Source organism: Oncorhynchus mykiss, chromosome 13 (genome assembly GCF_013265735.2).
Source record: "Oncorhynchus mykiss isolate Arlee chromosome 13, USDA_OmykA_1.1, whole genome shotgun sequence".
NCBI classification, from domain to species: Eukaryota; Metazoa; Chordata; class Actinopteri; order Salmoniformes; family Salmonidae; genus Oncorhynchus; species Oncorhynchus mykiss.
This window is the reverse complement of record NC_048577.1, coordinates 51,294,361-51,427,411: the sequence shown is the minus strand read 5'-3', so window position 1 is coordinate 51,427,411 and position 133,051 is coordinate 51,294,361. Positions and strand designations below refer to the sequence as shown.

The 133,051-nt window shown below is 42.8% G+C and overlaps 6 protein-coding genes across 15 annotated transcripts; 3 read left to right on the top strand and 3 right to left on the bottom strand.

The window, feature by feature from the left end:
* The first annotated feature begins 2,838 nt into the window (after positions 1 to 2,838).
* On the top strand, positions 2,839 to 4,822 carry LOC110486740 (transmembrane protein 238-like). Its single transcript, XM_021558563.2, has one exon. The coding sequence runs from the start codon at positions 3,113 to 3,115 to the stop codon at positions 3,635 to 3,637; it is 525 nt and encodes a 174-aa protein (XP_021414238.2). The 5' UTR covers positions 2,839 to 3,112; the 3' UTR covers positions 3,638 to 4,822.
* A 10,172-nt stretch (positions 4,823 to 14,994) lies between these two features.
* Positions 14,995 to 22,155, top strand: LOC110486738 (zinc-binding protein A33). 2 transcript variants are annotated; one of them, XM_036941444.1, is made up of 6 exons: positions 14,995 to 15,348; positions 17,916 to 18,011; positions 18,168 to 18,398; positions 18,542 to 18,564; positions 21,205 to 21,323; positions 21,477 to 22,155. In XM_036941444.1, the coding sequence occupies exons 1-6, from the start codon at positions 15,010 to 15,012 to the stop codon at positions 22,016 to 22,018; spliced, it is 1,350 nt and encodes a 449-aa protein (XP_036797339.1). In that variant the 5' UTR covers positions 14,995 to 15,009; the 3' UTR covers positions 22,019 to 22,155. The 2 variants fall into 2 exon arrangements, with proteins under 2 accessions (XP_036797339.1, XP_021414235.2); XM_021558560.2 differs by lacking the exon at positions 14,995 to 15,348 and adding an exon at positions 16,141 to 16,975.
* Positions 22,156 to 22,831: 676 nt separating this feature from the next.
* On the bottom strand, positions 22,832 to 32,976 carry LOC110486737 (long-chain fatty acid transport protein 1). Of its 3 annotated transcripts, none has more exons than XM_036941441.1 (13): positions 32,483 to 32,974; positions 31,911 to 32,078; positions 31,313 to 31,707; positions 30,131 to 30,298; positions 27,416 to 27,485; positions 27,168 to 27,259; positions 26,898 to 27,007; positions 26,549 to 26,758; positions 26,222 to 26,348; positions 25,931 to 26,068; positions 25,632 to 25,796; positions 24,727 to 24,873; positions 22,832 to 24,579 (listed from the first exon to the last, which is right to left on the bottom strand). In XM_036941441.1, exons 2-13 carry the CDS (start codon positions 32,075 to 32,077, stop codon positions 24,422 to 24,424), a joined length of 1,947 nt encoding a protein of 648 aa, XP_036797336.1. In that variant the 5' UTR covers position 32,078; positions 32,483 to 32,974; the 3' UTR covers positions 22,832 to 24,421. The 3 variants fall into 3 exon arrangements, with proteins under 3 accessions (XP_036797336.1, XP_036797337.1, XP_036797338.1); XM_036941442.1 differs by having other exon boundaries at positions 31,911 to 32,084; positions 32,859 to 32,972; XM_036941443.1 differs by lacking the exons at positions 22,832 to 24,579; positions 24,727 to 24,873 and adding an exon at positions 24,884 to 24,992 and having other exon boundaries at positions 31,911 to 32,976.
* A 322-nt stretch (positions 32,977 to 33,298) lies between these two features.
* On the bottom strand, positions 33,299 to 35,552 carry LOC110487554 (prostaglandin E2 receptor EP1 subtype-like). The gene is made up of 2 exons (XM_021559466.2): positions 34,606 to 35,552; positions 33,299 to 34,365 (listed from the first exon to the last, which is right to left on the bottom strand). Exons 1-2 carry the CDS (start codon positions 35,521 to 35,523, stop codon positions 34,102 to 34,104), a joined length of 1,182 nt encoding a protein of 393 aa, XP_021415141.2. The 5' UTR covers positions 35,524 to 35,552; the 3' UTR covers positions 33,299 to 34,101.
* A 17,868-nt stretch (positions 35,553 to 53,420) lies between these two features.
* LOC110486735 (adhesion G protein-coupled receptor E5) lies at positions 53,421 to 83,034 on the bottom strand. Of its 2 annotated transcripts, none has more exons than XM_036941440.1 (19): positions 82,855 to 83,034; positions 69,818 to 69,895; positions 67,942 to 68,124; positions 65,667 to 65,819; positions 65,295 to 65,516; positions 64,853 to 64,981; positions 64,644 to 64,681; positions 64,414 to 64,518; positions 63,817 to 63,970; positions 63,377 to 63,496; positions 63,028 to 63,218; positions 62,674 to 62,835; positions 62,000 to 62,194; positions 61,434 to 61,651; positions 61,255 to 61,321; positions 61,065 to 61,156; positions 60,735 to 60,903; positions 59,773 to 59,874; positions 53,421 to 54,431 (listed from the first exon to the last, which is right to left on the bottom strand). In XM_036941440.1, exons 2-19 carry the CDS (start codon positions 69,873 to 69,875, stop codon positions 54,390 to 54,392), a joined length of 2,400 nt encoding a protein of 799 aa, XP_036797335.1. In that variant the 5' UTR covers positions 69,876 to 69,895; positions 82,855 to 83,034; the 3' UTR covers positions 53,421 to 54,389. The 2 variants fall into 2 exon arrangements, with proteins under 2 accessions (XP_036797335.1, XP_021414233.2); XM_021558558.2 differs by lacking the exon at positions 82,855 to 83,034 and adding an exon at positions 74,804 to 75,214.
* Positions 83,035 to 98,095: 15,061 nt separating this feature from the next.
* LOC110486734 (4-galactosyl-N-acetylglucosaminide 3-alpha-L-fucosyltransferase 9) lies at positions 98,096 to 102,506 on the top strand. Of its 6 annotated transcripts, XM_036941437.1 has the most exons (3): positions 98,649 to 98,879; positions 99,086 to 99,118; positions 99,922 to 102,506. In XM_036941437.1, exon 3 carries the CDS (start codon positions 99,927 to 99,929, stop codon positions 100,971 to 100,973), a length of 1,047 nt encoding a protein of 348 aa, XP_036797332.1. In that variant the 5' UTR covers positions 98,649 to 98,879; positions 99,086 to 99,118; positions 99,922 to 99,926; the 3' UTR covers positions 100,974 to 102,506. The 6 variants fall into 6 exon arrangements, with proteins under 6 accessions (XP_036797334.1, XP_021414231.1, XP_021414230.1 ...); XM_036941439.1 differs by lacking the exons at positions 98,649 to 98,879; positions 99,086 to 99,118 and adding an exon at positions 98,096 to 98,143; XM_021558556.2 differs by lacking the exons at positions 98,649 to 98,879; positions 99,086 to 99,118 and adding an exon at positions 98,559 to 98,629.
* Positions 102,507 to 133,051: the final 30,545 nt, after the last annotated feature.

The window sequence follows — 133,051 nt, the reverse complement described above, 5'->3', positions numbered from 1 at the left end:
AAATTACATGACAAGCAGGTGGCACCTCTTCTCTCAAGTTTTACTCTAATGGATATTGTTTTAATCACAGATCAATTTAATAAATCAAACATGACTTGTATTTACGCTAACCTAATTATCCATACACAACTGACATCTGGACCCAATTAGAATGTCTAATACTCTCCCATACCATAAATTACCCATTCTCCATAAGCATCAGGCCCCTTTCAAACATAAATTCTATCAATTTGTAGCATTCAACTGTACAATATTCAATTGATTTTATTTGTCGAATTTGGCCATCAGGCCCCATCAAAAACAGTCATGATGGCATGCCCCTGCCATAGCCCTTCCAAAAGAATAATGTACTGTTCCAGTTTCCAATAATACATAGTCTAAAATGCTATGTGGGGAGAATATACTGTATGTAAACAGGGCACAAACTGGAGCAAAGCCGAGATCGCCATGACATGGTGGAGGGACACAGAGCGGGATAGGGAACTACAGGGTGGGGTCGCTCTTCTGTGTGGGTGTGGCTTTGGCCATAGTAGTGGTTTTGACAGTAGTCATCAGAGGAGCAGCCAGCCAGCCTCTGACCAACACTGGGCAAAGAGCGAGAGATAACACAGGCGAAACGCCTAATGGTAAGTGAGGACATTTTTTTTTTAATGGTTTTGAATTAATTTGGAGACTACAGGATTTGATTGAATGTAAAAATGGGTTGGAGTTAATTTTTTCATGTTTTATTGCAATTTTAACAAGTCAAATAAGATCTGAAATGGTGAGTTCTGCAATCACAGATTGGTTGATAAAATAGTAAACCGTACGTCTCTGTATGTCTGAAGTATCAGTGATTGATAAAGTCCTATAGTTTTAAGTGGTGTCTGTTCTGATTTGTTATCCCTTCAGCACAACCCAAGGATGCAATCCACAGTGGTCACGGTGTCGGACATGGATTGTAAAACCAGCCGCACCAGCACCAACCATGAGACCCAGGACACTGAAGCAACGACCCCACTGAACCATGTCCCTGACGGGGTCATCCTGGGTACTAATGTCCCCTGCTGGTACTACTTCACCAGGCCCATCCTGGCCATCCTTATCGGCGGAGTGCTGTTCGGCTTGGGCACGGCCCTCTCCCTGCTCTACTTCACCCAGGTGGGGAACGTGCCCTACCTGCTGGGTCCTGTGTTCCTTTCTGCGGGGCTCATGTTCCTGGTCACGGGACTGGTGTGGGTGCCTGTGGTGAAACAGAGACTAGAGCACAAGGCTCCGACCAAGGTCTATGGCAAGGCGCTTCAGGTGGACGAACAGCACCGAAGAGCCATGGACTCTTCAAGCTAAAACTATGTTCTGTTTTGTAGAGTAGGTCAACCATGTTAGTGGGGTTTTCTCCCAACATAATTCTAAAAAGCACACTTCCTAAAATATGTATAAATGTTTTTCGGGGACAGGTGTAACATAACATAGATGGATTTGTATTTATTAAACCTTTATTTATGCAGGTTAGTCTTATTCGTATAGATTCCATTTTGCAAGAGAGACCTCTGTGAAATGCACTGTTTATCTTCTGTATGTAGCTGTCCTCGATCTAGGCCCTAATACAAATATGGGATCGAATGACCTCGTCCTGTAAAAGGGAACATCATGTGATCGCTCTGTTGGGGGGTTTTAACATGATCGGAACATGGCCGTGCTGCTGCGGCCCAGGCTATACCATCTGTCTGTCTGATTGTGATCTGTAATAGTTGTTGTTTTTCCACCATAAGCTGCTGTTTTCCTTGTAGCTGCTGTTGTAGTGGATTGCTAAATCCTTTAGAAACAGGATTACAGAGTCAGAAAATTCTACTGGACATTATTATAGCTGATTGTTGAAATCATGATGGACAGTTGGACACTGAGTGGTGGTGGGTGCACCCTCGCTCTGTCCCCTCAATACTGCTGCTGGATTAAATGATCTAACCTTTTATGTTTCTGGGTCAAAAAGGCTGTGTCCATCTGGTCAAAAGCAACAACAACATTTTTTTTAAAGGAGGTGGGGGCCAGTGGGATTTGAATTCGGTCTAAGTTAGCCAAAATGTTAACATTTTTACATTGCTTTGTGCATTTGTTCATTCAGTCATTCATGTAGGCTACTCTGATTCCATGTGATCTCCAACCTTGTGAGAGCAGCAAGTCTTCAGGTACCCTTTATCATCTTTCTAAATGTGTCATTTTATTTATCAACATAATGCAGCAATTGTGTAATAAATTAGATTTGGTATACTAGTCTTTAATTTTCAATGTACAGTAATAAATTGTATGGGGGCACATGTTTTTCTGTACAAAAGACCACAAGGTGGCAATAGGTGGCCTACATGCCATTATTAAGCAGTCAGGTGAGCAGTTGGGTGTAATCACATTATACTAAGGCTGCAGACAAAGTCCAAATCAGATATTTTTTTCCACCAATTGGCCGATCAGATCAGCTCTGATAAGGATCTGTGAAAAGATCTGATGGGATTGGTCAAACGAGTAATAGTGGAAAAAAGATCAGAATATGGCTTCCTGTGTAAACACAGCTTTAGAGGCTTTTGTCTGTCATTACTGTTTTAATTTATAGAAACAATCTGGATGTGAATAGATTTCTGCCATTATGTTCTTTAGAAATGAGGGAGAGAAGCACGTAATGAGTCATGTTGTCCAGAATGTCATTCCACAGGTGAACAGACATTAGTGTGCCATGTTTGGCGTCTCTGCATATTGGACTGATGACCAATATCTAGAAAATCAGAACCATCATGGCTCCTTTCTACAATGTATGTCACACATGTCCTACCTCCTTTACAGTATTAATATGGCTGGTGTCATGTCAGTATCCCGTCTACCCAGCCCTCCCTCACCTGTCTACGGCTACCACGCCCCACCTCTCTGTGCTGTGCCCTGTGCTGTGACACAGGACAATTTGAATAGAGGCGAGCTTCCTCACCTGTCTCACCTTACCTCTTCAAACAAACGGCTCCGTTTGAAACTTTACCCCAACCGAATTCACCGAATTCCACCAGGAAACCAACCGCAAATGATAGTTAGAAAAGAAAAGGTGGTCTAAACAAAGTATTTGTTAGGCCTATCTCCAAGCCAATTTAGAGACATGGAGCCAACGTATCGCGGTCTAGGTCGCTGTTCCTGCGCCTTTTGGTTGGCAGTGTCTTTCGACATATTCGGTCTGCTTGTTCTTTTGATCGGTGTTTTTGCGGACATATTCTTCTATGACTTTTTAATCTACGCCGGGGCCATCATCATCTTCCTCAGCCTCGTCTGGTGGGTGTTCTGGTACACGGGCAACATCGAGGTCCCCCCGGAGGAGCTGGAGGATGACGTCGGGCTCTTGAAGAAGGAGCGGGGCATCGCAGGTGCGGTGAGGCGGTTATCCAGCCGTCTCTCCAACAGTGTCAGGAACTCTCTGCGGCGGAATGGAGGCCCCCCCCGCGGGGTCGCGAGAAAGGCAGGGACCGGGCTGTCTACGACGCACATGAGGGATGCCCAACAGCAACCGAAGCCCCCGCCTGTCGTATTGACGATGGGGCCGCTTGATGAGGACATGCACACGGTGTCTGCATCCGTGGACACAGACATACCTGTCCCGTACACAGCTACAGAGACCTCGGCCATATGATGCGCAATGCGCACAAGGTTAGCCTAATATTTCCAATCGGTCATTAAGCCATTTAGGCTATAGCCTAGGGATACATTTTGTTATTGGATAGGCCTAATTTTTATTAAACATGTGCATAGATTATAGGTTTTATGGGCCAACTTCATTCTAGGCTATTGTTTTTGATGATAATAGCCCACAACTTTGATCCACAATTCAGCAGGCTATAATGTTCCTTATAATTAAATTAAATGACAATGTGTTTCAGTGAATGAGGAAAGAAACTGTGTGATCTAATGGAAACGGACGTCCTTTATCTTTCTGTTAACCATTAACGTCATTGAATGGCAGTGCACGCCTAAAGAGAAGCCCTCCTCAAACAATAAAACCGTTTCTGAGAGGGCGAAGTAGAGCTGCTGCTACATGAAACAAAGAAACGTAGGTTGACCATGAATTGTCTATCTTAGGAGTTAGGACACATTTTTGACATCGATCTAAACTGATGTAAGCTACAGTATGACTGTATGTTGCAACTATGACATCATGAGGTAACCATATATTTTGTCCACCAGAAGTTAGAGGCTTGGCAGCACTGAACCCCAGAAGGACATTTCACTTGTCCATCGCACAATGTTTACAAGCACATTTCGCTTTTAATATTGTCCTATGGCCTTTTTTCTTTGAAACATTTCGTTTTTAAAATCAAATTATGCTCCTCAGTGAGGACTTTTTGTTTGTTTTATGTTAATTTTGTGAATACTTTGTGGATAATTGATGCAATACTTTGATAATACAGAGATTTTTTCTAGCAAATATGTCAGACTTTCACTTTTAGGGCTAAGTGCTACTGAGAAGGTGCTTGTTGTGAACTTGACCTGGCACCTGTATTCTACATCCCCGTCCACAGTGGTGATAAGCAATATAGCACATTAACGACCTTTGTACCCTATGGATTTCCCTACCTTTATTTATACAGACATTACTTTTGTATGTCCATATTACTGCCTCATCATGCTTTATGAACCTTTTACCTGTTTGTATTTCCAACTGACAGTTCTCAGATTTTTGCCAAACACAGTACCTACACATGGACTAGAATAACATATGAGTGTTACTGTGTGGAATGACAACACTTTGATTATCTACAGTAGGCTAGCTTTGACCTTGACACCTTGTTACTCCACACAATAAAGTATGGGAGCGGTGTACTGTACTATGTTTTTGAGCTTCAGTCAGTCCTTTTATCACATTGACAGTGATTATATGAGGAACTGCAAAGTTTTTTTAATGGCTGAGAGGTACTACAGCTGTAGGATCTTAATTTGATCACCTGGTTGCAGGATAATTTTCCTTGTTTAAGAAGGCTTCTTAAGTTTGTAATTTCCACTTTGAAATGTTAAGCTTGTCCATTAATTATAATCCACATAACAATTCACATTTCTGGTTGCTGCAGGATTATTTTCCTGCTGTAGCAAACCGGCTCAAATTTAAGATCCTACATATGTAGGCTACCCTGACAAATTTCAGGTGGCTGAAATTTTGGACATTTTACATATACTACATGATAGCCTTTTCTATGAAGAAATAATCACACAGATCTCAAATCATTAGTCACCAAACAAATTATCAATCACAAACAAACGCTTTGTCAGTCAGGAACAGTGATAACCTGTCGTTCAGGGCAGGTGGTGCTTTTGAGCCCCACATTTTTAGCAATTTTTTTGTTTGTTTTTTGGGGGGGGGTTGCCTATTTTGGTTTTAATACATGTCACATATCAGTTTGCAAACAATGTAAAAAATAAAAAACAATTATAATAATCATTGAGTTAATAAAGCAGCATACAAACACACTCTATTTTTTGCTCTCTTGAGACAGGCAGCTCCAAAATGCAGGTGTTTCAACCTATCTCAGTGCTTTCTGTGGTGGTGGGGCAGTGTTCTCTAGTTGCGCCTTAATTTGCTCCGTTTTCTGTCACTCATGGGGACACTACGTCACCGCCAACTCTAAGCCCCTTGGGTGCTGCCATAGAGTTACATTAGAAGTTCCCATCCAAGAAGGCTCATGGTCATTGGCCGCAGATAAAATGTCAAATCATGTTATCTACATTAGCTTCGATTGGACTGATCATGTCACCATCATACTTTCAAAATCTTAGCTAGCAGTCATCATCATTAATCAAGTTGACAATCTACCGGGAAATCCTTTTTAATCCTTGTCATATGAAGATAAATAATAGATAAAAACGTATCGGTACTCATCGGCCATTGGACATAAACACTACACATCAAGTTGGAAATCGCAAATTCAGCAATGGTTTGGAAGGAATCAGTGGCTAACTGCAAGCATTGCAAAGCAATCACTAGCAGGCTATTCAGTGGCTGTGTGGTCCCAAGTCTGGGTTTAAGATTCTATTTTCCAAGCTTAAAATGATAAACATTCAACATTGGCCATGCTGTCAATCCAGCATGATCTCTGCCGTGCTCAAAACAACTGTTAACTCTGAACTGAAAGATCTGACTTCAGTGAGGTCAAGACAACTGGAAACTCGGGGAAAAAACAAGCTCCGACTAGGAAAATACGTTTTGAACGGTCATCCAACTCAGAATTGTTATTCGGGAACTCGGGCCTCTTTCTAGAGGTACGACCTGAAGATCCCTGATGCGTTCATGATTCAACCTTGTTTTTTTCTGAGTTTCCAGTTGTCTTGAGAGCACCATAAATCCAGAGAATGCCAGACTTTGACGACAAAATTTGCCCACAAATAACCACTGCACCACCTTCCTGTTCAAGTGAGCACAGCACAACAAGGTGAGTCCAAAAATGTCTTGTATGCTGCTGCATAAATTATGTAATATGACAGGGAGTGTATACTCCCTATATGTATACTGTTGCTAAGAAAGTAATACTAAGTGTATGTTGTGTAGTAAGCTGTTAGTAACCCATGTGCGTCACCCTAATAATTTGGTCCATTTTCCCCTCTTAATTTCACCTACTGTTCTGACTTGGTGGTACACATGTAGCCCAAAACCTGTTTTAGAGAAATGTAATCATCGAGTATTGGAAGAGCTTACATTGTCTGCTTATATTCCCCCTTTATTTATCCTATGGTTCTGACTTGTTGTACAGGGAGAACACTGTAAGAACAGCCCATGTTCTGAATTCTGTCACTGAACATTTCAAATGTGCTCAACAAATAGTTATATTGACTATGTCCGTCCTAGCTCGCTCATTAATGTCTTAATCGAAATTACGGATTGCCTCTTATCCCCTTATGCCATAGTTTGTACGTCTCAATTGTCAGTAGGAACCACATTTGTTTAAGCAAGTTAGCCATATCAGCTATGTTTTTTTAAAGGCAGTAAATGAGGCTGAATGAAATGTTTAGCTGCCAGACAAGGCTCTGCTAATAGCCAGGTGTAGCAGTGGGAAGGTGTTGGGACTGCTGTTGTGACTGCTGTTGTGACTCTGCTGTTGGGACAGATTTATGTAGGTCCTAACAGTTTATGGGCTCAAGAATGGGCAATTGTGCTATGTTTTGGTATGTAATTCCCCTTCCTGTAATTATATCTGGCCTGCCAGCCATGTACATACAATACATACAGTTCCTTCGGGAAGTATTCAGACCCCTTTTTCCCCATTTTGTTACGTTACAGCCTTATTCTAAAACTGATTAAATAGTTTTAGAATATTGTCAGGCGTGTGGTACTTGTGCTGAAGTCAGGTGCAGGAGAGCAGAGAATTGTGAACAGGCGCTCACTTTATTACGACAGGACGCAACTGTGTCCAAAAAAACTCCAGTCAACAAGGCAAAGTGTATAATGCGCAAAACAGTCACAACACATCAAATGTGTACAAAACAGGCTTCGTGAAAATAACACGGGAAAAATGCACACAAGCCTAGTGCGTTCACAAACAATCTTCCACAAAGACATGAGGGGGAACAGAGGAATAAATACATGTAGCGTAACTGGGGAATGAAAACCAGGTGTGCAGGCAACAAGACAAAACAAATGGATACATGAAAAATGGAGCGGCGATGGCAAGAACGCCGCCCGAACAAGGAGAGGAGCCGAATTCGGCGGAAGTCGTGACATACTGTATGTCACGACACTGTATATATTGTGGAAGGACCACTAGAGGGCAGGCTGGACTCACGGATAGCAGCCCAACTAGGCATGTGAGTTAAGGGGACCTGAGGCAATTAAGCACAGCTGATGCTACTAATGACCTATTATCTTTTCCCTACAAGAGAGAGGAGGGAACCAGCAAGAAGGAGGGAAAAACCTATCTCTGGAAGATGGCTACCAAGAGAGAGAAGCTAACCACGAAGAACCATTAAGATGGTGACAAAACTGTGACTTTTGTTGTAGTTTAAAGATAGTCATATTGTGTTCCTGTTCCATCTGGAGAAGAAGATGTATGTTTTTCCTTGGGAGATTTTCATTGATTATGTTGAAGTGTTTGTATTGACCATAATCCCTCAATAGAGAACTGTGTTCAATCAAGAAACCAACTCCTGACTCATTTATTCCACCTTTCCGCTTTAGTGACGCCAAATTACTTGGTCCGCTCACGATATATTACATTTACATAAGTATTCAGACACTTTACTCAGTACTTTGTTGAAGCACCTTTGGCAGTGATTACAGCCTTGAGTCTTCTGTATTTGGGGAGTTTCTCCCATTCTTCTCTGCAGATCCTCTCGAGCTCTGTCAGGTTGGATGGGGAGCGTCGCTGCATAGCTATTTTCAGGTCTCTCCAGAGATGTTCGATCGGGTTCAAGTCTGGGCTCTGGGTGGGCCACTCAAGGACATTCAGAGACTTGTCCTGAAGCCAGTCCTGCATTGTCTTGGCTGTGTGGTTAGGGTCGTTGTCCTGTTGGAAGGTAAACCTCCGCCCCAGTCGGAGGTCCTGCGTGCTCTGGAGCAGGTTTTCATCAAGGATCTCTGTGCTTTGCTCCGTTCATCTTTCCCTCGATCCTGACTAGTCTCCCAGTTCCTGCCGCTGAAAAACATTCCCACAGAATGATGCTGCCACCACCATGCTTCACCGTAGGGATGGTGCCAGGTTTTGTCCAGATGTTACGCTTGACATTCAGGCCAAAGAGTTCAATCTTGGTTTCATCAGACAAAACAATCTTGATTCTCATTGTCTGAGAGCCCTTTGCTGCCTTTTTGCAAACTCCAAGCGGGTTGTCATGTGGCTTCCGTCTGGCCACTCTATCATAAAGCCCTGATTAGTGGAGTGCTGCAGAGATGGTTGTCCTTCTGCCACAGAGGCATTCTGGAGCTCTGTCAGAGTAACCATTGGGTTCTTGGTCACCTCGCTGACCAAGGCCCTTCTCTTCCAATTGATCAGTTTGGCCAGGCAGTCAGCTCTAGGAAGAGTCTTGGTGGTTCCAAACTTCTTCCATTTAAGAATGATGGAGACCACTGTTCTTGGGAACCTTCAATGCTGCTGGTACCCTTCCCCAGATCTGTGCATCGACAAAATCCTGTCCCGGAGCTCTACGGACAATTCCTTCGACCTCATGGCTTGGTTTTTGCTCTGACATGCACTTTCAACGGTGGGACCTTATATAGACATGTGTGTACCTTACCAAATAATGTCCAATCAATTGAATTTACCACAGGTGGACTCCAATCAAGTTGTAAAAACATCTCAATGATGATCAATGGAAACAGGATGCACCTGAGCTCAATTTCAAGTCTCATAGCAAAGGGTCTGTATATTTATGTAAATATGGTATCAGTTTTTTATTTGTAATACATTTGCAAACATTTCTGAAAACTATTTAATCCATTTTAGAATAAGGCTGTAACGTAACAAAAAGTCAAGGGTTTTGAATACTTTCCGAATGCACTGTACAGCTGCAATATCAGTGGCTGTAGTTTCTGCAAACCCTGTCTGGAGGAGTTCTGGGAGCAGCATGGCTCTGAAAAAAGGTCCTTCCCACTTTAAAAAAATACTATACTACACACTGTAGTATCTATCCCTTGATCATGTGTAGGACTTAGTATATCATTTTGTAGTATACTGTCGTAAATACTACAGAAATGTCAGCTAAAACACTACAGTCCACAAAAAAGACTACCATTTTTAAACTATAGTAAATACTACAGTATTTCATTTGTATAGATCCTGCACATTCCCCTCACCCATATCCCAATATGTGGAACCTGTAAGTGAAAAGCCTACATGCCAAGTATAGACTTTCGATCTATCCTTTTGTTATGGAAAATTAGCTCTTTTAGTGTTCCTCAAGGAGAACCCTCCACTTCTGTGTCAAAGATAATAAAACAAACACTATATCACAACTATCACACCCTGATCTGTTTCACCGGTCCTTGTGCTTGTCTCCACCCCCCTCCAGGGGTCGCCCATCTTCCCCATTATCCCCTGTGTATTTATACCTTTGTTTTTTGTCTGTCTGTGCCAGTTCGTCTTGTTTGCCAAGTCAACCAGCGGTTTTCTTCTAGCGCCTGTTTATTCCCAGTCTCTGTTTTTCCTCATCCTCCTGGTTCTGACCCTTGTCTGTCCTGACTCTGAGCCTGCCTGCCTGCCTGACCATTCTGCCTGCCCCTGACCTCAAGCCTGCCTGCCTGACCATTCTGCCTTCCCCTGACCTCGAGCCTGCCTGCCTGACCATTCTGCCTGCCCCTGACCTCAAGCCTGCCTGCCTGACCATTCTGCCTTCCCCTGACCTCAAGCCTGCCTGCCTGACCATTCTGCCTGCCCCTGACCTCGAGCCTGCCTGCCTGACCATTCTACCTTCCCCTGACCTCGAGGCTGCCTGCCTGACCATTCTGCCTGCCCCTGACCTCGAGGCTGCCTGCCTGACCATTCTGCCTGCCCCTGACCTCGAGCCTGCCTGCCTGACCATTCTGCCTGCCCCTGACCTCGAGCCTGCCTGCCTGACCATTCTGCCTGCCCCTGACCTCGGGCCTGCCGGCCTCCCTGTAGCGTTTTGGACTCTTGACCTGGTTATGAACTCTCGCCTGTCCCCGCCCTGCCTTTTGACTACCCCTTGGACTATAAAAGATATCAGAGCTCAAACCATCTGCCTCCTGTGCCTGCATCTGGGTCTCGCCTTGTGTCATTGTAACTACAGTGAATAATATAGTATATACTCTTTTTTTACTACAGTATTTATACTATAATAAACTATAAATACTACATTAAAGTCTGCAAAAACACTACAGTGAATACTATATTATTCCTACCATAGTATAAACTGTCGTATTTTTTTCAGGGAAAGTGCGACGTATTTTACTACTTAATGTAGATGTCTGAAAGAATTCTATGGGCCAGGAGAAAGTGTAATCTATGGTTTGGTTTTCTTTAAATGGACACTACAGACAAGCCTCTGCTAGCTAAAAGTCAATGGGATTGATACGGGCAACCATGCAATTTTCTAAAATGTATGGCTTAATCAAGTGAAATCAACTCAATTATTTAGTTTGACATTAGTTAGGGGATTTGTCAACAATGCAAAAATAATGTTGCATGGTTGCCCCTATCACTTCCATAGATTTTTAGCTAGCTGTGGTGGATAATGTTAGCTGAAGTCTGTAGTGGCTGTTTAAAGAAAACCTACTCCTGAATTGCTGTTTATTCTGGCCCATAGACTACTTTAACAATACGTATTTTTTAAGTATCATACCAAAACAAGCAACCTACTGTACAACGGTCTCTTTTTTTGTTGGTGGCCCACTCTTTGATGGTATGTACGTCTTACAGAGCGTGACTTTAAAGTTGGTCTCTTCAGTCAGCTATATTGTAGTTTGGGTGAACAGCCATAAGTTGGGTCAGTTGAATGTCTGTTATTGGATGGCTGTGTGTGTGCGGGGGGTCTGTGTGTAGGTCTGTCTGTAGGTCTGTCTGTGTGTGTGAGAGAGATATGGAGAGCGAGAGATGGAGAGAGAATCAGTATCTGGGAATCAGTACCTGGGAATCAGAAGGGACGTGCAAGCTACCCTTCAGAGGGGTCATCCTATGTAAAATTGTTCTCAGTTGATTTATACTTTTTCTGTGAAGTGATAATGTTCTGTTCATGTGTAGATAAAAAAAAATTGTTGTGCAAATGAACTGTTCACTTGTGGATTCCCCCTTCTCCCATTCAATGTCACATTCAATAACACTGGATTTACAAATATTTGGAGAAAAATGTGTCAGAGGGGCGAAACCTTACCTGAACCTTATAGGTTCAGGTCACTGTAACCATGTCTGAGACAACTGCAGCCTGTTATAGACACATGCATGCAGTAAAGAGCTGTACATTCAACTCCAGCTCTGAGGTAGAATGGAGGCTAAAACTCTCCAGGAACACGTGTTCTCCTGCTGTGCTGTATGTAGTGAGGTCTTCACTGTCCCATTGGACCTCAGCTGCCCGACCTGTGGCTGTAGCTTCTGCCTAACCCTAACCCTAACCCTGTCTGGATGAGTTCTGGGAGCAGCAGGGCTTTGAAGTATGTCCTATGTGCATCATCAAATGACCTCAGAAACCTCCACAGAGATAGTGTGAGGAACATTGGATCAAACTGTCACTCTTCTGTGTCACTGACTTGCAGCCTATCTTTTCTGAGTGTCCTCTAACAGGGTGTATCCCATTAAAGAGGCACTGGAGCACTACAAGGTATGCTTAAAGGAGTAGTTTGTTATGGTCTGTTTCACAGACATCTGTATAACCTTAAGGGATATGTTCAGTATTTTACAACTTAATGTTAGATGGTTCCTTAACCTTCATTTGATGTTACTTTAAGGTGATTTGGTTACAAAAAAAAATAAAATAAAATTATGCTGTTGCCTCAATCATTCTATTGAATTTTAGCTAGCGGTGGCTAATCTTAGCTGAAGTTTGTAGTGACTGTTTAATGAAATCCGAACCATGGACTATAGTTTCTCCTGGCTAATAGATTACTTTCAGGGTTAGGAACCGTCTAACATTAAGTTGTAAAATAGCCTAAAGATAAGGCTACTTATGTCTCATGCATGATTTATCCAACATTTTGAGTACCTTAAAAATGTGGGCAGTAACACCCCGTTTTTAGCTTCAGCCCCCATTCCTCCTTGGGTCAGTGTGAAGTCGGTCACTCATGTCAGTCAGCTATATTGTAGAGTGGGATGAACCACCGTATGTGGGCTCAGTTGATTGTCTCTGTCATTGGATGGCTGTGTGTGTGTGTGTGTGTGTGTATGTGTCAGTAGTACCTGGGAATCAGAAGCTTCCCGCTGGTGTACATTTGCTTAGTAGCTGGAGTCCTTCATTGAAGAGTCTCTGTACTTACTTCATGCTGCTCTTCAGAGGGGTCATTCTGTCAGGGAAATTAATCTCAGTTAATTTTTTGTTGTACTTTTTACCCCTTTTTCTCCCCAATTTTCGTGATATACAATTGGTAGTTAAGTCTTGTCCCATCGCTGGAACTCTCGTACGGACGGGAGAGGCGAAGGTCGAGAGCCACGCGTCGTCTGAAACACAACCCTACCAAGCCGCACTGCTTCTTGACACACTACTTGCTTAACCTGGAAGCCAGCCGCACCAATGTGTCAGAGGAAACACCGTACAGCTGGCGACAAGGAGTCACTAGAGCATGATGGGACAAGGACATCCCGGCCGGCCAAACCCTTCCCTAACCCGGACGATGCTGGGTCAATTGTGCACCCCCTCATGGGTCTCCCGGCCGGCGGCAGGCTACGACACAGCCTGGGATCAAACCCGGGTCTGTAGTGATGCCTCTAACACCGCGATGCAGTGCCTTAGACCGCTGCGCCACTCTGGAGGCCCTCAGTTGATTTCTAAATTTTGTCTGAGGTGATGATATTCTTCTCAAAAGGTAGTTAATTATAATCACGAATTATAATAATTTTCCAGTTCAGGTTCTCTTTTGGCACAAATTACAGTCAAATCAACTGAAATTAACTCCATGACTTAATTTGATGTTACTTTAAGGTAACACCAAGTCAATACTTTGTATAGCCGTCTTTTGCAGCAATTACAGCTGCAAGTCTCTTGGGGTATGTCTCTATAATTTTTGCCAATTCTTCAAGGCAAAACTGTTCCAGCTCCTCCAAGTTGGATGGGTTCTGCTGGTCTACAGCAATCTTTAAGTCATACCACAGATTCTCAATTGGATTGAGGTCTGGGCTTTTGACGTTTCCCCATGAACCACTTGAGTGTTGCTTTAGCAGTATGCTTAGGGTCATTGTCCTGCTGGAAGGTGAACCTCCTTCCCAGTCTCAAATCTCTGGAAGACAGAAACAGGTTTCCCTCAAAAATGTCCCTGTATTTAGTGCCATCCATCATTCCTTCAATTCTGACCAGTTTCCCAGTCCCTGCCGATGTAAAACATCCCCACAGCATGATGCTGCCACCAGCAAACTTAAATAACACCCATCCCAAAACCCCAACAAGGAACAGGTGAAAACAATTAGATAAAAACAAACGAAAAGGAAAAATGGATCTGTGGCAGCTAATAGACCGGCGACGACCGCCGAGCGCCACCCGAGCAGGAAGGGGAGCCACCTTCGGTGGTATTCGTGACACTGTGGAGCTTTGTAGCTCCTTCAGGGTTATCTTTGGTCTCTTTGTTGCCTCTCTGATTATTGCCTCCTTGCCTAATTTGTGAATTTTGGTGGGTGGCCCTCTCTTGGCAGGTTTGTTGTGGTGCCATATTATTTCCATAAAAATATATATATTTAGTGGTGCTCAAAGGGATGTTCAAAGTTTCGGATATTTTTTTATAACCCAACCCTGATCTGTACTTCTTCACAACTTTGTCCCTGACATTTTTGGAGAGCTCCTTGGTCTTCATGGTGCCGACTGCTTGGTGGTGCCCCTTGCTTAGTGGTGTTGCAGACTCTGGGGCCTTTCAGAACAGGTGTATATATACAAAGATCATGTGACACTTAGATTGCACACAGGTGGACTTTATTTAACTAATTATGTACTTCTGAAGGATTTTTTTTGCTTCCAGATCTTATTTAGGGGCTTCATAACAAAGGGGTGAATACATATGCCCTCACCACTTTTCAGTTTTTACAGTTTTTAAAACAAGTACTTTTTTTTCATTTCTCTTCACCAATTTGGACTATGTTTATTGTGTATTTATTGTGTATGTCCATTACATGAAATCCAAATAATATCAATTTAAATGACAGTTTCTTATGCAACAATATAGGAAAAACGCCAAGGGGGATGAATACTTTTGCAAGGCACTGTAGATATTCATTGGGCTGCTATTCAATGTCACTATAAAGTTCACACTTGATTTACAAAGCTTGGAGTTAAATAAATGTCAGAGGGGCGAAGGCTCACAGGCCAGCGTAACCATATCTGAGCCACTGCGGCCTATTATAGATGCATACCGGAGTCCAGCTCTAGCTCTGTGGGAGAATGGAGGCCAAAGCTTCCACTCTCCTGGAGGATGATGATCTCTCCTGTGCTGTATGTAGAAAGGTCTTCTCTGTTCCCGTGGTTCTCAGCTGTCATACCTGTGGCTGTAGCTTCTGCAATATCTGTCTGGATGAGTTCTGGGAGCAGCAGGGTTCTGAAATATGTCCTCTGTGCATTATCGACTACCCTGGAGGTCCTCAGAGAACGTGTGAGGAACACAGGGACAAACTGAAGATCTTCTGTGTCACAGACCTGCAGCCTATCTGTGATTATCATTGGTCAGTTGACCATAAGGATCACAAAGTGTACCCAATAGCTGAGGCAGTGGTGTACTGCAAGGTAAGCTGCGACAGCAAATCTATTTAGTGTTTAAATCTATTCCCAGTGCAGGAGTTTATCCTTCTGGGCTAACTCCCACTACCCAAACTATTAGGTTACTATAATAATAGTTTCGGCAACCAGAAGGCACATTCAGCTAAATGCCACTAAACTTGAATGACTTCGTCCCCAATAAATAGTCCCTAAGTGTGCCCAAAAGTGTTGCTGTTCTGATGTTCCTCTTGTAAAACCCATGATTCTGATTTGAATGAGAGCATCAGGCACCAGAAAGCTGGACAGAACAACAAAATGAATACATTAAAGGGATAGTTAGATTTTTTTAAAGTTGGGCTTATTTTCAACTTCCCTAGGGTGTTGTTGTTTCCACTAAACCGTTTTTAAATGAGCTTGCTGGTTATTTAGTAACATCCAGAAACAACAACACCCTAGGTTGAAAATGAGCTAAACTTTTTAAAAACAAACTATAGGTCTTACAAATGCATTACAACCACATCATAATGCATTATACCTGTAGGCTTTGGGTAAAGTGTTACCAACAAATGCAGGTTAGACATTTACAGTGACTTAAATGGACTTATTTAGGACAACATTTAAAAAATGTTAGACCCAGCACTTAGTCAAGGCTAAGTTGGACTGTGGAAAACTTTGCAGGGGTCAGTGGAGGGGTATTTTCTTACCCTCCTCCCTCCCACCTAATACATTCTCTCCTTCTATTAATACTCACCGTCTTCCCGTCTTTTCTTGGTTATTGTGTTTCTTCCCAGACATCCCAGATGGAGCGTATCATTCTTCTGGAATACGCTGGCCCCACCAGTCTTGTGACTTTAAATGATCAAATGATTATTGCATCACCCTCATCGAAATGTTATTGGCTGTATAAGGCAGACCCCCTTGCATCATCACTCTGACGTGCCAATCTCCACTCTTTCCAACAACACTGATCTCAGAACACTGCGTCAATGAAATGGGACTATCACTCACTCTCTGGTCTTCCTTAAAAGATATCAGGTGGATAGCTGTGATTTATCATGCAGTGGGAGGTGTTTATTTGCATATCCACTACTCAAGCAGATGGAAGCCCTATGGACATATTCATTTCCTTTAAGCATTAAAGTTTAACTGAGGTAGACCCCAGAGAACCCTGGCAACAGCGGTGGGAGGAGCATAGTAACCTTATCTGACCCTGCTCCTGCTCCAGCCCTGTTTTAAAAACCTGACAGGCAGAATGACATCCAGGCACCGCGAAGACAATCTCTCTTGCCCCCTCTGTGGAATTATCTTCAACCAGCCCGTTGTGCTCTCCTGCAGACACAGGTTCTGTAAAACATGCCTTCAAGACAGCTGGAGTACCCAGGACAGTGAGGACGACTGCCACTTCTGCCCTCTATGCTGGAGACGTTCCTCCATGAATGAGATTGTGGTAAACACCATTCTGGAGAAGACCTGCGAGTCCTTCAGGAAGGAGATGAGCAGCAGGAATAACCCTATGGGGTGTAAGGAACACGGAGAGACGCTCTCACTCTTCTGTCTGGACGATCTGCAGCCCATCTGTGTTGCGTGCCAGACGTCGGCGGTACACAAGGGGCACAGGCTCTACCCCATTGGGGAAGGTGCACACGACTGTAAGGTAGGCGAACACAACCTCGGTTGTCTTCACTGTGCCGTCAGTGTCACTGTCACTGAATGTGTCACTCATCATCCATACCCTCGCTCTTAACTTTGCTTGTCAGAGGGAAACTAACTTTCATCTGTATGTTCAGCCTCATCTAACCTCCAGCTGCCATCCTTTTCCGCCCGCATTGTCAAATAACGCTCAAAACCTTCACAAGTTGCTAAACCAGCAGCACTTCTTTCATCATGAAAAGGAATATATTACTTTTTTAGTTTTTTGTTTGACAGTTTTGTTTTGTAAAAACGTGTGTGTGTCATAGAAACCATCTTTGACACAGTGGGATGGTTAACAGGGGGGTTTGGAAATGTCGATCATTCTATTAATACATTCATATGTTGGGTTGGTCGATGCTTGGGCCCCTGGGAGGAATGAAACCAGATCCCAGGTCTCTCAAGTGTACCCCCCTACGTTCCCCTCCTCCCCTGGCCCACCAGCTGTCCTTGACCCTGTTCTAGGAACAAGAAACATTTTAATGTTAGAATTTAATACTCAAAGACAACATCAACAGAGCATGGATCATGAGCTTCAATGTACCTCAATGCAGAAAACTCAATGTCCAAACGTTCTACATTGCTTTGGCACGTTGACTTTCTGAATATGTGTGTAGTCTTTTGTTTCATCATCGTCTCCACCCTCGCTGTCACTTAGTCACATGATCCAGACTCTGTTAATGTTGCCGTTGCATTAGCTAGGTACAGCTATCAATTGATCTGGATCTTCCAGTCAAGGAGGTATTGAGAACCTTTACACATGCAGCTGAATGCTGTGATGGGGCTTCGATGCAGCGGTACCTGACAGATGAAACCAACACATTGTGCTGTTGACAGCCTGGCTTATGGCCAGCCTGATCCTGTAGTATGTGTTAAAGTGTAAATATCTTGCCTTTACATTCCAGGAGGAACTCAAGACTGCATTGACCCCATTGAAGGAGAAGCTGCAGCTGTTCAAGAAGGCTATGGTCGTCTGTGATCAAACGGCAGAGCACATCAAGGTGGGGTATTGTATTTCTAGCACTTTAGAAAGATTTTGTTGGTGTCCTTTCTGGATCAATACATCTTCTAATGCTCATGGAACCCATCATCAGTAATGTAACCTGGGTTCATTGAGGGTTTCATGTCTTTCATATCTTAAACATGTCTAATTTCAGAACCAGGTTGAGCATACTGAAAGGCAGATAAAGGATGAGTTTGAAACCCTTCACCAGTTCCTGAGAGATGAGGAGGCAGCCAGATTGAATGCTCTGAAGGCAGAGGAGGATCAGAAGAGTCTGCTTCTAAAGGAGAAGATTGAGGAGATGTCCAACGAACTGACGTCCCTCTCAAACACCATCAGAACCGTAGAGCAAGAGATGAGGTCTCAGGACATCCCATTCTTACAGGTATACACAGTATGAAGTTAAACCCTACTTACAGTACAAAGGGAATTCCCAAAGCAAAATAAATACTAAAATATAGAAACATAACATGCATGTGGAATATTGTAGCTGTCCATCTAAAAGTGATACATTTACTTGCTTTTCAGAACTACAAGGATATCATCAAGAGGTAAGTGGAGTCAGGAATTGCCATTCGTTTGACCCACGGGTTGATGTCATGAGCTAACAGAGGCAAAATATAAAAATAGACAGAGACCCATACTGCCTCACTATCATGTGCCCATAATATACTAATGAAAACAGTCATCTAGCTACTGAATGTGGCAGACACATCTAAGGCTAATGTGTGTTTCCAGATTCAATTATTATCTTAACTTATGCCTAGAATCAATCAGATCAATCTTTAACAAGCGGTGTCGAAGGTGTAACTGTGTTGGAGCTGTCAAAATGGTGAGCAGATGCTCTTGCTCTTGGTCACAAAGCCACACCCCTCCCACTCACGTTGAAAGTTTAAAATGAGAAAGTTTAGGCAATATAGAAATAATGACACTCAAATAGAAAATCATAAAACTAAATAATAAGGATTTGTATCAGCCTAATTCAGGTGTAGATTACATCTCAAACTCCAGTATTTGAAATTGTAAACAAGACGACTCCGTGCAGCCAACAGCAATGTCCACTTTAGGTGTAATGCCAGGAGCCGCTTGTGTATTTGACAGCTCTAACACAGTTCCACCTCCGACACCACCAAAACAACAGCTATGCGGATTTTGGCTTAAGCGTAACTGATTGAATAGAGCCTTTAAAGGTAGACTCAGCGATATGAAGCAGGTGCACAAAGTAAACAAAGTAAAAGGCTATATTTCTGAGCTGTTTTGGTACCTACCACGCTCTAACAGCATGAAGCAAACCCATGCACACATTGATACTGTGTATGACTGTGTGAAAGTCTTGCATCTCGCTCATCGCAATATCTGCGGTGATGCTCGTGGCAATGTCATTTCACTGAGTCTACCTTTAATAAAAACAGATCATCATGTTAAAATGAACTTTACTTTGACACAAAATAGCAATAAATATGATACAATCCATCATACATTAATTTCATGGTAAAATACAGTGCCTTGCGAAAGTATTTGGCCCCCTTGAACTTTGCGACCTTTTGCCACATTTCAGGCTTCAAACATAAAGATATAAAACTGTATTTTTGTGAAGAATCAACAACAAGTGGGACACAATCATGAAGTGGAACGACATTTATTGGATATTTCAAACTTTTTTAACAAATCAAAAACTGAAAAATTGGGCGTGCAAAATTATTCAGCCCCCTTAAGTTAATACTTTGTAGCGCCACCTTTTGCTGCGATTACAGCTGTAAGTCGCTTGGGGTATGTCTCTATCAGTTTTGCACATCGAGAGACTGACATTTTTTCCCATTCCTCCTTGCAAAACAGCTCGAGCTCAGTGAGGTTGGATGGAGAGCATTTGTGAACAGCAGGTTTCAGTTCTTTCCACAGATTCTCGATTGGATTCAGTCTGGACTTTGACTTGGCCATTCTAACACCTGGATATGTTTATTTTTGAACCATTCCATTGTAGATTTTGCTTTATGTTTTGGATCATTGTCTTGTTGGAAGACAAATCTCCGTCCCAGTCTCAGGTCTTTTGCAGACTCCATCAGGTTTTCTTCCAGAATGGTCCTGTATTTGGCTCCATCCATCTTCCAATCAATTTTAACCATCTTCCCTGTCCCTGCTGAAGAAAAGCAGGCCCAAACCATGATGCTGCCACCACCATGTTTGACAGTGGGGATGGTGTGTTCAGGGTGATGAGCTGTGTTGCTTTTATGCCAAACATAACGTTTTGTATTGTTGCCAAAAAGTTCAATTTTGGTTTCATCTGACCAGAGCACCTTCTTCCACATGTTTGGTGTGTCTCCCAGGTGGCTTGTGGCAAACTTTAAACGACACTTTTTATGGATATCTTTAAGAAATGGCTTTCTTCTTGCCACTCTTCCATAAAGGCCAGATTTGTGCAATATACGACTGATTGTTGTCCTATGGACAGAGTCTCCCACCTCAGCTGTAGATCTCTGCATTTCATCCAGAGTGATCATGGGCCTCTTGGCTACATCTCTGATCAGTCTTCTCCTTGTATGAGCTGAAAGTTTAGAGGGACGGCCAGGTCTTGGTAGATTTGCAGTGGTCTGATACTCCTTCCATTTCAATATTATCGCTTGCACAGTGCTCCTTGGGATGTTTAAAGCTTGGGAAATCTTTTTGTATCCAAATCCGGCTTTAAACTTCTTCACAACAGTATCTCGGACCTGCCTGGTGTGTTCCTTGTTCTTCATGATGCTTTCTGCGCTTTTGACGGACCTCTGAGACTATCATAGTGCAGGTGCATTTCTACGGAGACTTGATTACACACAGGTGGATTGTATTTATCATCATTAGTCATTTAGGTCAACATTGGATCATTCAGAGATCCTCACTGAACTTCTGGAGAGAGTTTGCTGCACTGAAAGTAAAGGGGCTGAATAATTTTGCACGCCCAATTTTTCAGTTTTTGATTTGTTAAAAAAGTTTGAAATATCCAATAAATGTCGTTCCACTTCATGATTGTGTCCCACTTGTTGTTGATTCTTCACAAAAAAAATACAGTTTTATATCTTTATGTTTGAAGCCTGAAATGTGGCAAAAGGTCGCAAATTTCAAGGGGGCCGAATACTTTCGCAAGGCACTGTAAGATATATTTTCGCTGGTATAATAGACAGGATTTGACTCATCACTGAATGTCGTCATTCCAGAACCTGGCATATGCCGCTGGATCCAAAGATTATTCCTGGAACTCTGATTGATGTTGCAAAGCACCTGGGTTCTGTAAAGTTCAACATCTGGGACAAGATGAAGAGCATCATTCAATATAGTGAGTATTAATCAAATATGAGTCGGTAGAAATGACTGTACTGTTTCCTCACAGGAAATAAAGTTATTCTATATCTTTAATTTCATCTCAGTTCTGCTCTTTCTATCATCTCTGTCTTCCATTTGAGGCTCATATCTTCCCCTCTCTCCCCAGCTCCTGTGACTCTGGACCCCAACACAGCTGCTAGCTGCTTCATCCTGTCTGAGGATCTGACTGTGGTCCAGTGCTGCTCGCAGGTCTTCAAGCTCCCAAACAACCCCGAGAGGTTTGACATCAGTGCTGAGTTACTGGGCTCCGAGGGGTTCTGCTCTGGCCGCCACAGCTGGGAGGTAGAGGTAAAGGCTAACACATACTGGGTGGTAGGTGTGGCCAGCGAGTCTATCAACAGGAAGGGCAAGCATGTGCTGACGCCAGCCGAGGGCTTCTGGACTATACGCTTCCGCAATGGCGAGCACAAGGCGTGCACGGCACCGTGGGCGCCCTTGACCATGATGAGGAAGGAGCCTCAGGTCATCAGGGTGGTGTTGGACATGGACAGGGGCAAGGTGACCTTCTTTGACCCCCGGGAGAGGACGCCCCTCTATACGTTTACAGACCTCATCTCACCCCGGGTGTTTCCTTACTTCTGCACTGCCTGTAAGGAACACCCACTGAGACTGCTGCCCGTCAGGCTGTCTGCTGCTGTGGTGCTCTAGAGGGCTCCATGGGGGTTCATTACTAACAAGCAGTGGAGGCTCAATTACTTACAGACAGATCCAGTTGAGTTTACTAGTCCTAGATGATGAAGGCTGATCACTTGGGACCGTCTGGAATAAAGCATGTAATGGTCTTATGTTTGTGAGTATTGTGTCTACAGATGATATACACTGAGTATACCAAACATTAGGAACAACTTCCTAATATTGAGTTGCACCCCTTTTGTCCTCAGAACAGCCTCAATTCGTCAGGGCATGGACTCTACAAGGTGTTGAAAGCATTCCACAGGGATGCTGGCCCATGTTGACTCCAATGCTTCCCACAGTTGTGTCAAGTTGGCTGGATAGCCTTTGGGTGATGGATCATTCTTGATATACACAGGAAACTGTTTAGTGTGAAACACCCAGCAGCGTTGCAGTTCTAAACACTCAAACCGGTGACACTGGCATCTACTACCATACTCTATTTATCTTACCCATTCACTCTCTGAATAGCACACATACACATTTGTCTCAAGGCATAAAAGTCTTTCTTAAACCCGTCTCCTCCCCTTCATCTACACCGATTGAAGTGGATTTAACAAGTGATAGAAATAAGGCATCAGTTTTCACCTGGTCAGTCTATGTCATGGAAAGATTGTGTTCCTATTGTTTTGGACAGTCTTGTTGACAGGACATGTTGACTTGAAAAGTAGCAAGTCTTGAAATAGGTAGACCTGAAACTAGTTAGCAGCTCTAAAACGGTACAAGTTTGTCCTAGAATGTCAGAGCCCTTATAACTCTGTTCTGAATCACAAAATAAAATAACACTGGTGTCTTTTACAAACCTTTATTTTGAGTTACACCTAAACAAATGTATGAAAATGGAGAGCTAGAATAATGTTCCCAATCAATTCTATCTACAATATTACTCTGAGAAATTGCTTTATTACATAATGATAGGGCAACCATGATCTCTGACTAATTGACAGATTGTGAAGATATTGTTTAAATAATGTTCTTTCTTATGTATTGGAGTTCCCTAGTCAGGTTAAGCATAAAACCCCAATAGTTCCAGGACACACAGGGCTTCCACAGGGTTCCCACAAGGCACATAATATCAATGTGTGTGAACCTGAGTGGTCAGTCAGTGCATATCATCCATTACTTCAAACATGTTACGTAATCAGGTTTAGTTTTACATTTAAAAAATGTCATCTCGCAATCGAAGCTCCTACAGTTAGTGTTCGGAATAAGAGGCATGTTCAGCTGTGGCATGTTCTATCATACTATTAACACACAGGTAGCAACACCTCATCCAACATGGACACTCAAGTATTGCTAAAAACCTGTTCAGTATTTTGTTATGTACATGGTGGCACACTACTATTACAAGGTTGGGAGCAAATAGCCTGGAACACAATTTTCAAGAGACTGGTATCTCAACGACTGTGGTCTATTCAGTCCCAGCTCTCATTTCCTTTACACTCTCATTGTAACAAACAGACAAACGCTGTCATTGTAACAGACATCCTGGTTTCATGTGAAAACTTGCTATACTCTATGTGCATTGTAGTGTTGAAGGCTTGAACGTTTTCATTTGGCTAAACTAAGAAACAACACAAATGAAGGGGGAATGAAAAGGGGGAAAAAAGCCCTCATCCAACCTTGTCCTTGTACGTTATTGATAGTGTTAACACATGGTTTTGGAACAGTAAGGTTTCCCTATTGATTGATCAGTAGCCCTTCAGTCCCCTGATCTAGACTAGATCCAGGGAGAAACACTAATACATGGAGACTTCAGTAATAACACTACTTAAAGCCTGCAGGTGTACTGCTTTATAACGTGTTCTAAGCACAGATGAGCCTTTATAATACTATGTTATTTTTCACAACGTATGAAAATATCAAGTTGAGACAGGATCATTATGAGTTGATAAGACATTATAAGGGGTCATGCATGCTTATGACAAGTCTTACAATGCATTATAACGGCACAATAAGGCTTTCCACTCCAGCATATCACAGTCTCCAGTATCTGACACCTTGACAGTCACTTTCCTAAAGCCGGTGTGCACTACATGACTTTCAAAATCCTAACATGGCTGAGCCTCTCGCACTAAACGACCATCTTTCCTGTAGTATTTTGTTGTCTTGCCAACGTAGTGGTGCCACACTAAACCATGTGGCACAGACAGGGGTCACACACTAAACCATGTGGCACAGACAGGGCTCACACACTAAACCATGTGGCATAGACAGGGGTCACACACTACAAGATTCCTCACTTGGTCGTGAGGATTGTCCATACCACCGTGTCTCGCGAAAACAGTTATGTGATTAGATTTAACATAGCTACAACAAGCTGTGGCTCAAAGCAGCCTCATAAACGTGTTGTGTAAACCCAGCTTAAAATAGTCCATCTCATAGAGCCATTCTACCCTCCACTATAGCACTGTGTAGCTCCTCATTCACAGCCTCATAACGCCCTGCTCTGGAGTTCAAAAAGTAAATCTGGTCGGTTGATAAGCGCGGATCGTATCCCTCCCTCTGCAACCGGGTCTTCTGGATTTTAAAGGTACCTAGGAGGAAGGAAACAAAGACAATTGGTCATTAATATATTTGATTATTTCTTGGAATGAGCATTAGACGCTTTATGCAAGGCCTTGTAAAAAATACAATTGATGGATATTTCACATTAGAATTAGCCTTGTGTCTAGTCCACTCACCTGTGGTGTCTACTTGTGGGGAGATGCGTAGGAACACGGGACGGGCGTAAGGGGGAAGGGCCTGTTGGACCACTCGCAGGAACGCATCACAGTCAAATGTCCCTGTTGGGTCTGCAATGGCAGCCATCCCTGCCTTCCCTTCCACATCTACGGGGAGACAAACAACACGCCAGGCTTTTCACAACACCATGCTGCAAAGTCTTCCTAATCACTCAACCTCCCTGTTGGGTCTGCGATGGCAGCCATCCCTGCCTTCCCTTCCACATCTACGGGGAGACAAACAACACGCCAGGCTTTTCACAACACCATGCTGCAAAGGGCCAAAGTCTTCCTAATCACTCAACCTCCCTGTTGATTTTAACATTTATTTAACAGGGACAATGCTGTCAAATCAACATTTAAAAAGGCCCAATTCAGCTGTTTTTACATCAACATCAAATCATTACTGGGTAACAATTAAGTACAATAGTGATATTTTTCCATTAAAATGTAAAAAAATAAACAAATAGCTTTTTTTTTTTGCAAAAAAACTATTTCTCAAGCAAGAATTTGGCCTGGGAGTGGTTTGAGAGTAGAGGAGACAACTGAAAACTAGCTGTTACTGGCAGAGAGGTTTGGAACTCTTATTAGTCGATTAACTAGAATTACCACCTGGTGATGTCACCAGGCAAGCCGAAACTCCACCCATGCAAAACCAGCCGATTAGAAGTTCCTGTGTCGATTATATTTTCAACCAGCAACTATCAGGAAATAGCACTGGTTTCATCAGCTGTACAATGATACAAAACACATGAAAAACAGAATTTTGACTGCACTGGGCCTTTAAGTGGAGATTAACTCCTGGTTTCACCTCCTGTCACTATCATACATGTAACATGGTGCACATAATGTGAACTTCATCTCACCTGGTACAGCTACCCCATACACAGCCACATCGGCCTGGCCCAGCAGACCACTCAGTGTTCCCTCCACCTCGGTGGTGGAGACGTTCTCTCCTCTCCAGCGGAACGTGTCTCCACTGCGGTCCCGGAAGTACATGTAGCCCAGCTCATCCATCACCAACACATCCCCTGGGAGGAGGTAGAGAGAGGTGAGTTGATGACACATTACATTGTGGTAAAGATAATGAAAAGATAAGGACTGATATAATAGCACTAATTCCAAGTATGATAATCGAAGTAAACATTACAGCATGTGGGTTTACCTGACAGATATGCCGAGTCATTTTTCTTGAAGACATTGTTGGCGATCTTCTTCCTGGTGGCATCCTGGTTGGCGTAGCCATCAAACCTCCGTAGCGGGTCCTGTTGGTTGATCCTTCCCACCAGCAGCCCTGGCTCCCCTGAAGAGAGGAGTCGTACATGGAGAGGTCAATCTATCCAAGTCTAGTTATGAATCCCTTTTTACATACATTTTTCACAACATGCTTTACAGTTACCCAGGTTAACATTTGTAAAAGTCCTATATTTATCAATATTGGTGCACATTTACTTACCAGGACGGCAGGGCACACACAGGCCGTGCCTGTCCCTCACCAGCTCCGTGGTCTCCTCATCCACTTTCATGAGGCGGATTGGGTACACATTGGGCAGGATGCGGCTGTTGAACCCACAAGCTCCCACCTTGTCAGTGGAGAAGACATAAAAAAGTATTTGATACGACAGGAAGATCCTTTTATGTAAATAAGAAATAATAATGGCCCAAGAATAGATCCTTGAGGTACACCACATTGTGGCTCTATAAAAGTTGCATTCTTTAGCAAAAATATATTGCTCTCTATTATTTACATACTTTTTGAGGCAGTTGACAACATGACCCCTACCTTGCCGTCCATGTTGGCGATGCTACAGTTGCATTCGGTGGCTCCGTAGAACTCCCCTACCTGAGCCACACCAAAGCGCTCGGTGAAGGCCTCCCAGACACTAGGACGCAGCCCATTCCCCACTGCCAGGCGAACCCGATGACCCTTCTCAGAAGGCCGCACCGGCTGAGACAGCAGGTAGCGACAGATCTCCCCTATGTACTGCACCACCTAGTGGACGGATGGGGAACAGCGTAGACATCAGATTTAAATTCAATGCGGGTTCTTATAGCTGCACATCGACCACTCAAGAGTCAGGATGTTCTTCCTATGCTCATAGAAAAGGATACATAAGCTTTTTTCTACTTACAGTGCAGTTGTGCTTGATGCAATCTTCCCAGAAGCGACTGGCTGAGAATTTCTTCTTCACCACCACAGTGAGTCCATTGATGAGACACTGGCCTACACCCATGATATTACCTGTAAAGGAGAGGAACATTGGACAGCCAGTGAGGGTGACAGGTTGAGGAGGAGAATCAGGACCACACTGTCAGACCAAACCAAATGACTCCTGAAAGACAGTGGAAGGTGATAGGACAGAAGCAAAAGATGGAGAGATGGATGAAGAGAAGACACACACCTGCAGAGTGGTAGAGGGGAAGGCAGTCGTAGATGATGTCATCCTGGCGCATGCGGAAAGCATGGTAGCCAAAAGCAGCAATACGGTAATACCTGAAGATAGAACAACACAAAAAGGATTCAATAATCAAATACATGAATGCAGTGGGTGCTAAGCTATGCTATAGCATTGGGAATTACGATACGCAGAAATACACCAGACAAGTGTCTCGCTGCTGGATATTAGAATGCTGAGACTGAGAGACTCACCGACTGTGCACCACTATGGCAGCTTTAGGGAGTCCTGTGGTGCCTGAGGTGTATATATAGAACAGACGATCTGTTGGGGTTGGTGGTTGTGGGGGAGGATGGAGAGAGGAAAGGGTGAAGAGAAGGACAGGGGGGGGGGAATGGGAGGGTGGAGGAAGGATAAAAGGGAGGGAAGAGTGAAGCAGGGGAGGATGGAGAGAGGAAGGGAAGGTTAAATAACATGACATTCTATTTACAACAGTGAGACAGACACTCACAACCACAGAGAGACAAGTGGTAACTGGTACCCACGCAAACCAAGATGCAGACACCCACTCACACTGTCCTAAATGAGAACACAGAGACCCCATTTAGCAAAACCCCGGCATCTCCATAATACTCTCCGGGAAGGCCAGTTGACTGACTGGGCTGCCCACTGATACGCCTGAGACTGACTAAACAATACCCTAGAGAAAGTTTCCCAAACCTCTCCTCGAGTACTCCCAGCCTGTTCCACTTATTCAATCTATTCCCGTTCTAGCACACCTGATAAAAATAAATAAATATATACAGTTGAAGTGGGAAGTTTACATACACTTAGGTTGGAGTCATTAAAACTCATTTTTCAACCACTCCACAAATTTCTTGTTAACAAACTATAGTTTTGGCGAGTCGGTTAGGACATCTACGTTGTGCATGACAAGTAATTTTTCCAACAATTGTTTACAGAGATTATTTCACTGTATCACAATTTCAGTGGGTCAGAAGTTTACATACACTAAAGTTGACTGTCTTTAAACAGCTTGGAAAGTCCCAGGACATTATGTCATGGCTTTAGAAGCTTCTGATGGGCTAATTGACATCATTTGAGTCAATTGGAGGTGTACCTGTGGATGTATTTCAAGGCCTACCTTCAAACTCAGTGCCTCTTTGCTTGACATCATGGGAATATCTAAATCAAAATAAAAAGACCTCCACAAGTCTGGTTCATCCTTGGGAGCCATTTCCAAACACCTGAAGGTACCACGTTCATCTGTACAAACAATAGTACGCAAGTATAAACACCATGGGACCACACAGCCGTCATACCGCTCAGGAAAAAGATGTGTTCTGTCTCCTAGAGATTAACGTAATTTGGTGAGAAAAGTGCAAATCAACCCCAGAACAACAGCAAAGGACCTTGTGAAGATGCTGGAGGAAACAGGAACAAAAGTATCTATATCCACAGTAAAACTAGTCCTATATCAACATAACCTAAAAGGCCACTCAGCAAGGAAGAAGCCACTGCTCAAAAACCACCATAAAAAAAAGCCTCTGGTCTGTCCTCTGGTCTGATGAAACAAAAATAAAAATGTTTGGCCATAATGACCATCGTTATGTTTGGAGGAAAAAGTTGGATGCTTGCAAGCCGAAGAACACCATCCCAACCGTGAAACACGGGGGTAGCAGCATTATGTTGTGGGGGTGCTTTGCTGCAGGAGGGACTGGTGCACTTCACAAAATAGATGGCATCATGCGGTAGGAAAATTATGTGGATATATTGCAGCAACATCTCAAGACATCAGTCAGGAAGTTATAGCTTGGTTGCAAATGGGTCTTCCAAATTACAATGACCCCAAGAATACTTCCAAAGTTGTGGCAAAATTGCTTAAGGACAACAAAGTCAAGGTATTGGAGTGGCCATCACAAAGCCCTGACCCCAATCCCATAGAAACATTGTGAGCAGAACTGAAAAAGCCTGTGCGAGCAAGGAGGCCTACAAACCTGACTCAGTTACACCAGCTCTTTCAGGAGGAATGGGACAAAATTCACCCAACTTAATGTGGTAGGCTTGTGGAACACTACCCGAAACGTTTGACCCAAGTTAAACAATTGTGCGCTGCCCTATGGAACTCCCGATCACTGCCCCGGGAACGAACCAGGGTCTGCAGTAACGCCTGTGCCTTTGACCGCTGCGCCACTCAGGAGGCTGATACATCTAATGAAGGGCTTGATGATTAGTTGACAGGTTAAATCAGGTACGCTAGTACTGGAAGAAATAAAATACATGGAATTGGCTGAGGGTATGTAAGGAGAAGTTAATTTGCCCTGGGGATAAGTTCATACTAACAACACATTATTTACTTAAAGCTCAGCTGACACCTGGAGCGGTCAATCAAAGCCACATCTGCCCTAGACTGAATCTGTGACACGCATACCAAAAAATAACCAGGACTGAGTAGAATACAAAATCACCAGGAAATTGGGATAGACCAATCATTTTAGGGAAAGAGCTTCCAATTTAGTCTTGGTAATTACAGCTCTTTGTCTGAGTGAGACAGTGAGTGACAAGGAAAAGTGACTGAACTGTTTTATTTCACTTGAAAAAGTGAGGATGAGAGTGGAATATTCACGTGGAAAACACTCCATGCATACAGATCCATTTTTTTTCTTGTGGCCACATTTTACCCATCAGCTCTGACCTACTAAGCTGTCAATGTGAGATGGGTATTAGCTGATAGTTGTGGACTCTAGCTAAACTGTTTTACATATGGCGAGATACATTTTATCTTGTTGGAGACTGGCCAGAGATTGTGAGGTATATGTTACCTTGGCAGCAAGAGCATAGTAGTGTGTATTATTATGGTGTTATACACAATATTGCTTTCTGAAATGCTTCAAAATAAGTGTCCAGCCACAGGTGAGTTATAGGAGACTGGATGAACAATAAGATGTGAGGGGAAGGAGGACACTCACCATTGAAGCTCTTGGGTGGGATGCAGGGAGGAGGGGGCAGTGTAGGGGCAGAGGCCAGGATATAGTCCAGATTCTGGGCAGCCAGGGAGGCAAGACAGTCTACACTGAGCTCTCCTGTACAAAACCGCACCATCGACGGGCTCAGGGATGAGCTCACCTCCAACATGGCTGAGGAGACAAAAAAAGAGAGGAGGGAGAGAGAGAGATAGATTGAGGAGTGCGAGAAATAGAGGAAAGAGAGGCAGAGAGAAAGGGAGAGAAAGAAAGAAGGGAGAGAGATAGAATAGGAACAGAAGAGGGATAGGGAGAGTAGAGGGATAGGGAGAGTAGAGGGATAGGGAGAGTAAAGGGATAGGGAGAGTAGAGGGATAGGGAGAGGAGAGGGATAGGGAGAGGGATAGGGAGAGGAGAGGGATAGAAGAGGGAGAGATAGAAGAGGGAGAGAGATAGAAGAGGGAGAGAGATAGAAGAAGGAGAGAGAAGAGTTGCGGGATAGAAGACGGATTGAAGACGGAGAGGGATAGAAGACGGAGAAGAGTGAGCCACAGGATATTTCAGAAGTGGACTTTAACTGGGAGAGTGAATACAGAATTGAAAGGTAGTTATCGATTAACTACCTGGTCATGGGAAGAGAAATCATAATTACAAGAATGATAGTGCATTATGCATAGAATGTGAACAATAAAAGTGCAACAAAACAAATGAGCAGACAGAACATCACTGTTGACCCAGACAAACAGAAAGCCAGACAGAATACTGACATAAGCAGACGGAACACTGCTGCCAGAAAGACTGTCGACCCACCCAGACAGAATCAACAGACGGAATTCTGAGATGGAATATTGCAACAGACCATCAGGAAAAAAAATGTTGGAACGCTTTATAATGACAGTTAGATGTCTGAAATAAGCAGACGTAAGACTGTTGCCAGACAGTTGACCCACCCAGATGTACAGAGACAGAATTCTGAGATGGAATATTGCAACAGGCCATCAGAACATTGGAAATTATCTTTGGAATGCTTGCAAGAAACATGCATTGACTGATTTAGGACCAGTTTTGCTTTTTAAATCATAATGAATAAGAGGAATGACCCGATCCTTGATCAGTACTCGTACTCTGAGACACTTTGTGAATACAGACCCCAAACCCCACATTTTCCCATCTCTGAATCCCACCTACCATCAGCCAGCTCGGCTCCGAACACGATCCCTCTGGACACAGACACTCCAACACAGTGCAGGAGAGCATCCCTCCGCAGGTTGAAGTTGATGAGTGCTGCCTCCACCCCCACCTTGGCCAGGCCCAGCCAGAGGGCCACCTGCAAGGGTCGGCTCTCCATGAAGAGGGCTACCACATCCCCCGGGGCCCAGCCCTGGGCCAGAGCCCATTGGGCCACAGCGTTAGACAGCAGGTCCAGCTGGGTGAAGGTCCACGTCTCTCCTGTGGCATCGTAGATGAGGGCGGGTTTATTTGGGTGCTGCTTCACCGTCTGGGCAAAGATGGAGGGGATATTGCTGTTGCGCCGTAGGTGGTGCCACAAGGCTATCTTGACTCGTAACAACACGTAAAGGCCACTGGAAGGAGTACAGAAAGGGAGATTAGGGAGGGAATGTTACTATTTTACCATTACCTATAGTGATGATGACTAACTAGTAAAAGGTACATTTCCTGAAGAAAATGTGTGTGCCTGCTTCAGCAGTCTAAATGTGTTTTTTTTAATGGTCGTAGAATTTGATGTAAGCACACCTCATATTCTTAACAAATTAAAGGCACCCACTTTAGGTCTCTTTTGGCAGTACGGACTACGATGTAGAGGTACTTCCAACCACCTGTGCCCAGAAAGACCCCGAAGCCTGCTGCTAAGCTCCAGGACCAGGGGACCCCGAAGAGACGCAGCAGACCCAGCGATCCCAGAGACAAAGAGGCACTCGCTGCATTGCGCATCCTAGCAGTGGAGAGGAGTTTCAAAGGGTTATAAGGGTGGGATAAGTGAGCGAGACAGGCCTACAGCATGGTGTTAAAATGTAATGGCAGAGGGGTAAGGATAGAGGGTGTACAACACGTGGCAGTGGAGGACAGAGAGGTAAGAGTGCTTTTGGACCAGTCTCTCTTATAAAAATGACTAACTTGACTAATTTGAACAGTGAAAATGTAAATATGTGTAATGAATTAAAATTAAATGCGAGGTAGTCACGACCTTATAGTATGGTTTATAGGATTACATACTGTATAGTTGGTGTTTGAACCGTGATGTATTTGTTGTTTTAGGCTGGCTAGTTAAAGTGCACTGTGCAAAAATGTTATCATATAATGCAGCGTTGCCTACAGAGCGTAGGCCTGGTCTCTTACCTATGATCATACAAGACCCGACGACGAACTATTTGAGAGCAATGTCCCTAACCTTTCACCTAGTAACCGAGTATTCTACAAAACGTTCAATAGCGCTCTAACCACTACCAGGCTTGTATACAAATTAGAATCGCCACCACACGCTGTTGCGTTTGTTGCGAGGATAACATTCATCATTTGAAATATTGCTACATTAATACGTATCTAAATGTTACAACAGTTTAACTGTCACCGCACCAAATTGCTATCAGAACAACGCCTCTCCTGTAACAATGCATCAATTTATGAACATCAAATACATAGCCTACGCACTCTAAAGAATTCCGAAACAGATTCACTAAATGATGGAATGACTAGACAGTTAATGGATACTTATCTATTTGTAGTAGCCGAAATATAAGAATCACAGTATTATGTACTCCATATTGAATGTTATTGCATTGCGACGACCACCAACCGCACCGCCCAAATAGTATCGTCCTTTCTCTGTGAACTCAGCCATTAGCTCCTCATCGAATTACCGACTCAATCCCATTGGCCGATGTTATGATGACGAAGGAGAATCCGCCTCTTGACCCGCCTGTTTCAGGTTCACTTCATCCAGTTGACCAATGATTGCATGTGTTGCTACATATTGAGAATATAAAATCACATTCAACAAATACTGTGTACTGTATACAGATATCCTACTGATACGATATATGTGTGTGATGCAAAAAGCCCTGATCTATTCTCTACCTTTGTCATACAGAGGCTCTCGGGTAGGCTATACTTTCCTTTTGAGTCAAATAGCTTTGACCTCTAGAGTAGCCTAATTCGTTCAACAAATGTTGAAATGAAACTTTGTGAAGGAGCAGCTGTTTATTTTGAATCACAAGGAAGCAATTCCATGCGGCCATTTAAAGTAAACATAAACATTACAGTCTTGTGGGTTACAACAAAGATTATCTATTATATTGACAAGATAGTCAAGAGGCCGCTCTAACAATGGAAATACATGTCCTCAAAGATGTAAAGCAGGTGCGGGAGGCGAGATCAGGTGGGACCATTCTAGCCAATGAGAGTGCATAAAAAGCGTGTGAACAACAGGTACAACTCGGATATAAATAACTTTTTTTCAAATTTGCCGAAATACCACGTGTAACAACCTAACCATTACAAAACGTATATTCGATCAAATATGCCTCACGTAGCAAATTAGCAATTACATTTTTTTGCTGACCAAATTTGACACTCATTGACCATTCAAAAATTCCTCACTTCGTGGTCATATTTTCATGGAAAGATTTTGGACGGAGTAAACCCTGTCGCTTGGCCTCTTCTTCACTGTTTAGAAGCATTTCAACACAAATACAGTAATACAAATTAGAGACTGATACGCTTGCAGGTGTTTACAGGTCACCAAACTAAGTGAAACATCTAATGTGTTTATGAATTGACTATCCCATGACTGCCAACTGCTCTTCTGCTATGAGTATATGTCCACATTCTTGTACTGTAGGGCTATGCATCGATGTGCAGTATCTCAAACCTGTTTCACTTGGTGTTTTTGAGTTCTCTCTCAGTTCATCACAGAGAGTGTATCCACAAATGGGAATATCTTTACACACATTCATGGGTCAGTGTAGTCCAATCCCCTGTCTGCGTGAGGCTGTAGTGCAGGAGCTGCTCTGTGTCAGGGTGGACCTGGAGTCTGGCTGGAGGACCTGGAAGACCCTGCGCAGCACAGCCCGTCTGAGCAGGATGTAGACCCAGGGGTCCAGGATCTGGTTCCAGGTGGCCATGCGGAGGCCCAACAGAACCAGCTTCTCTGACTGACGTACTGTGTGGCTGGAGCCTCGCCCGCCGCGGCAGAACTGACCCACCAGCAGAGAGATGGAGATCTGGTGATGGTGGACAAAGCCACTATGTTAGGGACATAAAAGCCACTGTGGCACACTGTATATATGAGACAGGCCTGAATAAATGAGGTGAATATGTTGTATCCTACTATTAATTTTAGAAACACTTATGTGTCTGTTTTTAAACAAGCAAAAGCCTTGTCTACAATAAGCAGGCTACCAATGTTAAACCATCTACAGTATAAACAAGGTCAAATGTCAGTGGAGGCTCTAGCTACTCACTAGAAAGGGGCTCCAGCACACACAGGACACCATTGTGATCGCTGTCAACTGGGCCATCATCTCTACATCCAGCGAGCGTAGGGGAGAGGAGGAGGTTCTTCCATATCGTACTGGTGCTACTGTAGTGTTTGTCCTGATGCCCTGGGAGTTGAGCCTGGCCTGCAGCAGAGCCAGCCCGCTCAGGGTGTTACAAATCAGGGAGAGGCTGAGCGCCGTGAGCCCCAGGCCGGAGAAGGTGAGGGCCAGGGTGGCGTCAGCCGTGGAGAGCGGCCCGTGGACTGTCAGAAAGCACCAGGTACCAGGGAATTGGGTTGTGTAACTACCCACGTCCACCAGGGGGAGCCCGGCCAGCAGCAGGGCTAGGGAGGACAGCAGGAGGACAGCCAGACGCATGTGGGCCACCGTGATCAGGGCAGAGTGGAGGAGGGGCTGGGTAATGCCCATACAACGCTCCACGGCCATGGCACTGCCCAGTAATAGAGGGCACAGGCCGAAGAACACCAAGCTGGCACCGAACAGTTGGCAAAACATCCCGGCAGGCTCGGTGGTGTCACGCATTCCTGCAGCCACCCTGTGCCTCCGACTCTGACCCAGGTGCAGATGGAGGGCAAAGGCACCAGGGATCAAATTACCAGCCAGGTCGGTTAGCAGTAGAGCCCCCACTAACAACAGGAACGGAGCTTTGGCCCGATGTCTGAAGCGTACATAGGACTTGGCCAGGATGCCCAGGGCGCTTAGGTTGGAGAGGCCACCCAGGGTCATGGTGAAACAGGACAATCCAAAGGAGGGAGGGTTGATGAGGGGTGGCAGTGTGGTGGCATTCAGGGTCTGGATGGATGGACAGGGGCAGGAGGAGAAGTTGAGCTCTGGGAGGTGATGGAGGACAGAGGGAGAGGAGGGGGCAGAGACTGTAGCCATGATGTCATAGAGGAGCAAGGAGTATTCAGCTTCAATGCCATCTGCAAAGAATGAGCGATATTAAGTTGAAGACTGGTTCAAATGTTTGTAAGCAAACCGCACTTGCGTATTAGATCTATGTAATCCAGCCTGGTTTTATAGACTAGATGTAATATAGTACATGTAAATCCAGGGCACACAAATTTCTATCATATGTTACGTTTGGTATGGGTACATAAGACAGATGATTGCTTAAGTTGGGATGGATGGGTTGCGAGTTTGAATCTCATCACGGACAACTTGAGCATTTTAGCTAATTAGTAACTTTTCAACTACTTACTACTTTTTTAGCTACTTTGCAACTACTTAGCATGTTAGCTAACCATAGCCCTTTTAGCTAACCCTAACCTTAACCCTTTAACGTAACTCCTAAACTTAACCCTACCCCTAACTTAGCTAACGTTAGCCACCTAGCTAGAATTCATAACATATCATACTTTTAGCAAATTCATAACATATTGTATGTTTTGCACATTTGTAACATTGTCCCTTTTGCAAATGTATGACATAATAAGAATTGTAATTCGTAACGTACTAATTTAATTTAACAGAACTCCTAGATATCTCAAGTGCACCTGTGTGATTACGAGCATTCCCTTTGAGGAGGCTCATTGAGTGATTATGTGTGACAGGTGGTCTGTAGGACTCTTGAGGATTTTAACTTTGCATTAGAACAGACCCTGATTGCACTGAAAAGTCTGTAATGAGACACTAATGGGAACTTGCCTGGTGCTTTCTTTGCCTCTGTGCCCTTTCAGGAACCATATCCAAACACTTACAGTGCCTTCGGAGAGTACTCAGACCCCTTGACTTTTTCCACAATTTGTTACGTTACAGGCTTATTCTAAAATTGATTACATTTCCCCCCCTCATCAATCTACACACAATACCCCAAAATGACAAAGCAAGAACAGGTTTAGATTTTTTTGCTAATTTATTATAAATAAAAACGGAAATATCATATTTACATAAGAATTCAGACCCTTTACTCAGTACTTTGTTGAAGCACCTTTGACAGCGATTACAGCCTCAAGTCTTTTTGGGTATGACGCTACAAGCTTGGCACACCTGTATTTGGGGAGTTTCTCTCATTATTTTCTGCAGATGCTCTCAAGCTCTGTCAGGTTGGATGGGGAACATCTCTACACAGTTATTTTCAGGTCTCTCCAGAGATGTTTGACCAGGTTCAAGTCCGGTCCCTGGCTAGAGACTTGTCCCGAAGCCCTTCTCTCCCGATTGCTCAGTTTGTCCAGGTGGCCAGCTCTAGGAAGAGTCTTGGTGGTTCCAAACTTTTTCCATTTAAGAATGATGGAGTCCACTGTCTTCTTGGGGACCTTCAATGCGGCAGGTGTTTTTTGGTCCGCTTTCCCAGAGCTGTGCCGCGACACAATCCTGTCTCGGCGCTCTACGGACAATTCCTTCGACCTAGTGGCTTGGTTTTTGCTCTGACATGCACTGTCAACTGTGGGACCTTATATAGACAGGTCTGTGCCTTTCCAAATCATGTCCAATCAATTGAATTTACCACAGGTGGACTTCAATCAAGTTGTAGAAACGTCTCATAGATGATCAATGGAAACAGGATGCACCTGAGCTCAATTTTGAGTCTCATAGCAGAGGGTTCGAATACTTCTGTAAATTATATTTAGATTATTATTTTTTTTTTGCAAAAAAAATCTAAAAACCTGTTTTCACTTTGTCATTATGGGGTATTGTGTGTAGATTGATGAGGAAAAAATATAATTTTAGGATAAGGCTGTAACTTAACAAAATGTGGGAAAGTTGAGGGGTCTGAGAGGGGTCTGAATACACCTCTCTGGGAAGAGGAAGGGCAGGGGTGTATGCTTCATGATTAATGACTCATGGTGTATTCATAACAACATACAGGAACTCAAGTCCTTCTGCTCACCCGACCTATAATTCCTTACAATCAAATGCCTGCCATTTTATCTACCAAAATAATTCTCGTCAGTTATAGTCAGACACCAAGACGGCCATCAAGGAACTCCACTGGACTGCAAACTGGAAACCATATATCCTGAGGCTGCATTTATTGTAGCTGGGGATATTAACAAAGCAAATTTGAGAACAAGTCTACCTAAATTCTACCAGCATATTAATTGCACTACGCGCATGGGCAAAATCCTCGATCACTGCTACTCTAACTTCCGCAATGCATTCAAAGCCCCCCCCCACCCTCCCTTCGGCAAATCTGACCACGATGCCATCTTGCTCCTACCGTCTTATAGGCAGAAACTCAAACAGGATGAACCAGTGACGAGAACCATTCAACGCTGGTCCGACCAATCGGTAGCCACGCTTCAAGATTATTTTGATCACGCGGACTGGAATACGTTCCGGTCAGCCTCAGAGAGCAACATCGACCTATACGCTGACTCGGTGAGTGCATTTATAAAGAAGTGCATTGGAGATGTTGTACCCACTGTGACTATTAAAACCTACCCTAACCAGAAATTGTGGATGGATGGCGGCATTGGCGCAAAACTGAACCATGGAAAGAGGTCTGGGACTATGACTGAATATAAACAGTGTAGTTATTCCTTCCTCGACGCGATCAAACAAGTGAAATGCCAGTACAGGGACAGCAATTCATCAGCTCAGACACGAGACGTTTGTGGCAGGGTCTACAGGAAATCATGGACAACAAAAAGAAAGCCAGCCACGTCTCGGACACCGACGTCACGTTTCCAGACAAACTAAACACCTTCTTTGCCTGCTTTTAGGATAATACAGTGCCACCGTCGCGGCCCACTAATAAGGACTGCCCCCCCATCCTTCTCCGTGGTTGATGTGAGTAAAATATTTAAATGTTTTAACCCTTGCAAGGCTGTCTCTTATTCATCCATTTACATTTGTGTGTATAAGTTAGTCATTGTGAATTTGTTAGATTACTTGTTAGATTTACTGCACTGTCAGAACTAGAAGCACAAGCATTTCGCTATACTCACATTAACATCTGCAAACCATGTGCGTGTGACAGCATCCCTAGCCTCGTCCTCAGAGCACGCACAAACCAGCTGGCTGGTGTGTTTATGGACACATTCAATCGCTCCCTATCCCAGTCTGTTGTCCCGACATGCTTCAAGATGGCTACCATTGTTTCTGTACCCAAGAAGGCAAAGATAACTGAACTAAATGACTACCACCACATATCGCAACAGCGCCTCTTCAACCTCAGGAGGCTGAAGAAATTTGTCTTGTCACCCAAAACCCTGACAAACTTTTACAGATGCACAATCAAGAGCATCCTGTCTGGCTGTATCACAGCCTAGTACGGAAACTGCACCGCCCTCAACCGCAAGACTCTCCAGAGACTAAGCTACCTGCCCTCCAGGACACCTACACCACCCAATGTCACAGGAAGGCCAAACAAATCATCATGGACATCAACCACCCGAGCCACTGCCTGTTCACACCGCGACCATCCAGAAGGCGAGGTCAGTACAGGTGCATCAAAACTGGGATGAGAGACTGAAAAACAGCTTCTATCTCAAGGCCATCAGACTGCTAAACAGCAATCACTAACTCAGAAAGGCTGCTGCCTACATTGAGACTCAATCACTGGCCACTTTAATAAATGGATCACTAGTCACTTTACACAATGCCACTAAATAATGCCACTTTAATAATGTTTACATATCTTACATTACTCATATCACATGTATATACTGTATTTTATACCATCTATTACACCTTGTCTATGCCACTCGGCCATCGCTTATCCATATACTTACTGTACATATTCTCATTCACAACTTTTATATTTGTGTGTATTAGGTAGTTGTTGGGGAATTGTTAGATTACTTGTTAGATATTACTGCACTGTCGGAACTAGAAGCACAAGCATTTCGCTACACTCGCATTAACATCTGTTAACTATGTGTATGTGACAAATACAATGTGATTTGATTTGAATGCACTATGTATGCATAGTTACACACACCAGGCATGCACGCACACACATCGAACCCGATAACTTCAAGCCTGCCCTCAAATATTTGCCTTAGTGTCACTCTGCACTCTCCAGGCATACATATCCCTTTTTCCAAGGTCCTCTGTATTTGTTGTGACAGAAATGACACATGACAAGACCCATGGGGCACCCTGGGAGCAGATAGCCATGCGAATGGGTGATGATTACCCATCATCACAGAACTGAGTACTAGTTTCATGGTTTGGCTGATAAAAAAGAAAGACAAAGTCTCACACTCTAAATACTGTATGCTCCCAACAATTGAATGGGTTAACCTGATAACCAAGGATGATTTTTGGGGTCTGATTTTAGTGACAGCTGTTTTTGCTGAATAGTTACAGGCCAACAGACTGGTTTGTGGAGGTTGTTTTCAGTCCTAGCTTTGTGTATGCTTGGTCCTTGAGTAATGTTAGTCTTTTCCTGCACATCCTAGTCTCTTGCAGGGAGCATCGGGCCACATTAATTCATTGACAGACCAGTTAGAGAGATTGTTTCCGTTCCATTTATTGTAAATATGGACAACCAAATACTTTACGAGTAACTTTGATGCCACCTCTATACATCAAAATATCAAAAATGTATCTCTTTAAAAATAAAGTGGTGTATAAGGTCACAATCCTACAATGACGACCATTCAATGTATGGTAAAGAAGTAAGATAGAAGGTTATCTCTCCAAATAAATGTATATTTTTATTTTATTTTATTTAACCTTTATTTAACTAGGCAAGTCATTTAAGAAGAAATTCTTATTTACAATGATGGCCTAGGAACAGTGGGTTAACTGCGTTGTTCAGGGGCAGAACGACAGATTTTTACCGTGGCAGCTCGGGGATTCGATCCAGCAACCTTTAGGTTACTGGCCCAACGCTAGAAATGACAACCAAATATGACTAAAAGTAAGTTAGATGTTCTCCATACATAGAAAACACACAAAATAGTTTATTATTGAAAAAATATATGCTTTTGGTGGAAAAATACAAAAATGTGGATCGTTCAAGTGAATCAATTTGGCTATTTCAGACAAAGTATGACTTCATTTCAAATGTGTATACATGACATCATATTTTCCATCATGTGTACATGCTTGTGATCCATTTTGATGTCATTTTAATAGTATTTCACAATTGTGTTAATACACATACGTACCATTGAAGCCCAATTATAAAGCGATTTGTCTTCCTCTGATGAGGAGTATGACAGATCGGACCAATGTGCAGCGTTGTAAGTGTTTGTCATTTTTAATGAAAAGACACTGAACACGAAAATACAAAATAACAAAGAGAAAGAACGAAACGAAAACGAAACGGTTCTGTCTGGTGAAGACACAGAAAACATAATAAAGGAACTAAGGTCAGAACGTGACACCAATGTTGCATTTTTGCAACGTTTCCAGAAAATTGTTCTACAAACTTAAATTCAAAAAAGTAATTATTTTCATAATCAGAGGCATATATAATTTTTAATTTGGATATATGCTTGGGTCTCAACGGGTTAAAGAAAGAGAGTGAAAAACAGATTGCTTACAGGTTACTTCTGAGCATCTCAGAACAGAAAATTGATGCAGGGTTATTGCTCTCTCAAGTCAACACTTGAATGAGAAGATTACTGATCTCATCACTGAACATGGCCAGCACTCAAGTCTTCATTCATTTCCTCTACAGTCTGCTAGTATAGCTGCCCAATCCACTTCAGCCATGCTAGCCTGACAGAGGATAATGATGTTTCACACTCATGAGCCAGCTCTTTTCAAACAGCAAATTACATCCTTCCTTCCTTCTGCTGGGGTAAAATTACACCTGGCACAATACAGCAAAATGACATCTCCAGGTGGGCATGGGAATAATCAGTGTCACGTTGGTCAGGGTTGGTCAGGGTGTGAGTTGGGGTGGGCATTCTATGTTTTCTTCTTGTGTTTATATTTCTATGTGTTTGGCCTGGTATGGTTCCCAATCAGAGGCAAGCTGTCAATCGTTGTCTCTGATTGAGAACCATACTTAGGCAGCCTGTTTTTCCACTCTTGTTTGTGGGTGGTTATTTTCCGTTTCAGTGTTTTTCACCATTCGGGACTGTTTCAGTTTTTCTTTATTCGCTTGTTCGTTTGTTTCCTGTGTTCAGTGTAATAAATATGACGAACACTTACCACGCTGCATATTGGTCCGATATTTCCTACTCCTCAGAAGAGGAAGACGACAACTGTTACAATCAGTAGCTTTTGTAAACTTGCTGGATAGCTTTTCTCACTGTACTCCTTTATCCCTCTTTCTTTCTGCTGCAGTTTTTTACACCCTCTCTGTCACTCCCCTCCCCTTCTTTTAGAGGCTTCCTTGCCAATGGAGGTATATCCACGGAGGAACCAAGGTGAATATAAAGCTGAACATTTCAACTTGAGAGAGTAAGTAAAACTGACAAAGAACCTCCCTGATTATAAGACCACAGGCTTCATGTTAGTAGAGGCAGGGCAGTGACAATGACCTAAGACGAGCCATTAGTCGTCATGTCATCTGAAGTGAATACATTATGTTTCCCCTTGATTCTCTTTACTGCGTTGTGCTCCTGTTTGAATCACAGTACACAAGTGCTCCCTATCAACCCTAACTGCAGATGCAACCATGCTATAACAACTGCAAACACATCTCCTCCCCTCACAAACTTGAGAAGCGCTATAGTAGCTACAATACATATGCAACAGATGGGGGTTCAAATAATATGTAGGGTATTTCACTTACTTTCAAAGACATTTTGAAGTAACTATTTTTATAGTTTTTCTTTGAAAATAGAAGTAGTTGAATATTGGAATGTATTTAGAAATACACTATTTAATTAACATAATACAAGAATCCATATAAAAATCCTTACATTTAGAGATATCTGTTATTTTGCATGTCTTAATCCACCTATGTTGTCCTTCCGCATCTGCAGTGGAAAGTGGCAGCGCTACAGTGCTGTTTGTCAGACCAGGAGACATCCCTAAAAAGGGTCTTCTCACGAAACCGTCTGTAGCTTCTGAACCGTTTGGGCTACAAACTAATATGACGCCACTGTGAAAGAGTAGGCTCTTCTGAAGGTAACCCAAACAAATTCATGGAAGTATGGAGGTAGTTTTGTGCCAACAAAAATAAGGGGTTAAATATGTGTAAAAAAAAAAAACAGATATCTCCTAGATATAGGACAGACACTTCAAAACCGTATTTCTTATGATTTATTTTTTTACTCTCTTTTCTTTCATTTTTGAATGTGTTATTCAATGCGTTTCTATAAGCTATAGTGGTATGGGCCAAATTCAATATTTTATAAAATAATTTTCTATCTATTTTATATATACTTTCTACAATTCTAAATCAAATAGCTAAATTACCATCTTAAAACAATTCCAAATGTTAGCTTAGTAACCCCCCCCTCCAATTTTGATTGATGAGATGACAGCCAATTAGAACCTAATTGTGGCATAGCGAATTAAAATAATAATAACATGATTATTCCTGAGTTAATCACACTTACCTTACACCATCAATCGGGCATGGTTCTTCATATGAATGTCACTTTGTGGAATGATACAGAATGCAGGATTGATGGATGAGGTGTGAAGGTCTTACCCATCCGATACCCAAATCAGCCTCACGTCTGCAGCTGTGCCAGCATGGGTCTGTCAAACTCAATTCTGCAGGCAGAGGAGCACCGTCTCTTCTCTCATTACCATAGTCCAGTCACTGAGACACTCATTGTGACACTCGTTTCCTCTCTTTCTCTCTGAGTCTATATCTCCTCTCTCTCTCCACTCTCTCTCCCCCTTCCCACCCCCCTCTCTGACTCTTCTGACGCTTTTATCGGATCTTCGCCCGCAGGACCTGCATAATCTTCTCTCTGGGTGTCTGAGCCCTCCTACTGTCCATCTATTTATAATTCTCACATATTTTCTCATGTTTTCTCTTTATCACAGACATCATCACCAGGATGTTCTGCCTAATAAAGTCTCTGGTCTGTCTGTGATAACGATTATAAGTAACAGTTGGGCTGCAGGGGGTCAGATGTGTGGTCCTGTCACCTTTTTGTCTCCACTAATAATTCTAATTGGTTTCAGTATAAAAAGGCTGTCAAGTAACATATTAGATACATTTTTCATTCCTGTCTCTTATTAGCAGCTCAGGTAATTTTCTAAGATACAATATCTTTTAGGGAAGAATACAGATTTGTTTGAATGGTAATATTTTTGTTGTTTCACAGTACTACTTTGTGAGGAGATAAAATATAAATAAAATATAAGATAAAATAGCTTCTTCATGGAACTTAGAAAATTTGATTGGTAGATATTAGATAATTGGTAGACAATTACATTTCAAAAGGAACTGTAGAGCACCCATAATTAAACGTTTTCATAAAGTATCAGATAAAACAATTTGCAAACATTCAAAACCACCTTCAGACCATTTACTAGACAGAACAGATTTATTTTTATTTATTTTTTCCACATAAAATCTTAATGTTTTGTTAATTTCTTTACAGGTCTGGTAGGTAAACGCAAAGGCAAGGTAAACAAAACGGGACAGTCCCTCTACATTCCTGAATCTCTTGGTGATAAAGCCATTTAATTTATCTTTGTTTTCTGTCCCTGAGTAGCAGTCTAGCTCAGAGGAACGTGATGCTGTCTCCTCCTGCATGCACTTCAATTGGCTGTGCCTGAGAGGATTTTGGGTGAGATGCAGCAGTTCCATATTCTCCATCAGTCTCCAAGGCACCTGTGGGGAATCCTGAGAAAGAACAACAAAACAAAACCAGGTAGCATAGCAACAAAAGACAGAGCAGCAGAGAGAGCCACTCGCTTCAGTCAACTCCTGACTGGGGTTCTCATTTGAGCTTACATTTATTTATCCTACCTCCTTTCGTGAAGTTTAGAAATAAGCAGTCACCTTGAATGTTCAACCTTAAAGGAGAAATCTGGAGCCAGCTGTAAATGAACAAACCGCTTTGTTAATGTTTTAAAACCTCTTAAGGATCCAACTTCAATTATTTTTTTTTTGCCTAAAATTACAGCCAAATCTAACTGCCTGTAGCTCAGGACCGGAAACAAGGATATATATATTCTTGATACCATTTGAAAGGAAACACTTTGAAGTTTGTGGAAATGTGAAAAGAATGTAGGAGAATATAACACATTAGATCTGGTAAAACATTATGCAAAGAAAAACAAAAAAATGCATTGTTTATTTCTTTTGTACCATCATCTTTGAAATGCAAGAGAAAGGCCATAATGTATTATTCCAGCCCAGGCGCAATTTAGATTTTGTCCACTAGATGACAACAGTGTACGTGCAATTAACCATTGCATATCTGTTCAAAATGTTGTATCAAGACAACCCAAATGTGCCTAATCGGTTCATTAAAACATTTTCAAGTTCATAACTGTCCACTCTCCTCAAACAATAGCATGGTATTCTTTCACCGTAATAGCTCCTGTAAATTGGACAGTGCAGTTAGATTAACAAGAATTAAAGCTTTCTCCCCATATCAGATATGTCAATGTCCTGGGAAATGTTCATGTTACTTACAACCTCATGCTAATCATATTAGTCTACGTTAGGTTAACTGTCCCGTGGGGCTGTGGGGACACACACACACCAATCCTGTAGAGGTTAACTAAGGATTGCTCTGCGATTTGGGGTGTATAAATCAAATAGGTGTATCCAATTTCTGCTGGCTTTATGATTGGCTTAAAAAGCAACCCATCTATTTTCTACACACTGATGCTTTTTTAATGGAAATATGATTCTATCTTGTTGGTGCCCTGTGGTTGTTGTTGCTGGCGCTGCTGAAATCCTTGATGCAAGGAGTCACTTGCCCACGTCTCTGGCATTATTCATCCAGAAACTTGTAGTGTATAAGAGACATCCATTCCATTCAGTCCTTCCCTCCATGTGTTCACCCACAATACAGCACAATGACGTTTTGAAAAGGTCTGTCCCACTGGGCACCAACTGGTTGAATCAACGTTGTTTCAATGTCATTTGCCAACGTATTGTGTCACTCAATCTAACAAGACATAACAGTCACATGATTTGCACAGCAATAAAACATGAGCAAGTAGGGAGGGATTGATAGAGCAGTTCAAGATACAACCATTGAGAGATAATATTACTACCCAACAAAGGTCTTTGATGGTGGAGATTAAAGCTTATGTAGCTGAGCCATGCAGCTTAGCTGTGGACTTCTCTAGAATAACAATGTTTAAAAAAGGATACTTTCCAGGAACATTGAAAAATACGTTTTTGGATCAAACCACTTTATTTGAATTGCATTTTTTGGCAGCAGTTATGGCACACGAACAATTTCATCGAATCCAATAGAATGTCAAAATGAATTCCTAGTAAAACAGGCGAGGCGTCATATATACATTTACCTCTATCAAGGTTTGAAGAAGGTATTTAATGTATGTGCAGAGGTCAGAGACCACTGAGCATTCCCAAAATCACATGTACAGTTTCTCAGCATTCACACCCTTCTTTTTTCCCACATTTAGTTGTGTTAGAGCTTGAATTAAAAATATGTTTTTTGTCGCTGGTCTACACATAGTATCCCATATTGTCAAAGTGGAATTATGTTTAAAAAAAATTTAAACAAATTAATTAAAAATGAAAAGCTGAAATGTCTGGAATCAATACGTATTCAACCCATTTGTTATGGCACGTTTAAATACGTTCAGGAGTAAGAATATGCTTAACAAGTTACATACTAAATTGCATGGACTCACTTTGTTTGTAATAATAGTGTTATACATGATTTTTTGAATGACTACCTCATCTCTGTACCCCACACATACACTTATCTATAAGGTCCCTCATTCGAGCAGTGCATTTCAAACACAGATTCAACCACAAAGACCCGGGAAGTTTTCCAATGCCTCACAAAGAAGGGACTTATTGTTCACGGGTTAAAAAAAAGCAGACATTAAATATCCCTTTCAGCATGGTGAAGTTAATAATTACACGTTGGATGGTGTATCAATACACCCAGTCACTACAAAGATACAGGTGTTCTTCCTAACGCCGTTGTCGGACAGGAAGGAAACCGCTCAGGGATTTCACCATGAGGCTGATGGTGACTTCAGAACAGTTACAGAGTTTAATGGCTGTGATAGGAGAAAACTGAGGATGGATCAACAACATTTTAGTTACTCTGCAATATTAACCTAACTGACAGAGTGAAAAGAAAAAAGCCTGTACAGAATAAAAAATGATCCATAACATGAATCCTGTTTGTAACATGGCACTAAAGTAATACTGCAAAAAATTTGGCAAAGCAATTCACTTTTTGTCCTGAAAACAAATGGTTATGTTTGGGGCAAATCCAATAAAACATATTTTCAAGCATAGTGGTGGCTGCATCATGTTATGGGTATGCTTGTAATCGTTAAGGACTGGGGAGTGTTTCAGGATAAAAAATAAATGGAATAGAGCTAAGCACAGGGAAAATCCTATAGAGGAAAACCTGGTTCATTCTGCTTTCCACCAGACACTGGGAGATGAATTCACCTTTCAGCAGGATAATAACTTAAAAGACTAGGCCAAATCTACATGGGATTTCCTTACCAAGAAGACAGTAAATGTTCCTGTGTGGCCGAGTTACAGTTTTGACCTAAATCTACTTGAAAATCTATGGCAAGACCTGAAAATGGTTGTCTAGCAATGATCAACAAGAAATTTGACAGAACTTGAAACATATCGAAAATAATTGGCAAATCTTGCACAGTTACCCTGAAAGACTCACAGCTGTAATCGCTGCCAAATGTACTTCTACAAACTATTGAATCTGGGTGTGAATACTTATGTAAATGTGATATTTCTGTATTTAATTTTCAATACATTTGCAAAAATGTCTAAAAACAAATTTTCACTTTGTCATTATGGGGTATTGTGTGTAGATGGGTGAGACAACAATCAATGTAATCCATTTTAAATTCAGACTGTAACACAACTAAATATGTAATATGTCAAGGGGTATGAATACTGAATCAAGAGTTCAACCGTTGAAGTTATTATCATCCAAGTTTTATTCAGAAGTGAAAATATAGTGTATAATTATGAGAAAACATTGTTCTACATCACCTTCCAGTTGACCTGTTCTCCAAATTATAGGAGCTAACTGTTCCAGATGGAAGTAACCGCAGGTGCACTTTTTTCGGTCTAGTTAAGTTTGAAGGAGAGAGTGGAGACCAGGCCAACAGATTTGAGAGTATTCAAAAGAGTCTCATCCAGGGGATGTGTGGCGATAAGGGAATCCCAGGTAATCCTTAGGCTTTTAGAGCAGAGTGGAGCCTAAGGTTAAAAATAGAAAGAAGGAAGTCCCTAGGAGATTATATAATTCTTTGAGGTCTTGAAAAGTTTGATGACCTGAATTGTCAAAGAAATTATTTCTACTAGACCATTGACGAAAAAACAAGGTGTCACGGCCGTCGAATGAATAGGATCAAAGCGCAGCGTGGTGAGCGTAAATATTCCTTTTTATTAGGAGGATGACGCCGACAAAACAATAAACAATACAATACAAAAACAACCGTGAAGCTTAAGGGCTATGTGCCACAAACAAAGTCAACTACCCACAACGAAAGGAGGAAAAAAGGGCTACCTAAGTATGGTTCCCAATCAGAGACAACGATAGACAGCTGTCCCTGATTGAGAACCATACCAGGCCAAAACATAGAAACACAAAATCATAGAAAACAAAACATAGAATGCCCACCCCAAATCACACAAAGGCTCTCTAAGGTCAGGGCGTGACACAAGGGTTTTGAGCCTGATAAGATTAGGCTATTATTCCTGTGAAAAGGGAATGAGATCATGAGATGTCTATTGGCCTGTCTCCACATCCACTCCATCTTGTAGTCTAATGGGTTTTATTAAAGCCTCTTCGATGGGATGCCTTGTGGCTTGATTAGTAGGATAGTAGTAGTAAAGTAATATAATTGAAAGGTAGTTAAAACCATTCATTTAAACAGTTGACTTGAGGATAGAAATTTAAACTACAAGATTATGTCATCATGGTACCGAGTTTTCTACATAGACAATCTGTAGAAACAGGCCATCCTGCTCCTCTCCTCTCTACTTCTACCTAACTTCCCCTCACAGTCCCTTCAATTTCCCTTCAGTCCCTTTAGTTTGGCTGCTCAGCTTAATTATTCCTCACTTATCAAAGCCCTGCCATTTCCAACCAATCAACCAAATCAACCAACCAATTTCCAACCAATCTGAACACTGCACCCGCCCACTCGGGTCAGAGTGTTATCGTCATCCAAGGGAGGGGGTGTATACAGGGGGTACCGGTACAGAGTCAATGTGCGGGGGCACCGGTTAGTCAAGGTAATTGAGGGAATATGTACATGTAGGTAGAGTTATTAAAGTGACTATGCATAGATAATAACAGAGTAGCAGCAGCATAGAAGGGTGGGGGGAAATGCAAATAGTCTGGGTAGCCGTTTGATTAGGTGTTCAGGAGTCTTATGGCTTGGGGTAGAAGCTGTTTAGAAGCCTCTTGGACCAAGGCTTGACGGTCCAGTAACGCTTACCTTGCGGTAGCAGAGAGAACAGTCTATGACTACGGTGGCTGGAATCTTTGACAATTTTTAGGGTCTTCCTCTGCCACCGTCTGGTGTAGAGGTCCTGGATGGCAGGAAGCTTGGCCTTATGATGTACTGGGCCGTATGCATTACCCTCTGTAGTGCCTTGTGGTCGGAGGCCGAGCAGTTGTCATACCAGGCAGTGATGCAACCCGTCAGGATGCTCTCGATGGTGCAGCTGTAGAACCTTTTGAGGATCTGAGGACCCATGCCAAATCTTTTCAGTTTCCTGAGGGGGGATAGGTTTTATCGTGCCCTCTTCACAACTCTCTTGTTGTGTTTGGACCATGTTAGTTTGTTGTTGATGTGGACGCCAAGGAACTCTCAACCTGCTCCACTACAGCCCAGTCGATGAGAATGGAGGCATGCTCGGTCCTCCTTTTCCTGTAGTCCACAATCATCTCCTTTGTCTTGATCACACGTTGAAGGAGAGGTTGTTGTCCTTGCACCACACGGTCAGGTCTCTGACCTCCTCTCTATAGGCTGTCTTGTCACTGGGAAGCTCTCGGCTGTGCTTCCCTTTGTAGTCTGTAATAGTTTGCAAGCCCTGCCACATCCGGCGAGCGTCGGAGCTGGTGTAGTACGATTTGATCTTAGTCCTGTATTGACGCTTTGCCTGTTTAATGGGTTGTTGGAGGGCATAGAGGGATTTCTTTTAAGCTTCCAGGTTAGAATCCCGCTCCTTGAAAGCGGCAGCTCTAGCCTTTAGCTCAGTGCGGATGTTGCCTGTAATCCATGGCTTCTGTTTGGGGTATGACCCCATGTTGTAAGTGTAATGCCATTTCCCATTTATTCATGTACATGTGTATATTGCACAGTTATAACACTTAACTAATACTGTTTACATGTGTGCATATATTTCCCTTATAGAACCACAACAGTAAGATTTGAAGTAATTTGGATTACCACACATAAAGAACTTTGAGGGTATCAGCTGTGTCTGTGTGATTGTGTTGATTACCAAGTGTTCAGTATGGGCCTCAACATCATGTTCTGACCGGACAGCACTATAGTGGGCAAAACCAAACCAATCAGTTATAAGTACATAGCGGGTAAGGGCATTCACAGCCAATGCTCAGATGGGTGAGGAAATACCAGCCAACCGTTTTGACTCAATCCTTGTATAAAATATGTTGAATTTCTACTTTTGAAACAACGTCAGATCTTCAATGTTATACCCACTATCAGAAAAAAATTGTCTGGGAAGCACCACCTACTGGACATTTCTACAGCTATCCCTTTGGCCTCCTTTCCAGAGATTTAACAGAGCCCTGCTTAGATTTTATATTTGTCACTGACTACCACCAATGTGCTATCAAGAGAATGATTATTGAGAGATCTCTTAACTAAATAGATTCACTGTTGCTATCAAAGTCATTCCAAAGTGTAGGTTTAACAGAGCAAATGAAATGTAACCATACTTCATAAAGCATAATCATCAACGATACTATTTAGGCCTATAGCATTTGTGAAGTCATCAACAACTATTGTTTGAATTCAAACCAGGGTTCAACTAAAACTAGACAATACAAATAGGCATAGGGTTTCAAGCTTTGGTTTATTTCAAATTTAATCTACGAGTTAATAATTAACATGTTGGATTCATGTCTTCATCTCAACCAAAAATCTAAGGTAGCCCTATCCTGCAGCCAAATGACCAAATCACCCTCTAGTGGCCTCATGGGTGGAATGTTATTGATATTTTAATGAACATAAACCTGAAAATCCGGAGTTTCTTTGTCGAACCATTTTGTTATATTTCAGTCTTCTGTGATGTACAGTTGAAGTCGGAAGTTTACATACACTTAGGTTGGAGTCATTAAAACTCGTTTTTCAACCACTCCACAAATGTCTTGTTAACAAACTTTAGTTTTAGCAAGTCAAGTTAGGACAACTACTTTGTGCAGTATACAAGTAATTTTTCCAACAATTGTTTACAGACAGATTATTTCACTTAGAATTCACTGTTTCACAATTCCAATGGGTCAGAAGTTTACATACACTAAGTTGACTGTGCCTTTAAACAGCTTGGAAAATTCCAGAAAATTATGTCATGGCTTTAGAAGCGTCTGATAGGCTAATTGACAGTCGTTTTAGTCAATTGGAGGTGTACCTGTGGATGTATTTCAAGGCCTACCTTCAAACTCGGTGCCTCTTTGCTTGACAGCATGGGAAAATCAAAAGAAATCAGCCAAGACCTCAGAAAGAAATTTTTTAGACCTCCACAAGTCTGGTACATCGTTGGGAACAATTTCCAAACGCCTGAAGGTACCACGTTAATCTGTACAAACAACAGGACGCAAGTATAAACTCCATGGGACCACGTAGCCGTCATACCGCTCAGGAAGGAGACGCGTTCTGTCTCCTAGAGATCAACTTACTTTGGGGCGAAAAATGCAAATCAATCCCAAAATAACAGCAAAGGACCTTGTGAAGAGGCTGGAGGAAACAGGTACAAAAGTATCTATATCCACAGTAAAACAAGTCCTATATCGACATAACCTGAAAGGCCGCTCAGCTAGGAAGAAGCCACTGCTCCAAAACCACCATAAAAAAAGCCAGACTACCATTTGAAACTGCACATGGGGACAAAGATCATACTTTTTGGAGAAATGTCCTCTGGTCTGATGAAACAAAAATAGAACCGATTGGAAATAATGACCATCGTTATGTTTGGAGGAAAAAGGGGGATGCTTGCAAGCTGAAGATCACCATCCCAACCGTGAAGCACAGGGGTGGCAGCATCATGTTGTGGGAGTGCTTTGCTGCAGGAGGGACTGGTGCACTTCAAAAAATAAATGGCATCATAGGGAGGAAAATTACGTGGATATATTGAAGCAACATCTCAAGACATCAGTCATGAAGTTAGCTTGGTCGCAAATGGGTCTTCCAAATGGACAATGACCCCAAGCATACTTCCAAAGTTTTGGCCAAATGGCTTAAGGACAACAAAGTCAAGGTATTGGAGTGGCCATCACAAAGCCCTGACCCCAATCCCATAGAAAAATTGTGGGCAGAACTGAAAAAGCGTGTGCGAGCAAGGAGGCCTACAAACCTGACTCAGATACACCAGCTCTGTCAGGAGGAATGGGCCAAAATTAACCCAACTTATTGTTGGAAGCTTGTGGAAGGCTACCCAAGTTAAACAATCTACCAAATACTAATTGAGTGTATGTAAACTTCTGACCCACTGGGAATGTGATGAAAGAAATAAAAGCTGAAATAAATCAGTGATAACCGTGATAACACGTAAAGTTGTTTTATAAATAAAAAATATCTGACATTGTATTCCAATTTGAACTTTGTTGTTATTTAAATGGTTGAAACCACATTGATAACAGATTTTGATGACAACTACACCAAAAATCAAACATTGTTTTTCAATTGGAATTTTGTGCTTTTAGATGGTTGTTAGATGGTTGATAACACATTGGGAATTCCACACACTTCTGGCTGTCTTTTTGAGTGGGTGAATAAAGGTTGAAAAGTAATGGATCAACGTTTTAACCAAATATTACACACATTTCCACATTGAAATTATGAAGCTATGCCCAGTGGGGTGATTGTGTTCCATCTGAGCAGGTGAAGAAAATTAACAGCAGAGAGAGAAATGAACAGCAGAGAGAGAAATGAACAGCAGAGAGAGAAATGAACAGCAGAGAGAGAAATGAACAGCAGAGAGAGAAATGAACAGCAGAGAGAGAAATGAACAGCAGAGAGAGAAATTAACAGCAGAGAGAGAAATTAACAGCAGAGAGAGAAATGAACAGCAGAGAGAGAAATTAACCGCAGAGAGAGGGAAGTAAGTGCTTCTGTATTCCTATCCGTCTTCTGCTCTGTATGGGACCCCTGGCCAGGGGAATAGCACTAACACAAAGGGCAGTTGGAGTTGGAGAGAGGGATAGAGGAGGATTGGAGAGAAGGGTAAATACAGGGAGAGGAGAAGAGAGAAAGTTGGGGTTGCAGGCTTTGATAATGACCTTCATTCAATGATTTATATATACACTCTAGATGACTGACAGAGGGCGCTGTTTTGAGCCAATCTGATGGAGACTCTATCCCCACCCATTCAGAGTTTGACGTCTGTACTAACACAAACAGTTCTGAACCAATCAGAAACCTTTTCAAAACAATTCCACATCAGATTCTGGTAGACTACACATACGGCAGTTGCCTTAATCTAAAAAAGAGACAGAAATACATTTTAGATATACAGTATCTTGAACCATATTTAACAAAATAATATCAAGCTACACAGATAAAATATTTTAATTTTATTGAATTAAAATATTGCATGGAAAATAAAGTCTAAAATCAGAGAAGTTACAGTACAGTGGTAAAAGCATGCCATTTCCCAGTAAAAAAAACAATCATACAAATGATCTTCACTAAGAAAATATTTACAATAATTTTAATTCGTTCTTATTTGACAGGATGCACACCTTACTAGAAACGATGTAGCAGTCATAATCATGATTCTTGTACATTTTTTGGTTGATCTTTTTTTTAAATTGAGATACAATAAAACTATAGACACAGAATATCCATTTCAATCTGACATGATTTCAATTTGACTCTCACAACTCGACCTTTGATGGTTGTTTTAAACAATGATTTAAAAATAAATAAAACCATGATAGCTTATGACTATTTTTTAAATAAATTGTTGCTTTCATCTGTTATGTATTTTAAGATCAGAGAAAGTACCTGGATAATGCATAATGTAATAATCCATGATGAGTTGTCCCTGGTTAAACCATGCAGGACTAGTCCACTCTTCTACAGTAGGAGGGGGGTTTCTCATCAGCATTATATAATCCAAAGAATATCAAGGTTGGAAAAAGACACATGAAACTGTCAATAGGAAAATCAGTGTAAAACAATAAATAACGTTACTCTTTGGAGTTTTAGCTTAAAATAATATCGAGGCCAGCACAACGAGAAAGTACAGTAATATTTATAGAATCTTTAAAAAATGTGCACAATACTGCTTAAAGCGAAATATAGTTGTCACAAAAAAAACAGACATCAACCATCCCATCAATCTATCCTGGTCCTTTTGTGCTCTTTTGGCAAGACAGCACAAACCGATCTGGGACCAGGCAAGCATTAACTTATGCCTGTCATAAAACCAGGGTGATTATGGTTTTATAAAACTCCCAGGTGTTGCTAGGAGGTCACGAGGTCAGGCATCATGGGGTCATGTCCAGCAACCAGCGCCCAGCCCCCTAGATCTGAGACTCTCCCGTGTTCTGTGCGCTCTTGGATGTCTGGGGGACACAGACAGAGAGAGGGCAAAGACAGACAACAACATCAATCAGTTGCTTTTTGATCAGACTCTGTCATCACAGTCCTTCATTATTAATGCACAAGTGGTTCTGCTGTCTCTCTCTTTCACCTGCCAGACAAAATGCGTGACTTAACACCTTCCTCACCCACCTCATTATCTTTAGGGACTATCGGCTCTGGCCCAGAATCACACGTCTGCCTATTTTATGGAAATGATCAAAAATGACAGTTCTTTTCCTCCTTTGTTGTGCTTTGAAAGGTTTTTAAAATGGCCTTTGAGCAATCTCACTTGAAGGAAATGACTAGACTGATCACACCTCTGCTCAGGCCTGAACACGATGTCCCAAACCATGGTCAGTAATGATTAAATGAATGGACTGATTCATTAAAGATGTCTCTGGATGGGGAAGAAGTGAGAATTTTACAATGCGCTGTAAAACTAATGTTCCAAATTGGCCGTTAACCTGATAAGAGGGTGCCCTCTGAGAAATTGAGATTGAAGTACTCAAGTTTGGATGTTTGCACATTTGACTTGTATCTAAATATTCTAATATGCTTATATCCTTTGTATAATACAGTAAATGTAATATTTTATGCAGAACTTTAACTTGCAGATCAGCCTTAATAATATTACAGATTCTGGATTCTATCAAGAACATTTTTGTCTAATTTCTAATCCCCCTATTGTTATTATTATATATTATTTTTCAGCACTATCAATCCTCCCCTGATTGGAGAAAACTAACGGCCAACAATACTTATTCTACTGCTACTCACAGCTATCTTCGCTCACATATACAGTACACTCTAATCTTAATTCCAACCCTCCGTTGTCCACAGACTAACCCATCTTTCCTAGTACACTACCATTTGACTATTTCCTTTTGCAATACATCCTTCTATTTTACTGTGATGTCTTACGAGGGTCTTGAACCTCTCTATTTGTACCCTTTCTACCAAGACTAAAGATAAACACTTTACCAAAGAGTGTAATCATATTTCCCATCGATTGACCGTGGTTTTTCAGATCTCCTAACAGTACAGTTTGTAGGTCCATCTGAACAGAGATATGACTTAGTGGCTTGTGAAAGTATTCACCCCTCTGGCATCTTTCCTATTTTGTTGCCTTACAACCTGTAATAAAAATAGATTTTTTGGGGGTTTGTATCATTTGATTTACACAACATGCCTAGCACTTTGATGATGCAATCTTTTTTTATTGTGAAACAAACAGGAAATAAGACAAAAAAACAGAATTTGAGCATGCACAACTATCCCCCCCAAAGTCAATACTTTGTATAGCCCCCTTTTGCAGCAATTACAGCTGCAAGTCTCTTGGGGTATGTCTCTATAAGCTTGGCACATCTAGCCACTGGGATTTTTACCCCTTCTTCAAGGCAAAACTGCTCCAGCTCCTTCAAGTTGGATGGGTTCTGCTGGTCTACAGCAATCTTTAAGTCATACCACAGAATCTCAATTGGATTGAGGTTTGGGCTTTGACTATGCCATTCCAAGACATTTAAATGTTTCCCCTTAAACCACTCAAATGTTGCTTTAGCAGTATGCTTATGGTCATTGTCCTGCTGGAAGGTGAACCTCCACCCCAGTCTCAAATCTCTGGAAGACTGAAACAGGTTTCCTTCAAGAATTTCCCTGTAATTAGCAGCATCCATCATTCCTTAAATTCTGACCAGTTTCCCAGTCTCTGCCGATGAAAAACATCCCGACTGCATTATGCTGCCACAACCATGCTTCACTGTGAGGATGGTGTTCACGGGGTGATGAGAGGTGTTGGGTTTGCACCAGACATAGCGTTGTCCTTGACGGCCAAAAAGTTCAATTCTCATCTGACCAGAGTACCTTCTTCCATATGTTTGGGGAGTCTCCCACATGCCTTTTGGCGAACACCAAACGTGTTGGCTTATTTTATTCTTAAGCAATGTATTTTTTCTGGCCACTCTTCCATAAAGCCCAGCTGTGTGGCGTTAAAGTGGTCCTATGGACAGATACTCCAATCTCCCTGCTGTCGAGTTTGGCAGCTCATCTTTGGTCTCTTTGTTGCCTCTCTGATTAATGCCCTCCTTGCCTGATTCGTGAGTTTTGGTGAGCGGCCCGCTCTTGGCAGGTTTGTTGTGGTGGCATATTCTTTCAATTTTGTAATAATGGACTTAATGGTGCTCTGTGGGATGTACAAAGTTTCTGATATTTTTTTTATAACCCAACCCTGATCTGTACTTTCCACAACCTTGTCCCTGACCTGTTTGGAGAGCTCCTTGGTCTTCATGGTGCCGCTTGCTTGGTGGTGGTGTTGTAGACTCTGGGGCCTTTTAGAACAGGTGTATAAATACTGAGATCATGTGACAGATCATGTGACACTTAAATAAAGTCCACCTGTGTGCAATCTAACTAATTCTGTGACTTCTGAAGGTAATTGGTTGCACCAGATCTTATTTAGGGGCTTCATATCAAAGGGGGTAAATACATTTACACGCACCACTTTTCTGTTTTTTAAATTTGATTTAATTTTTAAAATTTCTCTTCACCAATTTGGACTATTTTGTGTATGTCCATTACATGAAATCCAAATAAAAAAATCTATATAAATTACAGGTTGTAATGCAACAAAATCGGAAAAATGCCAAGGGGGATGAATACTTTTGCAAGACACTGTAACAACCACTCCTGGACCTGACTCCAAAACCGAGCCACTGAAGGACAGCACCAAAAGAGATCTGTTTGTGTTTCCTCATGACAGAGTCTGCACAGGGCTGACTGTTCATTGTGCCATATATTGAGGACTTTGTTTGTGGCGGAATTTTATATAACAGTTTACATTGAAAAGATCGGATTGATGCGTCCATTTTTTTGTTTTGTATGCCAGTTCATAAACCTGATTCAAAGGTATTGGGACATCAAAAACCTGTTCCCAACTATCTTGAATTGTATGCTGTATAGTTGTCAAACCTCTCAACCCTATATTGAAACTGGTACATTTTATGATTTATACCTGTCATTTTAAGCCATGCATGTTTTATTGTTTGATGCAGACAAACCAATTAATTTATTTCTGTTTTGAGTAATTGTCTCTTCCATTTTTTTGTGGCAGAGCTGCAATGAGTTGTTTATACTTCTGTATTTATCGCCATATACATTTGGTCATTTCTTGTGTGACATAATTTTACCATCCTTAGTTACATGGTCATTCATAAACATGATACCTTCCTTCTACATTTCTTCCCCCCAAAAAGCAGTACATTGGAGTTTAGACATATTATTTTCTGTAATATTTGTTCGGCCTCTTCTGGAGGATGAAATGAGTATTTTGACCAGCTCTGTATGGCTTCATTTTAAAAGAAGAATACTTTAAAACAGGGCTACGTTATCACACCGCCGGCAATGCTTTCTTTTAAATCAGTAGAAAAGCAAAAAGCTCACTTTTGACATTGGATGTGCCTCTTAGTATCCATCTGGAAAACCAGTTTGGATTTAGATATCATTTTGGTGTAATAGAGGCTATAAGAGAGCGTTTTAATGCCCCATTTTATTAGAAAATGGAAGAAGTTCAAGGTGACGGTCAATCACCCTCGGTCTGGGGCTCCATGCAAGATCTCACCTCGTGGGGCATCAAGGATCATGAGAAAGGTGAGGGATCAGAACCAAATCCAGGCAGTTACACAGATTCTAGACAGGATAAAAGGTGGTCTCAAAATCTGCTATAAAGATTATACCTGGTTTCCCTGCATTCCTGTAGTTTTCAATTATTTTTAGTAGTTGTGTAATGTTGTCTCCAGTATATATTCATTTTAAGAATCCTGTCTGATCGTGATGCATAATGTCTGGTAGGACATTTTTAATGCAACTTTTTTTTTGCATTTTATTTTTTAAGATACTGGGTCTTTGTACTGCCTTCCTGGCTCCTGCTTCAGTAAGAGAGTGATCGTTCACTCTTTGTGTGTCCAACAGGTGTCAATTCATATAGAGTAATTTAAACATAATTGTAGTGGATCTTTCAGTAGTTCATAAAAAGTTGAATATATGTCTATTGGAATGCCATCAAGGTCAGAGGTTTTTCCCATCTGAAAGAGTCAAGTGCCAACCATAGATTGTCCTGTGTAATTAGGCCTTTACAATATTTTTTTGGTGTCTGAAATAGTTTAATATGATTTTTTGGGGGAGAAAGATATCACAAAACACATTGTCAAATGAGGTTTGAGGAACTTGACAAGAGCTTGTTTAAAATATGTTTATCCTTTTGGTGAGAAGAATGTATCCATCTTTGTAACTTTTTCCTTAGGTTGTGTTTCCATATTGAAGGTTTAGGGAAAACTTTTTGCATTTTTTTGCCATTCTCCATCCAATTTGCTCAGTTTTTTTCTGTGTTAAACTATTTTTTTCATGAATAAGTTCCTCAAACTCATTTTACGTTGTGTATAGATTATTCAGTGCTTCTGCAGTACATTCATCAACACCATTGATGTCTAATGTTAGATTTTCTATTTCTGTTGTAAGCCTTTTCTCTGATGACCAATTTTTGGGGGATGAAGATTCAATTGATTGGCCTCCCATATGATAAGTGGATCAGTTGAACCTGTATTGTGCAAGAAAGGTTTTTTGTTAAGAAAGTTCTGTCAGTCAATAAACCTAGGTAAAATTGTAAATATCCCTGTCCTCGTGGAAAATCTGTCGTAGTTATATGGAGGGAAAGAAGTTGATGATATGACCACATTCAATCCTCAATCAATACACTTTTCACTTTTGGCACCATAGAAAAGGATACCAGAAAATAATAAATCCGACTAGCTTGATTAAGCCTCCTCCAAGTCTATCTTACGAGAGCCGGGTTTCTGAGCCAATGTCAGTCAATTCCAACGTGCCCATAATATTCATCATCTCTGAGCACCAGAGGGTGATAGTTGATAGTATGATTTCCTTTACAGTCTACTGACTTACTTAAAACTGTAAGTGTTATTTGTATTTATTTAGATTATTATAAATATTTTCAAAGTTTGGATTTTCATTATTCGGTCCATATAAATGTGTTTATCATCAAGAAGTATAATAAAAGCAATCCATCTTCCTTGAGGATCTATTTAAATGTATTGCACCTCAAGATCTAGAAATTCTTAGTACATGACAGAAATAGATTTTACCATCCCATTCTTTTTCCACGGTCAGTTCGTAAACAATAAATATGGTATAACTTTTACTCGCAGAACATTACCTTGCAGAACTTTGCCTCGTGTTTCGCTGTCACTCAAATTCAACAGTGTTGGACTTTCTGTTCTTTTAGATATTGGCTACTCAATTAGTAAGAGTTAATACCTGTGATTTGCTGTTGCTTGACTGGTTGGAGGAAAACTCTGAGTACTTCGTCTTCTGCAGTGCACAGATGCTGTCCAGGATCTTGCCATACTCCTCTCTCACCTACAAGGTGCAAAAGAGAGCACTATGAGCAAAGACGGTAGAGAAAGCTGGTCGAGCAGGGGTGGGAGGAAGGGAATAAGTAGACCAGAACCAGCTGTTCATTCCTCCATTGTTCCTGTCTCTGTAAGTAGGCGTTCCTTCTCTAGTGTGACCATGTTTGAGCATGCGGTAGAGCATGCTCATGAGAGAGAGGGAACGGTCATTTACATAGACAGAACCTTGACCATTTATTTCAATGGTAAACAGCTTTTATGCATCATCTTAATTATCCACCATAGTTGTTATGAGTCCAACAAGCACATATTGGCCTACCCTTAACTGTAGGCCCTACAGTAAACTAAACCCAATCAGTATTATTTAAACACTTAACAACTCATTTGGAATTCAGCCAAAGTAGTATAACCCAAAGTCATTTATTTCGAGAGTTGGGCCAATGTGGTTTCTGCATTATGATGCATTTTACATGACACTGTTAGCTTCTAAAAAATACTATATAGAATGAGCATAATGGTGCATGTACATGACACTACAACATTCTAAGACAGCCATGTTCGCTCCCCTTTTAACATTACATTGGGACTATTTATACAATGCTGAATCCCTCCCCTAGGCTTTTGTTAGGGGGGGGGGGGGGGGGGGGTCTTTGACTTGGTCCTTGACATTTGGTTTGGACTGCCAGAAGCTTCCAGAATGATCTTATGTATTGATGAACAATGTTATTTCAGGTTTTTTGGTTCGCGGCCCACTACTGAGATGACATTTCATCCCACCAAGCCCAACAGTTTGGACTCACCTGTACGATGTCCATATTAGAACTGCTTCAAGGACCCTGATTGACAGAGTCTTGAGTCGTGACGTACCTGTTTAGAGAGCAGGCAGTGCATGAGGAACACTAGGACCCCCTGCAGACTGTTGAGGATGGTGAACAGGTACGACATGGCCAGCGTGCTTTCCTCAAACTGGAAACAGCCAAAGATCCACATGGTGCCCAGCACACACAGCTGAGCCACTGCAGTTATGGTGAATGCCCTGCAGGAGGCGACAAACACACATAAAGTTAGATTGAGAGCATGTCATTTTATAGTAAGGCCTGTTTTTTTCCCACATGTTCTGGCCAGGAAAAACAGTGGTCCTTTGTTATGGGCTATAACGTAGCCTGTGTGAGAACGTCCGTTTCTTTGCCGGCTCACTTGAATTTGCGGAGTTTGTCAAGGTCAGGGTTCAGGCTGGAGAACTTCTGGGCCAACTTCCACACTGTGATGAGGAAGAAAAACACATTCACCTAGGAGAGGAGAGGGAGATAAGTAGAATTCTAACATGACACAAAACATTGTAAGTAGGAGTGATGAAACTATTCCACCTTTCATCTGTGATACGCACCATGATGATGATACAGACAGGGCCAAAGAAGCTCCAGATGAATCCATCCTCAAGGTTGAGCCAGCAGCTAAAACACACAATGCACACATGAAGACACACGAATACCTGATCTCTATAGTACACAACAGAGAAGGACAGAGAGTCAGACACTGTCAGGGATCAATGTAGTGGTCACTCACTGGCGCTCGGTTCCGTATCCTTTGGCGTTGGCGAGGGCAGAGATGGCGACGATGACAGCAGGAACGCCGTAGCCCCCCGCCATCATGTAGAGGGGCCTTAAGGTGGTGTTGAAGACCAGAACCACCATTCTGAAGAGCTGTACTCCCTCCAGACACATCCAGCAGAACGCCGACAGGAAGAAGAAGTGAAGCAGCCCAGCCACCACCGCACAACCAGCCTGAGGAAGAGAGGGTGAAGAGAAAGGAAATAAAGGGGTGAGAGTGATTGAGAAAACTACATTTGAACAAAATGACATATGTTGTAGATAGTGATAAGGTTCACAGTACAATAAGTTACCCACAACACAATCGTTGCATACATTAACATTTCTTCCTACTAAAACATTGTTCTCACCACCCACATGGACAGAGTACGTACGCCACATGTAAATGTTACACACATTGTCACATCCTCTGACCGCCCACGGCCAGAAAAGCTCAGTGGAATTGTCCTTATTCAGTCTTGTTCCCAAGGGCAATTCTGCCTCGAGGGCAGAGCGTATGTGATTGGTTGGATGCAAGCTTACCTGGCTCTCGGTGCGTGAGATGCCGACGAGGAAGATCAGGTTGGCGATGAAGAGGCTGAGGCAGAGGTGGAGGTGGATGGTATTGCGGGTGCTCCGGATGGAGCGGATCAGGGAGAAGGTGAGGATGCAGATGAAGAGACACAGCAGGGACAGGGACAGGCCCACCCAGGTGATCAGCTGCAGCTGGAATGTGTCCTGGAGGGAGGAGAGGCGAAGACACGTCACCATATAGTCACAGCAGTGGAGGCTGCTGAGGGGAGGATGGCTCATGATAAAGGCTGGAATGGAGTAAATGGAAACCATATGTTTGATGTATTTGATACCATTCCACTTATTCCACTCCATTACCACGAGCCCCAGTTAATGTGTCACCAACCTCCTGTGAGTCACAGTGACTGACACAACTTTCATGCATGTGTCTTAATAATATAGACAACATACCCCTGGAGAAATAATAATGGAGCCCTATCTAGCCAGGCAAGACACAGAACTAATTTAAAACAGAAAAAATCTTAATGGATTCACTGTTCTCAAATGAATGCAAGCTTTTTAAAAGCCAAACGATCTCCTATTGCACAATTACATAGACAGTGAAATGAAACTATTAGAAAAGGCATTGTTCCTGCTCTATCTTACAACAGAAGTACAGCTAGACTAAGAAAAATCCCCCTCACCTTGAACTCATAGAGAGCCATAAGAACAGCAAAACTGCTGAGATGGTAGCAGGAGCACACAGTGTGGGTGGCATTGGACTGCACCAGGAAACAGCCTCGATCAGACCAGGTCCCTTCTCCCAACTCATCCCAGTACACACAGGTGTAGTTCCCTTCATCTGTCTGGGAAACAACATTCATAATTACCATAGAAGAGAGGTAGAAAAACTATGTTACTCCAGGACACTTCACACAGTGACCATCCCAGAACAAGCAAAGCAGGTGCAGCATATAAGCATATGAAGAAGATTTGATACTGCCACATTCACATAGACCATAATAATGGGATAGAGGGGTAATGCTTTTGCTCCTCACCTCCTTCAAATGGGAGAAGGTGAATGTGACTGGCTCCTTGAGAAAGGATGTGTCCTTGTTACTCATGGTGGCCGTCACCACTTTGGAGTTGATCTGAAAGCTGTGGCCCTCCTGTGCCTGCAGCCCTGAGAAGGAATGGTTGGTGGATGTCTCCAGACCCTTATAGCTGAGCAGGGACACTGTTGCAAATCCTGAGAAAGCAAATGTTTAAGTCTAGGAGTTTGTACACTGTGTACATTCATTTCACATTATATCATTACATTATAAAGATAGGTTCTGATGATTGTGGTGGGATTATGATGGCAGTGTTGAAGCTGATCATGAAGATGAGGATGATGAAGATGGTAACCTGGGTAGGAGGTGTCTCCAGCAGCAGTCTCCCAGTGGCTGTCTAGCTGAGCGTGTGTAGATGACAAGGTGAGGGGCCCCTGGGGTGAGGAGGCATTTCTCTGCACCAACAGCTCCACCTCTGGAAGCAAATACATTCACATCTTCACAAACAGGCCTACAGTAGGTGAGATGTTACAACTCTCAGAATGTAACAGAATGTTACAACTCTCCTTTCTGCTAGAAAGGCAGACTTGTGCACAGGAAATTATGCAATGAAAAGTCAACCCATATAATCTAATGAAAAACTTTGTAAGCTATTCAAAAATGGCCACAAATAAACATATTCTACGAAGGAAGTTATAACAACTTGTCTTCCGTTAGGTGGCTTCAAAAGCCAAAACAATCATGGCTGAGTTTATGTTGTCTGGACTCATGGCTTAGTTCAGGATGTTCTCCTACCGGTGTGAGTTTTGAACCTCCTGGTCTCGGGATGTTTCAGCAGAGGTCCTATAATTCTCAGAGCAGTCTCTACCAGGTCCAGCAAGACACTCACTTCCTTGTTATTTTTCAGAGGCCCGCCAGACAGGAGCCTGTCTATAGCAGACAACAGAGTCTACAGAGACAGAGAGAGGTGGGGGAGGAGGGGTACATAGACACAGTCACTAAAAATAAATACAGAGAAGAGAGTCGGCCCAAGAATTGAAAGAACCTTATGGCACCCCCATAGAGACTGCCAGAGGCTCAGACAACAGACCCTCCGATATGACACACTGAACTCTATCAGATAAGTAGTTGGTGAACCAGGCGAGGAAACCAAGGCTATCGAGTCTGCCGATGAGGATGATACATCAAAAGTTTCCATTATGAGCAAGCAACAGTGCTGGTCAGTCGTTGTTTCCCTGCATGTATCCTTTCCTTAATGTGTGTGGGCTGAGTCTGAACCTGCATATGTCAACCTCTATGATGGATGCCTGGGTTATAATGAGCCTCAAATATAAGTAAGGTAAGTAAGTAAGTAAATATAAATAAGGGCCTCAAATACATAAGCAGTAGTACCTCTAGCAGGGCCTCTCCATCGACTTGTTCTGCCGTATTACTCTCCCTCAACTCCAGACAACTGGTCCTCATCAGGGCCACAGCATCCTGCAGACCTGGGATGACCTGAGAACGAGGGATGAGGAGAGAAAGTGAGGAGAGAGAGAGCAGGCGTGGGGGGTAGGTAGAGAGAAGAGGAAGTTAGTCTGTATTTTGTTCTGCAGAACAAAATGTCTACTCATGTGGCTTACCATCTGCTTCTCGCTCGCAAACATATCACAGTTCAACTCTGTGGAAAGAGAAGAGATGAGTGAATAAGGCATCTTAAAGGAAAATATATTTTATTATGAAATGATTGATGAAGTGATGACAACTTGATCATGCAGTGGAAGTATTGACATTTGAATGTTGAAACAGCTCCATCTCAATGAGAATGATGATCTATGAATGTCATTCCCACCAGTACATCTCCCCTGCGGGTCTCCGTAGTTGGTGAATCCTGCATGGCACGCACACCGATGGCCACCGTTGGTGGCATTATGGCACGTTCCATTCCCTCCACAGATAAACTTATTTATTTTACACAAGTCTACAAAGGAATGACAGAAAGCACAGGTGACATTTTCACAAGATGTTCAGACCTACCTAAAACCGATCAATTCACATAATATCAATTACACATTCTGGTCATAAAGAAATTAGTATCTGGTGCTTCATGAGGAAGAGGAGCAATTGAGCAAAATACATCAAGGGGTATAGATAAAATATTATTGAAATTTCTCAAAATTCCCAGGTTTTCCCCAAATCCCAGTTGGAAGATTCCTGGAATTAGCAGGAAATCTGGAGGCCTCCAACCAGGATTTCTAAATCCATCCAGGGTGATAATACAATTCCTCCCATACCTTTAGCACCTTGAGCATCCTCACTGTCTGTGGTTGCTGTCTGGTCTGTGGTGGCTTTCTGATCTGTTATTTCCTCACACGATTCTCTATTCCCTGTGAATTGAGCGTTGCCAGACTTCAGGCCAAACCCTGGATTGCAGACACAGGAGTAGTTGCCTGGTGTGTTGACGCACTGTGTATGCTTCCCGCAAATTGTGATGTCGTCCTCACACTCGTTTCTATCTACATGTGGGTAAAAACGACCATTAGGAAAAGGAAACTCTCACCATTTCATACAGGATGACATCCTGTATATGCCTGATATGCTCTCTGGATGTACTGTACACATCTTTTGATATTTAGTGTTATTACCAGTTCTCTTTGGTATCTTACCTTCACATGTGACTCCTTGGCCAAATATAAATATTTCCACTCCAGTACTGGAGACAAACCCCTCATTGCAGATGCAGGAGTAGGACCCTAATGTATTGTGACACTCGGCATTGGGACCACAGATGTCCTTATTCTCCAAACACTCGTTGATGTCTTGAGGCACAGAGAAAGGAATAGTCAGTCACACCTCAAATGCAAACGTAGAATATACACTGAACAAAAATATAAACGCAACATGTAAAGTGTTGATCCCGTGTTTCATGAGCTGAAATGTTGTGTACACATTTGTTTACATCCTTGTTAGTGAGCATTTCTCCTTTGCCAAGTTAATCCGGCATATCAAGCAGCTGATTATACAGCATGATCATTACACAGGTGCACCTTGTATTGCGGACAACTAAAGGCCACTCTAAAATGTGCAGTTTTGTCACACAACACAATGCCACAGATTTCTCAAGTTTAGAGGGAGCGTGCAATTGACTTCAGGAATGTACACCAGAGCTGTTGCCAGATAATTGAATGTTAATTTCTCTACCAAGATCCTCCTCCAATGTTGTTTTAGAGAATTTGGCAGTACTTCAAACTGACCTAGTGATCGCAGACCACATGTATGGCGTTGTGTGGGCGAGCGGTTTGCTGATGTCAATGTTGTGAACAGAGTGACGGGCAGGCATAAGCTATGGACAACGAACACAATTGCATTTAATCTATGACAATTTGAATGCATAGAAATACCGTGACGAGATCCAGAGACCCATTGACGTGCCATTCATCAGCCACCATCACCTCGTGTTTCAGCATGATAATGCACAGCACCATGTCGCAAGGATCTGTACACAATTCCTTGAAGCTGAAAATGTCCCAGTTCTTTCATGGCCTGCATACTCACCAGAAATGTTGAGAATGTTTGGAATGCTCTGGATCGACGCGTGCGACAGCGTGTTCCAGTTCCGATCACTATTCAGCAACTTTAAACAGCCATTGAAGAGGAGTGGGACAACATTCCACAGGCCACAATCAACAGCCTGATCAACTCTATGCGAAGGAGATGTGTTGTACTGCATGAGGCAAATGGTGATCACACCAGATACTGACTGTCACGCCCTGACCTTAGATATGTTTTTCTATATATTTTGGTTAGGTCAGGGTGTGACTAGTGTGGGTACTCTAGTTTTTGTATGTCTATGTTTTTTTTTTATGTCTGTTGGCCTGATAAGGTTCCCAATCAGAGACAGCTGTTTATCGTTGTCTCTGATTGGGGATAAAATTTAGGTAGCCATTTTCCTCATTTGTGTTGTGGGATCTTGTCTATGTATAGTTGCCTTAGTGTACATCAGAAGCGTCACGGTTCGGTTGGTTAGGTGAGTTTCAGTTTATTAAAATTATGTGGAACTCTACTCACGCTGCGCCTTGGTCTCATCATTATGGCGAACGTGACACTGACTGGTTTTCTGATCCACACCCCTATTTTTTTTTTAAGGTATCTGTGACCAACAGATTCATATCTGTATTCCTAGTCATGTGAAATCCATAGATAATGACCTAATTTATTTCAATTGATTGTTTTCCTTATGTACACTAACTCAGTAAATTATTTTAAAATGTTGCATGTTGAGTTTATATTTTGTTCAGTACAGTATAGTCACTATAGCGAATAAGTGTGTGGATTCCAAAATTGCTGCATGCTGTGTTCTCTGGCCAGGACTGCAATGTATAGAAATGCTATAAGGTAACTAAAAAAGAGAGTTGTTTACTGTTAGAGGAATTCTAAATTCCTCTGTATTATTTCCCAATCAGAATTCATTAATGCATTCTAAAGGGATTATAAGACCCAATATTTTTATAAGAATGGACAGAGCCCTGGTCTTAAAAGTCAGGTAACAGCGTTTAATTCAAGAGCGTACTGGTACATACACATTTTTCCACAGGTTATAAACTGAAAATGACGTCAGCGTTTTCTAAATGTTCTCTCTCTATCTATCTCATGACACTAGTAGAGAGGCCCTATAGTTCTCGAGCCTTCCCTCCTCGCCTGAAGCCAAGGTCCGTCATTGTAAATCAGCATTCTAGACAGTCTGGAGATAGTTCATTCATTTGTACAAATGAACAGACCGTCATTGTTACTAAACTCCTGACTATATTATATACAATTGGGAATGGGAGCAAGAGAGAAAATGCATATATGTACAGTACATAATAGCATTTGTACTAGTCAGTCCTGATTGAAATGTATACATAATTAGTCATCATTGATAAAAATTTCCTTAACATTTACCTAGACATTTTTCAGGTGAGTCAGCTGTGAAGTTCATCCACTGTGATGATGATCTGAACCCAGGAGCACATTGACAGTAGAAGCTTCCATTGGTGTTGATGCATGCTGCATTCTTACCACAGATATGTGGTGTTTCAGTGTCATAGTTATAGTCATCACTAGGAGGATTACACTCATTCTCATCTGGGGTCAAAAACAGAGTTATTGAGAGTGTGAAGAGGTAGAATGGTTGGGGAATGGGAATGGTCATTTAAAATATAACAGACAAAGTTGAAGTCAGAAGTTTACATACACCATAGCGAAATACATTTAAACTCCATTTTTCACAATTCCTAACATTTAATCCAATGTTAAATGTCCAAATAATAGAGAATGATTTATTTCTGCTTTTATTTCTTACATCACATTCCCAGTGGGTCAGAAGTTTACATACACTCAATTAGTATTTGGTAGTGTTGCCTTTAAAATTGTTTAACTCAGGTCAAACGTTTCAGATAGCCTTCCACAATCTTCCCACAATAAGTAGGGTGAATTTTGGCCCATTCCTCCTGACAGAGCTGGTGTAACTGAATCAGGTTTGTAAGCCTCCTTGCTCGTACACGCTTTTTCAATTCTGCCCACATTTTCTATGGGATTGAGGTCAGGGCTTTGTGATGGCCACTCCAATACCTTGACTTTGTTAAGCCATTTTGACAACTTTGGAGGTGTGCTTGGGGTCATTGTCCATTTTGAAGACCCATTTGCGACCAAGCTTTAACTTCATGACTGATGTCTTGTGATGTTGCTTCAATATATCCACGTAATTTTCCTCCCTATGATGCCATTTATTTTTTGAAGTGCACCAGTCCCTCCTGCAGCAAAGCACTCCCACAACATGATGCTGCCACCCCTGTGCTTCACGGTTGGGATGGTGATCTTCAGCTTGCAAGCATCCCCCTTTTTCCTCCAAACATAACGATGGTCATTATTTCCAATCGGTTCTATTTTTGTTTCATCAGACCAGAGGACATTTCTCCAAAAAGTACGATCTTTGTCCCCATGTAAAGTTGTAAACGGTAGTCCGGCTTTTTTAATGGAGGTTTTGGAGCAGTGGCTTCTTCCTTGCTGAGCGGCCTTTCAGGTTATGTCGATATAGGACTCGTTTTTACTATGGATATAGATACTTTTGTACCTGTTTCCTCCAGCCTCTTCACAAGGTCCTTTGCTGTTGTTCTGGGATTGATTTGCACTTTTCGCACCAAAGTACATTCATCTCTAGGAGACAGAATGCGTCTCCATCCTGAGCGGTATGATGGCTGTGTTGTCCCATGGTGTTTATACTTGCGTACTATTGTTTGTACAGATGAACGTGGTACCTTCAGGCATTTGGAAATTGCTCCCAAGGATGAACCAGACTTGTGGAGGTCTACAAGATTTTTCTGAGGTCTCAGCTGATTTCTTTTGATTTTCCCATGATGTCTAGCAAAGAGGCACCAAGTTTGAAAGTAGGCCTTGAAATACATCCACAGGTACACCTCCAATTGACTTAAATGATGTTAATAAGCCTATCAGAAGCTTCTAAAGCCATGACATAATTTTCTGGAATTTTACAAGCTGTTTAAAGGCACAGTCAACTTTAGTGTATGTAAACTTCTGACCCACTGGAATTGTAATACAGTGAATTATAGGGGAAATGATCTGTCTGGAAACAATTGTTGGAAAAATTACTTGTCATACACAAAGTAGATGTCCTAACCGACTTGCCAAAACTATAGTTTGTGAAGACATTTATGGAGTGGTTGAAAATACGAGTTTTAATGACTCCAACGTAAGTGTATGTAAACTTCCGACTTCAACTCTATATAGAAGATATAATACAAGACAGACATGTACATACCAATGCAATGTTTCCCATTTGTAGAGAATCCTTTAGGACAGCCTGATACATGTTCCATCAGCAGGGCAAGGTGAAGAGCTGCAGAGTAAGCAACAGGCAGATTCTACAATAAGTTGTCCCATTATCGTATGGTCAGTGCTATCCTGGATACTTGGAACATCCCTACCCTAAAGCCTAACCTTAACCTTAACCCTCACCTTACCCTAACCTTCACCCTTACCTTTTTACATTTCAAATTCAATATGGTAGGGACGTCCCAAGGATCCTGGATAGCACAGAACATTAATGGTATTGGGGGAGTAACAAAACTACTTTTGTAGAACCGACCTTTGACTATGGTTGTGACGGCAGGGTAGCCTAGTGGTTAGAGAGTTGGACTAGTTACCGAAAGGTTGCAAGTTCAAATCCCCAAGCTGACAAGGTACAAAACTGTCGTTCTGCCCCTGAACAGGCAGTTAACCCACTGTTCCTAGGCCTTCATTGAAAATAAGAATTTGTTATTAACTGACTTGCCTAGTTAAATAAAGGTAAAATAAATAAAAAAAATAATCAGTTGGAGAAGTTTCAGGCACAAACTTGCAGCAATAGTTTGTAAAGGTTTATCTCTCTCTGTTCAAAAAGGTATACCCCCTATCTGGATCTCAGCAGATTGTTCCTACGGCAACTGTGCTCACAGGATATGCCCATAATAACCCCTGAATTGCACACGGCTGTCCGGAGGTGACCATTTCCTCTTTACCAGGAAGCCATCACCTGGCATGGGACTGTGTGATAACGACTGTAGACCTCAGTCTGTATGATAGTAAATGGGTAGTCAGTCCATTGTGGTAATGGGTAGAGAGAGGCAGCAGTAGTGTGGAATGTTGTGGTCAGAGAGAGAGTCTTCTTAAACAATCTGTAGGCACTGTTTAAGTTGGTGCGCTCTGTTTCACTCTAACTAGTAAAAAATATTAAGGAACCATCTGTCAATGTTCTCTGATACAGTAGCTTTGTTCTCTCCCTTCACAACCCTCCATTTATCCTCCCCCACTTCATCTGCCAACCAGACTGACACTAACTTTCCAGTTGCTACCATTGAACTGAGTAGCAGAATGGATCTTCCGTGTTTTCCCTCCACAGATAACTGTTTTGCCAGAGTGTGACAGTTGACATCATGGCTTGTCATTATTCTACCCTTAGTTGCCTCCCAAAGCTTATAATCTATTTCCCCTTGCATAGCTTTCAAGATGGCGCTGATAGACATGGTCGCCCTGTTCATGGCTCCTTATGTTATTTCTCACCTTATTAGCTCAGAACATCCTTTGCATTATTACATACAGCCAGAAATAACTTTTGAATATTAGAGCGGCGGTAACTCACAAGCATTTTTGCCAGAAATATAACTTTCCTGAATTTGACCCTTTGACCAATCGGAATCCATGCTTCAAGATTGTTTTGATCATGCGGACAGAGATGTTCCGGGTTGCTTCTGTGAATAACATTGACATATACACTGACACGGTGACTGAGTTCATCAGGAAGTGCATAGGGGATGTTGTTCCCACTGTGACTTAAAACTGTGGATAGATGGCAGCATTCGTGTAAAACCACCGCAAAGTGACTGGGAATATAGTTGAGTACAAACAGTCCAGTTATGCCCTTCGTAAGGCATTCAAACGACAAGGGTGCGTGATCAGCCCCCTTGTGTACTCCCTGTTCACCCATGACTGCGTGGCCACGTTCGTCACGTTTGTTTGCAGACGACAAAACAGTAGTAGGCCTGATACCAACAATGACGAGACAACCTACAGGGAAAGGGGTGAGGGCCCTGGGGGAGTGGTGCCAGAAATATAACCTGTCCAACTTCAACAAAACAAAGGACCAGATTGTGGACAGCAGAGGGAGCACACCCCCATCCACATCTACGGGACCGCAGTGGAGAAAGTGAAAAGCTTCAAGGTCCTTGGCGCACACATCACTGACAATCTGAAATGGTCCACCCACACAGACAGTGTGGCGACAAAGGCGCAACAGTGCCTCTTCAACCTCAGGAAGCTGAAGAAATTCAGCTTGGCCCATAAGACCCACAAACTTTTACAGATGCACCATTGAGAGCATCCTCTCGGGCTGTATCACCGCCTGTTACGGCAACTGTACCGTCCACAAAGACGGGGCTCTCCAGAGGGTAGTCTGGTCTGCCCAATGTATTACCCGGGGCACACTGCCTGCCCTCCAGGACATCTACAGCACCCGGTGTCACAGGAAGGCCAGGAAGACCATCATGGACCTCAGCCACCCGAGCCACGCCTTCTGGATGGTTGCGGGGTGAACAGGCCGAGGTCAGTACAGGTGCAGCATCAAAGCTGGAACCAAGAGACTGAAAAACAGCTTCTATCTCAAGGCCATCAGACTGTTAAATAGTCACCACTGGCTGGCCACCGGCCAATATCCTGCCCTGAACTTTAATCACTGTCACTAGACCGCTATCACCTGGTTACTCTACCATGCACCTTAGAGGCTGATGCCCTATGTACATAGTCATGGAACACTGGTCACTTTACATACTGTTTTATATACTCCGTACTCCAAGATTGCTTGTCCTAATATTTCTATATTTCTTAATTCCAGTATTTTACTTTTTAGATGTGTATTGTTACTGCAAGCATTTCGCTACACCCCCAATAACATCTGCTAAATATGTGTGTGACCAATAACACTTTATTTGATACTTCTAAATTCTAAAGAATGTGACAAGGTTTCAGCCATTGAGACACTAACTAACCAAATGCACATAAAGAGGGATAGTCACCTCTCCTCAATTAGCCACCCCTTACAATGTGTCATCAAAGACTTCCTGTCTTCTTCACGGCAGCGAGAAATCACACTGAATGTTATCACCTCGCTGTGATGTCATGGCAACAAGGATATTTTTTTAATCTCAAAGTGTGTGTGTGTGTGCATGCATGAGGGGTGTGAGTGTTATCAGACTGTGGGGTGCTTCAGGGGAGATCAGAGTATAGATACCACTGTTAAAGGCAGAGGAACAGAGGGTCTATTTAGAGAGAGGGACCCAGAGTCTAGGATGAAGAATAGGGAGAGTGTCTCTCTCTGTCTACTGCTAATTCCTCTGACTGTGCTCCTTCAGGCTTTTAGTCCTCAGATTCCCAAAAGTCATTCAGTGTTATGACAACGGTCTGTCCTTTAGGTTCCATTCAGTTCTGATGAGTGTCATTGTTTCCATTTCAAGAGCTGTGTCCCTATTGCTCTGTCTTACTCAATGAACCAGTAAAAAGTACTTGATGATTTTCCACTTACTGGAAATAAGTTATAAATGCTAATGCCGTAAAAGGGATTCCACAAGGAAGCAAGACAGATCTATTAGCCACATGTAAAATAGTTGCAATAAACTGAACTCAATTTCAACAGGCTATTAACAGGATTTTAAATGGATTCCAACCTTGGCACACAATGGCACGTTGTCGCCTCAAATATCTCAAAGGAACTTGCTGTGCTCTCCCCCCTACCTTGTCTTCGATGTTCTCAAATGTTATGATTAAACCACTATATCAGTAAACCTGCAATTACTGAGAAGAACGATACATTTCTGCTGTCATCTGACTCATTTCAATACAAAGGATTAAAATAGCTCACAGTGGTGTAAAGTAGTTCAGTAAAAATACTTTAAAGTACTACTTAAGTAGATTTTTGGTGTATCTGTACTTCACTCTTTATGTTGACAACTTTTACTTCACTAGATTCCTAAAGAAAATGTACTTTTTACTCCATACATTTTCCTTCACACCCAAAGGAACTCATTGCATTTTGAATGCTTAACAGGACAGGAAAATGGTCCAATTTACACCCTTAAGAGAACATCCCTGGTCAGCCCTACTGCCTGGCGGACTCACTAAGGACAAATGCTTTGTTTGTACATGATGTCTGAGTGTTGGAGTGTGCCCCTGGCTAACCATACATTTTTAAAACAAGAATTGTGCCTTCTGGTTTGCATAGTATAAGGAATCTGAAAGGATATATACATTTACTTTTGATACTTAAGTACATTTAAAACCAAAAACCTTTAGACTTTTACTCAAGTAGTATTTAACTGGGTGACTTTCACTTTTACTTGAGTAATATTCTATAAAAAGGTACCTTTAATTTTCCTTAAGTATGACAATTGGGTACTTTTTCCACCACTGACTCCAACATTCTGCTTTACTTAATAACATTTTCCAGTTGTTCCTAAATGTAGTTTCAGCTTATGTCAGAAATGATGTCTAATGCAATCTGAGAGTAGCCTGGTCCCAGATCTGTTTGTTTGGCATGTGACCATGACCATAGGGGTTGTCAAGACACCCTACATTACTCATCTCATATGTATATACTGTACTCTATACCATCTACTGCATCTTGCCTATGCCGTTCTGTACCATCACTTATCACATATTCATTCCTTTACATGTGTGTGTGTGTGTGTGTATGAGGTAGTAGTTGTGAAATTGTTAGGTTAGATTACTCGTTGGATATTACTGCATTGTCGGAACTAGAAGCACAAGCATTTCGCTACACCTGCATTAACATCTGCTGACCATGTGTCTGTGACAAATAAAATGTGATCTGATTTGACAGTAAGAACAGATCTTGGAGCAGGCTAAACTGAGAGGTGTTCAACCCTGTAGTGACTTCCTGTGGGACCCTGATCATGATGACCTGCCAATGAATTTGCACGTTAGCATTTCAGGCAAATTTAAGTCAAATGATCACTTAGTTATGCTTTGATATCAATGGGAGACTAAGTGAAAATTCAAGTTATGATGTGATATCAATGGGAGACTAAGTGAGAATTCAAGTTATGATTTGGCCTCTTCAAGTCTTTTACTTTACTCTTCATCTAACCATCCCCGACCAAACATAAACACTGTCTGATTTAGTGCTTTCTCTCCCAAACACACAACCTTCTCCATGGCAACATGACTTCTGTGTAAACAGTTTACAAAAAGGACTCACCCAGAATCAGGAGATGCAGTCTGCCTGTCATGGTGAAGAAGAATCTCACTATCTCTATGAGAATCACAACGCACAAGATTAGACCAGGGCTGAAACTCTGCCCCTATCTGAACGGTCTATTCAAAAGTGTGATAAAGATCCGTCTTCTCTTCTTCTCAGGAGTTTCTCCAAACTTCTCAGGGTTGTTTTACTGAAGAAAAATGGCACCCGTATCCATCAACTCAGTCAAGCTTCTGTCTAGTAGATTGAGCTCTGCTGACATCACCAAATGAGAGAGAAAATGACAAGTAGTCACTGTGCTCTCATCACTTGCCTAGAACTCTCTGTCTCTGACTCGCTCTCCTTCTCTTCCACCCTGTGTGTTTGGCTGTGGTGGTCTGGGCTGTGTCTGGCTCACTGACATACTAAGAGGTTTCTGGGCAGTTTCAGCTGAGCCGCTGGTGTTGAGTCACGCCCCTGAAATAAGGGGGGGGGGGGGGGGAATGAGGTTGGAGGACGAGGGGGGTTTAGCAACTGCTGCTGTTTTTATTTTTTGATCTCTGCTCTTTAGGGTTCCATGACAACATGACCTAAACTGGCCTCTCCAATTTAAGGGGCTTTATTGGCAAGGAAAACATTTCTTTAAATTGCCAAAGCAAGTGAAATAAGTGTGTACTCTGTTTAGGGCCAAATAGCATTCTAGTTTGCTCTGTTTTTGTTTAATTCTTTCCAATGTGTCAAGTAATTATCTTTTTGTTCTCTCATGATTTGATTGGGTCTAATTGTGTTGCTGTCCTGGGGCTCTGTGGGGTCTGTTTGTGAACAGAGCCCCAGGACCAGCTTGCTTAGGGGACTCTTCTCCAGGTTCATGTCTCTGTAGGTGATGGCTTTGTTATGGAAGTTTTAGGAATTGCTTCCTTTTAGGTGGTCTCCTCGTTCTCTCTCTCTAAAGGAATAGAGACATTTCAAATGTCATTATGGATATACACTATGATGTGCAAATAGTTTCCACCCCCTCTCTTTCTATCTACAACCTTGTTTTCCACTTCCTCCACTCTATCAGACTGTATGGTCTAAATTGAATCAGACATTAAGGAGTCTGGGTAGTGAGACTGTTCATTGTTATACAGAACACTGCTTGGACACACTCCCATAGGCTGTGGTTGTCTATTAATGGTGGTGATGACAAATATATGGTTCTCTCCTTTTCGTCTTTGAGCAGATGGCGTCTGTTCATACTGATAACAATGTAACAATGTAGTGTAATGTACAAAGCTCCCAGTGGAATCCATTAACAATGGACATTAAAATCAACTTTTTTTTCTGGGAGCTGTGGGTAAATCAAATGTTATGATTTAAAGTAAAACATTTATTTTAAAGCTCTGTTTTCTAAAAGTATAGGACAGAAAACAGAATAGTCATCCACACAAACCACAGGATTAGCATAATTTTGAAAGTGTGGTTTATTTTGTAAAGACACAGAAAATGCAGTCAACATTTTTCTCAAAGGAACAATATCATCGTTGCTGTTGTGTCATAATCAATTTCTTTAGGATTTTAACTATTAATGCCACTTTCTTAACTTCTTGTAACTAGGGGGCAGTATTTTCATTTTTGGGAAATAGACGGGCTATTTTGTCAGGACAAGATGCTAGAATATGCATATAATTGACAGCTTAGGATAGAAAACTAAAGTTTCCAAAACTGTAAAAATATTGTCTGTGTATAACAGAACTGACATTGCAGGCGAAAGCCTGAGAAATCCAATCCGGAAGTGACTCATGTTTTGAAAGCTCTGCGTTCCGATGCGTCCCTATTGAGCAGTGCTATCAACCAGATTCCTTTTTTTATGTATTCCAAGGTGTCTACAGCATTTTGACATAGTTTCACGCATTTATGTTGAAGAATGAGCGTAAGCGACTATATTGCGTAAGTGGTCACCTGATGGCTCTCAGTGATTTGTGACCAAGTTGCCTACTGCTAGCTGGACATAATGCTATGCTAGGCTATCAATAAACTTACACAAATGCTTGTCTTGCTTTGGCTGTAAAGCATATTTTCAAAATCTGAGATGACAGGGTGATTAACAAAAGACTAAGCTGTGTTCCAATATATTTCACTTGTGATTTCATGAATATAAATATTTTCTAGTAATATATGTCCGTTGCGTTATGCTAATTAGTGTCAGTCGATGATTACGATCCCAGACCAGGGATGGGTAGTTACAGACATTCGTTGTCATACTGTGTCACGTTCTGACCTTAGTTCCTTTGTTTTGTCTTTGTTTAGTATGGTCACGGCGTGAGTTGGGGTGGACAGTCTGTTTGTTTTTCTATGTTGGTGTCTGAGTTCGGCCTAGTATGGTTCTCAATCAGAGGCAGGTGTCGTTGTCTCTGAGAATCATACTTAGGTGGCCTTTTTTCCACCTGTGTTTCGTGGGTGTTTGTCTTCCGTGTCAGTGTTTGTCGCCACACGGGACTGTTTCGTTGATGCACGTTATTGGTTTGTTCCAGTGTTCTGTTGTTTTTATTAAACATTATGGACACTTACCACGCTGCGTTTTGGTCCTCCGATGCTTCTCGCTACTCCTCTTCAGAAGAGGACGAGATCCGTTACACTGTAACACATCTTCAACAGTATATCAACTGTACTTCTGCTAGTCTTGCTAGTACAGTTATGATTTGTCTTAGAAGAGGAAGAAGGAGGGCTGAGAGCAAAGAAGCCGAGTGCAACGTGGCGTTTCTGACAATGTTATAGAGACAGTTCTTTTTGGTCATGGTGTTGTCAACACCTTAGTGGCAGACCTCACCACTGTAGGCACTTAATTTGATCACAGGAAATGCAGATAAGTTTTGTAATTTACATTCATTCATTGAAAACCCACACTAACACACATGAACAGTATTCCACTTTTCATGTAGCCTCATTTTGACCAACCTATAACCATCTGGGCACAGAGAGACCCAGATGCAGACACAGGAGGCAGATGGTTCGCGTTTCTGATATTTATTAGTTTCCAAGGGACAGGCAAGAGAATGGTCGTGGACAGGCAAAAAGATCACAATAAGGTCAGAGTCCAGGAGGTACAGAGTGGCAGGCAGGCTCGAGGTCAGGGCAGGCAGTATGGTCAGGCAGGCGGGTTCAGAGTCAGGGCATGCAAGGGTCAAAACCGGGAGGACTAGCAAAAGAGAGAATAGAAAAAGCAGGAGCACGGGACCAAATCCTGTTGCTGCAGGATTATTTTACATCTTATCCAGAGCAATTTACAGTAGTGAGTGGATACGTTTTTTTACTCTTATCCAGTACTGGTCCCCGTGCGAATCGAACACACCACTGGCATGGCAAACACCATGCTCTACCAACCGGTCAAATGAAGATCCTAAACCTGTAAGAAGGGTTATATACAGTATAAATGTCCTAAAGCAAACATATCTACCTGTCTCAGAGAGAGTAGTCTGAGAGGTCATGTCATGGAACCCTAAAGAGCAGAGATCAACAAAATGACTAGGGAATGCATTTATTTCCATGACCACATTAAAAGCAATTCTAGATTGACCAATGTAGATATTTTCAAAACATGCAACTTAAAACGTATATTTTACCGAATCTTTTGGACGCCAGAGTAATGTTGAGGGAATCCTATTTGTGTCAGAACTATATTTGTATGATATACAAAACTTGAAGAGCCTATCCAACTATCCAATCTCTTTAAAAAATAAAACTATTGGAACCAAGACTTAAAAGGACTGATATTGGCACAAGAGTGAGGAAATATTGGAACATAAAACACAATTACAGGTAACAAATGTACTCTTAATCCAGTGTAAACTAATGTATTACACAAGAGACAACATTCACAAATTCTACAGCTCAATGGCAGTCATTTTAACAATGACTCAATAATACATGCCTTCTGGGAATGCTCGAAAATCAGTGTTCCGTCTGTCTGCGGTGTGAGCATGTGTGTCTGGGCAGGTGTGATGTAATGGATGTTTTGTAATGTTTCCATGTGTATGTTTACATTTTTTATTTTATTTTTTAAACATACTAAATAATTATTTTTACACACCTTCCTAATCTTGATTTGCACCCTGTTTTGCTCTCAGAACAGCCTGAATTCGTCGGGGCTTGGACTATGTTGAAAGCGTTCGACAGGGATGCTGGTCAATCTTGACCCAATGCTTCCTGAAGTTGGGTGAAGTTGGCTGGATGTCCTTTAGGTGGTGGACCATTCTTGATACACACAGGAAACTAATCAGCGTGAAAACCTCAGCACCGTTGCGGTTCTTGACACACCTGGCACCTACTACCATACCCCATTCAAAGGCACTTAAATCTTTTGTCTTGCCCATTCACCTTCTGAATGACAGACATACAATCCATGTCTCAATTGCCTCAAGGTTTAAAATCATTCATGAACCTGTCTCCTCCTTCATCCACACTGATTGAAGTGGATTTAACAGGTGGCATCAATGAGGGAGCTTAGCTTTCACCTGGTCAGTCTGTCATAGAAAGAGCAGGTGTTTTGTTTTGTGCATTCAGTGTATATACTAACTAATGCAAATGGGTCCTTACCTCCCATCTTATAACTCTTACGTCCCAATGAATGTATACAGGGTCTGTTCATACAAGTATAGCTCTGTCTAATTTGGGTCTTGGGGTGAGGACATTTGGGTGACGGGTGGGAACCGCCATCTGGAATACGCCAGTGTTCCTCGCTCCTAAACAATAGCACAGGCATGGAGCTCTGGTGACCTGTGGACCTAGTGGTGACAGACAACTGGCATGGCATGGCCTTGACTAGATTTGTTCTGGTGCCCAGGGAGGAGCAGCAGTTTTGCTGTACTGTGTGACTAGAATCTGACCCGGGCAAGACTTTAGTGGTGCCAACAATGGGATCAAAGAATTCCTAGATTCCTAGTGTGGGTCTGTTGTACGTACTGCCTGTAGGCGCCAAGGATTCTTATGACTTATCACTGCCAATAATTCATCTAGTGTAGCTCATTTCCCAACAACTTTCTTACAATACATAAAAACAAAAATAATAGTTTAGTGGGAAGATGTACTTCCTAAGACTCACAATGAGTATGTACACAAAGCCTTTGCTTTAGATAATGTAGTTCTTATACATAGGATTACAACAGTATTTAGCCTGCTGTACATGTTCTGGACCCTACTAGAAAAGAAGTGGAGCACAGATGTATGAAGAGTCCACCACAGACTGTATTCAGAGCTGACGTTAAAGCCAGTCAGTGAGACTGGGCTACAGTACCAAGGAAAATAAAACATTTCACTAAATACAGAAAAACCCTAAATCATGTCAAATGTCATGTCAGATTAAAGTTTGCCCTTCTGTTTTTGTCACGACCTGACCATAGAAAGCCTGTTTTCTATGGTAGAGTAGGTCAGTGCGTGACTAGGGGTTTTAGTCTAGTTTATTATTTCTATGTGGGGTTCTAGGTTTAATTTTCTATGTTGGGGTTTGTATGATTCCCAATTAGAGGAAGCTGGTAATCGTTGTCTATAATTGGGGATCATACTTGGGGATCATAGTTGCATTTTTCAACCTGTGGGCTATGGGATATTGTTTGAATGTTTGCTTTGAGTTTGTTGTAGTCATGGTTTGTTTGTTCATTGTTTAGTCTTTGCTAAAGTTTCACTTCTTTAATAAATTGTGGAACTCAACGTCCGACATTCATTATTACGAACATCGTGACAGTTTTACCCTTTATCATATTACCCCAGAAATGGGCATGTTCACCATAATAGCCTGACTGATTGTAATGCATAGTTCAATGTCTAGTTTGGATTTACATTTGTTTGAGCTGTCAACCAACTTGAATTGAATGTGAATTCAACTTGAAATCAACCACATTTCACCCTGTCATCGGATTTCGGTTAAAAGTTAGGTGAAAAAAATACAACATTCCCTTACGTTAATGAATTTTTGCAAACCCAATCAGTTTTTTTGGGTTGAAATGACATGGAAACAGTGATGCAATGTTTTTGCACAGTGGGTAAGTGGTTTGCACTGATCTTGGAGTGATTTTTTTTATGGGTCATTGTACATTCACTTCACACACCAGTTTATTCTGTCCCAAAGTTCCTCCTCTAGCCATTCAACACACAATTCCACACAGTCCCGTTATATGCTAGCGAGCCAATCACAGGCCAATAGATATGATCTTGGCACGGTTTCAGCTCATCCTGATGTCTCCTCACCCCTTTTCCTGTTCCTGCAGATGATGAATAAATTTGACAAATGTTTGGGCTTTATTTTGGATCTGTTTTTTGTGTTTCTTTCTAAAGGCTCAAACAATAGACAGCCCTCAAACATGGGCTGCCTGTCTCAACTACTGAAAAGTCATTACAAGATAACAAAATGATCTAATATCTAGTATAGATCATGTCTTCACAGCTCGCTCTGTGACTTCCTTGCTCTCTTACTCTACGCCAGCCTTTTATAAAGCAGAATATATTTAACTCAACCCTGAAAACCACCCCCTCATAACCACATCCTCTTATAAAACAAGCTGTTGCTCTGCAACCAATGAACTGTTGAGCTACAAACATAAACAGAACTGTTGCATCGTGTCAAGCATTACAGCAGCACCACCACATAGCTGATATACTGCACTGGATAGATAATTACGTTTTGATTACTTTCATGGAAAAAAAAATGTTAAAATGAGAGCACCTTGCCTGTCCACAATGGAAAGTGGCACTAACACCAGTCTGAGGTGGTTGACCACAGCTTCAGAACTTTCACTAGTGTGTGAACAACGTGGTACTGTCGGCTGTACAGTACAGTGTGTAGGCAAAAGGGTACCGACCCTGGTCCCACTGTTAATCAGCCCCTGAATAGATAGCCTGGTCCCAGATCTGTTTGTGCCAGTGGCGTGACAATGACCATAGGGGTTGGCAAGACAGCGCAAACAGATCTGGGACCAGGCTATTGAATAGATACCCTGATGGTGACATAGGTTCCATTTCCTGGCAGCTGTTTTAGGAACGCTGTAAAATCTGCTGCTTCCTGTGACAGGGTAAGGATAGTGAGGTAGAGACGTTGGTTAGATATTTTTCAATAAAATCTTCTCATTTTATGAGGCCTGTCCTATTAAACTTTTCGGAAATCAGTATGGCCATAGGTTACGTATAGTATGACAGGCAGTATGGCCATAGGTTACGTATAGTATGACAGGCAGTATGGCCATAGGTTACGTATAGTAGGACAGGCAGTATGGCCATAGGTTACGTATAGTAGGACAGGCAGTATGGCTATAGGTTACGTATAGTAGGACAGGCATTATGGCTATAGGTTACATCAAATTGTATTTAACTAGGCAAGCCAGTTAAGAACAAATTCTTATTTACAATGACAGCCTAGCAAAAGGCTTCCTGCGGGGACGGGCCTGGGATTAAAAATAAAATATAAATATAGGACAACACACGTCACAACAAGAGACATCACCACATAAAGAGAGACCTAAGACAACAACATAGCAAGGCAGCAGCACATGACAAAACAGCATTGTAGCAACATAACAACATGGTAGCAACACAACATGGTAGCAGAACAAAACATGGTAGAAACATTATTGGGCAAAGTCAACAGCACAAAGGTCAAGAAGGTAAAGACAACAATACATCATACAAAGCAGCTACAACTGTCAGTAAGAGTGTCCATGATTGAGTCTTTGAATGAAGAGATTGAGATTAAACGACCCAGTTTGAGTGTTTGTTGCAGCTCGTTCCAGTCGCTAGCTGCAGCGAACTGAAAAGACGAGCGACCCAGGGATGTGTGTGCTTTGGGGACCTTTAACAGAATGTTAAAGCAGAACGGATGGTGTATGTGGAGGATGAGGGCTGCAGTAGATATCTCAGATAGGGGGGAGTGAGGCCTAAGAGTGTTTTATAAATACGCATCAACCAGTGGGTCTTGCGACGGGTATACAGAGATGACCAGTTTACAGAGGAGTATAGAGTGCAGTGATGTGTCCTATAAGGAGCATTGGTGGCAAATCTGATGGCTGAATGGTAAAGAACATCTAGCTGCTCGAGAGCACCCTTACCTGCCGATCTTTAAATTATGTCTCCGTAATCTAGCATGGTGTCACGATCGTCGTAAGAACATTTGGACCAAGGCGCAGCGTGATATGGGTTCCACATCTTTTTATTCGTGAAACGCACAAAAACAATAAAGCGCAAACGACAAGTGAATCTATGGCGTGCTCACAGGCAACTACACATAAACATGATCCCACAAAACACAGTGGGGAAATGGCTGTCTAAATATCATCCCCAATCAGAGACAACGATAAACAGCTGCCTCTGATTGGGAACCATACCAGACCAACATAGAAACAAAACAACCTAGATTACCCACCCTAGTCACCCCCCGACTTAACCAAATTAGAGAATAAAAAGGCTCTCTATGGTCAGGGCGTGACAGTGATACTCCCAAGTACTTGTATGAGGTGACTACCTCAAGCTCTAAACCCTCAGAGGTAGTAATCACACCTGTGGGGAGAGGGGCATTCTTCTTCCCCAACCACATGACCTTTATTTTGGAGGTGTTCAGAACAAGGTTAAGGGTAGAGAAATCTTGTTGGACACTAAGAAAGCTTTGTTGTAGAGAATTTAACACAAAATCTGGGGAGGGGCCAGCTGAGTACAAGACTGTATCATCTGCATATAAATGGATGAGAGAGCTTCCTACTGCCTGAGCTATGTTGCTGTAAATTGAGAAGAGTGTGGGGCCTAGGATCGAGCCTTGGGATTATACTTATACTATAACAGGCAGTGTGGCTATAGGTTACTTTTAGTATGACTGGCAGTATGGCTATAGGTTACTTATTGTATGACCGGCAGTACATAGAACAACACCAGTGGCTGTTCACATTGAGATGTGAGCTTAGAAGTACTGTATTCGACACAGACAGCTGTGTTTAAACCATAGGCACACAGCGACCAGCTGTACATTTGCACACACACACAAACATGGTTTCCTCTTGGACTTTATCCACCCTCCCACACAGGAAAGTGTGCTGGGAGATTGAGTGGGTCAGCTATTGTATCTCTCTGTCTGTTTCTGGACTCTGTCTCTGGATTGCAGAACTTCTTCTTTTTTTTACAAAGTGAGACAGAAGATGAACTCAGAACATAACATGTGTCAGAATACAGAAAATGAGTCAGAACATCAAGTGTGGCAACTGACTGATGGTTAAAGTGGCTAATTAGCTAAAATGCTAAAGTTGTCCTTGATGAAATTCGAACAATCAACCTTTTATTTGTGTTATACGCCCACCAATCCACTCCGAACAACCACCCTCCTTTCGATTTTGCCTCAAGTAACCTTCTGTCTTTATATAACCATACCAAACATAACATATTATGCTAATTTGAGTTTCCCGGATTTACTTTTACCATGTTACATCTAGTCTATGAGACCAGGCTGGAATTCATGGTTACTAGTTGGCACAGCCCAGTCCTAGCTCAGACTGCAATGTTGACTGGTTTTATGCATGAGCATGCTCTGTAAAACAAACAATATTGTAGCAAGTTTGCTTGAGGATTGTGGGTAATTGAGAATTCCTGTACATTATTTCACTAAGCTCTGCATGTAACGCCTGCTCAATGTCCGTGTCCAGCTCCCACACTACCGGCGCCACTAGTCAGGAGGCGGGGAGTATGGGAGTGGGATGCATGGGCCGCTCCTCTGTGTCATACAGCCGGGACAATGCGTCTGCCTTACCGTTCTAGGAGCCTGGTCTGTAAGAAAGGGTAAACACAAAACAGTTGAAAAACATGGCCCACCTTGCCTGGAGAGGGTTCAGTCTCCTTGCTGCCCGGATGTACTCCAGATTGTGGTGGTCAGTCCAGATGAGAAAAGGGTGTCTACCCCCCTTAAGCCAATGTCTCCACACCTACCAAAGCCTTGATGACAGCCAACAGGTCCGGGTCCCCCACATTATAGTTTTGCTCCACCGGGCTGAGCTTCTTCGAGAAGAAGGCACAGGGGCGGAGCGTCGGTGGCGTACCCGAGCGCTGAGAGAGCACAGCTCCTATCCCAGCCTCGGACGTGTCCACCTCCACTATGAACGCCAAAGAGGGATCCGGATGGGCCAGCATGTGAGCCGAGGTAAACAGAGCCCTCAGGTGACTATAAAGGCCCTGTCCGCCTCAGCTGACCACTGCAAGAGTACCGAGCTCCCCTTCAGCAGTGAGGTAATGTGAGCCCCTACCTGACCGGAGTATCATCAGCTCTGCCATACCAACACTCCCAAAGCTCTGCGTGATTGAGTAAGGACTGATTGTGTCATGTTACTTTGCTCATAACTCAATCTGTCTGCCTCTGGAAGTTGTGCGACACCAACAATATGAACAACATGGGTTAACACTTCATTTTAAAGGGTCCTTGTTACAGTGTAATTACAGGTGTAATTAAGTATCTTGTTTTAAATGACACCCATTTGACAACCAGCTCCTACTCCCATACAGCACAGTTCATACTGTTGCCTGCACAGATGTGAATTGATGAGGTTATAGCAGTGACAGGCCTGTAAACTGGGAAGGCCAGATTGAAATAAACAATCAACGCAGTAACACTAGAGAGGAGAGCAGGTTCCAGATAGGTTATGAAAATCTTATCTGTGGTGTTCACACAGGATGCTACTGCCAGTGTACAAGTAGGAAGGCCCAAACGTTGTGCAACTACTACTGAATCTGATGCCATAAATAAGTGCCATATACAATAGTCAATGTTCCCACTTCTTGTTTGTAAATTCCTCCTGTTGTCCTGTAGTGTAAATTCGTCAATGTGATGACTGAAGGCTGTGAGAAAGTTGTCCAGGTCATATGTGGTTCAAGGGGTGATACAGTGGAGAGGACAGGACAGGACACACAATAGACCCCAACATTCGCTGTATTAAAGAATTTTAGGACCATCAAGCAGTCATTTATCAAACAGTGTTACTTAAATAGGCAGACTATCAGCATAACAGTAGCTGTGATCTGAAGTGTTGAGTGATTTACACAGGGATGTAGCGACATCTTGTGGACAGACTTTTTGCAACGCTTTTACAAAAAAAAGTGTTGTACATTTTTCACCTTTACGTTCGTTCCCCGAAAATCTTTCCATTTCCCAACGGAATACAAAAGAACTAACTGTAATCTCTTACCAGCAGATTACAGACTACTTTTTAAAAAACCAGACGATTACTTATTGGTTTACGTTTAAATTCAGAAGGATGTTTGCACCTTTCCATATCCTCAATTACATTTAAATCAGCATTGAAAAAATATGACATTTTTCTGCCTGAGTCTGACCAGAAATCAGAGACCACTATGACGACACATCAAATGCGTTTGTTTGAACGATCGCGAGAAAATAGTAGGAACAGGCTTTTATAGGCTACAGTCCAAACTATGCCTTCCAATGGTGTGACTGTTGTCATTATCCAAAGATTATACCATTTGAATAAACGCTTGGAGGACGACAGCAAATCAAATCAAATCAAATTGTATTTGTCACATACACATGGTTAGCAGATGTTAATGCGAGTGTAGCGAAATGCTTGTGCTTCTAGTTCCGACAATGCAGTAATAACCAACAAGTAATCTAACTAACAATTCCAAAACTACTGTCTTATACACAGTGTAAGGGGATAAAGAATATGTACATAAGGATATATTAATGGTGATGGTACAGAGCAGCATAGGCAAGATACAGTAGATGGTATCGAGTACAGTATATACATATGAGATGAGTATGTAAACAAAGTGGCATAGTTAAAGTGGCTAGTGATACATGTATTACATAAGGATACAGTCGATGATATAGAGTACAGTATATACGTATGCATATGAGATGAATAATGTAGGGTAAGTAACATTATATAAGGTAGCATTGTTTAAAGTGGCTAGTGATATATTTACATCATTTCCCATCAATTCCCATTATTAAAGTGGCTGGAGTTGAGTCAGTGTCAGTGTGTTGGCAGCAGCCACTCAATGTTAGTGGTGGCTGTTTAACAGTCTGATGGCCTTGAGATAGAAGCTGTTTTTCAGTCTCTCGGTCCCAGCTTTGATGCACCTGTACTGACCGCGCCTTCTGGATGATAGCGGGGTGAACAGGCAGTGGCTCGGGTGGTTGATGTCCTTGATGATCTTTATGGCCTTCCTGTAACATCGGGTGGTGTAGGTGTCCTGGAGGGCAGGTAGTTTGCCCCCGGTGATGCGTTGTGCAGACCTCACTACCCTCTGGAGAGCCTTACGGTTGAGGGCGGAGCAGTTGCCGTCCGCAAACTTGATGATTGAGTTGGAGGCGTGCGTGGCCACGCGGTCGTGGGTGAACAGGGAGTACAGGAGAGGGCTCAGAACGCACCCTTGTGGGGCCCCAGTGTTGAGGATCAGCGGGGAGGAGATGTTGTTGCCTACCCTCACCACCTGGGGGCGGCCCGTCAGGAAGTCCAGTACCCAGTTGCACAGGGCGGGGTCGAGACCCAGGGTCTCGAGCTTGATGACGAGCTTGGAGGGTACTATGGTGTTGAATGCCGAGCTGTAGTCAATGAACAGCATTCTCACATAGGTATTCCTCTTGTCCAGATGGGTTAGGGCAGTGTGCAGTGTGGTTGAGATTGCATCGTCTGTGGACCTATTTGGGCGGTAAGCAAATTGGAGTGGGTCTAGGGTGTCAGGTAGGGTGGAGGTGATATGGTCCTTGACTAGTCTCTCAAAGCACTTCATGATGACGGAAGTGAGTGCTACGGGGCGGTAGGTGTTTAGCTCAGTTACCTTAGCTTTCTTGGGAACAGGAACAATGGTGGCCCTCTTGAAGCATGTGGGAACAGCAGACTGGTATAGGGATTGATTGAACATGTCCGTAAACACACCGGCCAGCTGGTCTGCGCATGCTCTGAGGGCGCGGCTGGGGATGCCGTCTGGGCCTGCAGCCTTGCGAGGGTTAACACGTTTAAATGTCTTACTCACCTCGGCTGCAGTGAAGGAGAGACCGCATGTTTTCGTTGCAGGCAGTGTCAGTGGCACTGTATTGTCCTCAAAGCGGGCAAAAAAGTTATTTAGTCTGCCTGGGAGCAAGACATCCATTTCTTCCTGTAGTCCGTGATTGACTGTAGACCCTGCCACATGCCTCTTGTGTCTGAGCCGTTGAATTGAGATTCTACTTTGTCTCTGTACTGACGCTTAGCTTGTTTGATAGCCTTGCAGAGGGAATAGCTGCACTGTTTTTATTCGGTCATGTCACCAGACACCTTGCCCTGATTAAAAGCAGTGGTTCGCGCTTTCACGCGAATGCTGCCATCAATCCACGGTTTCTGGTTAGGGAATGTTTTAATCGTTGCTATGGGAACAACATCTTCAACGCGCGTTCTAATGAACTCGCACACCGAATCAGCGTATTCGTCAATGTTGTTATCTGACGCAATACGAAACATCTCCCAGTCCACGTGATGGAAGCAGTCTTGGAGTGTGGAGTCAGCTTGGTCGGACCAGCGTTGGACAGACCTCAGCGTGGGAGCCTCTTGTTTTAGTTTCTGTCTGTAGGCAGGGATCAACAAAATGGAGTCGTGGTCAGCTTTTCCGAAAGGGGGGCGGGGCAGGGCCTTATATGCGTCGCGGAAGTTAGAGTAACAATGATCCAAGGTCTTTCCACCCCTGGTTGGGCAATCGATATGCTGATAAAATTTAGGGAGTCTTGTTTTCAGATAAGCCTTTATTGATTAATCCCCAGCTACAATGAATGCAGCCTCCGGATAAATGGTTTCCAGTTTGCAAAGAGTTAAATAAAGTTTGTTCAGAGCCATCGATGTGTCTGCTTGGGGGGGGATATATACGGCTGTGATTATAATCGAAGAGAATTCTCTTGGTAGATAATGCGGTCTACATTTGATTGTGAGGAATTCTAAATCAGGTGAACAGAAGGATTTGAGTTCCTGTATGTTTCTTTCATCACACCATGTCACGTTAGCCATAAGGCATACGCCCCCGCCCCTCTTCTTACCAGAAAGATGTTTGTTTCTGTCCGCGCGATGCGTGGAGAAACCCGTTGGCTGCACCGCCCCGGATAGCGTCTCTCCAGTGAGCCACGTTTCCGTGAAGCAAAGAACGTTACAGTCTCTGATGTCCCTCTGGAATGCTACCCTTGCTCGGATTTCATCAACCTTGTTGTCAAGAGACTGGACATTGGCAAGAAGAATGCTAGGGAGTGGTGCACGGTGTGCCCGTCTCCGGAGTCTAACCAGAAGACCGCCTCGACCGCCTCGTTTCCCTCTTTTTCGGAGTCGTTTTTTTGGGTCGCTGCATGGGATCCACTTCCTTGTCCTGTTTGTAAGGCAGAACACAGTGGTGTAGTTTAAGGGCGTACAGATATCACTTATTATTGATATCTATATAGCGCATTGATGTGAATCACACTGCTGCTCTCTTATTTAGCTATTAGCTTTTTGCACATTATGGATAGTGGTTGTTGTGGATGGCTTCTCACAAATGTATACAGTACTAGTCAAAAGTTTAGACACAAATACTCATTGCAGGGTTTTTCTTGATTTTTACCATTTTCTACATTGTAGAATAGTAGTGAAGACATCACAACCATGAAATAACACATTGAATCATGAAGTAACCAAAAAAAGTGTTAAACAACTCAATGTATTTTAGATTTGAGATTCTTCAAAGTAGCCACCCTTTGCCTTGATGACAGCTTTGCACACTCTTGGTATTTTCTCAACTAGCTTCACCTGGAATGCTTTTCTAACAGTCTTGAAGGAGTTCCCACATATGTTGAACACTTGTTGGCTGCTTATCCTTCACTCTGTGGTCCAACTCATCCCAAACCATCTCAATTGGGTTGAGGTCGGGTGATTGTGGAGGCCAGGTCATCTGATGCAGCACTCCATCACTCTCCTTGGTCAAAGCCTGAAGGTGTGTTGAAAAACAAATGATTGTCCCACTAAGCGCTAACCACATGGGATGGTGTATCGCTGCAGAATGCTGTGGTAGCCATGCTGGTTAAGTGTGCCTTGAATTCTAAATAAATCACAGAAAGTGTCACCAACAAAGCACCCCCACACAATTACACCTCCTCCATGCTTCACGGTGGGAACCAAACATGCAGAGATAATCCGTTCACCTACTCTGCGTCTCACAAAGACACGGCATTTGGAACCAAAAATCTCAAATTTGAACTCAGACCAATGGACAGATTTCCACCGGTCTAATGTCCATTGCTTGTGTTTTTTGGCCCAAAATCTCTTCTTCTTATTGGTGTCCTTTAGTAGTGGTTTCTTTGCAGCAATTCGATCATTAAGGCCTGATTCACACAATCTCCTCTGAACAGTTGATGTTGAGATGTCTGTTACTTGTACTCTGAAGCATTTATTTGGGCTGAAATCTGAGAAAATATAGAAAATAATAAAAATAAAGAAAAACCCTGCAATGAGTAGGTGTGTGTCCAAAGTTTTGACTGGTGCTGTATGTGTATTTTAACCCGATAATGGTTGAATTGAAGAAGTTTAAACTGCAGATCAGTGGACAGCCAGTGAAAAATGGCTCTTGCAATGGCTGCACAGTGCGGATCAAGGGCCTGATTAATGCGAGGGCTTACAGGGTCTGAACCCCTGGGGCCAAAGCCCGTAGGGGGCCCTTGATGCAGACTGTAGGAAGCCTGCTTCTGCTCTGCTAATCATCAGATGGGGGAGGAGAGGAGTTAGGGGGCAGATGTGGGTACAAGGGGGAGGTTGCCCTCCTTTCCCCCACCGCCCTTCGCCAGAGCGAGAGGCCACAGTTCATGGAGCAAAAGTTTGCGGTTCACCGACAACCCCTGATCCCCCTCGGACACGGCCGACGCACCTGCAACATCCATTAATGGCAATCTATGTAAACTCTAACATTGATTTATCCTGCAATAGATTGTTGTCACCTTCTAATGCTGCTTAAAGGGAAAGTAATCCAAAAGTAACTGAAAGTAATCAGATAACATTTGGATTACCCAAACTCAGTAATGTAATGTCGCTGATTACAATTTTGGACAGGTAACTAGCAACTGTAACGGATTGCATTTAGAAAGTAACCTACCCAAACCTGCTCTCAACACATTCTCAACTTATTCCCACAACAGAATGCCTTCAAACACATTTTAAATGAAGAAAGTTACATACATAAAATAAAAAAGTATACACAATAATGTTATTTCAATACAAAGCAAACCCACAATACTGCCCTCAAAGGCAAAAGCAGTAGCCATGTAAAAAAGTAACTGCAAAATCTGACTTCAAAGTCTTTTCTGTCTAGACAGAGAGCAATTTTGGGTACTTCATGATATATTCTGATTGACTTGCTTGTTCTTGTGTCAGGAAACTAAATATCACATTAATCAGCTAATATAGCTGGCCATTACAACAGATCAAATATATTTGACGAATTCGTAGTTACTGCACTTTTATTGCACTTCGCCCTTGTAGGGCAGAATAGCCTAACATTTTTAGGCAATCACCTTTGACCTGATATTGAGTTTCTTGGCTCTAGGTATGTTTAACATAGACATGTCATATTACAATGAACTGTATGTCCAAGCAAAATAAGCTCTAGTCTACTGCAGAATCAAGGGTTTCCACCACTATTTACATACGTCTGTTAGAAATTATTCATTCCAATTTAGCTTAGGCTTCACAGGCCACAGCCTAAAGTGGATCAGGCAGGATATCTGCTCAGTTGCTGAAACAATTCATGCACCTAACCCCAGTGACAATTGGATCCGATTGGTTGTGACCTGGTATTGCTGTTTCTGATGGCCAAATTGGCACATTCGACAGGCATGGTTAATAGGAAAGACACATCAATTAACTTTGAAGAACTTCCTCTACCTGAACAACTTAGAGTATTCATCCTCACTCATGCCCTGTAGATACTGAGCCAACTTCTTCGGTTTGGAGAAATCATCCACATGGACAAAGGCATCACCTGGGATGAACTTCTCATAAACCTGCTTGGGCGGTCCTAGGGCAACTGGCACAGAGCCCAACTTCATGGCATTGAACAGTTTCTCAGTCATATAGTCAGGGTGTTCTCTCGTATTGTCAAATGACAAGTGGAACGTACAGCTGGCCACTGTGCTTGTATATTCCTCATTACTAATTTGCTTGTTCCACAATAAGGGCAGTTTGGTAACCAGCTGAGCTGTGGGGCTGAGAAATGTAATCACTCTCAGGACCAGCCATGAAATCAAAATGATAGTTTTAACTATGTTTTGAAGCTAATATAATTGCATTGTTTACAAGCAATGGAGTTTTCGGTTATGATGGTCTCAGCTCACGAGACATTTTACAAGTAACATTCTTCAAGAATGAATGCCTAAATCGCAATGCAACTTTATTAATTAACAACTGTAAAATAGGGGTTAAAGGCACAAGGCCAGCATTCATCATGATAGACGTAGACGTAGGTAATCCTACTTTACCTAATGTGTCCATAATCAGTCATTTCACTGATCCAATACAGCACAGGAGTCAAACTCATTCCACAGAGGGCCAAGTGTCTGCAGGTTTTCGCTCCTCCCTTGTACTTGATTGATGAATTAAGGTCACTAATTAGTAAGGAACTCCTACACCTGGTTGTCCAGGGCATAACTGAAAGTAAAAAACTAACTTCTAGACAGAAGGCACTTCATGGAAGGAGTTTGACACCCCTGCTAAACGGCATTAAAACACCCTACATCTTATCATATTAATACACACAATATGGCAGTTAGAGCCATTAAAGTTCAGCAAAGCATGGACTTGTCCATACAAAGCCTCCCTGTTATGTTAGTGTTGCAACCCTACAGCAAACAGAAGTTGTCCAATAAGAAATGCTTATTTTCCGTTTTGCCCTAATGAATACAACCGAGGCAAATACCAAGGTCCTGTTCACCAGGGCATGTCCATATCCTTAGGTAACTAAGGGCGAGGGAAACATACCCGGTGCTGAATGGGGAGTAGAAAAACAACAAGGTGGGACGTCCCCTGCTCAACAATAGCCATGTCTCGCTGAGATGAAGAGGAGAACAGGGAGAATGCAGTTATAGGAATAATATGTAGATAACTGCTCACTAATACACTGAGCTTTTCTATAGTTGTTAGTAGACAAAATAATGACAGTTGATTTCATTTCATGTGAGGTGTTTTTTTAAATAAAGGAAGAGGATAGCCATGGCCTAATGATGTTACGCGGAGCGAGCAGGTGAACCCAAGAGCAGACTCAGACGAGGAGACTGGGATAAGGTAACCAAGGTATTTACTGAAAAACAGGGGGACAATGGGGTGCAGGCTAGGGAGAGCTCGGGCGGGTTGCAGGGAGCCAGGTGCTGAGGCTGGAGTGAGGGGAGTTCTCAGAATGGTATGTGCTAGCTGGGATGGTTTAAAAAAATATCCTGGAAAAACACCTGGACTTGTGGAGGATGAAAACCTGTCAAACCGCAACAACTTGTTCATATGAATTATATTTGAAAGAAGGACTAGTTGGGTTTCCTATGCACAGACACAGAGAAAACAACATGATTAGACAATAAAACTCACAGTTCTGAGCTTGTTATATGCAGGTTTGCATTGTGTAGTCCTGCCCTATGCAACTGTAGGCCTAATAAAATTAAAGTTAATAATTTTGTATTGAATAAGTCTAGGCAACCTAATCATCCAAATTTTGAATATAAACCAAATTTGGTCCCACCCACTGGGCACAGATGTCAGTTCAAAGTCTAGTTTCATTTACATTTGGTTGAGATTTCAACTAACATGAATTCAACTTGAAATCAACAGAAATGTCACCATGTCATTGGATTTAGATTAAAAGTTGGGTGAAAAAAGGCCCAAGACATGCTAACCTCTCACCATTACAATTACATGGGAAGTATGACATTATAAACAAACAGCAAATGCATCCAACAAGTTTGTGGAGTCACAACCTTGACGTAATCATTGTGTGCTAATAATATGGCACCAAATGTTTTGACATATTGTTTGGAACAATAATAATCTTCAAACATGCAACATTTCCAGAGTTGGGTCTCTGGTACTTTTGAAGAGATTATTACAGGTGATTAACCAATCACAGCTCTCCTTTAGGGTTGCACATTCAACAAATCACAAGCAGAGGGAGTTCCCTTTTAATACATTTTCCCATTCACTGTGTTGGTGGTGCTTACAAAATGTATCATAGCTTAGCAGAGCCCACTCTGGAAATGTTGCAGTTGAAGTCGGAAGTTTACATACACTTAGGTTGGAGTCAGAAGATTACATACACTTACGTTGGAGTCATTAAAATTTGTTTTACAACCACTCCACACATTTCTTGTAAACAAACTATAGTTTTGGCAAGTTGGTTAGGGCATCTACTTTGTGCATTTTTCCAACAACTGTTTCCAGACAGATTATAAGATTCACTTATTATTCACTGTATCACAATTCCAGTGGGTCAGAAGTTTACATACACTAAATTGACTGTGCCTTTTAAACAGCTTGGAAAATTCCATAAAATTATGTATTGGCTTTAGAAGCTTCTGATAGGCTAATTGACAGTCGTTTTAGTCAATTGGAGGTGTACCTGTGGATGTATTTCAAGGCCTACCTTCAAACTCAGTGCCTCTTTGCTAGACATCATGGGAAAATCAAAAGAAATCAGCCAAGTCTGGTTCATCCTTGGGAGTAATTTCCAAACACCTGAAGGTACCACATTCATCTGTACAAACAATAGTACGCAAGTATAAACACCATGGGACCACGCAGCCATCATACCGCTAAGGAAGGAGACGTTCTGTCTCCTAAAGAGGAACGTACTTTGGTGCGAAAAGTACAAATCAATCCTAGAACAACAGCAAAGAACCTTGTGAAGATGCTGGAGGAAACGGGTACAAAAGTTTCTATACCCACACTAAAACGAATCCTATATCGACATAACCTGAAAGGCCGCTCAGCAAGGAAGAAGCCACTGCTTCACAAAATAGATGGCATCATGAGGTAGGAAAATTATGTGAATATATTGAAGCAACATCTCGAGACAGCAGTCAGGAAGTTAAAGCTTGTTTGCAAATGGGTCTTCCAAATGGACAATGACCTCAAGCATACTTCCAAAGTTGTGGCAAAATGGCTTATGGATAACAAAGTCAAGGTATTGGAGTTGCTATCACAAAGCCCTGACCTCAATCCTATAGAACATTTGTGGGCAGAACTAAAAAAGCCTGTGCGAGCAAGGAGGCCTACAAACCTGACTCAGTTACACCAGCTCTGTCGGAGGAATGGGCCAAAATTCACCCAACTTATGGTGGGAGTTTTTGGAAGGCTACCTGAAATGTTTGACCCAAATTAAACAGTTTAAAGGCAATGCTACCAAATACTAATTGAGTGTATGTTAACTTCTGACCCACTAGGAATGTGATGAAAGAAATAACCTGAAATAAATAATTCTCTACTATTATTCTGAAATTTCACATTCTTAAAATAAAGTGGTGATCCTAACTGACCTGAGACAGGGAATTTTTACTTGGATTAAATGTCAGGAATTGTGAAAAAAAATGGTTTAATTGTCACGACTTTCGCAGAAGTTGGTTCCTCTCCTTGTTCGGGCGATGTTCAGCTGTCGACTTCACCAACCTTTTAGCCATCACTGATTCATTTTCCATTGGTTTTGTCTTGTCTTCCTTCACACCTGGTTCCAATCTCATCAATTACATGTTGTGTATTTAACCCTCTGTTTCCCCTCATCCTTGTCGGAGAATGTTTTGATTGTATGTGATGTGCTATTTAGTGTTGGTGTGTGACGGGTTTTTACCCACTTTGTTATTTTGTACATTTAGGTTGTTTTGGAGTTTTGTCAGCATTTATTAAACAACTCCGTTGATACCAAGTTCGTTCTCCTGCACCTGACTTCCCTGCCACCAACACGCACCCCTTACATTAATTGCATTTGGCTAAGGTCTATGTAAACTTCTGACTTCAACTTGTATGTACTTGTAGAATGTATTATCCAAACAATCTTAAAATTAACAAAATCAAAAAGGGTACTATTGAGATATAAATATTTTTAATGTTGAATAAATTAATGGAAAAATGTTGAATCTTAACACTCTGTTTTCTGTATCATGTACAGTTTACAGATCATAGGGTCTTACAGGACACATGTATAAGCTCTAAAAATTGCCTAAAATGGCCACTTTCATGATTTATTGTAAATGTAAAATGCATGCCAAACATCCTTCCTGCCAATATACACTATCTATACAAAAATATATGGATACACCTTCAAATTAGTGGATTTGTCTATTTCAGCCAATCCCTTTGCTGATAGGTGTATATAATCAAGCACACAGCCATGCAATCTCCATAGACAAACATTACCAGTAGAATGGCCTTATTGAAGAGCTCATTGACCTTCAACGTGGCACCGTCATAGGATGCCACCTTTCCAACAAGTCAATATGTCAAATTTTGGCCCTGTTGGAGCTGCCCCAGTCAAATGTAAGTGCTGTTATTGTGAAGTGGAAATGTCTAGGAGCCACAACGGTTCAGCCCCAAAGTGGTAGGCCACACAATCTCACAGAACAGAACCGCTGAGCGCTGAAGCGCGTAACGCGTAAAAATCTTCTGTCCTCGGTTGTAATACTCACTACCAAGTTCCAAACTGGCTCTGGAAGCAAAATCAACACAAAAACTGTTCGTCTGGAGCTTCATGAAATTGGTTTCCATGGCCGAGCATCCGCACACAAGCCTAAGATCACCATATGCAATGCCAAGCGTCAGCTGGAGTGGTATAAAGCTTGCAGCCATCGGACTCTGGAGCAGTGGAAACACATTCTCTGGAGTGATGAATCACGTTTTGGCAGATGCAAGGAGCACGATACCTGCCCCAATGCATAGTGCCAACTGTAAAGTTTGGTGGAGGAAGAATAATGGTCTGTTTTTCATGGTTCAGGCTAGGCCCCTTAGTTCCAGTGAAGGCAAATTTGAATGCTACAGCATACAATGATATTCTAGATGATTCTGTGCTTCCTACTTTGTGGCAACAGTTTGGGGAAGGCCCTTTCCTGTTTCAGCATGACAATGCCCCCGTGCACAAAGCGAGGTCCATTCAGAAATGGTTTGTCGAGATCAGTGTGGAAGAACTTGACTTGCCTGCACAGAGCCCTGACTTCAGCCCCATCGAACACCTTTGGGATGAATTGGAACGCCGACTGCGAGCCAGGCCTAATCGCCCAACATCCGCGCCCGACCTCACTAATGCTCTTGTGACTGAATGGAAGCAAGTCCCCGCAACAATATTTCAACATCTAGTGGAAAGCCTTCCCAGAAGAGTGGAGGCTGTTATAGCAGCAAAGGGGGGACCAACTCCATAAGAATGCCCATGATTTTGGAATGAGATGTTTGACGAGCCACATACTTTTGGTCATGTAGTGTAGTTTTTATGTGAGAATTGCCTGTCTGTTTACATTATAGTGCTTATATTTAGCTCTATTTAGGGTTGCAAAATTCAGGAAACTTTCAATAAATTCCCTGTTTTTTCAGAAATCCTCACTTATTCCCTGCTGATTTGTAACCTTAGCTCTATCTATCATGAACATAGAGGGCTTTCATAGTTTACAGAAGGCTTGTGAGATAAACAAGAACTGAAGGATGTTTGGCTCATCACAGGTGGTGAAAGTTTGTACTAAAGCTGTTTAATGGCAAGCAGTTTTTAGCGATAATATGTGTACACTACCTTTCAAACATTTGGAGTCATTTAAAAATGTCCTTGTTTTAGAAAGAAAATAATTTTTGTTGTCCATTAAAATCACATAAAATTGATCAGAAATACAGTGTAGACATTGCTAATGTTGTAAATGACTATTGTAGCTGGAAACGGCAGATTTTTAATGGAATATCAACGTAGACGTACAGAGGCCCAATATCAGCCACCATCACTCCTGTGTTCCAATGGCACGTTATGTTAGCTAATCCAAGTTTATCATTTTAAAAGGCTAATTTATCATTAGAAAGCCCTTTTGCAATTACGTTAGCACAGCTGAAAACTGTTGTTCTGATTAAAGAAGCATTAAAACTGGCCTTCTTTAGGCTAGTTGAGTATCTGGAGCATCAGCATTTGTGGGATCAATTACAGGCTCAAAATGGCTAGAAACAAAGACCTTTCTTCTGAAATTCTTCAGTCTATTCTTGTTCTGAGAAATGAAGGCTATTCTATGCGAGAAATTGCCAAGAAACTAAAGATCTCGTACAACGTTGTGTACTTCTCCCTTCACAGAATAGTGCAAACTGGATCTAACCAGAATAGAAAGAGGAGTGGGAGGCCCCAGTGCACAACTGAGCAAGAGGACAAGTACATGTGAGTGTCTAGTTTAAGAAACAGATGCCTCACAAGTCTGAAAAAGAGCTGATGTGAAATAATCTGTGATTGGTCAAAAGACTAAAAAAAAGCTAATTAATATCTGGTTTCAAAAGGACTCCTACCGAAGAGCAAATCTTTACTGTCTGATGACAAGTTTAATCTTTACCTTACGATTAATATTTTGAGTATTTACTTCCTCCTTCTCTGATATTTACACTGCATTACACGTATGCATTGTCTTTTAAAATATTATTTACATTTCATAACACTACTTACACATGATATACTAGGGCTCTCCAACCCTGTTCCCCGAGAGCTATCATCCTGTAGGTTTTCGCTCCAACCCTAATCTAGCGCACCTGATTCTAATAATTAGCTGGTTGATAAACTGCACCAGGTTATTTACAACTCTGGGGCAGGAGTGAGAACCTACAGGAGGGTCGCTCGCCAGCCCACATTGACAAAACGAAGCACATTATGAAGGTGTGTATTTCTTTGACAAATTGCACACGGCAGGGAAGTGGGCAGTGTGTCTAAGGTGTGACACGAAGGGCAAAGGCTAGAGAGGCTGTCCCTCTGCCTGCAGTAGCACACCAGTTCTAGGCGTATCCTCACTCAAGGTTGTGGAGACACATGAGTGCAATGTGACTCAGCTAGGTGTCAGGTGTGGTTTTAAGTCAAAGCTAGCAACATCATTCTGTTTAAGTTCAAAGTTAAATCGCAGAGATAGCAGGTAAGCACCCCTCACCCAGTATATTATTTCCTTGAACAGCAATGTGGAATGTGGCGTAGATATGAATTATTGGATGTAGCTGTTCTCTATGTTTGAATGGAGTCTCTGTCTGTCTGATTTAGTGTTGAGTTTAGTATGTGTTTGTCTTTTATCAAGTCTATATAATTGGTTGTGTTAGAAAAAGGATTTTGTGTTTCTTTTAACAGACAAGTCGAAACAGAAAGAACATCGGAACAAAGGTTTGGTCAGATACCGTGTGTGTATAGATCCTACATGGCTATATTCATGTATTTAAATATTAGCTGGCTTTATGGCAACTTGTTATCAAAACAGTCACACAGGTTTGTTATTACCATGTCATTTATTGCCTACTCTGGTACTTCCCGTTGTATAACGTGCTGTCTTTATTTGACTGCGTAGTATGTTTACGTAGAACCTGTCCTCTCATTAGTAACCCTTTAGGTTACATATCCTGCAACCTGTAGTTAATTACCCCGGGCAAGGGTGAAATCACAGCCCCCAACACATTGGGTCCCATGACTCCTTAGTTCAATAGTCTTACTGTATCCTCAATAGTTATTGATATATTCGGGTTCAGAGGGTGGACTCTATACACACAATAGCCCGGATAAGTATCCAGAGTATTTGTTTAGTTTGACCACATGGCTAATTTGTTTCTCTGGATGGAAAGCATGTCCTGTGAACTCAGGATCTTCGTGACAACCACTGCCTCAGTCACTTCAGAAGTCACTAACCTAACAGTAACCTAAGCTTGTCTTATTGACTTTGATTACTGTTATGACAACCACATAATATGCATGACTAGTGAACCAATGAAATGGTCCGCTGATAGAGAACTAGCCTCGTCAGCAGATGTCTGCCCTCACCCTAAAACCTGCCTGTAGTCTGAGTTTATGATTGACCAGTAGTCCTCATGCTAAAATAATCAGTGTCAACTTTACGAATACATGCAATAATAGTGATTAGATGTGTTTGCCTGTTCTTAATAAACTTATAAACGAACAGCCTTTCCTTTTGACAGGCCAAATGACGTATCTTGGACCAAATTGTAGAATTGGGCACCAGAGCCTGATGGGCATTCTCCTGCTGGGCTGCTTGCTGACCTGTCTACTGTACCGACCTGCTATCACCTGGCTCCCTGTCCTGGCCAAGCACTTCCAGGCGGAGCACAAACAGGACGTTACCGTGCTGGTCTGGCACTGGCCCTTTGACCATCCCTTTAAACTGAACTCCTGCAGGTCCTTGTACAACATCGAAGGCTGTCACCTGACAGCGGACCGAGAGCTGTACAGTCAAGCGGATGCCGTTCTCATCCACCACAGAGAAATCGAAGAGGATTTATCCAACCTGCCCCAAGAACCACGGCCCTCCTTCCAGAAATGGGTGTGGATGAATTTCGAATCGCCGGCACACACGAATAGAATACCTGGCTTGGAAGATCTGTTTAATGTGACTTTGAACTACAGGCAGGATGCAGACATCAACATGCCTTATGGATCTCTCGTCCCTCGGACTACAGAGAGGGAGGAGTTTGTCCCGCATAAAAAACGACTGGTCTGTTGGATCGTTAGCAACTGGAACCCAGGACACAAGAGGACTTGGTACTACATGGAGCTGCGCAAATTCATCAGGATTCACACCTACGGGGACCCTTTCAACAAAAAGGTATCTCTTAGTGAATACAGAATGATCGTGGCCAGCTGTAAATTCTACTTGTCTTTTGAGAACTCCGTCCATAAGGACTACATTACAGAAAAACTATATAACGCTCTCAAGTTGTGCGCAGTTCCTGTGGTCATGGGCCCGACAAGAGGGAACTATGAGAAGTTCATCCCTGGAGATTCCTTCATCCATGTGGATGACTTCCGCTCGCCCAGAGCCCTGGCCAAACACCTCCTCTTCTTGGACGAGAATGAGGAGATGTACCGTAAATACTTCACGTGGCAGAGGATCCACACGGTCCGTATCAACAGCTTCCCCATTCAGAATGCCTGCAACAGCTGTGAGTACATCAGAGGCCACCCTGAGAATCAGATGGTTACTGAGCTCTATAAATGGTTCTGGGAGGAATGATGCTGAGACATTTGGAGCAAATCTACTACAAATAAATAATATCCACTTCTCCATAGTCCGGGGTGGGGGGGGAACTGAGCAATATGTATCTTTTACACAACGGCAGAAGTGCCAAAAATTATATTTCATTAAAGTACATTCACCGAACTTTCCCCACTTGAACAATTAATGGGGCGTTACAAGTCAAAATGGTATATATTTTGTACTTTTCTTCTGTCTTTTGCTACTGCGCTACCACATGTTAACTGATGAAAACAGTGTGGTGGTGACATACCACCACTATCTGCTTGTTTACTATTGGGTCGTTCCACTAAAAGAGTGCCTTTCGCATCCTTTTTTATATTGGTGCACAATGTTCTGCACTAATATTACATTTTAAAAAAACCTGTTATAACAAAGTGCCTTTTTTAATAGAGACCGAATGGAGAATTCAATCAATCAGATGTGTATAAAGGCTTGCTGAAGTGCCAAAACGTAGCCTTTTGACATGTCCCTCCATCAACCCTGTGTCACTTCTAGGAAGATTTCAACCCCCTTAATCCCCAAGTTTCTCCAAGTTTCAACATCATTGTAAAGCCATAGTTATTTTACTTTAACAAAGTCATCTCTGAAGATGTATTTGTTTCATGTGATTAGTGATACAATGAGGGACAGATGTAAATGAAAGGTCAACCCTGTTATGTGAACTGGCCTATCGTTTTTAATACGGTGAAACTATTCATTTTTGTTAAATAGAACATCTAATAGTCAAATCATAGAGTAAAAGCAGGTTAGCTGGTTCTAGTCTTTTTGGCTGTTTCGTGGTGAAGAAACTGAGCGGGTCGGGCAGAACACGTCAACCCTGTTACTCATAGACAGGCTTCCATTCAATTGCCATTCCCTTTCGCAACAACCTTCCATTCCCCTGTCACAAGCGGATGTATGGCTTATTTAAGAAAAAAATCTTCAGCCCTGTTACTATTTTAACATTTAATAGGCCCTTAATAAAATATTATTTTTTTAGATGAGGGAAAAACATTTTTTTATAGTTGAACATGTGCTCTTTTAGACAGACTGTTAAAATGAGGTGAAATCCCTTTTTTTTTTGGACCAAATTACACTTCTCAAAAGGCACCAAATTGGTGGAAAGACCCTATTAACATTACTGTGAGAGAGATTTGGTTTTGAACTGTAATGCCTGTTGAGAAAGTCTGGTTACTGTTGAAGGTACTATAGCTCTCCTCCCTCTGGTCACTGGAATAGACTCTGTGAGAGACTCCACTGTGATCAGTCTTGCTTTTTCTAAACCATGTGATTGGGAACGTGATAAAGGGTAATGTACGGTAGGTCTCTCTCATATACAGGTAGAACTCCCTGTATTGTCAACGGTTGTTAGGCAATTGCCTTTTACTGTACTATGGTTGCTAGGTTGTCACAATGAATGTGTCATGTATTTTCACACATTAAGGGACCTTGTTCGCTCCACTGTTAGGCAACAGGGATTGATTACAGATTCAGTGTATTGATTAGGAAAATAAAGATTGATGTAGTACAGTGGTCTCCAGCACAATGACTTTACTAAACCCAGTTTACACACCTGTTCCATTACAATGCAATGGGGTAGTTTGAGACACTACTCTTTACTGCCACCCAAGGGAGTTTTAAAGATGTAAATTAATATATGTTGCAGTGCACCTGGTGACCACTAGATGGCACTGCAACCCCACTGTACACATGCACGTTACGTTGCTGAAAAACCATTTGCATCAGTGTGAATATGAATATTTATATATGTGAGAAAATTAATACCATTTGTCAAAATAATGAATATCTGAGCTCAAATGAGAGGTTGGAGAAATGGTGGAGATTAGCTTGTTGCTTAATGGTTTAATTGAAACCTGCCGCTAATTAGCTATGGCTATAATCACCCAAACTTATGAACAACTCCATGATTTTTTTCTTCGGCTCTTTCAAATGTAGAGAATAGAATGTGGCCCTGGGAATGAGTGTAAAATGACTGCATCATGAAGAACTCTTAAGTCTGACCACAACTTTCACCCATTCTTACATCCCTTTGCCCTTTGAAGGATCCCTTCTAATGCTTTATTAACTTACAGTACACACAGAAAACCCCTACATTCTTCTTCTTCCGCAAGTTTCATTATGTTTTGGTCATGGAAACTGTTAGAATATCACTATTTCTACCTCCTATTTCTATGTTTCTGGTCTATTTCTATCTCCGACCTCCACTAATGTCAGTTCATTTCCCATATTGATGTCGTCATTACCGCCCTATGTGGTAACACATATGAGATAGATGACAATGTTTACTCTGAGACTTAGTCATGCGTCTAGGGACTGGCTCTGTGGTTTTCAAATAGAGGTAGAATACATCTACAGATGACTCTTGGTTTGGCAGATGCCAGGAGAACGCTGAATGCATAGTGCCAACCATAAAGTTTGGTGGCGGAATAATGTCTGGGGCTGTTTTTCATTGTTCGGGCTAGGCCCATGATTTCCAGTGAAGGGAAATCTTACCGCTACAGCATACAATGACATTCTAGATGATTCTGTGCTTCCGGCTATGTGGCAACAGTTCGGAGAAGGCCCTTTCCTGTTTCAGCATGACAATGCCCGCGTGCACAAAGCAAGGTCCATGCAGGAATGGATTGTCAAGATTGGTGTGGAAGAACTTGACTGGCCTGCACAGAGCCCGCCCTGACCTCAACCCCATCGGATGCCTTTGGGATGAATTGGAACGTCGACTGCGAGCCAGGCCTAATCGCCCAACATCAGCTCCCGACCTCACTAATGCTCTTGTGGCTGAATGGAAGAAGTCCCCGCAACAATGTTCCAACATCTAGTGGAAAGCCTTCCCAGAAGAGTGGAGGCTGTTATAGCAGATAAGGGGGTACTAACTCCATATTAATGCCCGTGATTTTGGAATGAGATGTTCTACGAGCAGGTGTCCACATACGTTTGGTCACGTAGTGTACCTGTCCATTACTGATGGCTGTCTCCCACCAGTCCCTTCTCTGTTATCCTTTCTTCTTGCTGCTCTCTTCTCTCCCTCTTTCCCCCGCTTGGCTGTAAATTATTCAGCTCTTTCTTTCAAGGGGACCCCTCCCTCATCAGATCTGTGGGCCATCGAGTTTGCTGCCTCACCGCTCCTTCACCCCCAGCAACAGCCGTCCCCACGTCACCTCCTGACATTGAAGAAATCACATGTCCCTCACTCTCTTTTCTACCACTCTCTCTCGCTTGCTTGCTGTAAATTTAGCTCTCTCCTCCCTTTCAACTTTCTCCCTCTCGTGTGTTACTTCCCCAACCTCCCTCTTTTCTCTACCACCCTCTCTGTTTTTCTGTAATGTCACGGCTCACTGCTGAGTGTCACGGAGTTGATGGAGAGGAAAAATAATGGAGGCGTGAGGCAATGGAAGGAGGGTTGACGCAAGGGTGTGTGTGTGTGTGTACGTTTTGTGAAAGACTTGAGGAAGAGTTGAGGAAACGAGTGGGGGAGGGAGATTTGTCTGATGGTAAAATGTTCCAGCTCGGTGAAGAAACAGCAGACAGTCAGTCGATGCACCTCCCCCTACTATAACTACTACAGTTCCATGTAGACTGGTGCTACACACAGACTTCCCAAGTGATGGTCACTTACAGTCCCTCAAAATACCCCCCTCACCGAATCACATCTCTTTCTCATGTCCATCCTGGTAAACCTATGGTTTAATGCAACGTGTTGTTTACAATGTTATCAGCAACCTCTGACAGTGAGTAACACTTTTGTTGGATGATTACACGACATTACGTGGGATAATACAATTTGAACAGGTTGTTTCCATTCTCCCTTTTCATATTCATCTCATATTCTGTTGATCTATTTCATGCTTTAGTGTGTAGTTCAGAACTCTAACTCTGGTAGATTAGTAAATGCCTGTTTTGATTGTACAGAGAACTCTCTCTCTCTCATATATATTCAATTCAAAGGGATTTACTGACATGAGAAACATGTTTACATTGCCAAAGCAAATGGAACAGACAGACAAAGTAAACATTGCACTCACAAGTTAAAAGAATATAGACATTTCAAATTTTATATTATTGGCTATGTACAGTGTTGTAACAATGTGCAGGTAGATAAATATAGGTTGTATTTACAATGTTTGCACTCCACTGGTTTCCCTTTTCTCATGGCAACGGGCCAAAGATCTTGTTGCGACTGCACACTGCGGTATTTAGACTAACAAACGTTGATAAACTTCCATATCTGAGTTCTTTTCAAATTCTATGTGGGTTTGTGTGATCTGTGGGAAATATGTCTCTCTCTGAGGAGGAAGCTGGTGGGAAGAGATATATAGGAGGATGGGTTCATTGTAATGGAACAGTATCAAACATATGGAAACCATTTTCCATTTCAGCTATTACAATGAGCCTGTCCTCCTACAGCTCCACCCACCAGCCTCCTATGCTCTCTCTCTCTCCCCCCTCCCTCCCCAGACAGTCCTTGTTGTGTTTGGTTCATTGTGTTCCTGGCAGAAAGCAGTGAAGCAGACCCTAACAGTCCATTTTAGAAGCTGCCACTGTCTCTGATCTAAAACACAATCAGTGAGCCATTTTGCCAGGGTCCAACAGCAACATTAAAAAGTCAATACACGACTGCACTGTTTAATACAATGATGTTCATGTGTCATCTTTCTTTATCTGGGAGGTCAGTCAATAGCATTGACTCAATCACCACCAGCAGGACAAAGGCATAGACACAAAAAACAACTGTCCACAAAGCAAACCAAATGCATATAAACAGCACTAATACCTCAAATGGGGACCGTGTCAACCGGTTCTAGCTCTTTTGGAGCCCTAAGCTCATTTTGATTGGACGGGCCCCCACCAACCCCCGAACAAACCATGATACACATACAAACATGAACCTACAAACACACACAAATAAAAAAAAAAGGCCTGAGTGAACACACAACCAGGTGAGTGAACACACAACCAGGTGAGTGAACACACAACCAGGTGAGTGAACACACAACCAGGTGAGTGAACACACAACCAGGTGGTGATCAGAGGAGTGTATGTACAGGTAACTGACGAAACAAAGGGCCACCAGAACTGCCAGAACAGCTTCAATGCACCTTGGCATAGATTCTACACGTGTCTGGAACTCTTGGAGGGAGGCGGCACCATTCTACCCTGAGAAATTCCATCATTTGGTGTTTTGTTGATGGTGGTGGAAAACACTGTCTCAGGCACCGTTCCAGAATCTCCAATATGTGTTCAGTTGGTTTGCCAGGGTAGCTAATATAATGGGCAACTGAACATTTTTATACATGACCTTAAGCATGATGGGATGTTTTAATTGCTTAAGTAACTAAGGAACCAGACCTGTGTGGAAGCACCTGCTTTCAATACAATTTGTGTCCTTCATTTACTCAAGTGTTTCCTTTATTTTGTCAGCTACCTGTATGTAGGCTTGGCCTTACGATTTTTGTGAATTTGTGTGTGAATCATGTTTGCAGAAGGGACAGATGTCCTCAACCACCAAAACCACATATTTGGTGTGAAATGTTGTTTTGGAGCTCCATGACAGCTAATCAAACAGATTAACAGCAGCAAACAGCCGACGGGATCAAAATAAAACACAAACAGACAGAGTGAGGGAGGAATTCAAGTCGGGAGGCTGCTTGAGCCAGTTACTCCCCCAACCTGTAACAGCTATGAAAGCTACAGGGTAAGCCAGTTCTAGGCTTACTGAGTTTGGTTGTTTTGTTTGAGAAGTAAGTCTGGTAAACATTCATCACCGCCCATCACCTATTGAGCATTGTAAATAAATATGGACACTTTTGCATCAGAACCTCTTACCTCCCGGTGAATCTCTGCCCTAAGACTGCATCTCTACGCTGCCTGTTCTACAGAAGTATAGAGACAGAGAGGAGAGAGAGAGAGTGGCCACCAGCAGAGCAGAGAGGTGTAGATCGGAGTCGAGGTAGGAGTGCCCCAGCTCCTCTGATAGGTGATGATCTGTAAAGGAGGAAGTGGGAATTGGATGATCTGGTGTAGGTTATTAGTTGAGCTCTGTTAGACCATGTAATAGTCTCTGTGCGCAACAGGGGTTCTCTCTATTCCACCAGCCCCCTGTAGCCTGGAGGACACCGCAATATGGGAGATACTCACAGCTCCACAACAAACACAAACATGCAGGGTGGCTGTTTACAGGTGTGTGTGTGGGGGGTGTGTGTGCGTGTGTGTGTGTGTGTGTGTGTGGCTGGCGCCACAGTGCGTTTGCATAAGTGCTGATTCGGGTCTCCCGATCCCCACAACTCGGCATTTCTTCACACCTTCCTCCTCTTCCTCTCTGCCCTCCAATTTCCATCTCCTCTCCTCCTCCACTTGCTTGCTTTCTCACCCTCACCTTCAATTCGTCACACATGCTTTTTCATTTCCCCCCTCTACCTACTGATGGGTAAAAACAGCTTGAGGTGTGCTGCGTCTAGCTAGCCCCCGACAACCCGGCGTGGTGAAAGTGAGTGCTTGACAGTTATGAGACAGCCATCAACCTCTGTGACTTCAGCGGGAGCAGAGCAGAACGCTGCAGAGTGGTGGCTACAATGGAGTGGGCTGGCTGCGGAGTGGGAGGCCGGGAGCCACAACGGAAGAGCTGGACAGAAGAGGAAGTCGATTAAAATTGCTCCTAGATAGGTTAGGAGTTGAAGAACGGTCTCTTATGAACTCTTGAGAAGGAGAACACAGTAGCACCCTGCTCCCACTTCACCATGTGCAATTAGGGAATAAGTAGAGACGTAGAGGAAACATCTCCTCTCCATTACAGTAGATTGGTGTCAGAGACTCAGAGTAAAAATAGACAGATCATGTTGATGAGTCACTCCAGGTAGGTCCGCGAGACTGGAGAGATCTTACCTCCCGCTCCTCTCCTCTTTTCTTCTCCTCTCTCCATCCTCCACTTCAGACGTGTAGAGCACCTGAGGATGTAGCTAAGGACACTCTCAGTGGAACACAGGAGAGAAGTAGAGAAGTTTCACCTGCAGCAGACCCCGCAGTAAATGTGCAGTTTAACCGCAGGCCCTGGGGCTTATTACGTCAGTGTTTTTCCTGTGAACTTCTAGCTGAACACCAGTGTCATAGTGGTTGGTATAGTCTCCCCAGCAGCTATCACATCACATCAACGCTTTTTGGCTAAGAGCTAGAAACAGGGAAACGGTGTCTGTCGTCGACATCTTGTTGATCACCGGTAGACTGTGTTCGAATGTGACACACAACAAACTTGTGCGAACACACGCATAGACACACACACCACACGTTCTCTCTCCCTCTCTTACACACACACACACAACTGCAGTGCACATTTGACTGCGCAGTAATCCAGCTTTGTTTAAAGGGAGTAAATACAACAAATGAATCAATAAACAAACCCCCTGCCAGGGTATTTTATGTGGCATCTGTTTCCCATTCCTCTGCTTCGGCACAAAGGGCTGGCTGGGTGCCGCGGTGTTGTGGCCAAACCTCTCAGTCTGGGTGGGCTGAGGGATCTGCATTGTGGCCAAACCTCTCAGTCTGGGTGGGCTGAGGGATCTGCATTGTGGCCAAACCTCTCAGTCTGGGTGGGCTGAGGGATCTGCATTGTGGCCAAACCTCTCAGTCTGGGTGGGCTGAGGGATCTGCATTGTGGCCAAACCTGTCACGATTCTTCAAAGTCGAACCCAGAAGCAGACCAGGACAAGGAGAGTAGGAAAAAGGTGAGTATTTATTTACAAGTGAATGGGTAGATATATCCAGGTGGTGTAGCGGGTAGCGGTGATGAGTTGATGGGAGTAAATAGGTGGATCCAATGGGGAAGCGGAATCTTCTGACGACCAGGCGGGAATGGGGTAAATGATCCGGGTGAGTAACTGAAGACAGAACAAACAGAGGTAAGTTCAAGGCAAGCAATACCTAACAAACAACAAAACAACTTCTATCCAACTTGAGGCTGATACTCTGGCACAACATACTGTTCATGGCTAACGATCCGGCAGGGAATGGATGTCAGGTCCGGGCTTATGAAGAGGAGAGATGATCAGGACCAGGTGTGCAGATAGCTGATGGGATACAGGTGCGGGTAATCAGAAACCCCAACTGGCTACATTGCCCGGCAACCAGACAGGGTGTGTTCCAGGACGCCGGAAAAACTCTCCAGGACAGAACATAGGCAAAAAACAGACTCAGGAAACGGGATTCGTGGCAAAACCTCTCAGTCTGGGTGGGGTGAGGGATCTGCATTGTGGCCAAACCTCTCAGTCTGGGTGGGCTGAGGGATCTGCATTGTGGCCAAACCTCTCAGTCTGGGTGGGCTGAGGGATCTGCATTGTGGCCAAACCTCTCAGTCTGGGTGGGCTGAGGGATCTGCATTGTGACCAAAGCCTCTAAGTCTGGGTGGGGTGAGGGATCTGCATTGTGGCCAAACCTCTCAGTCTGGGTGGGGTGAGGGTTCTGCATTTTGTCCAAAGCCTCTAAGTCTGGGTGGGGTGAGGGATCTGCATTGTGGCCAAACCTTTTAGTCTCGGTGGGCTGAGGGATCTGCATTGTGGCCAAAGCCTCTCAGTCTGAGTGGGGTGAGGGATCTGCATTGGGCTTCATTATTTTCTCACTCGCTCACACACTCTCACACACACACACACACACACACACACACACACACACACACACACACACACACACACACACACACACATGCACACACAGACGCAGACACAGACACACACACACACCTTTATCTGTCCCCTGCAGTTTTGGTGGCTATCTGTTAAAGAGAGAGGGAGTGAGAGAGGGAGGGAGAGAGAGAATGTTAGAGGCATTCTCTTGAGCTTTACAGGACAACGTACTGTACTTTACACCAGGGTTTCCCTTACTGGGTCCTGGCCCCCCCCTGGGTGCACGTTTAGGTTTTTGCCCTAGCACTACACAGCTGATTCAAATAATCAACTCATCATCAAGCTTTGATTATTTGAATGAGCTGTGTAGTGCAAAACGTGCACCAATGGAGGGCCCCAGGACCGAGTTTGGTAAACCCTACTTTAGAGGGAGCTGGTTCACCATTGCCCTGTATCTCCTATCTCCCCCTTCTCCACTTATTCACGCTCCTATTTCTCTTGATTCCCTTTCTTTGCCTCCCTGCATCCCTCCCTCAATCTTTCCTTTCCTCAGTCTATTTCTCCCCTTCTATCCCCCTCTATCTCTCTCTCTTTTCCTCATTCTCAGCTGTCTTCCATACCTCAGGGATCTCATTAAGCCACTAACTTCAAATAAATAAAACAAAGTGCAGAGACAAAATGAGAGAGCTATAAAAAAAACGGGGCTTTCTGAGCTTTCTATTTCCTTATTCTGGCGCCTTTCTCCCTCTCACCCCTTCACTCTCTTCAATCTTTGTCTCACTGGCTGCCTCTGTCAATTCAATCAATCTCAAACAGGCTTCATTGGCATGACAGAGGCATTATGGACTTGCCTGAGGTTTTAGAGACAAACAGACAAAAATGGTGCATTATATCTGTCTCTTCTTCCTCCCTTTCCTGTCTTTTCTTCCCCTCCTCGCCTCGATGTCTCGTCACATTCTCCCAGCCAGCCAGTGAACAACGCTCCCTCCTCCTCCTCCTTCTCCTCCTCCTCGGCCATCTTACCCCTCATCCCCTTCCTCTGTTCAGGTCTTTTCTCTCTACTGTTGTCCATCTGGACGAGCTCAGTAACAATAATGTTCTATCTGTGTTCCCCATTAGCGCTGGAGAAGACTGCCAGTCTGGTCGGCTCGGCTCAGACACTCTAGTGACTCCATCTTTGTCTTCCTGTGTCATGTTCCCTCTCTCCCTCTATCTCAATCCCATGCGATCTTTCTCTCTCATCTTTCTCTCTCTCTCTCTCTCTCTCTCTCTCTCTCTTATCTATATCTCTCTATTCTTTCTCTTTTTCTCTGTGTGTTTTTCCTACTACAGTAACAGTAGTAGGAGATTGATTACTCTCTAGGCTCCTGTTTCTCTGCTTCAACAGTGGATGGGGTTGGTATCCCGGGGCCATGAGAAGTATTGGGGTTGACCCAGCCAGTCCTCCCTCTCCTTCAGAGAGCAGCTGTAGGAGAGTCCTGACCCTGCTACTGTATCAAGTCAGACAACCTGGGAATCCTCTGGGAATGTACTTACTGGGAATGTACTGGGCCAGGGTAGGGGTCAGAGAGCAACGGGAATCAAGATGGGCGTCATGGGAACATAGCTTATTATTTGAATCGATCAACCTTCAGAAGGGGTGAGTAGCAGCTCAGATCCAGCAGTGGAAGTCCTGCTGCACTAGTCCATGGGACTCCCTGGACTACCACAGAGATCAACAAAATGTTGCTGCAGAAGAGAGAGAAAGCGAGAGAGTGTGAGAGAGGTAGAGTGGAGGGTAAGCAAAAGAGAGAAAAAAAGAATGGCAGGATAAAAGAAATCTTGATTTTGTCTGAGAGGGTATTGATTTTTTCCTCTGGGTTGCCCATGTGCGCCCAGTCTGTTATTAGTTTAGAAACAAAAAAAAGTAGGCTGTGGAGAGAGAGAGAGAGCAAGTGGTGAAAGAGGTGGCGGCAGGGTTGTGTGTGTGTTCGAGTGTGTATGTGTGTATGCACGTGCGTGTGTTCGAGTGCGTTTATGTGTGTGGATGTGCGCATCCACTTGTGTGTGTATGCACATCTGTGTGTGCTTGTGTTTGAGTGTGTGTGTCGGCCTGGCGGGTATACCCGTATGCACCCCTGCGTTGGATCGCTCGGCCGGTTGGAGAGAGATGGGGGATTAGTGTGTGAGATTAGAGAGATGATTACACAATGTCTTCGCTCTAATGATCCACTCTGTTTGGTCATCTTATCATCCCTGCTGCACCGGATCCCGCTACCGCCGCTGATACCAGATAACACTGGGATTACCCCCCGGCCCCTGGGACCAATGTAGCAGGGTGGACACAGACCTGGCCTGGGCTACCCCCCAGAGAAGGAAGGAGGGAGGGAGGGAGCAGGGGCAAAGAGAGAGGGAGGGAGAGAGTAAAGTGAAAATGAAAAGCTGTAGTGGGAGGGGATGTGAGATGACTCACTGTACAACCCACTGTGCTGCTGACCCCTAGAGTCCACTGAATCATTAGCCAGACCCCCTCATTTCTCAGAGAGACATTACACTGACGCCCTTAAGACCATAGACTACACAGCCTTGGACACTGTTCCCACAATTACATTGTAAAGGATGCAGTGGGGAGTACAATACCACTAATAGGTTGTGTGTACAGCTAACTGCCAAAATAAAGGAAACACTTGAGTAAATGAGGGATACAAAGTATATTGAAAGCATGTGCCTCCACACAGGTGTAGGCACATGCTATAAAATGCCCAGTTGCCTATAATGTTGTTACCCTGGCTAGATGAGGACATCGCAGTGATTTTGTAAGAGGGGTCTCAAAGGAGCATAGGGGGTTTAAACAGTTTGTGTGTGTGTATGTGTGTGTGTCACCAGATGATCTCAACACAATTCAACAATAATGTGAGCGGCACCTGAGACAGTGTTTTCCACCACCATCAACAAAACACAAAATTATGGAATTTCTTGTAGGAGAATGGTGTTCCATCCCTCCAATAGAGTTCTAGACACTTGTAGAATATATGCCAAGGTGCATTGAAGCTGTTCTGGTGGATGGTGGTGTTTCCTTTATTTTGGCATTTACCTGTACGTCTACATATTGTAAATGTCTGCAGCACAATGTGTTAGTAACTCTAAGGGGTGGGTGGGCGTTGTTTGTGTGTGTCTGTGGGGTGTGTGGGGTGGGGAGGGTGGGGGGGCTGTGTGTATGTTCATATTTGCGGTGGCCTGCATCTGTCATAACGCATATGATTGTGGGCAAATGTTAGTGTGTGTTTAAATGTGTGTGTGCGAGTAAGTGTTTATGAGTGTTTGTGTGTATGACTGTGTGTGTGTGTGCACTTCTCTCCATGCCTGCACGCTGCTCTGATCTCCCCATTACAAGGTCGATTAAGCCACTAATCCTCAAAATACACGGGTCCAAAAGCACGACAGTGGAGTAAGGAGGGAAAAAAGTATTCTTCTCCCAAGGAAAAAATGTCTGAAGCTTTCAGTGCTGAGGCTGCAGCTAGGGGCCTAAGCCCTACACCAATACAGTGTTGTACAGAGTATGAGCACAGTGATGTGTTTTACCTCCAGAACCATGCTGACTGGGGATTAGCACCCAGACCTAAACCCTGGAAAACGATGCCTTCAGAGGCTGCCTTCAGTCCCCCTTCCAATTGAATTCAGTACACGTCCAGAATATAAGTGTGAATCTGTGATATTATGTGTCATTATTACCTCACCAATGTTAAATACATCTACGGAACTTCATTTAGCTGGTGTTTTTTTTCTTGTTTTGGTGGTGGGAGTGGGGGAGGGGTATATTTTAATGAAAGTCACACTGAAAATTAAATACACTGACGAAACAGATTCTAAATTGCTGAACACAACTTACTAGAAAAAAACAAGATAAAAATCTCCTTACCTCCTTATTTTCTCCATCATACACTTTCTAGCTCGTCCTGCAAATCTGTTTCTCCACCCTCTATCTCTCTCTCTCTCCTCTGTTCTTCTCTCTCTCTCTCTCTCTCTCTGTCTCTCCACATATTCCTCCCTATCACCTTCTCCATATGATTGCTTGCTGAAACGTAGTAATTACAGTGGCTTTTTAATTATGCATTCCTTGTCCTCTCGCTGCTCCTGCTGGATGGAGGGGGAACCGGCTTAACCTTTAATTAGTGTGAGTGAGCCGAGCTAGCCCACCAATGAGGCTCAGACTCAGCCAGGGATGGAGCTGGTCCTCTGGACTGTGGAGGAGGCCTGATAGGGGTGTTAGGGTGTTAGGGTTGTATCCATTGGCCCATCTCTGATCTCTTATTCCATTCCATATCTGATCTAGCCCCTAGATCTGCACCCGGGGAGCTGGGGCCTGGATAGAGGTTGAAACCCCTGCATACTCGTATCCTGACCCTAACAACGCAGAGGTTGCTCTGTTAGCTCCTTCAGAGTTCAGACCCCCGCTCAACCCCTTACTCCTCTTGTCCCTCATCGACCGATTACTCCAGCGCTTGTCTCTCCCACGATCCACACACACATACAGTATATAACCTTGTACCCCTCCCACTTTCTCTCCCAGCTCCGGCACCTCACCTCTGGTTGCCCCACCGCCCCACCTTCACTCCACCCCACTACAGAGAGCCTCTCCTCACAGCTGGTGGCCTGCATGGTCTCAAAGAATCCAGCTAAAACGGCTGATCTCTTTAACTACCTTCATATGTTGCTCTCACATCCCAACTTCCTGTAGCTCTGTAGTGCATCAGCAGCCTGAAGGTTTACCATCAGCAGGCTGAAGGTTTACCATCAGTAGGCTGAACGTTTACCATCAGTAGGCTGAAGGTTTACCATCAGTAGGCTGACATTTTACCATCAGTAGGCTGAAGGTTTACCATCAGTAGGCTGAAGGTTTACCATCAGTAGGCTGACATTTTACCATCAGTAGGCTGAAAGTTTATCATCAGTAGGCTGAAGCTTTACCATCAGTAGCATGAAGGTTTACCATAAGTAGGCTTAAGGTTTACCATCAGTAGCCTGAAGATTTATCATCAGTAGGCTGAAGGTTTACCATCAGTAGGCTGAAGTTTTACCATCAGTAGGCTGAAGTTTTACCATCAGTAGGCTGAAAGTTTATCATCAGTAGGCTGAACTTTTACCATCAGTAGCATGAAGGTTTACCATCAGTAGGCTGAACTTTTACCATCAGTAGCATGAAGGTTTACCATCAGTAGGCTGAAGTTTTACCATCAGTAGCATGAAGGTTTACCATCAGTAGGCTGAAGTTTTACCATCAGTAGCATGAATGTTTACCATCAGTAGGCTGAAGTTTTACCATCAGTAGCATGAAGGTTTACCATCAGTAGGCTGAAGTTTTACCATCAGGAGCATGAAGGTTTACCATCAGTAGGCTTACCACAAGGAGCTGATGCAATGTGGCAGTTAGGGTCTGCTGACTAATTAAAATGCAGTTCATTTAAGATCTGTGTTGATTAGACCCTCCGGTTCTGTCCCTGTTTATCTTATCATGGCTGTGGTAGTTAGCGGCTTGTTAGTGATGTTTTAGTCACCTACTGTACATGACAGACAGTACTATCAAGGTGATGCTAAAGCATAGCTACACTCGTTTCTTGTTGGTAACTAACTAGAGACATATGGATGGCAATAAAACGAATTAGGATCTGGCTTTATGAGGTAATTAGTATGTAGAAATGCAAGCATACACAGTTCATTTGTATTGCTTATTTATGGCTTATGAATGAGTAATTTGTGGTGTGTTAGGGGCTAAGGTGATGTATTGGAACTGGACGGGCCAATCATTAATAATAGATCGCTGTCACTTTTCTAAAGTTCTCACTTATGAATTGCAAATCAGGGGGAAAAACCACAAGAGGTATGAGGAAATTAATTCAAAATCCCTTATAGATACTAGCACACATCATTTTATTGTAATAATCTCCCACTTTAATGATTTTATTCCATTCCATAAAAAAAGGTTTTGTAAGTTCCACTGTGGGGACAAAACATGATGAACACCTGCTTTTCCCATAACATACGCTGACCAGGTGAATCCATGTGGAAGCTATGATCCCTTATTGATGTCACCTGTTAAATCAAATTCAATCAGTATAGATGAAGGGGTGGAGACAGAACGATTTTTAAGCCTGGAGACATTTGAAACATGGATTGTGTATGTGTGCCATTCAGAGGGTGAATGGGCCAGACAAAAGATTGAAGTGTTTTTGAACAGGGTATGGTAGTAGGTGTCAGGCGCACTAGTTTGAGTGTGTCAAGAACTGCAACGCTGCTGGGTTTTTCACATGCAACAGTTTCCCTTGTGTATCAGGAACGGTCCACCATCCAAAGGACATCCTGACAATTTGACACAATTGTGGGAAGTATTGGAGTCAACATGGGCCAGCATTACTATGGAACACTTTCAACACCTTGTAGAGTCCATGCCCTGACGAATTGAGCTTGTTCTGAGGGCAAAGGGGGGTGCAACTCAATATTAGCTCCTAAAGTTTTAAAGATTCAGTGTATATTTAATGTCTGGATTTGAAGCGGTTTCTCTCCAAGCCTTTAAATATAAACTAAATACCTAATTGATTTCTGATTATCTTCTAATGAGCAAATAATTAGTGCTTCTTCCAAGTGCACTGTGTTCCCCAAAAGGATACTTTCATATTGAATTTTAATGAAATAAAGAGGCACGATTCAATTAACTAACAAGAACACACCTCTAACAGAACACACCTCCAACAGAACACACCTCCAACAGAACACACCTCTAACAGAACACACCTCTAACAGAACACACCTCCAACAGAACACACCTCTAACAGAACACACCTCTAACAGAACACACCTCCAACAGAACACACCTCCAACAGAACAGACCTCCAACAGAACACACCTCTAACAGAACACACCTCTAACAGAACACACCTCTAACAGAACACACCTCCAACAGAACACACCTCCAACAGAACACACCTCTAACAGAACACACCTCCAACAGAACACACCTCTAACAGAACACACCTCCAACAGAATACACCTCCAATAGAACACACCTCCAACAGAACACACCTCCAACAGAACACACCTCTAACAGAACACACCTCTAACAGAACACACGTCTAACAGAACACACCTCTAACAGAACACACCTCTAACACAACACACCTCTAACACAACACACCTCTAACAGAACACACCTCTAACAGAACACACCTCCAACAGAACACACCTCCAACAGAACACACCTCTAACAGAACACACCTCTAACAGAACACACGTCTAACAGAACACACCTCTAACACAACACACCTCTAACAGAACACACCTCTAACAGAACACACCTCTAACAGAACACACCTCTAACAGAACACACCTCCAACAGAACACACCTCCAACAGAACACACCTCTAACAGAACACACCTCTAACAGAACACACCTCCAACAGAACACACCTCTAACAGAACACACCTCCAACAGAACACACCTCCAACAGAACACACCTCTTTCAGAAGTTTTGAGGGGAGAGAAAGTGTGTACAGCTCAAACCGTGACAGATTGCTGCATTGTTTTCATTCTCACGTTCTTCTATTCAAATACTTTCATTTCTCACCTTTTTTCCTTCTCACTCTCTCAAGAAGGAAATCTCTGGGGTCCAGGTGTCGCCGGGGGTGTGTGTGTGTGTTTGTGTTAGAATGATGATTATTTTTTGTGCTGTTTTAATTATATTGTGCAGTTCGCAGAGTGGTGCGGCTGCAGTGGGTGATCAATCAGAGACTAATGAGAGGCCCAGAGACCTGGAGCAGACTGACTGACTGCAGCCCATAGCCCCTCCACTCTGCCTCCACCTCACTCAGCTCCTAATCAGCCCAATACCATAGGAACGCTGGGAATGTTTGGAATGCTTGGCAGGGCTGGATCTACCACTTGGCCCTTTAACCTTTAACCCACTTATTCCCACCCACCTCCTTCCCACTCGGCTCATGTAGGCAAATTAAAGTAGTAGGGAATGTGATGCGGATGTATACCTGAAGCAGATAAAAACACTTCCATGAATAAAAAATATATAAATGGAAGACATTAAACGGCAACAGAAGTGAGAATTAGCGCTGGATTTGGCGAGCAGCGGGTTCAGAAAAGGGTCGCAGTCCTGGGTGTAAAGGGTCACATGTAAAAGAGGTTGAATGTGTGGCTTAATGAAAAACAGGGAGCATCTAAAGGTGAGTTAATTAAGTGTGGGGGCCATTGTTTAATTAGATTTTCAAAAGGCCCTTCTTTCATTTGATTGGTCTGTCTTCCTCTTCATTCAGAGATGTATGGATGGACTGCTGATGCTGCTCTGCCTGTTGGACCCGGTGTTGTCGGTTCCTGGTTTATTATTAATATTCAATGCCAGCTGGGCTCCCGTTTGAATCATTATGGTGATTAGGAAGGTTTGGCCTTCACACGCCCACACGTAGGCGGGCTCTATAGAGCCGATTGGAAGCCATCGTATGATTTCTGATTTCCCTTTCACTACATAATAACCTCCATCACAACGGTGCATCAAATGTATTGATATGCCATCCCAGATGATGATGTGCCATTTCATCATGGAGAGGTTACTATACGTGGCTTTTGTGAATGATGATCGAGGTCAAAGAATGGAGTCCTGCAGTATGTGAAGAATCAGAAATGGTCATGTTGGAGAACTGTTTGGATGATTGACTATAGACTAGCCTATAATGACTAGGCTGTAATGGGGAGGTAGCTATTAGGGAATATAATGATAATATATATCTACACCAAATGTGTGTGCACAGCAGGAATAAGGGTAGGAGAGAGAGAGACAGAGAGAGAGAGAGAGAATGAGAGAGACATAGTGAAAGTTACTTTTAGCGCCTGGAAAAATTAAATGCATGAAATATTCAACAGATGAGAACCGCAGGCACTTTTTAATACATAGAATAAGATACCTGCACGCTGAAACGAGAGCGGGAGAGACAGAGAGGAGAGAGGGATGGAGATGGAGGGATGAGATGGAGGGAGCGGGAGAGGGAGAGAAAGGGAGGGGGAGTTGATATGCTGCAGTCGATCCTTTGGGAGAAAAAGGAGTGAAAGTTCTTCAGTGTGTAGGTGTAATGTCCCTTTGTAAAGCCTTCACCGAATTCTGTAGCAACCTGGAGGTCTGTCTGTGCTGCTCAGTGTTGCTCTGTGCAGCTCAGTGCTTTACCATCAGGCTCCACCAGGCTGTAAAAGCTGCTCCTTGGTAACACACACACACGCACGCAGGAACACACACACACACACACACACACACACACACACACACACACACACACACACACACACACATTATTCCAGTAGAATACAACACATTGTTTCTCCTGTCAACTGTGTGACTGTGTCCATGCCATTGGAAGAGTGCTACATCTGCTTTGTGACAATATGTCCCTTCAAAATATTTGATGTGCTGAGGGACTCTTTCACTCCATCTTCAAGGATTTTTGGATCTGTCAAACACAGTTCTTTCTCTTTCTTGTCAGATTATTTGTCTTCACTAGTTTGCGATACATTCTATAATGAACATAATGTAGATGTGTGTATATTTACCATATAACCCCCCACGTTATATGCACAGTATATTTATAGATTATAGTTTGTGGTGGAAATTTGGCAGATGGAAATATGAACTACAAGCTGTCAATATTTTGTGTCGGATTAACTAACTTCAACAACAACAAAAATTAATATAAACTTGGCAGTTGAAGAAAACTATTACCGTTCTTTCTGTAGCACAGCCTTTTATTTAGTTTATTTCTATTCTAAGAGAGAAACAAACAAGAAGTTAGTGGACAAACAAGTACCCAACCAACTAATAAGCAGTCTGTCCCAGTTTGGTGTCCAACACCTGTTCCTCTTCGCACAATGAAAGAAATCTCCCACTAAAAACGCTTCTCACGGAATTAGGCAACTCCCACATAAGACTACACTGTTCCATTTCTGTTTTAATTTGGGCACCGCAAAAAATAAACAGGTTACAACATCTGTTACCGCCATACTTCCCCGAATTCTCTGTCAGCAATGTCCATATGGTCACTGCCACCCCAAATCAGTCCCTGAATAACTCTGTTTTCTTAATGAAATAGAACATTTGAGGTTCACTACTTTCTGTAATTGGAAATAGTTAGATGAATGGTTTGTAACGGTCTTCTTCCTCCTCTGACGAGGAGTAGTAGGAAGTAGGATCGGAGTAGGATCGGAGGACCAATGCGCAGCGTGGTAAGTGTTCATGATACTTTTAATAGAACACAGAAAAATACAAAATAACAGCGTGAAATAACAAAAAACGAAACAGTTCCGTGTGGAACACACAGACACAGAAAATAATCACCCACAAATCAAGGGTGAAAACAGGCTGCCTAAGTATGGTTCTCAATCAGGAACAACGATATACAGCTGCCTCTGATTGAGAACCTTACCAGGCCAAACACAGAAATACCAACTCATAGAAAAAGAACATAGACAACCCACCCAACTCACGCCCTGACCATACTAAAACAAAGACATAACAAAAGAACTAAGGTCAGAACGTGACATGGTTGGAGCGGAGGAGACAGAAAGGGAGGTGGGAGGGAGGGGAGGGAGGTATAGTTGCAGAAGGAGGGGTTGAATGGTAATGAAGGAAAACTGTGTTGAATTTGTCTAGAAATTGCGCCTGAAAGCGCTGTCTGTGACCCGCTGTCTGTGACCCGCTGTCTGTGACCTGCTGTCTGTGACCCGCTGTCTGTGACCCGCTGTCTGTGACCCGCTGTCTGTGACCCGCTGTCTGTGATTCGCTGTCTGTGACCCGCTGTCTGTGACCCGCTGTCTGTGACCCGCTGTCTGTGACCCGCTGTCTGTGACCCGCTGTCTGTGATTCGCTGTCTGTGACCCGCTGTCTGTGACCCGCTGTCTGTGACCCGCTGTCTGTGACCCGCTGCCTGTGACCCGCTGCCTGTGATTCGCTGTCTGTGACTTACGGTCGGGTTGAGAGGAAGTCTGTTTGACATACTAGGCCGTTTTGGCAGTTGGAGTCCAATGGAAGCCCAAAGAACTCTTATTAGATCGTTATTTTTTAAACTTCACGTTTTGGACTGGACCTGTCAATGTACAGTATGGCTCATACATGCATAATAAACCATCTGCAGTCCTTTCACAGTGTGAAAAGGCACATCATCCTTATATTCTAACCTTCTATAATTTAGTGCATGATTTCTATGCGCTCGTTCCTGTCAGGTAGTGAAGGCGCGCTCTGAAGCAAGTGGGATGAGTGGCTTCATGTGCCTGCCATTAGTTCAATTAATAACAGAAAAAATACAAAGAATAAATCAATCAAATCCATACGCATCAGAAGTTAGATCTGTTAGACCTCGGTAGTAGTTTAATCTCTCTCTTTCAATGCATTTATCTGCAGAACAGAACATCTTTGTTCGCTAAAGATGGCATTGTAGTCACACAAATACATTAGAAGATAATTGTCAAGACGATCCGAAATACTATGCTCACAACCTGAATCTCCTAACTGGTGTTGCTCGCTGGTGTATTTTGTTTGAATGTTGGAATATATTGTGCAATAGGCTATAAGGTTTTTACCAGGCATGGGTTCATTCCTTTATCCTGTTTGTGAACCGAGACACACATAACTTTGATGCGCTCGAGAAATATACACTGCAAACTTTCACCCACTTTCTAGATCTGAAAATATCTGCCTTTATTTTGTCAACCATCCATCCAAATCAAATAATTATAAGTGTCCACCTTTTGTATTTCTAAACTTGCACACACGTTTTCCATGATATGGGTGATCCAATGTGGGCAACGCTGCTGCTGTTGACTGCCAGCCATCGTCGTTCATCACGTAGGCACAGGATTTAATCAACACACTTTCAAGGAGAGGACAATTGATGCAAACATATAAGTATACATTTCCCGTTGTATAAAATTAAATTTTCACTTTCGCTTGCACTTTTGCCATACTAGTCTGATGAGTCCTGCAACAATCAAACATGATGGACAATGTTGATTGGCAGGTGGAATAATGTCCAATTAGGTTTCAAGTTTAAAGTGGGAGGACGGATCAGGTCAGCACAGCCCAACATGCACACGACAATTGTATTTATTTATTATCTTTGTGCACACGCTACAGAGGCTCAAGAACAATGATGTGATGACATTGTACACAACTGTGCAAAATGGTTTTGGCTCCTGAGAGCTACTTTCAAACTACTGGCTGAAATTATACAAAACCTCTTTAAATGAGACAGAAGTGTACATGAGGGATAAGCCACAACTCTCACAGTTATATTAAAATGTGTTGGTAATGATAGATATTTTTTGACGCTTATTTTGCTCCTTGCGTAACTGTTTGGAACTTTTGGAGAAATGTAATACTCACTTGGTATTTTGTTCATGGTCCCCCACAAACATTTTTCAGTTTTGTCTTAACGCACACACACACATGCACTTGTATACTTGAAAACATACACACTTTTTTTCTCAAACACAGACATGCAAATGAGTGTGGGCACACACCGAGACACGCACACACACACACACACACACACACACCGAGACACACACACACACACACACACACCGAAACACACACACACACATCCCTGTCTTCCAGTCAGTTCTCTGGGCATGCAGCGCTCACTCAGAGGTCATGTTAATTTGCAGGCCCTTCAGGTTGTGTTTCTCTCCCTCCATTCTCTCCTCCTGTCTCTCTCTCCTCCTATGACAGGTATATGTACTGTACGCCTGAGAGACATCTCCATTTCCCTGGTGAGATGGGCAGTTTCATCTTATTCTACACATTAAGGGAGAGAGAGACAGAGAGAACGGGGGGTAGAATGCAGCTGGAGAAATGTGATCAGACGCACGACGCTCCGTTGAAATGAAAGGAAGCGGATCAGGATTTTCCATGTATAAATATTTCTGCTTCTTTCATTATTAATAATTTCTCTTGTGGATTTCTCCACACGTTGGTTCCCTGTCAATTAAGTGCACATCAATGGAGACAAGCTCACCTCCATTGGCCATCTCCTAGCGAACACAATGAACTCATTTTTCCCCGGGAATCAATTCTCAATGGTCGACTTCAGTAAGCTCATTAGGCTCTCGCCAGGCACAGTCTCCATTACGGCTGCTTAATTACCACAGTATAACGGCAGTATTCCCTCCCTTCTTCTCCTCCTCCATGAACGAACAGAACACCTTCATTCTGGGGCCTGACAGTAATTATTGTTATGATACATCACCTGGGAGCGAGCGCAGCAGTGACTTCCTGTATCGTACCTATACGTACAGTACAGTAGTGTACTGCTGGAGAGGGAGTGTGTGGGTGTGTGTGTTTATGTGCTCTATGTGTCTGCTCATGTTGATAATAACAGATACAGGTATGCTATAGGTATTGAGTTCTTGAGTAGTGGTTCTCTGTCTTTTTGTTTGTATCAGAATGTTTTGTGTTTTTATGGTGTGTCTACATGGTGTGTCTACATGGTGTGTCTACATGGTGTGTCTGTATGGTGTGTCTGTATGGTGTGTCTGTATGGTGTGTCTGTATGGTGTGTCTACATGGTGTGTCTGTATGGTGTGTCTACATGGTGTGTCTGTATGGTGTGTCTGTATGGTGTGTCTGTATGGTGTGTCTGTATGGTGTGTCTACATGGTGTGTCTGTATGGTGTGTCTGTATGGTGTGTCTGTATGGTGTGTCTACATGGTGTGTCTGTATGGTGTGTCAACATGGTGTGTCTACATGGTGTGTCTGTATGGTGTGTCTACATGGTGTGTCTGTATGGTGTGTCTACATGGTGTGTCTGTATGGTGTGTCTACATGGTGTGTCTGTATGGTGTGTCTACATGGTGTGTCTGTATGGTGTGTCTACATGGTGTGTCTGTATGGTGTGTCTACATGGTGTGTCTGTATGGTGTGTCTGTATGGTGTGTCTGTATAGTGTGTCTACATGGTGTGTCTACATGGTGTGTCTGTATGGTGTGTCTGTATGGTGTGTCTACATGGTGTGTCTACATGGTGTGTCTACATGGTGTGTCTGTATGGTGTGTCTGTATGGTGTGTCTACATGGTGTGTCTACATGGTGTGTCTACATGGTGTGTCTACATGGTGTGTCTACATGGTGTGTCTGTATGGTGTGTCTGTATGGTGTGTCTACATGGTGTGTCTACATGGTGTGTCTGTATGGTGTGTCTACATGGTGGGTCTGTATGGTGTGTCTACATGGTGTGTCTGTATGGTGTGTCTACATGGTGTGTCTGTATGGTGTGTCTACATGGTGTGTCTGTATGGTGTGTCTGTATGGTGTGTCTACATGGTGTGTCTACATGGTGTGTCTGTATGGTGTGTCTACATGGTGTGTCTGTATGGTGTGTCTACATGGTGTGTCTACATGGTGTGTCTACATGGTGTGTCTGTATGGTGTGTCTGTATGGTGTGTCTGTATGGTGTGTCTACATGGTGTGTCTACATGGTGTGTCTGTATGGTGTGTCTGTATGGTGTGTCTACATGGTGTGTCTACATGGTGTGTCTGTATGGTGTGTCTGTATGGTGTGTCTACATGGTGTGTCTGTATGGTGTGTCTACATGGTGTGTCTACATGGTGTGTCTACATGGTGTGTCTGTATGGTGTGTCTACATGGTGTGTCTGTATGGTGTGTCTACATGGTGTGTCTGTATGGTGTGTCTACATGGTGTGTCTGTATGGTGTGTCTACATGGTGTGTCTGTATGGTGTGTCTGTATGGTGTGTCTGTATGGTGTGTCTGTATGTTGTGTCTACATGGTGTGTCTACATGGTGTGTCTGTATGGTGTGTCTGTATGGTGTGTCTACATGGTGTGTCTGTATGGTGTGTCTACATGGTGTGTCTGTATGGTGTGTCTGTATGGTGTGTCTACATGGTGTGTCTACATGGTGTGTCTGTATGGTGTGTCTACATGGTGTGTCTACATGGTGTGTCTGTATGGTGTGTCTACATGGTGTGTCTGTATGGTGTGTCTGTATGGTGTGTCTACATGGTGTGTCTACATGGTGTGTCTGTATGGTGTGTCTACATGGTGTGTCTGTATGGTGTGTCTGTATGGTGTGTCTACATGGTGTGTCTACATGGTGTGTCTGTATGGTGTGTCTACATGGTGTGTCTGTATGGTGTGTCTGTATGGTGTGTCTACATGGTGTGTCTACATGGTGTGTCTACATGGTGTGTCTACATGGTGTGTCTGTATGGTCTGTCTACATGGTGTGTCTACATGGTGTGTCTGTATGGTGTGTCTGTATGGTGTGTCTACATGGTGTGTCTACATGGTGTGTCTACATGGTGTGTCTGTATGGTGTGTCTGTATGGTGTGTCTACATGGTGTGTCTGTATGGTGTGTCTACATGGTGTGTCTACATGGTGTGTCTACATGGTGTGTCTGTATGGTGTGTCTGTATGGTGTGTCTACATGGTGTGTCTGTATGGTGTGTCTACATGGTGTGTCTGTATGGTGTGTCTGTATGGTGTGTCTGTATGGTGTGTCTGTATGGTGTGTCTGTATGGTGTGTCTGTATGGTGTGTCTGTATGGTGTGTCTGTATGGTGTGTCTACATGGTGTGTCTGTATGGTGTGTCTACATGGTGTGTCTGTATGGTGTGTCTACATGGTGTGTCTGTATGGTGTGTCTACATGGTGTGTCTGTATGGTGTGTCTACATGGTGTGTCTGTATGGTGTGTCTACATGGTGTGTCTGTATGGTGTGTCTACATGGTGTGTCTGTATGGTGTGTCTACATGGTGTGTCTGTATGGTGTGTCTGTATGGTGTGTCTGTATGGTGTGTCTGTATGGTGTGTCTACATGGTGTGTCTACATGGTGTGTCTGTATGGTGTGTCTGTATGGTGTGTCTACATGGTGTGTCTGTATGGTGTGTCTGTATGGTGTGTCTACATGGTGTGTCTGAATGGTGTGTCTACATGGTGTGTCTGTATGGTGTGTCTGTATGGTGTGTCTACATGGTGTGTCTGTATGGTGTGTCTGTATGGTGTGTCTACATGGTGTGTCTGTATGGTGTGTCTACATGGTGTGTCTGTATGGTGTGTCTACATGGTGTGTCTGTATGGTGTGTCTACATGGTGTGTCTGTATGGTGTGTCTGTATGGTGTGTCTGTATGGTGTGTCTGTATGGTGTGTCTACATGGTGTGTCTGTATGGTGTGTCTGTACAGTGTGTCTACATGGTGTGTCTGTATGGTGTGTCTACATGGTGTGTCTGTATGGTGTGTCTACATGGTGTGTCTGTATGGTGTGTCTACATGGTGTGTCTGTATGGTGTGTCTGTATGGTGTGTCTGTATGGTTTGTCTGTATGGTGTGTCTAAATGGTGTGTCTGTATGGTGTGTCTACATGGTGTGTCTGTATGGTGTGTCTGTATGGTTTGTCTACATGGTGTGTCTGTAGAGGGAGGTGTTTAGTCCCAGGGTCCCTAGCTTAGTGATGAGCTTTGTGGGCACTATGGTGTTGAACTCTGAGCTGTAGTCAATTAACAGCATTCTCAAACAGGTGTGTGACACGCACGCACACACACACACACACACACACACACACACACACCGAGACACACACACACACACCGAGACACACACACACCGAGACACACACACACACACACACACACACACACACACACACACACACACACACACACACACACACACACACACACACACACACACACACACACACACACACACACACACACACACACACACAGGGCACAGGGTCCCTACGGGAGGCCACTCGAGCCACACTGTGACCCAAACTGGTAAATGACATTCCAGCCCGGCCCACACATGTATGGGTGACTCAACAAGCACTTAGCGCTGGCTCCAGGGGGGTTAATGTCACCTCCTGGAACATGCAATATTAACTGTCACTGTGTGGCATAAAGAACATTTGCTATGGCTTTTTTTCTTTCTTGCCAGACCAACCTGAGCCACTGACAGATCCAAACTATACTGAACAAAATATATACGTAACATACAGCAATTTCAAATATTTTACTGAGTTACAGTTCATTTAAGGAAATTTGTCAATATAAATAAATAAATTAGGCTCTAATCTAATATTTCACATGACTGGGAATACAGATATGCACATGTTGGTCACGGAAACTTTAATAAAAAGGTTAGGGGCGTGGATCAGAAAACCCGTCACTATCTGGTGTGACCACCAGTTGCCTCATGCAGTGCGACACATCTGCTTCACATAGAGTTGATCAGGCTGTTGATTGTGGAATGTTGTCCCACTCCTCTTCAATGGCTGTGCGAAGTTGCTGGATATTGGTGGGAACTGGAATTTACTGTTGTACACGTCAATCCAGGGCAACCCAAACATGCTCAATGGGTGACATGTCTGGTGAGTCTGCAGGCCATGGAAGAACCGGGAAATGTTCAGCTTCCAGGAATTGTGTACAAATCCTTGAGACATGGGGTATTATCATGCTGAAACATGAGGTGACATGCGGATGAATGGCATGAAAATGGGCCTCAGGATCTCGTCACGGTATATTTGTGCATTCAAACTGTCATCGATAAAATGTCATTGTGTTTGTTGTCCGTAGCTCATGCCTGCCCATACCATAACACCACCGCCACCACGGGGCACTCCGCTTGCACACACAGTGTGGTCTGCACGAAACATGGGACCAACACTTTACATTTTGCGTTTATATTTTTGTTCAGTGTATATCTGAAAGATTTGACTTTTAACCCTGGAATACACATGAGAAGACACAGGCTGAGCGATGGAGTTGACGCAACAGCTTATGGGTCAAACAACAACGAGTACATATTGATACACAAGGAAGAGGGAACATCTGGATCCGTGTTGCATGTTCTGCGGTTTGCTTCCTTCCCAACTCCCTCTAGTCTGACACACTGCCAACTCTGTTACACACAGGTGAAGAAGGAACAATGTTTCTCGCTCTGTCTGTGAATTGTGACTGGTCTTTGTTCTTTCCTTTCTGGTTGGTGAGGTTTAGTGTTTATAACTAGCTAATACCTGCCCTGAGAGCACAGGTAATGACATGATATCTAGAACAACAACACCACAGGATCTAATAGGATCCCAGTGGTTGGGAGGTGCATATATTTCTGGAGGGGATGATTAAATGAGAACATTGCAGAGGAGGTGATAGATGGGAGAAAAGAGAGGAGAGATAGAAATGTGCTATGAGGGAGTGGGAGGGCTGAAACGGAGAGAAGTGAAAATTAGCAGGTGGGTGCGAGAGAGCAAGAAAGAGAGAGGGAGGCAGGCTGAAAGTAAAATATATATATCCTTCCTGGTTGGTGAGGTTTGGTGTCAACTGGCATATCAGTTGACATATCAGGTAGGAGGAGGAGAAGAAGAGAGGGAAAGGGGGAGAATGGGAGAAAACAGAAGTGAAGAGAAGAGAAGATAAGAGAGTATAGTGATTACAGGAGAGTAGTTACTGGACTGTACCAGTTGACTCGCTCATTATCTACAGCAGTGTGGAGAGGGGATGTTTTGCAGATAGAAGGGTATGAGTGTCTCCTATTACGGCACTCCTGCTTCCTGAAATACACCCACCTCACACCCACCACTGGCCCCTGGACAGACCCACACAGTACCAGGATTGCCCTCAATTTCCCCTCACGTCCAGAGTACAAGAGCCAGGGTCACAGTAAACCAGTCTGTATGGGTGTGTACATGCAGCCTGGTATCGACTGATAAGCGTCAGTCTGGTATGCTTTGCAAAAAGATATACAAGGCATGACACATAAGTCAATACATTGCATTCAATGCAAAAATATATTGACACATACATAAGCAAAAGTAAATATAGTTCAGCAAAATCTTACCAGACAGACGCTTATCAATGCTATCATGTTGGTACACGTGTGTCTACACTGCAGTGGGATCTAAAGGAGACTAAGGAGAGATGTAACTGCAGTCAGAGGTTCATTTACTGGGGGCAGGAAGGAGGGAAGGAGTGTTGTGTGTGTGTGTGTGTGTGTGTGTGTGTGTGTGTGTGTGTGTGTGTGTGTGTGTGTGTGTGTGTGTGTGTGTGTGTGTGTGTGTGTGTGTGTGTGTGTGTGTGTGTGTGTGTGTGTGTGTGTGTGAGCCCGGTTGCAGGTGACTTCATCATCAGTCAGACAGAGAGAGAGAGACGGGTGGGTTCTGTCTTCAGTGTGACGGCCTCGTCAGCGGCCCATATTAAACACATTAAACAGTGGGCCGCGCTGCTCATTAATCAGAAGGGCTGGATGACAGCAGCTGCCGCTATCTATCGGCCTGCCACATCCACATCATCCACACACACAGTCTGACTGGGCTCCAAGTAATATAGCCGAGCCCAGATAACAGGGTGATAGATCGACTGCTATCCCTGTGATTGGTGATTGGGATCCACCAATGTAATACCACATTGTCTGCCTTTATCAAAGCAGTCGATTGAGGAGCTCAACAAGACCAGGTTTTAATGAGGGTAATGACGGCATGCTGAATGTTCCAAGATCACAGAACCTGGTGTTTTCTTTTCTTTTTTACTTTGCTGCAGTAGACTATTGTAAAGGCTTCTAGGAGTAGTGGGTGGAGGAGTCAGGTGCAGAGAGCAGGGTAGTTCAAAACGTGGATCTGTATTCCGAGAACAGAGTAACGGTCACGCCACACACAAGGGCGCAGAAATACCCAGTCCAAAAAACGGAATCCACAATAATCCACACACCATGAACAGAAAAACAAGCCCGCACAAAAGCAGGTGAGCCTACTGGGTTTAAATAGCCCAAAACAAAACCCAAACAAGAAACAGGTGAAACTAATCAGACAAAACTAACTGAAACAGAAAAGGGGATCAGTGGCAGCTAGTAGGCCGGCGATGACGAAGGCCGCCGCCCGAACAGAAAGAGGCACCATCTTCGGCGGGATTCGTGACAACTATAAGGTGTATCTGAGAAGCATTGTCTGTCTGATCAGTGACATAGATGTGTGTATATAGTGGGTTTTTACAGGTTTGAAACATCACAGACTAACGTTATTGTAACAGATCCTTTAAAAATGTATTCAGAATACTTGTTTAATGTATTATGTTGAATGTTTTCTCGGGGGTATATTTAGTACATTAGTATTTAGTATATTTAGTACAGGTACATTATTTATAATGAGGGATACCTGGAGAGAATCGGACCTCTTTGAAATGAAAATGGATGGCCCTCCCTTCATTAAAATGTATTTCTGCCTGTCATTAGGGGATGGGAATATAAGAGCATCTGATAGGCTAAATTAACAAACTAGTCATGTATAGCTCACCGCATGATCCTCAAACCAAAGACTGGACTCGTGTTTTAAAAGTGCCACGGCCGTCGAAAGAAGACGACCAGCGTGGTGAGAGTACATTTCTCTTTTTATTTCAAATTTCACCAACAAAACAAGAAACAAAAAAACAACCGTGAAGCTTACAGGGCCAAGTGCCACTAACAAAGTTAACTTCCCACAAATAACAAAGGGAAAAAGGCTACCTAAGTATGGTTCCCAATCAGAGACAACGAATGACAGCTGTCCCTGATTGAGAACCATACCCGAACAAAACAAAGAAATACAAAAACATAGAAAATAGAACATAGAATGCCCACCCAAATCACACCCTGACAAAACCAAAATAGAGACATAAAAAGGGAACACGTTTGAGGCTGAAAGCAGGAGATGTGCAAATTACACCAGTAATTGCGGTAGTTAGCAGCTCAATTTGATTAATGTGGCTTTATTAGGAGGTCCTTCTAGAAAGAAAACTGTGGGAGTAGAGCGGTGAGGAGTGAGATGTGCGGCTCTGGGCCGGTGTTGGCCGGCTCTGGGTAAGTTTGTCTAATTCCCAGCAGAGCCTGGATGGTGCTCTGTGGTTATGGTACACTGTGATGTGATGGTGTGAAGCTCCACTAGGTGTCTCTCTTTAGACAGGCTGGTCTGAGAGACTCAGGCTGGGAGAGGCCAGGGAGAGCTGGGCTTGGAGAGCAGCACGAGCACAGATCTCCTAGTCTTCTTGGTTCACTGTTTTTCCCAGCCTCCCTGTGTATCCTTCAATGTTTGCTTGGTCTTCTTAACCACTGTACTTGGATCTAGTCTTTCACACTAGTCCTTTTTCTAGATCTCTATAGTGGTTTACAGTATTTCTTTGTATGTCTATATTTATTGTATTGTGTATCCCAGTGCTTCCATGTCTAGAATAGAATAAAATAGAATGGAATAGCTTAAATTCTCCTAAGGGAACATTTTACAATTCACATACGGCTGATCCAGATCCACCACTCATACAGGTCCTACACTCTAGGTTCAGAATGGTTCTATGTCTGCTCCCCTTTTCTGTCTGGGCTTTTATTATTTAGTGGCTATGTCTCTGAGACTTCTTTTGTTCAATCCCTGTTATTTTACCACCCATTCTCTTTGTTCAATCTCTGTTATTTACCACCCATTATCTTTGTTTCCATCCCTGTTATTTTACCACCCATTCTCTTTGTTCAATCCCTGTTATTTTACCATTACCCTTTTCTTTGTTTAAATCCCTGTTATTTTACCACCCATTCTCTTTATTCAATCCCTGTTATTTTACCACCCATTCTCTTTATTCAATCCCTGTTATTTTACCATTACCCTTTTCTTTGTTTAAATCCCTGTTATTTTACCACCCATTCTCTTTATTCAATCCCTGTTATTTTACCACCCATTCTCTTTATTCAATCCATGTTATTTTACCATTACCCTTTTCTTTGTTTAAATCCCTGTTATTTTACCACCCATTCTCTTTATTCAATCCCTGTTATTTTACCACCCATTCTCTTTATTCAATCCCTGTTATTTTACCATTACCCTTTTCTTTGTTTAAATCCCTGTTATTTTACCACCCATTCTCTTTATTCAATCCCTGTTAATTTACCACCCATTCTCTTTATTCAATCCCTGTTATTTTACCATTACCCTTTTCTTTGTTTAAATCCCTGTTATTTTACCACCCATTCTCTTTATTCAATCCCTGTTATTTTACCATTACCCTTTTCTTTGTTTAAATCCCTGTTATTTTACCACCCATTCTCTTTATTCAATCTCTGTTATTTTACCATTACCATTTTCTTTGTTTAATCCATGTTATTTTGCCACTACCATTTTCTTTGTTCAATCTCTGTTATTTTGCCACTACCATTTTCTCTTCTTGTATCCTGGTCTACTTGTATATTTTTCTATTGTGTTTTTTTTATATTTTCTACAGCTCAACGTATCTCTTCCTATCTCTGTTTGCCTTTATACTGTATCAGTTTTCCCATCAGTCTCTATCCTAATGTCTATCTCCGTCTCTCTGGCTCTCTTTCTTTATCTCTCCGCATCGCCATTCCTATATCCATCAGTATCTCTGTGTCTTTTCATCACTCTCTGTGTTTTTGTGTCAAGATGTGATGCTCCCTGCCTCCATCCTGTTCTCTCTCTCTCTCTTTCTCTCTTTATCTCTCTCACTCTCTCTCTCTCTTTCTCTCTCTCTCTCTCTCTCTCTCTCTCTCTCTCTCTCTCTCTCTCTCTTTCTCTCTCTTTCTCTCTCTTTCTCTCTCTTTCTCTCTCTCTTTCTCTCTCTTTCTCTCTCTTTCTCTCTCTCTACTTCTCTCTCTCTCTCTTTCTCTCTCTCTCTCTCTCTCTCTCTCTCTTTCTCTCTTTATCTCTCTCTCTCTCTTTACCTCTCTCTCTCTGCATGCTGGGAGTGATTGGTGCATGCTGGGAATTGTTTGAGTGAAGGAGTGCATGTGTTGTGGAGAGTTAGATATTCACAACTTTCTTTCGGTTTGCTATTTCTTGGTATTTCTTATTTCTTCTGTGCATGATTAAGGTTATTATTTTTGTTGTGGTATAATTAAGTATTTAGTTTGTCGTATTGAAATGACCCTGATTCTGGCGGGGATGGCAGCCCGAATGGGGATGCCGTCCCTGTCACTTCGGCACGGCTTTAGGTGTGTTACTGAAGCTACTGTCACGGTGGAGGAGTTTCTGGTCTCCGTAGGAGAGAAGGTAGGATATGAGAATGTTGCTTGTGCATCCCGGATGAATAAAGCGGTGGTGGTATTTCTTAAAGAAGAGTGTCTTGTAGATCGGATGGTTGAGCATGACGTACTTCTTAAAGAAGAGGGTCTGGTTGATCGGATGGTTGAGCATGGTGTACTTCTTAAAGAAGAGTGTCTTGTAGATCGGATGGTTGAGCATGGTGTATTTCTTAAAGAAGAGTGTCTGGTTGATCGGATGGTTGAGCATGGCGTACTTCTTAAAGAAGAGTGTCTTGTAGATCGGATGGTTGAGCATGGTGTACTTCTTAAAGAAGAGTGTCTTGTTGATCGTATGGTTGAGCATGGTGTATTTCTTAAAGAAGAGTGTCTTGTAGATTGTATGGTTGAGTATG

Bases quoted from the DNA above. Each gene is read 5' to 3' on its own strand.
- LOC110486740 (XM_021558563.2), top strand. From the start codon at position 3,113: ATGGAGCCAACGTATCGCGGTCTAGGTCGCTGTTCCTGCGCCTTTTGG.
- LOC110486738 (XM_021558560.2), top strand. From the start codon at position 16,574: ATGACATCCAGGCACCGCGAAGACAATCTCTCTTGCCCCCTCTGTGGA. The intron at 16,976-17,915 runs GTAGGCGAACAC...TTTACATTCCAG, and splicing joins AAGGTGCACACGACTGTAAG to GAGGAACTCAAGACTGCATT. The intron at 18,565-21,204 runs GTAAGTGGAGTC...TCGTCATTCCAG, and splicing joins TACAAGGATATCATCAAGAG to AACCTGGCATATGCCGCTGG.
- LOC110486737 (XM_036941441.1), bottom strand. From the start codon at position 32,077: ATGCGCAATGCAGCGAGTGCCTCTTTGTCTCTGGGATCGCTGGGTCTG. The intron at 27,008-27,167 runs GTGTGTGTCTTC...TCTCCTTTACAG, and splicing joins TCCCCTCTACCACTCTGCAG to GTAATATCATGGGTGTAGGC. The intron at 24,874-25,631 runs GTGAGATGAAGT...GTCTCCCCGTAG, and splicing joins GTATGGGGTAGCTGTACCAG to ATGTGGAAGGGAAGGCAGGG.
- LOC110487554 (XM_021559466.2), bottom strand. From the start codon at position 35,523: ATGGCTACAGTCTCTGCCCCCTCCTCTCCCTCTGTCCTCCATCACCTC. The intron at 34,366-34,605 runs GTGAGTAGCTAG...CACCATCACCAG, and splicing joins TGTGCTGGAGCCCCTTTCTA to ATCTCCATCTCTCTGCTGGT.
- LOC110486735 (XM_021558558.2), bottom strand. From the start codon at position 74,834: ATGACAGGCAGACTGCATCTCCTGATTCTGG. The intron at 63,219-63,376 runs GTTACCATCTTC...TTGCTTTCTCAG, and splicing joins TGGAGACACCTCCTACCCAG to GATTTGCAACAGTGTCCCTG. The intron at 54,432-59,772 runs GTATTAACTCTT...TGTGTCCCCCAG, and splicing joins CAAGCAACAGCAAATCACAG to ACATCCAAGAGCGCACAGAA.